The sequence below is a fragment of the Podarcis vaucheri genome (assembly GCF_965113315.1).
Source record: "Podarcis vaucheri genome assembly, chromosome: 2".
Lineage (NCBI taxonomy): Eukaryota > Metazoa > Chordata > Lepidosauria > Squamata > Lacertidae > Podarcis > Podarcis vaucheri.
This window is the reverse complement of record NC_138760.1, coordinates 78,858,218-79,001,564: the sequence shown is the minus strand read 5'-3', so window position 1 is coordinate 79,001,564 and position 143,347 is coordinate 78,858,218. Positions and strand designations below refer to the sequence as shown.

Here is a 143,347-nt window from a genome sequence, read left to right as displayed (position 1 = left end):
TCATTCAGAGAGAATTCTACTGGGTCCTAAGCACCTCCCCCCACAGAGATACATAGGCTTGAGTGACCCAGGACACACTGTTGTAGGAAATGGGTGTTCCGAGGCTGCTGAACCTCTGGAATTTTCAGCTCTGCAAGGAGGATAATTGTGCCAGGCCATTCCATTCAGATTGTACAAGCCGTACCTAAGGGGTAAAAAGAGAAGCATGATGCAGAGGTGTGTGTGGTTTTTCCCCCTGCAGTGAAAGCAGAGCAAAGACAGCTCCCTGCTAGTTCACTGAGGCCTGTGTTACCAAGCGCAGGGGTTTTTTTTTACTAGGAAAAGATGAAGCAGTCTCTTTCCAATCGATGTAGATTTTGCACATGTTCATTCATCCTGTCCCATTTCCACATTAATATGATTTTTTTAAAAAAATTAAAACATGCAGGGAAATTCATATTTAAGTACTTCTACATGAATTTCATCACAAAATACACATTTACGATTGCACTTTATCTCAATGTATGTAAGCATTCATAAATGTATTTTATCCTAAAATACCGTTTTTTATGTGTTTCTTTTTTTATATATAAAATTTTTATTGGTTTTACAGAATTTTTTAAGAACAAACAAACACTTAAAAAGACATACAAACACGTATAACTTCATAACATTTTTTCATAAACCTCTTTTCCGGGACTCCCCCATACCCCCCCTTTCTGCATCCCGATGTCCAAAATTTTATAGCAACTCCCAATTGTTCCTTTCCACCTTCTGTCATCTTAGTCTTTTCTTTATTCTGACCTTATATCACTGTATCCCTTTACTCCTGAAAACCACAACATTCTAACATTCATCAAGTTTATAATGGTCCTTAAGATAACTTTTGAATTTTCTCCATTCTTCTTCCGCCGTCTCCTTTCCCTGGTCACGGATTCTGCCTGTCATCTCAGCCAATGTCATATAGTCCATCACCTTCGTCTGCCATTCTTCCAGAGTGGGTAGATCTTGTGTCTTCCAATACTTTGCGATGAGTATTCTTGCTGCTGTTGTAGCATACATAAAAAAAGTTCTATCCCTTTTTGACACCAAATGGCCGGCAATGCCCAAGAGGAAGGCCTCTGGTTTTTTTCAAGAAAGTACATTTAAGTACCTTTTTCATTTCATTATAGATCATTTCCCAGAAGGCCTTAATCTTCGGGCATGTCCACCAAAGGTGATAAAAGGTGCCTTCAGTCTCTTTACATTTCCAACACTTATTATCAGGCAAATGATAAATTTTTGCCAGCTTGACTGGGGTCATGTACCACCTGTAAACCATTTTCATAATGTTTTCCTTTAAGGCATTACATGCCGTAAATTTAATACCAGTGTTCCATAACCATTCCCAGTCAGCAGACATAATGTTATGACCAATGTCCTGTGCCCATTTAATCACAGCCGATTTAACCGTTTCATCTTGTGTATTCCATTTCAGCAGCAAGTTATACATTCTTGATAAGTTCTTAGTATTGGGTTCTAACAATTCAGTCTCTAATTTTGATTTTTCCACCTGAAAGCCAATTTTCCTATCCTGTTTGAAAAACTCCATTATTTGATGATATTGAAGCCAATTTTGTACTTTATGTTTCATTTTCTCATAACTTTGCAATCTCACTTTGTCTCCCTCCTGTTCCAAGATTTCCCAATATTTTGGCCATCCGACCTCCATATTGAGTTTCTTCACTGCTTTAGCTTCCACTGGAGACACCCATCTAGGGGTTTTGTTTTCCAACAGATCTTTGTACCTTATCCAAACATTATACAATGCTTTTCTAACAATATGATTTTTAAAGGCGCTATGCAGCTTAATTTTGTCATACCATAAATATGCGTGCCAACCAAATGCATTATTAAAGCCTTCCAGATCCAAAATGTCTGTGTTTTCGAGGAGCATCCACTCTTTCAGCCAGCAAAACGCTGCTGCCTCATAGTACAGTTTCAAATCCGGCAGGGCAAAGCCCCCTCTTTCTTTAGCGTCTGTTAATATTTTAAATTTGATTCTGGGTTTTTTGCCCTGCCAGACAAACTTCGAAATATCTTTCTGCCACCTCTTAAAACATTCCATCTTGTCAAGAATCTGCAAGGTCTGAAACAAAAATAACATTCTAGGCAATACGTTCATCTTAATCACTGCAATTCGGCCTAACATTGACAATTTCAAATTTGACCATATTTCTAGATCTTTTTTGATTTCTGACCAGCATTTTTCGTAGTTATCCTTGTACAAATTCAAATTTTTAGTTGTCAAATAAACCCCTAGATATTTCACCTTCTTGACCACTGTCAACCCTGTCTCCTCTTGAAATTTCTCCTTCTCCATATCTGTTAAATTTTTTCCTAGCACTTTAGTTTTTTGTTTATTCAACTTAAATCCAGCTACCTGGCCAAACTGTTGGATTATTTCTAACACCTTTTTCGTACTAGTGTTTGGCTCTTGCAAAGTCAATACTAAGTCGTCTGCAAATGCTCTTAGCTTGTAATGTTTAGCTCCGACCTGTACACCTTTAACCTGCTGGTCATTTCTAATCATATTCAGCAACACCTCCAGGACAGAAATAAAGAGCAATGGGGAAATTGGGCACCCCTGTCGTGTTCCTTTTTCTATCTTAAGTTCCTCAGTTATTACATTGTTTACAATCAACTTAGCTTTTTGTTCAGAGTATATTGCACCCAAACCATTCTCAAAACCTTGGCCTACCCCCATCCCCTGAAGATTCTTTATCATAAAACTCCAAGAAATATTGTCGAAGGCTTTCTCCGCGTCCACAAAAATCAGTACTGCTTTAGTATTTATATTCACTTCTAGTTTTTCCAAAATATCTATTATATTCCTTACATTGTCTGATAGATGTCTTTTTGGGAGAAAGCCTGCTTGGTCCTTATGAATCTTCTCCATCAACACTCTTTTAAATCTTTTTGCCAAAATGTCTGCAAAAATTTTGTAATCCACATTAAGTAATGATATTGGGCGGTAGTTCTTAAGTTGAGTCTTTTCAGTCTCTGTCTTTGGTATGAGTGAAATATACGCTTCTTTCCACGATTCAGGTGCCTTTTTTCCCTCTAAAATCTCATTACAGACTTCTTTTAACGGTTGAATCAACCACTCCTTCAAAGATTTGTAATATCTAGAAGTCAGTCCATCTGGTCCTGGAGATTTGCCCAATTGCATTTTCTGAATGGCAGCCTCTATCTCTTGTTCTGATATTCTCTGATTCAGATCCATCTTACTCTGATGAGAGATTTTTTGTAATCCATATTTGTCAAGGAATTTGTCTATATCTTCTTCATTTTGCGGTCCTTGAATATAGAGTTTTTTAAAATAACTTAAAAAGCAATTTCTAATTTCATTAGGTTTAGATATATTCTTTCCATCCACTTCTAAACTTGTGACTGTATTTAATTTCTGCCTTTTCTTCAGTTGCCATGCCAAAAGTTTACCACATTTATCTGCCGATTCAAATGTCTTTTGTTTCATTTGCTTTATTTTCCATTCAATCTGTTGGTTCATCAATTCCATATATTGTACTTGATATAACTTAATCTCTCTTAATATCTCCTGGGACTTTGGTTTTACTCTTAATTTTTTCTCTCCTTCCTTTATCTTTTCCAAAATCTTTTCCTTCTTCTCATTCTGTTTCTTCCTCTTTATTGAGTTTTGTTGAATCAGGAAACCTCGCATCACAGCTTTGCTTGCGTCCCAGATCACTCTTTTCTCGACATCGGCCCTTAAGTTTATGTCAAAATAGTCCTTTAAAGTTTTTTGGGCCTTCATGAGGATCTCATTATCTCGAAAGAGGCTGTCATTCATTCTCCATCTAAATTGACCAGTTGTTGTAAGTTTCATTTCCATCTTCACAGCATTATGGTCGGAGCAGGTTTTTGGGCAGATTTCTACCTTTTTAATCTTTGGAGCCATCCCACTAGTGATCCAAATTTGATCAATTCTGGTCCAGGTCATCATTGCTTGAGAGAAAAAAGTTCCCTCTCTCTCAAGAGGGTTTCTTGTTCTCCATATGTCTATTAAGTCCATATTTCCCATCATTTCAAAAAAAGTCTTAGGAAGTCTCCCTTCCTTGGTAACTGTCAGTCTTTGTGCCTTATCCATGTTAGTGGAGACCACACCGTTCATATCTCCCATAATTATCATATTGTAATCCAAATAGTCCATCAAAGTTTCATGAAGTTTCTTAAAGAACTCAGCTTTGCCATCATTTGGTGCATAAATTCCAACTATCCAAAATTTTTCTCCTTGTACTTGGATCTCAACTGCCAAGTATCTCCCTTGTTCATCTTTAAACATCATTTTTGGAGCCCACTTCTCTTTTACATATATGACAACTCCTCTTTTTTTAACTTTGTCTGATGATATAAATTCTTGTCCTAATCTTTTATTTATAAGTAATCTCCTGTGAGCTCTGGTTATATGGGTCTCTTGTAAGCATATCAAATCCAGTTGTTCTCTGTTCAAAATATGAAAAACTTGTCGTCTCCTCAAAGGCATGTTGAGCCCATTACAATTCCAACTAAGGAATTGCAGGGCCATCTTGTTATTTTTCTGGCACTCCTCCAACAGCTCCAAGTTGTTGCTCTTCCTCTGATGGTGGTGGTTTGTGTCCAAATGAGAGATTCAGAATGTCCAATGCTCTCCTCTGTTCTGCAAGTGGGTCCACAGTTCCCTTCTGTAAATCCTCTCGGTTTCTTTCCAAAAATTTCTCTTTATCTTGAGTAGTCTTTATTTTCACCTTCTTTCCCTTATAATCGAAGGACAATCCCTGTGGAAACTCCCACCTAAAAAGTATAGTATTCTTCTTTAGCAGATAAACCAGATCCTTATAGAAGGCTCTCAAATCCAGGATATGTTTAGGAATGTCTTTGAAAATCTGTACAGCTGAATTTCCAATTTGCAAGGCCTTTTCAAAATGTAGTCTCAATATCTTGTCTCTTTCTTCCTTGGATCTAAGTGTAATCAAACAGTCTCTCGGGGTCTTTCTGTTCTGCTTTTTACCCAGTCTAAACGCTGTTGTGATTTTAAATTCGTCTTCCTCCAGATCTTCCCAACAGTCGGCGAACTCTTGCGTTAGAAACTCCACGAGATTGTCACCTTCGTTCTCTGGAATTAGTCTTAATTTCAAATTTCTCTCTTTTCTCTGTAATTCCCACAAAGCCAGAGTTGCATCATGCTCATGCACCTTTTTGGCGATCGGTTCCAAGTATGTTTTCTGGATCATAGAATGATATAACTGTAGAATGGGCTATCTAGCCCATGGGAGGCAAACTAGGGCCCGGGGTCCAGATGCGGCCCAATCGCCTTCTCAATTCGGCCTGCGGACAGTCCGGGAATCAGAGTGTTTTGACATGAGTAGAATGTGTCCTTTTATTTAAAATGCATCTATGGGTTATTTGTGGGGCCTGCCTGGTGTTTTTACATGAGTACAGTGGTACCTCGGGTTAAGTACTTAATTCGTTCCGGAGGTCCGTACTTAACCTGAAACTGTTCTTAACCTGAAGCACCACTTTAGCTAATGGGGCCTCCTACTGCTGCTGCGCCGCCGGAGCACGATTTCTGTTCTCATCCTGAAGCAAAGTTCTTAACCTGAAGCACTATTTCTGGGTTAGCGGAGTCTGTAACCTGAAGCATATGTAACCCGAGGTACCACTGTAGAATGTGCACGTTTATTTAAAACACATCTCTGGGTTATTTGTGGGGCATAGGAATTCATTCATATTTTCCCCCAAAATATAGTCCCCCCCCCACAAGGTCTGAGGGACAGTGGACCGGCCCATGGTTGAAAAAGTTTGCTGATTCTAGTCCAACACTCTGCAATGCAGAAATCTCAAAGCATCCCAATCAGATGACCATCAACCTCTGCTTTAAAACCTCCAAGGAAGGAAAGTCCACCACCTTCCGAGGGAGTCCATACCACTGTCAAACAGCTCTTACTGTCGGAAAGCTCTTCCTGGTGTTTAGTCGTAATCTCCTTTCTGGTGATTTGAATCTATTGGTTCAGTTCCTAGCCTCTGGAGCAGGAGAATACAAGCCTGCGCCATCTTCCATGTGAAAGCCTTTTAGATACTGTATTTGAAGGTGGCATTCATATCTCTTCTCAGTGTCCTCTTTACCAGGCTAAACATACCCAACTCCTTCCACTGTTCCTCTACTTTTCAGTAGAGAGCTGTATTGCAAAATTCTGAGAATGTTGAAGCCTGAACGTTAATTAGGTTTTGATCCACACATTAGTCCAAGTGGACTTCACTTCAGAATTCAAAGAAGTCAAAATCCTCAAGCACCCCTAATTTCTTCCCAGCCTACTTAAAATAATACTTGCCAATTTTACAATATGTATAGCTTGTCATGTATATTTTATCTCGGACTCAGAGCCAGGTGACAGGCAAATGTTAAATGTGCGTACATTTCCATGAATTACCATAGCAAATGAGCAATGGCTCTTTGTTTCATTTGATCTATGTGACAACATTATTCTCATGATTGGTTCATAGATTAATAGCCAGCTGTCATGAGGGGATTGTCGTCAAAAAAAAACAGGGAGATGTTTTACTGTTTCCCTTGTGGTGGTGGAAGTGTGGAGCTCTATTTGCAAGAGTAAGGAATCCCTGGCACACCCCTTCACTAGATCCCCCTGATCAGGTAGAGGGACAGCAAAGGCCATAGGGACAAGGAGTTTGAGAAGAGTCCATACATGGATCTTCCCCTCACAACAGCTGCAACAACACAAACCATCATCACAACTCAGTCATTAAAGAGAGAATTTCCATAACACTTCAGATTCCCGCAAACAGTTTCTGCATTCAGCTGAGAATCATCCAGTGATGTTTTCAAGTGATGTACAGCCATTGCTGTCACCTAACCAGGCTACCTGGGGACAGAACTCAGGGATATTTAAGTGCAGTCAAAACAGCTATTCTTGTTTTCCTAGATAGGCACATGTTAGGAACTAAAGGTCACAGAGTTTTTCCTGTAAATTTGCTAGAGAGAACTCTGAGAAACACTCGCACTGTGCCCTGACAGGAAGAGGGCATAGCTATATATCCTCCTCCTTGCCCCTTTTTCTGCTTTTTCCACTCTCACACGCCAGCAATGTGAGAACACCTGCAGTCTGAGTTCCGACTCCATTTTAAAGCTACTTAAGTGCAGGTCCCCCCTTGAGCAGGGGTTACATTCTGGGCCCCCACAGACATAAGTGAAATTGCACCCTCTAAGCACCCTTTAAATGCCTTCTCTTATGCTCTCTCTCCATTCCACACCAAAAATACTGTAGCAAAAAGGACCACAACTTGAATTGAAGCTCTGGGGCTGGCAGGAGTCTGGAAGACATGTGGGGAAACGGCGACTTCTGCTTTGCTCCCCCAAACATCAGCTGTTAGGTGGGGAGGCTGAGCAGCCTAAACAAAGTCCCACTGTGCTTAAAGTCTCTTCCGGGCTTCCTACGCCCTCAATGACATCTTCTTTGGGCTCCGGGGAAGGTCTCCTCCCAAGCCACGAGAACTTTCCAGCTCTTGCTCGCCATTTCTGGGTTTGAATCTGTTACTATTTAATTATTTCCTGGCGCTCCGTGTATACAGGGTCACACGTGTGTAAGGGGCGGGGGGAGATGCCTGCATGTCTTTGTAACCAAATTACCATTTTAAGCCTGCCTGAATAAAGCTTCGGTATCTGTTGCTCTTCAAGAAGTATTCTGAGTGCGCAAATGTTATTTTTACCTTTTACATCCCTGTTTGTGTGATTATTGATTTATGGGGGAGAAAAGGGAAATCCCGTCCACCTTAAAGCATCCTGGGTTACTTAAACTAAAAGGCTAAAACTAGCCAATCTAAGCTTCCCTTTTAAGCTGCAAAAGGGATGGCACTCTGCTGAACTCACACACATGAGGAAATCAGAATAATATCCAATACCCTCTCCTAGTATCTAATAACACCCCAACAAGAACACTTGCTTTTGTATCTGGGGTGATGCCTATACTTGCTGCCTCTTCTTCAGGGTAAATAGTACACAGCTCATGAACAGATTATGATGGGCACTGCTGGCTCCAAGTTTGAGGGGGAAGCATTTACTCTTCATCGGTGATCAGCCCTTTTAAAAGGGGAGAAATGAAAATGAATTTTATTTATTTCATAAGATTTATACACTGCTTGATTGTAATAAAAAAACACACCTCACAATGGTTTCATATCAGAAACTGTGCGAGGGCTTTCTGGCCTTTAGGTACTATGCTAAAGGTAAAGGTAAAGGACCCCTGGACTGTTAAGTCCAGCCAAAGGCGACTATGGGGTTGTGGCACTCATCTTGCTTTCAGGCTGAGGGAGCTGGTGTTTGTCCACAGAGAGCTTTCCGGGTCACGTAGCCAGCATGACTAAACCGCTACTGGCGCAGCGGAATACCATGACAGAAGCCAGAGCACACAGAAACACCATTTACCTATTTATCTACTTGCACTGGTGTGCTTTCGAACTACTAGGTTGGCAGGAGCTGGGACAGAGCAACGGGAGCTCATAAATGGTGTGGAGGATTGCTAGGTAGTACTGTCATTCGCTTCTGAGCTACTTTGGGATGTGATAGTATTGGAAGCTGTTAATTGGCCTATTAGTAAACTTTATGCTCACTTAAATTTGAGATCTTTTAAATGAATCGTTAATTGTTGAGTTGTTAAGTGTTTAAGGCTACTAGCCAGCTTTGGCACATGGCTGGGACCACTCACCTGAAATTTCTATCGACAGGCAGATAGTTACAAACAGAATATTTCTATACTTAGAGCTCAGCTCAGTGACATCAATTGTTCGTTCCAGTTCCGGGGTTAAAAACTCCAACCAATAAACAAACTTAAAAAGCATGCATTTGTAACAAATGCTAGCAATATTCTTGCTCATGTATTGATTAAACACTGGTTAATTTTTAAAGCTTCCAATTTCTCTATCAGAAGGGTCAGAGATAAGAACTGTCACTGGTCTACAGTGGCTCACTTCCTTTTGTTTTCCATTATCACTGATTTGCATGTAAGAAAGTGTTTCCTCAGACCTTTCTGTTTGTCCAATTAATTAAATGTTTGCAAAGCCCTCAGTAAAGAAGCTTTAAAGAAAGCAGGTAGCAGTCCCTGCCTTGCTTCCTTCCTAACAGCACTGATAAGAACCAGTGAAGAAAGAGAGGCTTGCATGCCCTGAGAAGAAAGGGACGCCTGTAGCTCACATGAACAGGCAACCCACAGCCAACAGGTCTTCATACTTGCCCAATAATACTTAGTAGTTTATATACTGCTTCACCTAAAAAATAATTAAAAAGGTAAAGGACTCCTGGATGGTTCAGTCTAGTCAAAGGCGACTATGGGGTGCTCATCTCGCTTTCAGACCAAGGGAGACAGTGTTTGTCCACAGACAGCTTTCCGGGTCATGTGGCCAGCATGACTAAACTGCTTCTGGCGCAATGGGACACTGTGATGGAAGCCAGAGCGCACGGAAACACTGTTTACCTTCCCGCTGCAGCAGTACCTATTTATCTACTTGCACTGGTATGCTTTCGAACTTCTAGATTGGCAGGAGCTGAGACAGAGCAACGGATTTGAACCACCGACTTTCTGATTGGCAAGCCCAAGAGGCTCAGTGGTTTACACCACAGTGCCATCCACATCCTCACACAACTTCACCTACATTGCTGTTGGATAGGGGATACTAAACCAACCCTACTTACCGCTTTGCCAACCACTATGACCAAAGCCTCTTACCTTTACATCTACCCCTCCCTTCACAGCTCACCCCAAGTGCCAAGCCCTTTTAAAAGAGGGGGAGCTGCTTCACAGAGAATTGGTACGTGGAATGCCTCCCTGCCTCCACTAAACCTTGCTGAGGGCGTGTTCAAGCTGTTGGTGTGGCCGCCAATAGGCAGCTATGTGATCTGCAGCATGATGACAGCATTACCATTTTATTTCCATAGGAAGATATTGACGTACGTGACAATTTACAGAATATAAAACAACACATCTACTACAGCCCTGTGGGATGGGCCAGTCTTATTTCCAAGTGTCAAGACTTAGTAGATAATTTGGGGCATTGGAATTAGGAGAGATGAGTTAAAGCCTGATCAGCTCTGTCCTGCCTGGGTAGCTGCCTCTTTCTCTCTATTGCACATACTGACTAAGCCCCAATAGTAAAACAGAAATATTAATCAATGGTCTGCAGAGAGTTGCTCTGAGGATGGTTACAATTAAATTCAGTAAAGTGGTCTGTGTATTAGAAAAGTGCAGTCAAAGGTGTCAGTAACTCTAGAACATGCTCACTGCACAACTGCATACTGGTTTTCATCCTCTGACATGGGTACAGTACCATAGAAAAATCCAGATAAACATCTGCCCTGGGTGATTTTAGGTACAAGGTATCCAGGGAACAGATTGGACCAGAGAGTTTATAGGCTCCCTTCTAAATATATATGAATTATAGAACTTGGCAGAGCAACAACAATGGCTGTCATAATGGGCCTGCAAAATGTCAGGCTGTCTCTGAAGCAGCACTGCTTCAATGTTCCAAGAAAACAGGAGCCATCACTCATCTCCCAACTCTTGCAGGAAGCATTGATGCAACCCAAAGTTCAAATTGCTACTGTTATTCCACAGATGTTGGCAACCTACAGTAGCTATTACCACCGACAAAAGGAAAAATAAGGTACTTAGAAGAAGAATGGAGAAAGTCAAGTCAACCTATGATTTTGTTTGCTTTTTTGCTGAAGCAGTTGCCACTGTAGGAGAGATACATTTTATGCCTGACAGCTGGATTTTAATTTTTTATCAATATTGCAAACCACTCAGAACTTTATTATGTGGTTAAATGTAAATATAAATATAAAATCAATTTGGTCATGTCCACAGAATGGAAGATGGCAGGACCCCCAAGGCTGTGCTCTGCACTGCTTCAGGCATCAGGCCCCTTGGCAGACCAATTTTGCATTACAAAGATGCCTGCAAATGTGACACAAAGGCTGGCAACATCAGCCCCACCGTTTGGGAATCCCTGAGAGAAGGCCGCAGTGCCTGGAGACAGACAGATGGGTCATGTATCCACAGCAATGACCAGAGGAGAAATTACCTTCATCTCCTCCATTGTCTCCCGAGATAGATGGATGCTAGTGATGAGAACTGCTGACATACATTGTTTGAACAAAGCCTCACATGCAGCTCTTTGCACCTACAACTAAAGAGCATAATTGTACACAAATCCCCAAAATTATATAAACTGACCTCCCATAATTTGGTATCTTCCTGATGTTTTGGACCCATCAGTCCAGACTACAGTGGTACCTCAGGTTACATACGCTTCAGGTTACATACTCTGCTAACCCAGAAATAGTGCTTCAGGTTAAGAACAGAAATCGTGCTCCGGTGGCGCAGCAGCAGCAGGAGGCCCCATTAGCTAAAGTGGTGCTTCAGGTTAAGAACAGTTTCAGGTTAAGCACGGACCTCCGGAACAAATTAAGTACTTAACCCGAGGTACCACTGTATTGGCCACACTGGTTAGGGCTGATGGGATTGCTAATCCAGAACACCTGGATGGCTGATCTAAAATGCCTGGGAAAATAGGAAGGTGCCAAAGGTTGTTTGATAGTCCTGCAACAGTTTTATCCTATGTACTGTATTCACATTAACATAGGCAAGTGTCCCTTGCTTTCCAATTATCTTTTATTCTCTCCCCATTGGGCCTCAACTATATGCATACACCCCTTCTCAATCTGCTGCATATTTTTGCTGAAGTGGGCTGTCACTAAAGCTAAACTAGTCTCTAGGGGCCACAGCATACTGTGTGTGCTCTTAACCCACTCTTCCTGGAGAATCTACTATCATGTCTCTTGTTGCAAAGCGATTTAAAATTCTGAAAAAACCAAAAACAAACATTTGCATTGAAGGACCACGGTGCATTGTTATTGCTTTGCACAGTGAATGTGAGGCTTTAGAATATGAACACAGAACTGCTTGTTTGATGCCCAAACTTTGATTCCTAGAGCATGTTTGCCTTAGAATTGTTGTTTGCAATTAGGTAGTTTAATCTCTCGGTCCTTCAGTCTATCCTGGGAACTGTACATCCTAATTTTATTGGGTAACAGAAGACAGGTGCATATATCAGACTGACCTAATGGAGTGCTGTGGTTTTGTTCTGGTACACTAATGTTGCTTTGACTGATCAGTGATGACATGTTTCTGAGGGAACAGAACAATTAATGGCAAGTGACTACTTGCTGTTGTCAGACACTGCTTGTTGTTGCAAAGGGACAAAGGGCAGCTTTGTTATGTCATGCTATTGATGTGGATTGTAGAACGCACGCTCAGTGAAGTGCCGCTGTCATTTTAGCTCTGACTTCTGCGACATCTATGCCTGGTCAAACGGTAATGCCTTCTAAACTAAGGAAGGACAGAGCAACACGCAGGGAATCCAAACCCCTTTCAGTTTAGCATGCTGTTTAACCTGCTAAGGCCTGTGCTCTTAAAGATACAACTTCAGTGACTTCTTCTTCTCTGCCTGCCACAGCTGGTTCATTGGGTGGCAGCAGCAGGGGATCGTGTGGGTTCCCATGCCCTGCAGTCTCAGTGGCTAATTTCTGCATGTTGCATGGTTGTTGAAGCCATAGGAAGAGGCCTAGCTGGGAGTTTTAAGGCAAGCTGAGAGCTGCATTCAACTAGGCTTTAGTCAGTAGGCCCATTGAAATCCAATGCCCCAAGTTTGTCATGTCAGCTCTGAGTAGGACTTACATTGACTACAACCCTTAGTTTTCAAAGCAGAGGTTGCTAGTATCTTTGGGTCAATGTGCACATTTAGATTTTCGAGGATGTGCTGTGGGCAAAATGGCTCCCATGAAGTGTGTGGCAGAAAACAAAATGGCTGCCTCATCAAAAAGAACAGATAGACACAAAATGTAGATGAACTGGGATAAACGCCTTCCCATGTGTACTCCTGTGCAAGATCACCGAGTCCAAAAGACACAGGTTGTTAAGTTGTGAGTGAACATATCAGACGACACAGCGATTCAAACAGCTCTTGTTTATTCACAGGCCAGAACAGTACTGAAGGGTTCAGCTAGCCTGCTTATATAGAGCTCCACTAGAATGCAACAGTAACCATTTTCTGTAACTATCCAATCACTGAACGTCACTTTCGATTCCTTATTTACATATGTGGACCTGAACTATCTACAGTATCTCCTTGCTGGCCCAGGGTGAGAACTTCAGTACACAACACAGGTTTTTTCATGTTTTCACATGCAAACGTCTTTGGGGGCATCATGAGAGATTGCAACCCTGAAAAAAGCACTGGGGGCAAATTATCCCGATGCCCAAAGCTGATGTACTCTCGTGGGAAGAAACAGGATGTCCCAGTTTTCTCAGGACACTTGTGGGGTATGGCACAAGGTGCCTGATTTAGTCCTTTAGCAGCTCCAGATGACTGATGCTTGGAAATAATTTTGCCCGAAACTTTAGAGAGCAGCTGCCAAATCAAAGAAGACAATACTGAGTTATATGGACCAATGGACTGACTCCTAATGGGGCAGCTTCAGAGGTTCACCGACTGCTCCTTACAGTGAGCTTTGACTAGACTTTGTGAACCAAAGTTAAGAGCCCAGCTTAAAGACTGAGGCCACTTTCACATGATACATTCAAAGCACGATGACACCACTTTAAACAGCCATGGCGCCCCCTAAAGAAACCTGGCATCTGTAGTTCATTAAGGGTACCGAGAGCTGTTAGGAAACCTTATTTGCCTCACAAAGCTGCAATTTCCAGAGATCCCTGTGAAGAGGGATTGTTAAACACTCTCGAAGGGACTAGGGCTCTCCTAACAACTATCAACACCCTTAAGAAACTACAGCCCCCAGGATTCTTTTGGGGGAAGCCACGACTGCTTAAGGTGGCATCAAGAGTGCTTTAAATGCATGATGGGAATGCAGCCTGAGATTTCATTCAGCAATCTTGGACAAACTCACTCACACAAATTAAAAGCAGTCCTAGAATGTAATCTAGCATTTCCTGCTTCAGGCTTCGAGCATGCAGAGGGTAAAAAAGACAGAGCCATAATTGTTATTTCCCTCTGTAAATACATGAGAGGCTCGGTGATGCTATGGTGATGGAAGCTACAAATATATAATTAGATAAGGAGAGATTATGACTCCCAGACATTTGCAAAAATAAAACCCATTCATCCTTTTGTGAGCCTCATCTTGGCTTACACCAGCTTCTACAATTGTAGAGTTGGAAGGGACCCAGAGGGTCATCTAGCCCAACCCCCTGAAATGCAGGAGTCACAGCTAAAGAATCCCTGACAACTTGCTTAACTTGTCCAAGCTCAGAGTAAACCATATACTTTCCCTATCATTCTATCTAAAGGCAGAGATGAGGAACCTGTGACATTTCAGATGTGGCCAGACTCCAACTTCCATCAGCCCCAGTCAGTATGGTCAATGGTCAGGAATTGATTGGAGGGGCACAAATTCCTCTCCTCAATCTAAGGCCAGGAGTTTATGGCCATCCTTGGAAAACACACATGTATCCATTTCCCCTGCATAAGACAGTTACTAGAAAAAGCCTCATGGTGGCATTGCATTCTAATACTGTGTTTTTTGCTTCCCGAGAAAAGTGTATGCAGGAATACGATAGCAATTCTCCCAAATCAGAAGAGATTGCCAGGAAATGTCAAGCTCTTTCTCCAAAGTGTTCAAGTATGCCTGTTGTGTGTACCATTTTGTGCATACAAAATATTTAAGGACTGTGTGACAGCCAAGCCCATTTGCGCAAGTATGCCCATATCCTCCAATAATATAAATACAACTATTTATTATGGAAAGCTGTTGGTTCAGTATACATTGGCTGAACCTCTTACAATCCTGTAACCAAATATTTCATGATGGTTCCCAAGATCAAAGAGCAGGTTTTCATCTGTGTTCAGATACAATTGGATTGAAGCGGGCATATTGACTTTGGATCAACTGATAATGAAGATGAATTTTTAACATACGCCATGTTATGAAATAAACATCAGCTATTGGATGTAACCCAATGGCAATACCTACGGCTACATTTGTTAACATCTTTGTTTGGACCAGCAGCATTTTCAGCTTCTGAGACACCCGAAATACTAGAATTGGTTATTTAAAACTAAAAAAAATCTATGATTACTTTTTATAGATATTTATTATAAATAAGTCAATTTGATATTAAGGAATGAATGGAATAAAGAATGAGAGGTTCCTATATTGCCTCAACAATGGGATTATTTTAACTTCATGACAAGTAAAATTAAATTTAGATCTCATTTATACAAAATACAGTAGCTTAAAAACTGTAATTGTTAACAATTAACATAAGATACCCTATACTCTCTGTTTTTATTCCAAAAAGCTCACTTTCTAATTTATTACTTTGGGATTTTAAAAAAAGTGTGAACTGATTTTTTTGTTTGTTTGTTTCTTAGAATTCTCAAGCAATGCCACGTATGAGGCTAATAAAAAATAAGTAAACCACACCTTAGTTCAATCAACAGAGAAATTAAAGCTGGAGAAGATATTCCTTGAGTTTGCCCAAGGACAAATTGTACAGTGGCTGCAGAATTTCTGGTGCAAACATTCTCTTTTATTGCCCTTGTGCACAGGGACAACCCACCTATTCGAACAGGCCTTTTACAGGGGATTGATTGCCTGGCTGGATTTTGACGATTATTGTTGTTGCTGCTCCTGTGGTGGGTTTTATCCTCTCCTTTAATTTTCCCGTTCGTATTTTCCATTACTGCTTCTCGGTGCGGCATTGCATTGCGACGACAGGTGGGTTGAAATATTTTAAATAAAGTAAATGCAGTAGCAGTTCCTTGACCACATGGAGGAAACAACAACAAAAACCCACCCTATATACCCCCCACCCATTTGCACTTCGCCAGATGTGCGACAACCCATTTACCTCAGGGAACGCACAAAGGAATACAACGTTTCAGTATGACTCAGCAGCGTATCATACAAATTCTGCTGGATTACTTAGCGGAAGATGTGACTACAGTGGGTTTAGGTCACAGGCATGGCCAAACTTGGCCCTCCAGCTGTTTTGGGACTACAACTCCCATCATCCCTAGCTAACAGAACCAGTGGTCAGGGATGATGGGAATTGTAGTCCCAAAACAGCTGGAGGGCCAAGCTTAGCCATGCCTGGTTTAGGACACTTAGTGCAGAGGTGTGTAACTGCGTTCATGTCTGAGCATGCGACGTTTGAACCCAGTCACAGCCTTCAGAGATTCCTTTTCTTCATTTAGCCTCCCTGTGTACCTTGACTTCTACAGTGGGTGGGCCATATACGTGGATATTAGCTATGTGCCCAGGTAGACAGTAACAGGGAAGGAAAGACATTAGGTGGGCTTAACATACATTCTTTTATTTACAGGCCTTAAAGTGCTCTGAAAGGAGGAGGTGCCACTTGTCAGCATTTGGCTGTCTTCCCCTTGTCAGACTTTCATCGGTATTACGGAGCCTAACACAGTCCTAAAACGAACTTGGAGAGAGGTTCTGCTTTCCTCAGCCCAGCTGGGACCCCAGAATTCCTGAGTGAACCACTAAGAGCTGACAAACATGGCTGGCTACACCAAGGCAGTCCGACTGCGGACTGCCATATCACAGTCAGGTGCCTGTTCAGTGCTAGGCAGACGAGGACCTCCTTGCAGCATAGGTGGGGCCCAGCAGGCGAGCCGCTCGAGAAACGCCTCAGAAGCGGAGCTGAATAAGGTAGCGAATGCGGCACTGACTCTCCTGGTAGATCAGGTACTCGCTCTGGGAGAAGCAGGAGCTCTTGTACTTAGCCACAGGAACAGGCTTTCCTTGGGATACCAGCACTTTTTTCCCATCCAGGATTATCTCTTTATCCTGCGCAGGGTCTGGGGATAGCACAGCAAGCCAGAAAGAAAGAGAGCGAGAGGGAGGTTAGCATACGATTAACAGGCTGCAAAACATCACCACTGTTTCTTTCCAACCTTCAGGCTTACCTGGCTCAGTCACGCCGCGGGCCACGACACTGTCATAACCGTCTGGGGGCTTGCGGAGCGAACAGTCATCCTGGGTGATGTGATGCTCTTTGCCAAGGGCCACCTCGTTCAGGAACATAATCCCCACCCTATTGGAGGTGGTGCCAACTGGGGGGGAGGAAGGAAAAAGAGGCCCCAGTGGTTAAAGTGATGGACAGCAGGTCCCCTGCTCGAGTCACATACACCGTACCGTATCCTTCCCTGTGCTCTGCTTCACATAGGCCCACAAATCCAGTGGGATTAGGAAAGTAGGAGGATGAATATATCACGAACATATTCCAGCTTTCAAAAAAATAATAATAACCTCTGCTGAACAGGACAGACAGATCCCATCATGGGTAGTATTGTTTTCAGATGGCATTGCCAATATCCTCTTCAAAAATGCAACCACAGCTTTCATCCTCCTGAATGGCATAGGATGAAAGCAAAGAAGCTGCTCTTTCAAACTGGGGCTGCTAATTTGGACGTCTCCAACTTCTATGAGGAAGGAATGGCTAGTGCACCAATACTCTGCATTGGTCCAAATAGACATGCACACATCCTAGATCTTCAGCAGGATAAAAGTTGCTAGCAGCCTGCTGCGCCACATCCCATACTGTTCTGGACTGTCCCATAACTTTCAAAAGCACTTTTTTCAGTGGGCTGGGGTGGTCTTATCCAAGTAGTATGGATTGGCAAAAAAATGGGATGCCCTGCTTCTGGAAGAGGATGTGCTTTCTGCTAGAGCAAAGCCAAAGACCACCATGGTGTACATTCACCCAATTGGTGCTAGAAGCCTCTAAGGTTCATTTCCAGTTTACAAGGTTACAAAAGACCTAAGTGCTTGTGGAAAGCGTCAGAAGGGACATAGCCAGGATCACTTAATGGAAATAGTTAAATACAGGCATATAAATGCACACTTTTCAGTTTAACCTCCCTTTCTCATATCTGTATCTATATACGCGAAAAGTAGCAGTGGCAGGTTTTAAAAGCATGTCAACTTGGACCAGGGGTATCTGTATGAACCTGCCTTCTGCCCTGTCACTATTAAGACCAGAGAAGCATCAGAAGCAGAGAAAGGCAGCAAACCACTGAGAAAACGGTGGAAAGAACAGGAGGGGAGGCAGCCCTTGCAGCCCAAAGGGAGCACCAAGTGTTGGTTGCCTCACCATATCCTGCCGATTTACTGTTCTCCGATGCAAAGTAGAGGCCTTTGCCCACACGCCCGCCGGAGTGCGGCATGATGCGTAGACCACTCTTCAGGATGGCTGCAATGACAGCCACGTTGGTGCCGTGCCAAAGCAGTCGTCTGTTCTCCAGGTGGCTGTGAGCCTTGAAACGGTTGCCCTGTTAGCAGAATGGGGTGGGGATAGAAGAAGAAGTTCAGCAAGCAGAGCTCTCCCCTCCATGTGACGGGTGCAATTTTATGCTTATGGGCAGCAAGATAAGCCTTCGGTTGGGAGCGCCGAGCATGGCTTGCACACACCAAAAAGCTGAACTGTGACTGGTCAGCCACGTGTAGCAGGGCGCCTATGGAGCATGAACTGGTGAGAACGTGTCCTCTTCCCCACTCCCTCCCAACACCAACCTACTACCTACCAGAGGAGACACCTCTACAGAAAAAGGAAGTGGAGAAGACGCTTTCTCCTTCAGTTGCTGGTTGCATTTTCACTCACATAAATTGGGGTCAGATAGTGAGGCCTGGAGAGCCACGTTCCCCTGCTTCCTCCTGACCTGAGCTTCCCCATCCCTGATCTACAGTGACAATGCTGTGTTAAGAGGCAAAGAGTCCTCCTTTGGGGTTGTAGCTGGACTAGAGGGCCTCTGGTCTCTTCTGCCCCCATGCAGCCACTCTGGGTCTTGGGAATCCAAAGCTGCCTTTTCTCAACTACATCCCAAGAGCACCTCCAGCACCACTGACAACATTTGGGCACTGCCCCACAACATACAAGTTCTCTAGACAGCATCGGTCTGCTTTGGCTGGCAGTGCTGTGAGTGATACCCAGCCACTAACAGAGGGCTGTAGCTCTTTACACAAAAGCAGCTGCTAGGTTCATTATGGGCCCTGCTGCTATACAGACCGACAGATGCCAAGGGGTGCCGACCAGCACAATGGGGGAAGGGCTGAGGCTCAGTAGGAGAGCCCAAGCTTTGCATGTAAAAGGTCCCATAGAGACCCCTGCCTAAAACCCAGGAGAAACGCTGCCAGCCAGTGCTGGAATTCTGAGCTCAAAGGGCTCCATTTCAGGCAGCTTCCTATATTCCACAGGGGACCCTGGCACTGCTGGAACCAAAGGAGAATAAGCCAGGAACCGCCATTCAGGGCCTTTCCTTGTTGCTATGCTCCTAGGTCTATTCTGTCTGGTGCCAGAGGCAGCTGCAAAGTAAGATGCTCTGGGTGGTTTTGCTCAAAGACAGAAGCCAATTTCAGGCAACTGGCAGAAGTACACACAGTCAGTTAACAGAAGGGAAGGGGCCCTGCTAGTAGACCTTACCTCGCCCTCTCTGTTCACCTTCCAGATGTTCAGGACTTGAAGTTTCCGATAAGTGCAGCCTGTCTTCTCTACGTAGTTTACAATCAGCTAATTGCAGGGAGCAGGAGAGAAGCAGAAGAGGAAAGTGATCATTAAAGCACTGAGGCAGACAGAGGAAAATGGAAAGTGCAGAGGATCAACATTCCCCCCCTGCATGCTGCCCCCACTTTTCAGAGGTCCTGGGCTTCCAACACAGGGACATGCATAGTACCCTACAGTACCACAGCAACCAGGCTGGGAAGTTTCCTGTAGGGTCACCCTACCTTATAATCCTCTGATGATGGGTCTATCAGGGTGAGTTCGCACTTTAAAAGCCCATAGTCCTTGTCCACTGGGTGTGGGACCTCTTCCACCTTCATTTCCTCCTCTTCCTCCTCTTCCTTCTTCTTCTGGGCCTGCATACTCTGGGCAAGTTCAATATCAGCCAGTACCTATCAGAAAAGGGAAACAATCTTCACAAACACTGGTGGTGGGAGGAGCAATTTGACACTTACACTGCCATCCTATGTGAGCCTCACTTCCAAGTAAACATATCTAGGACTGTGCTATTGGTAGCCTATTTCAGCTAGGGAAATCTCATTGGTGCTCTAGCTTGAAAGCAAGGGGGGGGGGAAGGTTACGTTTTTTCATATGTTTTCAATATTGCTATTGGGGGTGGTGTGTGTGTGTGAGAGAGAGAGAGAGAGAGAGAGAGAGAATGAGAGAGAAAATTCAATAGTGTTTCTTTGCTTTTGGTTGTTAGTTTGCTAATGTTAATATTGTTTTGTAGATTATGAACGCTGTAGTGCTTTGTGAATCTTACAATATGACTTGTGGTTGTGCTGTTTGGCTTTGTTTGAATTGCTTTGTTAATAGTGTTATAGAAGGTGGTTGTTTTACAGATGATTTCTAATTGCTTTACTGATGATTTGTTAATTATTTTATATGATTTATGTTTTAATTGCGATGTTCTATTATGTTATTGCTGTTTATTGTTTGTGAGCTGCTTTGTCATTTGTGTGAGTGAAAAGCCACATAGAAATGTAACAAATGAAATGAAATGAAGAAAGAGAGACTCTTGAACTCAAGAGTGGAAGCAATTATTAACCCTGAAGGCTGCACCCACTAAGCAGCCATTTTGGGTACTGAGGGCTTATAGTGCAAAATCATAACTGGACCGGAGTTATTGGCCTTTTTGTTTTGTTAGTTCTCAAGATTATACCCTTCAGTTTTGAAAGGCTGCAGCTTGTTGGCAGAACAGCTGCATGCAGATGGTCCATCACAGGGAGCTGCTGTCAATCAGTGTAGACAACATGGAGCTACATGGACAAAAGGTCTGACTTCGCATAAGGCAGCTACTGTGTTTCCATTGTTTGTAGGTAAGGCTATGGCTTAATGGTAGAACATCTGCTTTCCATGCAGATGGACCTCCATGCAGAAGGTCCCTGGCTGGATCTCCAGATAGGGTTGGGAATGTTCCCATCTGAAACCCAGGGGAGATGCAGTTATTCAGTACTGGGATTGGCCCAGTACTCAGAGCTCCTTACCAGCAGCATGTCCTTCTTGGCTTGGACAACCTCCTGAGTGCTGATGGGTGGAGGCCGAGCCCGGCCAAAGTTGTGGGGGATGATGGTGTAGAAGCGAGAGGAGAGCTCCTCCAGCTGCTTCTGCGAAGGCGGCTGCTTCTGCAGTGCTGTCTCAATGGCCTCCAGAGCTTCAAAGCCTTTGGCAATTTGCTGCTTGCTCAGTTTCCCCAGGGGCATCTTCTTCACATCTAGGAAAGGGGATTAAAAAGGGTGACATGAGGAAGTTTGGAAGATCAGTGGGAGTCTGTTCTGTTGATGGGAGTCTGTTCTGCTGCCAAACAGTTCTTAGTCAGAAAGTTTTTCAAATGTTTAGTCGGACTCTCCTTTCTTGTAACTTGAAGCCATTGGGTGCTTCTCCCATCTGCTGCAAAGCAAACAACAACAACCCAACCCACCACCAAAAGATCCCTTGACCCTTTACCTAAATTCATGGTCTGCATGGCATCGTTAAACATGTCGTTGCTGAAGATGAGGGAGACCAGCTCCTCAGTAGGCTTGTCCAAGGTGCAGGGCCGTATCCTTTGCTTGGATAGCTTCACTCCATCTACACTGTCCACCTTGGAAACAGGAAAGAACCAACCTGGGACTGGATATACACACAATTCAGCTTCTTCTAGTGGGGCTGGACTTCACCCTTAGATTCACAGTAGGACACACAAGCTTTTACCTGGCAGTGAACACCTGTCAGGGAACTGCCATCGGCACAGGGGGGAGAAATAGAAGGGCAGTTGTGTTACCGGGAGCCTCCGAAAATCTTGCGAAGCAGTTCCTCTTCCAGGGAGGAGGAAAGCCCCACCTCCAGTGGCAAAGAGGTGCAAGGACCAGAGAATGCTAGTAAGAGCCTTAACACCGCTCCTGAACAAGCCGGAGAGGAGGGAAGCATGTCCTTGCCATCGCCCATTCTGCACAGTAGTCTGAGATGCAGAGAGGGGCGTAGACATTTGGGGGGTAACAAAACTTTTATGCTGGGGGAGGTACAAAAAAAGACCACTCCCTGATTCTGCTAGCAATTGAGCCAGACATAAGTTTTGGGGCTCTTCACTGTAAATAGTTTGCACCAAAATAAAGCCTGTAAAACGCAGGTCGGAGTCCTGCCTGGTTACTCTCAAGCAACCGCAACAGCACCTGATAGCACCTTTCAAAATAACAGGACTTAAGCAAGCACCCTTGAACACATGGAAACGCTAAGTGACTTCCATTAACTCCACCAACCCTGACACAGTTCACTACAAGAGCTTGTCCGTGTTCTCTAACTCACACAGACCTTGAAGACCTGCAGGAGTCCTCTAAATCACTGATAACTGGGAGATAGACTGTGATTAGGCTGCTAGGATAACTTTGTGAGGACTGGATTGGTGATCGAAGATCGCACACAGCCTTAACCAGGTGCTGCTGCTCTGCCCCGCTACTGACAGCATTGCTGCCGCTTACTAATGGTGTGGGGCAGAGACAGAATGGAAACTCGGTTGGGGCTGCGCAGGCACAGCAGCAGAACTCATCTGGCACTCTCAGCGCCAGACTCAGCTAAGTAGTCCCGCCAGTTGAAGCCCACCCAAGTACTTTCGCTAGGGCAATGGGGCTTTCCACCTCCTTCCCTCCCCTGGCACCCCTGGGTCTGGTGGGCATCAGGGGAACCGCTGGAACAGTGGGTGAGAAAGAGGAAAGGGAAGATAATTCAATCAGGCAAGCAGAGATGCTTAATGCTATGCTGAACTCCTTCAGTCACTGGTTGGCCCACAGGAGGTGCCTGGTGCTATAATGCCCAGGGATCAACCATCTGGCTCTCCAAATGAGGCCTCCCATTGGTCCTTGGGCCAAAGCTATGGTGTGTGTATGGGTATGCAAGGACAGGGACCAGATTCTCCCAGACACATCCCAGGTCTCTTCCCTGAACTTTGTGCTTTCATTTCAAAAGGCCACAGCACCATATGTTCTGAAACAACCAAAAAACCATATGGACAGTAATGAATAAGAAGTAAACCCACTCCTGGGCTTAGCGTGTTCTGGACACAGTGTGCCAAAGTATTGGGACGACTGATAAAGAAGCACTGGACCACTATTTTTTAGTTTGATTAATCTGTTACTTATTTTACCATAGTGAATTACCGTGCAATCTTAGGTATGCTTACAGAGAAGTTGCATTCAATTCAATAGGACTCTCTTGCAAGTCGGATTGCACTGCCAACAAATCAACTAACCTAATTTTAAATGTATTAGTCTAGACTGTTTGCAATTAGGCTTTGTTTGTTTCTGCTGTTTTGCACTGACTTATGCCTCTCCCCAGTGTGCCAGTCTGCTCCCAGTGTATTCCTTGGCTCAGTACCTTCACAGTCACCTCCTGCTCGTCTTCATCATCTGCATGTTGCACCTCAATCAAGGTGTACTTGCCATCGTGAGCCACAAAGTTCTCCCGGTCACCCCAGCTGTTCTTAGTCTTATCCCGAAATTTCTTCTCAAAATCCTTCTTGGCCGCCTCCAAGGATGGAAAGGTGTTGAGTTTTGACTGCCCTACTTCTCCCTGCGAGCAACGAGAGGAAAGGAAACACACATCAGCAAGAGACAGAAACTTCTGCATCTTCTCCCACGTATCTTGTGCTTCCTTTCTTAGTTCTGCAATGAAAGAAGGGCAGGAAAGGATGGGCAAGGACACAGCCATCCTCACAGGCAGGAACGCTCATACCTTCCACAAAGTAGGGTAACCTATAGAGGGGGACATGTCCTTGCATGCAATTGTACACTTTAGAAGGACATCTTGCATCATCTTGTCTGCTGGCATATGTAGGTTCTAGAGGGACCACAACCTCTTTGTAGAAAGCACAATCCACCAATCCAGCCTTTGATACATGTTCTTCCACCAAGCTTCAGCCCTTCCCAGAGGAAACAGATAACCTGCCAATTGCACACACAGTGAGTCTCTGGTGCAGGCTTCTCTGTTGTACACAACGGTTCCCTGAAGTCCTTAATCTCCACTTTGAAGTGGAGGTAGATTTCCTTGCCCACTTAGTCCCATTTGCATTCTTTGCTCCCAGTCTTAGGGTGTTTAATCCTCCCCCTCCCCCACCTTCTGTAAGTGCAGCATATTTTAGAAAGGTGAAAATAATCTAGCAGTGACTTCTCTTGATGTCTGAGCAACGATGAATTGTAATAAATATAAAGTGCCTCCAGAGTGGAAACTCAATTTAGGTCATTAGCAGCTGGAGTCTGGAGGCACACAGATTTATCACCTGGGTGTCTCAGAGATGCTTTTACAAAAAGAGAGAGAGAAAAATACTGCCCAAGAGCCATTTTAGCATTTGAGGCTGCCATCTTCTAGCCACTTACCTAGGTGCAAGCCCTATTGTACTCATTGGGACTCACTCCTGAGTAGACGTTGTTTATGATTATCCTGGTGCACTGCAAGAGACTTGCAGAGTAGATAAAGTCATTCTCTATTTTTCCTGTTACCTCTATTTCTTACAGCACCTCAAGATTCTCATAAAAGTTTTAGTAAAGTAGCTAATAACATGTGCCTAATTCTATATTTCTTTTTTCTCTCCCCACTCCTTCTCCCTTTCTCATTTTGCCTGGAATTTTCTCAGATCAGAATCTGTTTCTAAATATTGGAATCTCTCTCCAACAAAAGCAAAGGCATATGACAATAAAATTATCCTACTGATTTGCACTGTTCTGCAAGGTTTGGGATGAACCTCCTAGAGACGTATATTCTTCTTGCACCAGGTCCTCTAATCAACTTGGCTTTCAGGTTTTTAGCAAGGGTATGTAAACAGCTGTACATATTGTTCCTCTTTAAATATTTTATACGCATTTTTCCCCACTGTAAAGGAAATTTTGTATTAGTTTTTATAGAATGCTTGTCATTGTTTACAAGGGATGCGGGTGGCACTGTGGGTTAAACCACAGAGCCTAGGACTTAGAATCATAGAGTTGGAATAGACCACAAGGGCCATCGAGTCCAACCCCCTGCCAAGCAGGAAACACCATCAGAGCACTCCTGACATATGGTTGTCAAGCCTCTGCTTAAAGACCTCCAAAGGAGACTCCACCACACTCCTTGGCAGCAAATTCCACTGTCGAACAGCTCTTACTGTCAGGAAGTTCTTCCTAATGTTTAGGTGGAATCTTCTTTCTTGTAGTTTGGATCCATTGCTCCGTGTCCGCTTCTCTGGAGCAGCAGAAAACAACCTTTCTCCCTCCTCTATATGACATCCTTTTATATATTTGAACATGGCTATCATATCACCCCTTAACCTCCTCTTCTCCAGGCTAAACATGCCCAGCTCCCTTAGTCGTTCCTCATAAGGCATCATTTCCAGGCCTTTGACCATTTTGGTTGCCCTCCTCTGGACACGTTTCAGTTTGTCAGTGTCCTTCTTGAACTGTGGTGCCCAGAACTGGACACAGTACTCCAGGTGAGGTCCGACCAGAGCAGAATACAGTGGCACTATTACTTCCCTTGATCTAGATGCTATACTCCTATTGATGCAGCCCAGAATTGCATTGGCTTTTTTAGCTGCCGCGTCACACTGTTGGCTCATGTCAAGTTTGTGGTCAACCAAGACTCCTAGATCCTTGCCAATCAGAAGGTCGGCGGTTTGAATACCCGCAACGGGGTGAGCTCCCGTTGCTCGGACCCTGCTCCTGCCAACCTAGCAGTTCGAAAGCACGTCAAAGTGCAAGTAGATAAATAGGTACCGCTCCGGCGGGAAGGTAAATGGGGTTTGTGTGTGCTGCTCTGGTTCGCCAGAAGTGGCTTAGTCATGCTGGCCACATGACCCGGAAGCTGTACGCCAGCTCCCTCAGCCAATAAAGCAAGATGAGCACCGCAACCCCAGAGTCGGTCACAACTGGACCTAATTGTCAGGGGTCTCTTTACCTTTCCCTTTGTCATCTGTTTATGGAGGCAGTTCTGGCCAGGGGACTCAAAAGGTCGTAGAAGGTGCAACAGGTCAACACAGGAAACTAACCTGGGGGCGGAATGAAGCTTAGTTACCATGTCCATGTGTTAATGTGTGTGTGTGTGTGGGGGGGGGGAGTAATTTAGCAAAACTGTGGATTCCTCCAGACAACCTGTTTATTGAGCATTCATCTCAATTTGCTTGCAAACAAATCCTTCTGATCCAACACTTTATAGTGCATTTCCCTGTCACTTTCCTAACTGCAAAAGACATCTATATATCTATATTTATATTGTTTAAAAAGTGGTTTTGTTGCACCTGAGCACTTGAATCCACTTTCATTGTGCAAACCTAAATTTACAGTGTGCCTGTGTCTGGAGTTGGCTTCTACTGTCCTTCTGATTGACTAGGAGGCTGGAATGATGAATCATACATATACATGATGCTGGCAAACAAGCAGAGAGAGATGGGAGAGCTAGGAAACACAAAAAGTCACAGTTGCTGAGAATCCAGATTCCAGGGACAAAAGAAGCTGAGCTGAAAGCACTGAGGTTGACTGGGGCACTGCCAATGAATTAGGATGGAGCAAAAGGAATTCCTTTATTGCTTGGTCTTAAGCTAAAGTGGGGAAGCAGTTTGTATAAGCCTTACGTAGATAGACTATAAAAATAGCACGGGGGGAAATGCATCTAATTGCTCTTATCGGCAACTGCTAAAACCACAGGAGCGGCTAAGTTAGCTGGTTTGTTCATCTGCTCCTCATGGAGAAGGTTGCAGCCATGCTACTATAACATCAGCTACAGCAAGTATGGAAAGTTAAAGCTATTGTTAGTTTCTGTTAGCCATCTCTACTTATGCCAAATTATTCAGAAGGGGTTTCTTTTGGCTTGGATGCTCCTTGACAGCAGCCATGAGATTTCTTCCTAGCATCAACTTATAGGGATTTTACCTAACATCTTTTTCCTTCCCCACCACCCCAGCTAGAGCATAGAGGGACCACTCTGGAATACACAGACATGTATTTGCGTTCTCTGAAGAACTGCATTGGGCCTATCAGAGCTATTAGCCTCTGGAATAAGAGAAAGCTAGCTAATAATTTCAGCTCCTTACCTTGGTCTCCAGAGAAGTATGTTTTGTGTTTCTGCCTAAAAGCCCAAGGATTGGGGGGGGGGGGAGTGTGTCTCTATGTGGCAGTCACTGTAGAGTGTATTTGGTATGCAAACAAAGCAAGAGGGGAGGACGACATGTGGTGAAAATTAGCAAAAGGGTGGTGGGGAAGAGCCTATTGTGATGGATGACTCAGTAGAGCTCCCACTCCAGGTTCTCAAGCACAGAGTCCCTGCCAAGTTATGACAACCTTATCCCAGGAATAAAAGCCTTTTGAAACTTGAGCTTTGGAGGAGGAAAAGACAACTGGGAGAGAACAATCCTAGCCACCCACACCCTCAACGGTCAGGTAGGCAAATAAAACTTGAGTCTAAAGGCCTGACGTAAAGAAGGTTTCACCCAAGGGGGCACATCAGGTCAAGACAAACTTAATCAGCTTGCATTTATGGCTGCCTCACAGGTTACAATAAAAGGCTGCTTTAAGCTGGACACACAGCTGAAAGTTTTATTCAGAGAAGACGTCTTGAAATTAATGGTCTTAACTTAGTCACGTTCATTAATCTCAAGGGGTCAACTCTGAGTCTCTCTTAGTAGAATACCACCCACTGTTCCTTAAAAGAGATCCCCCCACAGCAGAAAACGCTGGATCCCAACTCCCAATAGGTTGTCAGGGATGACAGGAGCTGCAGTTTAGCAAACCTGGACACTCTGAGGTCTCCCATCTCTGCCTATAGCTTCAACAAACACTATTGAACTGGTTACAAAATTCCAGCTTGGGGAACTGGGACATGTCCTAGGAACCGGGATACGTCCTAGGAGTTCTACTGAGAAAATTAATTAAGGCTGCAGTCAGACACCCACTTGATCCAAAGGGACTTCTGAAAAGACGTGTGTGGGATTGCACCCACGGCTGTTAGGAAATCTCAACTGCTGAATTACGTTGCAGTTTAACAACAACAACGTCATCAACATAAGCTGTAAACATTTCTTTCTCAAGAGCACATTGTCTCAATGTTCTTTGTATCGATTAGTTTACTGCAAGCTCAGGTCTAATTTTAATAGATAACTGAAGAATGAACTTGTGCAATTTTGCCATTGCAACACAGGTCCGGAAGAAGCAAACAATTGCCTTGCGTTGATTCTCCAAGGTCACTGGCCTCTTACTAGAATAAACGCAAACAGCTTGCAAAACAGACTTCAGGGGGATTGCTCTGAGTGTCCACAAGCTTATTTGAGCCGAGAGCACCAGGAGCTGCACCAGCGAGCTCTGGATGGGAAGTATGCTTAAGCTCCCAGTCGTTCCTTCACAGTAACGCTTTTGCCTCTTCACAGTTTGGGTTAAAACGGCCCCCTGGGCCTAGTCAGGCTTGCAGGTCACCTCTGACATCAAGTGACTGCTGCTGTTCTGTGTTCCACAAGGGCATAGCCAGGGGACAGCTTCCCCTCAAATCAAGTAAATAAATAAAAATACTTAACTGACCAATCACAACACAAGTAGCTCAATTCTGCCCCCCTGAAACATAAATCTGGCTACGCCCATGGTGTTTCGCCTTGTTAATTTAAAATGTTTTGCAATATTAAGAAAGCAGGGCAAATAAAAGTGAGAGATGTGTGGCAGTGCCATTAGCCCAAAGCATGGTGTCCTCAAGATGCTACTATGCTACAGCTTTCATGATCTCTGACCTTTGGGCCACACTTGCTGGGGCTGATGGGATTTGTAGTCTTAACAGCATCTGGAGGGACCCTGTTTGGCTACTCCAGGCTCAAGAGTTAACAGGGAGTCATTTTAGAAGAGCGTACCTGGATTAGACCAAAGGTCTGAAACACAGGACTTTATTACCATTGGAAAAAGGCTTGTTTCCTCCCCCCAATCGCAAATGCTCAGAAGCCGCAGACTAAGAGAGCTGCACACTGTGGCCATCCTACCTATCACCCTGAAGTGGTAACACACTGCTCCAAGACAATTATTTTGTGAAACCATTATCTGTAGCAAGTCCGCTGAAACACTGCGCCTGATATACCAACAGCTCTAGGCTAAGCGAAGCGAGAATCCACATTACCAGGCTAAAGGTGTTTACAACCTTGTAAACAGTTTTATGGCAGCAGCAGTAGTCAGCTTGCTTCAGCATAAGAACTGGATGATCTCAGCTCCATAGCCACTTTACCCCAGGGAATCTTGTACCACTTAAATGGTGCCCAGAGGCCCCAACACTTAGGTGTCACGTATGTGAAACCATTCCTTTCCTTAGTTCCAACTCCTGCTCATTCGACTTTCTTGACTCACTCTCTCCCGTGTTTCAATGGTCAATGAGGAGTAGTATTTTCCAGACTTTCTTAATGCTAGGCCCGCCACCTCGCATCTTTTAACCAACCCGGGGAATATTAAGCAATAAATATGGCTAGGAACACAGGGTCTGGACGTGTTATGGCTCTGCAAACTGTCATTCAGGAAACATTGCTGGAAGAGTTAAAGCTTTCTTTTAAATTGGCTAAGGTCTGGGCTATCTTTCCCCCTTTATTCCAGTGCTAGGCATCACCATCCACAGCTGTATATAATTATTTGTGTCAGTCTCAGAGATGAAGACCCCCACCCCCACAGATTTTTGAGAAAAGAACAACTGCAGGGGGCATCCTGAGGGCAAGCTACTCACCACACGGCCCCAGCGGTTCCAGCAGCTGTACTTCCCATTCTGTTCTATGAGTTGGATGATGTAGAACTTGTTGTTATTGTGGCCAATGTTGGTCTGGTTCAGCATGCAGTCGTAGTCCTCGTGAATCTAAAATCGTAACAGGCAACATGAACGCCCCTAAGGCACCCATAGCAACCTCTGTGTGGCTAAATTCCAGCCTGTGATTGACATCTGGCAAAACGGGAGGACAATCAGAGCCTGGCACTTAAAGAGTATTGCAAGAACTAACAAATACCAAGTGCTAATAAAGTCTAGGCCGGAATCCAAGAGGATAAATTCCAAGTCTGGCTGGACTCTCCCAATGGCACCCCCTCCTTGATTAGTAGTTTTTGATAAAAGATCTACGCAGAAGACAAATGGGCAGAAGGGGTCTTGAAGGACAGAACACTGTCCAATCCTAATAAGGCTCTGGCGAGGCGGGGCAGGGACAAGTTTTGGTTTCATTAATTTCCCCCCTCCTCTACTTGGGACAGGCAAAGGCAAACTCGGCCCTCCAGATGTTTTTGGCCTACAACTCCCATGATCTCTAGCTAGCAGGACCAGTGGTCAGGGATGATGGGAACTGTAGTCTCAAAACATCTAGAGGGCCGAGTTTGCCTATGCCTGACTTGGGACATGCAGTCCTGGCTGCCCTGCTAAAAGGAAGGCAAAAAAAAAAGCTTCAGGAAAAGAGAGAAGCCTCAAGATTCAGTGTGAACTTTGACCTTCACTGCCCCACCACAGGTGCCCACAAGAGACAGGAGGACTCCCATTATGCTACACTATCCCATTGCAGGGCCAGCTGAAAGTGGGAATAATCCCTTCCCCACCCCCCAATGGATGCTGGGCATAGGGAACACTTCAGCCAGAGCTTTGTTTTCACCTTGGCGTTATCAACGTCGCTCAGCTGACAGGCAGAATCAATTTTGGCCTTGAACTTCTCTTTGGGAGCTGCCTTCAGTGCCTCCACGGTGGAGCGGAAACTGTCTTCTTCAGGTTCAGCCTTTAGCTCCGGCTCCTGTTTCACTTTCTTGCCCTTGACTGCTGCCCTGGTTTGGGCAGCAGCCTTGCGCTTTGGCGGCATCGTTCCCTTCAGAGCCTTACCCTGTTTCCCAAAGGAGTCAGGCTGCTGCTCTCATTCAACTGCAAAAAAAGGGAGGCCAGTTAATTCTTGACTCAGGAGGTCACTAGAAGTACCAGTCCCTAAATGACCCACAGTGACCTTCTCTGTGATTTCTGTAAATTTTATAAAGGAATACTGGAGTAGTTGCTTTCTGCCGACTGCTCAGACTCTTCAATAAAACTCTGGCAAAACACAGACTTTCCGAAAGACTTTCCGAAAGGCAACAGCACACTGCTGGGTATTACAATAGCCAAGACCCCAAGGTCTGCTCCTGCTAGCATAATGTAGCTCCAAAGACTTCTGCTTTTCTTTCCTGCCAGATTTGGATGACATTCCCACATATGAGAATTCTGAGTGTGGCTGTGCACTCTGCTCAGATCTAGCAAAGGCTGCATATAGATATAGGCCATGGTGGGCAAACTAAGGCCCGGGGGCCAGATCTGGCCCAACTGCCTTCTAAATCTGGCCCGCGGACAGTCCAAGAATCAGCTTGTTTTTACATGAGTAGAATGTGCTCTTTTATTTAAAATGCATCTCTGGGTTATTTGTGGGGCCTGCCTGGTGTTTTTACATGAGCAGAATGTGGGCTTTTATTTAAAATGCATCTCTGGGTTATTTATATAGTCTGGCAATATAGTCTGGCACCCCACAAGGTCTGAGGGACAGTGGGCTGAAAAAGTTTGCTGATCCCTGATATAGGTTGTGTACATACCATACGGGTAAAGCATATTTGGGACGTGGGTGGCGCTGTGGGTAAAACCTCAGCGCCTAGGACTTGCCGAACGCATGGTTGGCGGTTCGAATCCCTGCGGCGGGGTGCGCTCCCATTGCTCGGTCCCAGCGCCTGCCAACCTAGCAGTTCGAAAGCACCCCCAGGTGCAAGTAGATAAATAGGGACCGATTCTAGCGGGAAGGTAAACGGCGTTTCCGTGTGCTGCTCTGGCTCGCCAGAGCAGCTTCGTCACACTGGCCATGTGACCCGGAAGTGGCTCCCGGCCTCTAGAGTGAGATGAGCGCACAACCCTAGAGTCTGTCAAGACTGGCCCGTACGGGCAGGGGTACCTTTACCTTTACCTTAAAGCATATTTAAAGCACATACCTTCCCCTAAAATATCCTGGGAACCATAACTCTGGGAATTGTAGCTCTGTGAGGGATAAACTACAGTTCCCAGGATTCTCTGTGTGGGGTGTGTGCGCGCTTCAAATGTATGGTGTGTGCACAGCCATAGAATATTATGTAAATGTACAAGCTCAACATGCAATTTGATTATGTATGAAACAGCAGCAGCACTCTAATCTAACACTGTGGAGGGAAGTGCAAACCTTTGGGTTAGCAGCCAGGTGCACTGACCCATTGTGCCACAGAGATGAACACGTTGTCTTTAGTCATAGGCCCACAGGCCCACACCCTAGGCAAACAGCCATACGACAACTATCAGAGCCAAATGCCGGTTCCATAGCTGATTCATAGTTCTGCTGCCATGTCACAAACAGCCCCAAGCCCTCTCCTTCCTAATCACCCTGTTAGTTCAGACCTTTATTCCTTTTTAAAAAAATAATAATATTTATTCCTTTTGCAACAATTTAAACACTTACAGAAAAAACAAAGAAAAAACAGTACATTACAATACAAAAACACTACATAAAAATTAACAAAACAAAACAAAAACAATTTAAAAACACATCAAAAGAGAAGAAAGAGGGAAAAAAACTTCCAATATCTTATCTTTCTTTCACATATTTCCACGGCCTCCTCACACCTCCCTTTTTGTATTCCACTTCTATTAATTATTTCAGCAATTCCTTTCCATCTTCCCCTGTTTTCTATCCTATAATTATCTTAACACATTTTAACCTTATTTTCCTTTAATACTCTATTAATCTATTTATACTTAATTCCTTATAACATTTCTACTGAAGCCATATAACTTCATTCCAACATTCTTCTAACATTCATTAATTTTACAATATTTCTATAAATAATCTTTAAGCTTTCCCCAGTCTTCTTCCACCGACTCTTCTCCCTGGTCTCGGATCTTGCCAGTCTTTTCCGCCAATTCCATCTAGTCCATCAACTTCATCTGACATTATCCAACACTTCAGTACTTCCAAGAGACAACCATTCTCTCAGCCAGCAAAAAGCAGATGGTTCACAACAAAGTTTAGGGGTCTGGCAGGGCAGGTCCACCTCCTTCTTTAGCATCCGTCAATATCTTAAATTTTACTCGCGGCTTCCTGCCCTGCCAAACAAATCCAGAAACATTCCTCTGCCACCACCTGAAACAATCCATCCCATCCAAAACTTGCACTATTTGGAGCAAAAGCAACATCCCCGGCAACACAGCAACCCTCATCCCCACTACAACAGCTTGGCCCAACAATAGCAACTTCAGATTTGTCCATATTTCCCAATCCCCCTTCTCTTCAATCCAACGTCCTCCACAGTTACCCTTAAATATATTCACATTTTTGGCGGTCATACTGACCCCCAAAAGCCTCTCTTTCTCAACCAATGTTAGTCCTGTCTCCTCCTGAAGCTCTGTCAAGCTTTCTTTTCCCAATTCTGGTCCTCAAATTCATCTGTTTTTCTTTAAATTCCATCATAACAGATGTCAACTTATGTTCATCGAGTTGCCTTTGAATGGATGGGGCTCTCTCACACTCCAGTTGTATTGTTTTACATTCAGCAGCAAGGGTTTTCTCCCTGACTTCATCCGCAGTTTGCCGTGTCAAGGTAAATTCCTGTATCAATCTCTGGATGGTTTCTGTGTTGGTGTTCACCTTTTGTCCCAGATTGTCTGTTTTCCTGTGAAGCTGTTCCAGCGAATCGTTTATTTTCACTAATGCGACCACTAAGGCCTCTTCTGTCGACATTTCATCTGTTTTTTCCTTTCCATTTGCCATAACACTTGAGAGATCCAAGGTCAATCTCAGAGTCTCACAGTTTTTATCTTGCAGCTGGAAATCCCCCTAGCCCAGCTCTTATAAAGTAACCAATTTCAGAGACTTCCACTAGGGGAAAACAGTTTCTATTTATAATAGTCAACAATGTCCCCTTTAAACGCAACTCATACAATCCAAAGTTAGTTTCAGATTTCAGTTACTTTTTACTCCTTTTTAGAAGCAGCCGAAGACAATAGAAACAATGTATTTCTCTTACTTTGCTAGCTGTCAAGGAACGTTCTAAGTGCTGTCAATGAACATTCCAAAACGTCAGTCCTACTGGCAGCCAGTTTCCAGGGTCAGAGCGGTGGTATTTTAACTCCCTTCACTCTCTCCTGCAGGCATACTCAGTCCACAAGTCCCCCCCCTTCTCCTGCCTCCAAGGGGGGTTTTATGCTCTTTACCGATGGAAATTTAGTCTTTTACAAAAGGCTTTCCAAGACTTCAGCCTGCAGCCTCCTTGCCTCAGTCTGTTTACAAATAGGGAAGGCGGACTTCCTGTTTTGAACCTCCCCGTTTCGATGCCAAATTAAACGTTTAAAATCCGATTCTCCCGTCTCAGCTCTACTCACGGGTAATTACTTTGGAGTCAAATTGTCCACAGGAAAAAGTCAATGCTCTCCGGCAACAGTTTGCGGCTTCGCTCCGCGGAAGAAGCAGACGATTCGAAGCACCGCGCCGCTCACCCCACGTCGCTCCGGATCCCCGAAACCGGGTTTCCCCGCGAGTAGGGGAGGCGCAAAAGGTGCCCGCCGAATCCCATGTTCACAGGCTTCTCCCGCCTGTGATTTTTACGGGTCTCCGCCTTCGCCGTGGCAGCCAGACCCAAATTTCCACGGAGCAGATTCCTCCCGGTCAGAGGAAATCCGCCATTGACGGAGGCACCAACCCGGAAGTCCCAGACCTTTATTCCTTTGACAGCAGATCTTCCTTTTTGGTTTTTAACTGTATCAATCTATTAACAAATCAGCCTTGGGAAATCTGGAACCTTTGGCTGGACCTTATTATGCTTCCCCTCACCTGTAGGTTTGTCAGCTACTCCAAGCGTTTTAAATTCTGATTTGCTAATCCAATGCCAGGAACAAGCAAGGAGCCAACTTTTAACTTGCAGAAAGCTGACTGGCAGTCAATGGCAGCAGAATATTTTCCTAATGAGTCACAACTGAAAGTGCACGGTTCATGCTATTTCAATAACAGTGCACAGCTTTCACTAACAAGTCACAGCTTTATTGCACAAGAGGAAACTGTCTTTTCTAGGCCTTAGAAACAGTATACTTGCCTACAATATAAAGGATTTTGCAAACATTATAGCCAGAAGGTAAGACTTGGAGAGGAAAGGGGAACCTACGGATGCTGTTTGAGAACAGGTGAGATAATGCTTGAATACAGCAGAGGAAGGAGTCAGAGAAAGAGACTGATTATCTGCTGGAGGTGAGAGAGAATAGCAGGCGAGATGGCGGATGGGATCAGATGGCATCAAGAAAGCATGTGCAGGGACCAAGTCAGGAATTCCCAAAATATGGTCCATGGGCTTCAGTCAGGTGGTCCATGGAGCACCTATGAATTGGTGGCTAATGATGAGAGAAACAACACGTCTACCTCACTAAATAATCACATTGATTTTTAACTATGTTTTGGCAGCTTTTTTATTTCTTACGTTTTATTATGTTACAATTTGAATTCTACAAAATTCAAATTGTAATACAATAAAATGCAATAATAAAAAAACAGCCATATAGCATCTAACACAGCGCATCATAATTGCTACAACAGTTAGGAAAAACATAAATGGTCTGCCCAGACCCTCATCAATTGGTCTGTGGGGAGCTTAGCCACAAGACGGGGGAATAAACAAACAAGTTTTCTAAAAGCCAGGTACAGTGATGCAAGGTTTTGAAATGTAACATCATTGCTATGTAGCATGGTTGGAGGCAGAAATATAAGACCAGCTAACAACAGATGGATGTATGATATCCAGCAAGCAGTCCTCTAGACGCACTAGTGCTCTTTGAACTCAGAACAAAATTATTTGAGTAATAAACTGCTCAAAGTCTGCCAGTGCTCCAGGGCTCTGCCTATCTACATATTGTGTTCCGGGAGACAGTCTGCTAGGACTCAACCATGTGTACATTCATTAGTTTCACTACAAAACCAATAGAGATACCAAATAACAGAAGTGGACAGATCAATATTATGCAAATGTTCTTATCTTTCAGGATCACTGGACTTGCCTCTATGCTTTGCTAATATTAATGAAGAGGCAGAGGCAACTTCCTTTGCCTTCATGCTAGTATCCTCCTCCTGCTTGAATTAAGAAAGTGATTTGCACCTTGAACTGAGGAATTTAGTGCAAATGTAGTAGAAAATCCTGTTATTTAGTATTATTTAACATAAAATTGAGAGAAATAGCTGCCTCATAACAGGGTTGTTTGTTATCTGCACCTCCCAACTCCGTAAAACCAGTCTACACAACAAAAATAATTTTTACTATTTATACCCCGCCCTTCTGGCTGGGGTACCCCACTCAGCTGACAGCATACAGCAAGCTCAACAGTTCTGGTCCAGAAAGGGGCTTGCTGAATAAATAGCACACTCAAGCAAGCAAGCCAAACCACACAAAGCAAAGATTTAAAAAACAATCAAATCTTACCAGAGAGAAAAAACCTTCTGAGTCATGTAAGCAATCATCCATAGCCTGCTGTATGCAAAATGTATAGCATACATACTCTGATGATGGAAAGTATGCACTCTTGATGCACAAATGAAAAGTGCAAATGGTCTTTTGGGGGGGGGGCAATTAAGAGCCAATATTGGCATCATACTACAGATGGGCAGCCCACTGGCTGCTTTCACAGGTTATCTCCGAACTGCGCAACTTTTGGAAGACTTGCAAATAATTTCGCCAAAGGTTTCAAGCCATGCAAGAATTTTTGCTGGCACACCAATACTGTATGGCTGTATTAATAATGCGGAACATAATGTATGTGGGGAGGAAGGGGGAATAATTTATTTACTGTATTTCTCTCCTGCCCTTCTTCCTGAAGACCAAGGTGGCAAGAATCAGCACTTTCCCCAATTTACCAAATAGGTGTTTACACTCAAAGGATGTTGTGTGGGGATTTGCCCCTTTAAAAAATGGGTAGCAACCCATTAACTTGCGGAGGGTCAAAGCAAAAAGCGCACAGCCCTGTTAAGTACTCGCTTAGGATCAGCGCCAGCGAGGGCGCCACTACCCCGGAGGTTCCAGCCCGGATTAAAAGGAATCCGCAGTACCTACCCCGTTATCAAGATACAGAGGCTCTACATTGTTTGGGGACGTCTCCTGTACCTCTCTCTAATTCGAAGAAATCAGATCCGGTATGGACAGCTACGGATTCTGTCCACGTTCCCCGACTGTCGCTTTGGGAACGAACCAGAGGCAAATAAAAGGCCAGCCGCCTCCACCCAGCTATTTATTTACTTCTCAAACCCCACCCCACCTCCCGCCTGTCCAGAGTAGCAAAACTCACCGCGGTGTAGGTGGGTGGTGCACCGGCTCTTCGTAGCCCGGTGGTCCTCCTAGACGCGGAGGGCCGGCAGAAAGAAGCCCGGCAAAGTGGCAGGGCAAGTTTGGGCAAGTCGGAGGGCGAGATCTGCCGCTTGGGCTTTCCCTCTTCCTCGCTTGCCGTCCCCTCCTCCCCCCTAGTGACCTCAGCTTTCGATCAGCGGCTGCAGCAACACGCCTCCCGGGGAAGGAGCCAGCCCAGCGCAGAGGCAAGGAAGGGGCTGAGCAGCACAGCCCGGCTACACGCCGAGCTGTCCATCAACGCGTGCTAGAACAGCCGGACCAGACAGGCCCGCAAAAGGGGCGCAGAAGAGAGCAAGCAACTTCTTCTGCATCTACTCACTTGTTTGGGCACTAAATTAAAATAATGTTTTTTATGAATTAAACCCCCCCCCCATCTCCCATGCATAAATGAACAGAGATAAGAGCACCAGGGATTAGTGAGGGTTGTGCGTGTCCCTGAAAACAAGGGCTCCCAGAAGGGGAAACTCGATTCATGTCATCCCGTGCAAACTAGCAAGCAGCACGGGCAACCTGCGGTCTCTTCGCTCCCCCGGCTTTGCATAGCTCCGTGGTTCACCCGCCCTACGCATTCCAAGGGCTAAGCCACGTCCCCACCCACTCCGCCAGCTGGCCTCTTGCGCCTCCCGGCGCCGCCGCCTTCCCACCCCTCGTCCCTCCTCTTCTGCCATAAGCCTCCCCAAAGTCCGGGCATGCAAAAGTGCAAGCGCGGGAATTGCTCCCCCGCTGCTGCTGCTCTAAGCCCGCCCCCAACCGGTGCGCGAAGCTCAATGCAGAAGCTGCGCTTGCCCTGCCTGTGCGGCACCTACTGAGCAAAGGGGAGCGCACCGCGCTTGCCCAGTCCCCTGCTTCCACAGCAAGACGAGCGGCTTAGCGGACCATTAAAGAAGGCAGGTAGCTGACTCTACGGACCAATGAAAACGAACCCGGCGGAAGGAGGCGTGACGCTGCCAACCCACCAGTCTCAGCCTTCCTTCCTTCCTCCGGGGTCTCGGGAGGAATCTCAGCCAATAATGAAAGGCTGGAGGCGTTTCCGCCCAATAGGAAAGCGCCGAGGAGGTTGGCTCGGCGAGCCGCGTGCAGGAAGTGCGCTGCGTTGAAGCAGCAGTAGCAGCAGCTCCGGGAGCGGCATGGCGGCGGGGATGAAGAGAAAGCAGCAGAGGCAGCGCGGAGCTTCCGCTTCGGGCTCAACGGCGGGGGGCGCAGCGCGCAAGAAGCGCAAGGTCAGTGGGGAGTGCGGTAAGTGGGGGGAGGGGGAGGGGAGAGCGGCCGAGCCCCCCACCCGGGGCGCCGCGTGGCTGAATTACTTGGCGACCCGCTCTCCCCTTTCGGCCGTCGGGCTCGTTTAAGGGGTCCCCCTCCACTGCCCTAAGCAAGTTATTCTTACGGGGGCAGAGACCGAGGGTGAGGAGGGTGCTGGGGGTAGCGCCACGTGCTTGTTTCCGAAACAGTAAGGAATAGGGTGGGACGAGCACCAGCAACTGCAGTGAGCCTTAGCAAGTTTACTCGCGGGGAAGTTCACTGGTTTCAGTCGAGCATGTTGCTCTTTTCGCTAGCGGCCTTAAGCGGTACTCGAGGGTGCCTCGCAGGCTTAAATTACTTGTTAAATAAGCAGTAGGGGTCACGATCCTGTCGTTTGAGAACTTGCCATTGGCTTTGTACTTCATATCCGTACTTTGGTAGTTATGAGAATCCAGAGAGAGAATTTTGCATGTAGAATGGGTTTTGGTTGCACAATTAGTCAGCTCTCCAGCTACTAGTCATTGGCCATCTTTACCACTTAAAACTCCTGTCCCTCAATACTGTAAAGCAATGCAACAGCAATAGACTTGCAATTGTTTTCTGAAATGATTGTTTTGCTTCCTAGCTCCCTGCTGCCGATGAGAAAGCATGGCAGAAAGCTGGCTCTAAGTTGAATGAGGAGATTTCCAGTGATTCTGAACCAGACACGTAAGGATATGCATTGGTCTCCCTCTGTAGCTTAGAAGGAAAGATGCATGATCTTGAATAAAGATGCATGTTCTCAGAAAAATGAATTCAGAGAACCAGACTTGGTATGAATCCCCTCCCTAAGGGGGGTAAGATAATAAGAGAGTTGGGTGAGAAAATTATGTTCTCCTTGCTGCAAAGCAGGCTGTTATGTTCTTGCATAGGTCTAGACATTTGTGTAATACCTTGCAGTGCAGCTCGCAGGGATCCCTGGAACACAACCCTTTCTTGACCCTTAGAGGACACTGTGGGAGAACTGAAGTCTCCTCTGAGATTGTGAGAATGTTATTTCTAGCTAATGGATGATTGTAAGAGAGAAAGCCTTATGGGTTGTATCTTTCCCACCTGTAGCCCAGCCAGAAAAAAGAACAATGAATCAGCAGATGAAATCGAGGAGACAGCACAAGAAAAGAAACTAAGATTAGCAAAGTTATATCTGGAGCAGCTTCGACAGCAAGGTGAGATGTTGGATATGTTGTGATATAACATGACTGCAAACTCTGTGAAGTATTATAAAATATCAACCAAGGTGGTTTTAAAAAGTAAGAGAATCTGGAGTGAAGGGTGAAAGCTCCTATGAGAAGCTCATGGTCTTTAAAAAAAAATTGATGTAGAGGAAATGATTGCAGAAATGTACTGAGACATAGCTTAGGTTGCTGACATATCTCAACTCTTTGACTTTTAGAATCTGCTTAAGAGAAGCAATTTTTTAAAAAAGTGTGTTGGGAAGGCAGATTGGTTTGGGGTACTTGTTCTCCTCAAAGTGTCTGGAATGGCCTGTGTTTGGGGTCGATTCCTGTGGTTATGCAAACAAACAACTCTGATTCTCTTTGCCACAGCCGCTTTATCTGATAAGTCAGCTTTTGCCAGGGAATTGGTACACCCAGCAATTTCAAGTGGCAGCCATGCATTTGTGGGATATGTACAAATTGACCCCTAGTACCTTGACAAATGGCTGTTCTAGGACAGTATTCTTCAAATCTTGGGTTGCTGGACTGAACTCCTGTCATCCCCAACTAGTTTAGTCAATGGCTGGCGATGGTAGGAGTTGTGGGTTGCATTCAGGCAGCACTTTATTACATTTTCCCAACATTTCTTTACTTCGTAATTGCTGTGTGATCTGGAAATCTAACAGAATGTAGTAGAAGTTTCATGCTGATTTCCATGCTAATTGCTTCCAGAAAAAAATAGTTTGTGTTGTAATTTACCCACTGTTTGTCACGCTTCACACTATTTGATGAAATTTAGCATGGTTTTCCAGCCACGGCAATTCTTTCCCATAGTTTTCATGGGTGAATCAGGGAGGAACAGAAACACACATGTACATCAAGACATTCACATGTTCAATGACATTCACTCTTTGAAGCCTTGGGTCTTATGCCCTGTTTGTATGTGTTTCCCTGAGCAGAAGAGGAAAAAGCTGAAGAAGAGGCCTTTGAGAAGGACCTGGTTGCTGGCCGGCTGAAGGAAGATGTGGTGAGTAGGATACTGTACTTGGTAAAAAGGTGCTGGGCTTCAGAAGGGCAGAGGAGAGCCAGATTTTCTCACCTAATGAATAAACTTTAATGGGGTATTTTCATTAAAGAGTAAAAGAAAATTCCTTTCATGTTGTAGCTGCTGACTGTGGGCTTGGCCATTTCAACAGGCCCTCTTCCACATGATAGCAAGAAGCTGGTTGGTAAGGAGGAAAATCAGCAGTCCATCTCTGCCTACCCACGCTTGCCTTTCAAACAGCAAGTGGAAATAAACAGCAAGGGCTGTTGTTATTGGTTTACACATGCAGTTTCCCACCCCTATCTTAAAGCATATTTGTAACTACAGTCCTCTAATACTTATTTCCACACTCAGGAGAGCTGGAAACATAAGATTTTTTAAAAAATAAAAGATAAGACAGTTTTGTTAATTCTGAGCAGTGTTGCTTGCACATTGTTAAAACTACTTGGTTTTGGGAAGGGGGAGAGAGGATTCTGTTCCATCCAATTTTATTTTACTTTTCTCCCATAGCTCGAACAGAAAGGAAAACTGCAGCGACAAATTGCCAAAATCGTAAGTAGATACAGCATCCCTTGAGCCTTTTTGCTGCATGATTTCAGAGCAGCTATAGCTCTGTTATTGGAAGGAGAGGTGGCGTATTAATTTACCGGATTACACATGACACTCTTTCTTCTACTACTTGAGATTTCTTGGAGATTTAGTCATCTGCTTTTAAATGAAAATTGTTCTCTTCTCCTTGGCCGTTGTAATGTTCATGGAATAGTTCTGCCAGAAACTGTGCAGTTTCCAAATTCTGATGATTTCAAGTCAGTTTTCAAAGAAATTGGTTATTTTGGTGGCTCAGTGCTCCAGTTTTACATAACAAATCTGGCTTGGTATTAAATAAGAGCATTTAGTGCTACTATTCTGTTTATCTAATATGGAAATAGGAGACATAAAGTGCCTCAGTTTGCAGAGTCAGTGGAATGGAATGTTTCCTTTGTGTACTGCAAAGCAGTTAAAGTTTTATCTCTGGGCATGAAATTATTTGTGATGCAGCCTCACATATTGCTCTTACTGGTACTCTTTGAACAGTTGCAGCCTCCAGACGCATCTGAAATCAGGGTACTGCGAGGTCACCAGCTCCCCATCACCTGTTTGGTCATCACACCCGATGATAAATACATCTTCTCTGCAGCCAAAGACTGTTCAATCATCAAATGTGAGTCTTATTCTATACAAAATGACATAGTGTTAAGACTGAGTGTTGAGTTGAACTTAGCAGTATACAACCCTGTGCTGTTGTTTTAAATTTCACCATCTCCTCCCTGTGTGATCTCTGTTAATTTCTCTTTAACTACTGTTATAAGGCACCGTATTTCAAAAGGAAATCTGCCACATTTTTGCTGCCTCAACCATGGATTCTACTGCAGTAACTCAACTTCTTGAAAATGACTGTGTGGTATCAGCCTTCTTGTCCAACTCATTTTAGCCCTTGTTGTATCCTAGGGGATGTGGAGAGTGGGAAGAAGGTGCATGTGATCCGCAGAGGAAAGAAGGGGACAAAGGACAGTCACATTGGCCACACAGCACACATCCTCTCCATGGCTATTTCATCAGATGGCAAATACCTGGTAAGAGAAACTGACACTTTCCCCCCAAGAGACAGAGGACTATTTGAGTTCTCAATCTTTGCAGCTCAGATTTCGCTTTGAAGAGGGAAAGCCAGACGACCCCTCCTCCAGTTGTCCTTATTGCTCCTCTTAATCCGCTTGGGTGGGCTTTTGGCTAGCATGATGTCCCTTTGGCAGGTGGTTGCTAACCAAACTCTTGTGTTATTGGTCATGCCAGCAAGTGGGTGCACATGTGGTGCTCAGGCATTCCTGTACTGTATATCTGTCCTTTCACAGGAATGGATAAAGTTAGGTGCTTCTGTTGTCAGCTGCTAATAGTGTGGTAAAAGCCTGCCTTATACCAAGCCAGACCCTTGATCCTTGATCCATCCAGCTCAGGAATATCTACACTGATGGGCAGTGTCGCTGTGGGCTTTTGGCTATAGGTCTTTCCCAGCTCTATTTGGAGATCCCAGGGACTGAACTCAGGACCTTTTGCATGCAGAGCACTTAACACCAAGTGGAGAAGCTATTGGCTTGGATTTTAGTGTGCCCTGGGCCTCTCTAGAAGCTTGATCTAAAAAGCCAAGTAGAGTAAAAGGAGAGGGAGCCAACCCAGCAGCCAGCATGAATTGTCGTCGGCTGAGTGGTTGTCTTACTACTGCTGATACCAGTAAACGTGTACAATGTTGCTGAAGGGTTGTGGGTACTGATAAGCATCTTGCCTTGCCTTTTCTCTCTTAGGCAACAGGAGATAGGAACAAACTTATTTTGATCTGGGAAGCTGCAACCTGCAGCCACCTGTATAAATTCACAGGTCACCGTGACGCTGTATCGGTAAGTAAGTTCATTGCCTTGGTTGTAGTGATGCTGTAGCTTAGGCAGGCACAGGATTTGGGTGTGGGCTTTTCTGGATTTCTTTTTTAAAATGTGAGCTGTGTTCAGCTATATCTTATAGGAAAGGTGGGGGGAAATATTTTAAATTCAAAGAAATTACTGTTAGATATAGATAAACGCGGGTGGCGCTGTGGGTTAAACCACAGAGCCTAGGACTTACCGATCAGAAGGTCGGCGGTTCGAATCCCTGCGACGGGGTGAGCTTCCGTTGCTCTGTCCCTGCTCCTGCCAACCTAGCAGTTTGAAAGCACGTCAAAGTGCAAGTAGATTAATAGGTACCACTCCAGCACGAAGGTAAACAGCATTTCCGTGTGCTGCTCTGGTTCACCAAAAGCGGCTTAGTCATGCTGGCCACATGACCTGGAAGCTGTCTGTGGACAAACGCTGGCTCCCTCGGCCAATAAAGCAAGATGAGTGCTGTAACCCCAGCAAAATAGATAAATGCAAAAATGTGCCTTTTAAAAGGAATTTGGGACTTTTTGCCTGAGGGCATGTTGCAAAATAGGTGGTGTCCTACATTGTGTAGCAGAAAATATATCTCAGCCCTCCTTTATTTTTTGGGTCAAGTGCCATGTCACTTGAGTTTAAGCTCTTGTCCCCACCTGTAGTTTGTGCCGGTTGCTTGTTCCATAGCTTTGAAATCTGCTCTGGAGAGGAGGCAAATTAGGTCTGGCAGTGAGATTCAACTCTGCCATGATTGTGAACACCAATCAAATCCCTGCCTATTTTCATTTTTTTATGTTTTTATGTATTTTATATATATATTTCTTTTGCGATGACTTTGACTAGACCAGATAAATAAAATAAAAATCCCCACCAATCTTGCCTCCTCTTTCGCACCACTGCCCCCCTTCTCCTTACTCTCTCTGTTCTCCAAATGCAGGGCCTGTCTTTCCGGAAGGGGACTCACCAGCTGTACAGCGCTTCGCATGATCGTTCAGTCAAAGTGTGGAACGTGGCTGAAAATGCTTACGTGGAAACTCTGTAAGGAGCTTGCCTTTCCCCCCTTCTTCTTAGTGTGCTTATGGGATTACAGAAATAAATGCACACTCCACAGCTCAATCTCATCTGCTTTGCTATTCCCACACCTGCTTTCCTCTCAGGTTTGGTCATCAAGACATGATCACAGGGCTGGACAGCTTGAGTCGGGAGTGCTGTGTGACGTCAGGAGGGAGGGACGGCACTGTCAGAATCTGGAAGATCCCTGAGGAAGCCCAGCTGGTGTTTTATGGGCACCAGTAAGTACTTACATAGAATTGGGGGGGGGGAGACAGGTTGGTGGGCTACATGCAGCATGTCACACATCCAGCAAGGCACCCTGTGATTTTGCTGTGAGCTGACCTACACTGAGTCAGACTATCGGTCAGTGTCGACACTAGCTGAAAGCAGTTCTCCTGGATTTCAGATGAGATACTTAGCCCAACCCTTCCTAGAGATGCTAGGCATTGAGTGTGGGACCTTCTGCATGCAAAGCAGCTATTCTAACACTGAGCTATGGTCCTTCTCCAGTGCCTAATGTGTATAAAAATAGGACAGGAACGCTAAAGGCTGGAAAACCATGTTGTATGCATTGGTTCCTTCACAGTGGTTATGGGCCTAAATGCAGGACTATTTAAAAGGGGGGCTGTGAAGGCGAAGGTTTTAAATATGGACATTGTTTGAGGCACCCAACATACATGAAACTGCTAATGCAGGGGAAGATAGCAAAGATTCTTTCCTGCATCAAAACAAGCATCCCCACCCCCTTCTTGACAGTGACCCCACACCTGTAGAAATGGCAGTTCATTGGTCTCTATCAATGCAGACCTTTAAGTGGGTCCTAAAAAACAGATCTGTGTGCTGTGGCATTCTCATGCTAAGGCTTTTAATTGGGCTGTTGAATCTGCAACGCTGTTTTACACTTAAAGGATGGCTGTGGACACACATCTTGGGAGGGCTTTGTCCTAAAAGGTGTTTTTATAAATACTGCAGCATGCCGTCGTAAAAAGAATAATGGCTTCCTGTTTTGAATTAGGGGCTCCATTGACTGTATTCAGCTGATCAATGAGGAGCATATGGTGTCTGGTGCAGACGATGGGTGAGTACTTCCACAAGCCTTAACATTGCTGAATTAGCACTTTCACCCCATAGCCTCTTCTTGCACATATGTCATATAATTGTTTGCTATTTCCTGAAGGTCAGTATGCCTCTGGGGTCTCTCAAAAAAGAAACCGCTAACCACAGTGAAGAAAGCCCACAGACTCCATGGCACAGAGGGCCTGGAACAACCATACTGGATCTCTTCGGTTGCCGCCTTGCTGAACAGTGACCTTGTAGCCACAGGTACTTCATACTTCGGTCTCATTTGCACATTACTGTAAACCGTAGTTAAGCTTCACTGTGCTTTAAAAGTGAAGGTGCAGTATGCTGGTGCGCAATGTTAAAATGGAAGGCGCTTTGTTTCTGCCTCGCTCTTGCTGTGTTTCTGGGAGCTAAGCCATGGTTTGGTCTGCAGTTACATCGGAACCCAGGCTGGTGGAGAAGGAGGAAATTGCCTGCAAATTTTATTCCATGAATCACCATGCTGCGCATTCATCTTTAAACCAAGATATCCTTTAAAGCAGATATCTTCAATTGTTTCAGACGGAGGCCACTTTTAACCCAAACATTGGGGCACCAATTTCTTAATCTTTTACCATATACTTGTATGGTGTTAGGGCTCCTGTTGTGACCCACATTGCTTCAGGCAGAGACGCACTAGTGGGTCGCCACCCACCAGTTGAAGACTGGTGGTTTAAAGTGATGTTTGAACCCAGCATCTGAAACCCTTGCCTTGCTTTTCCTATTGTGCTGTAGCTAAAAGAAGGGAGGTGATTTTTTTTTTAAAGGCCTCCTATAGTAAAAGCTAGCTGTGTATTTTAGGCTACATTTCTGTGCTTAGAAGCAGGGCTTACTGAACTCAGTGGGATTCAGTGCTGAGTAGATTTTTGGTTGCACTTGTACACTCTGCTCAATGGGAAGCCTGCCTATATTTGGAACATTGAATAAAGCCATACAGTGGTACCTCTGGTTGCGAACGGGATCCGTTCTGGACTCCCGTTCGCAACATGAGCAGAACGCAACCCACGTCTGCGTGTGTGCACGGGTCGCGATTCGCTGCGCCTGTGAATGCCTGTGACGTCATTTTGCATGCCTGCACATGCGCGAGCTCCGAAACCCGGAAGTAACCCTTTCCAGTGCTTCCGGGTCGCCGCAGGATGCAACCTGAAAAAACATATGAAGCAAACGCAACACGAGGTATGACTGTATTCTGCTTTAGTCAAAGCCTGCCTAACAGGTGTGCATTTCAAGATCCTTGTTAGGTGTAAGTGGGCCAGAGTGGCTGGGTAAACCCAGCCAGATGGGTGGGGTATAAATAATAATAAAATTATTATTATTATTTATTATTCTTCAAAAGAACTACATGTTAATAAACCTCCCTCATCTTCTGACGGCTGCAATGCAAGTGTCCTAAAGACAATAAATAATCTCTTGGGGTTTTTTGGTGTTGGGGCGAGCTTTTTATTTATGCATATAGGTGAGTTGCTTCGCAAGCTTCTCTTCTGGGTTCCATTTAGCAAGGATGTCAATGTCCTGGCCTGTGATGTTGAAAGACATGGCCGGGTGTGTGGGGAAAACTTCATTGTAGTCCCTGAATGTGACAACAAACCCTTACACGCTTTTGTTCTTGGCAGGTTCGCACAGTGCCAGTGTGAAGTTGTGGAAATGTGGAGAGGGATTCCGGAGGCTGGAGCCACTCTTTGAGATTCCCCTGGTGAGGAAATTGGGGGCATGGAGGAGGATGGTGTTCTTTTTGTCAGTAGCGTTCCATTGTAAATCACAGCACACAGTGTTGTTGATAGGCTGAAAGTGAACCAGGGGACTTCTTTGCACAGAGCTCACCTTGACTGTGAATTCTGATCATGGCCCCAGCCTTTCTCTTAGCTCCTCCCCTTGCAATATTGAGATAACTATTCTAATGCCCCTGGCCCTGTTGCTGCAGGGATGATGGAGATCATGCGTATTAAACACTTTGAAGGCTGTAAGTTAATAAATTAATAAATGCTTATTAATTGGGGGCAGTTGAGTGGTAGATAAACTAACCATTGTGTTCAGTGGTATATCCCTTCCAGTCGGGATTCAGGCCTCATCATGGGACTGCCTTGGTCGCACTGGTTGATGATCTCCGGCGGGCTAGGGACAAAGGTGAGAGCTGTTTCCTAGTTCTGCTGGATCTCTCAGCGGCGTTTGATACCATCAACCATAGCATCCTTCTGGACTGTCTTGAGGGGCTGGGAGCTGGGGGCACTGTCATACAGTGGTTACGCTCCTTCCTCCTGGGCCATGTTCAGAAAGTGGTGGTGGGGGATGAGTGTTCAGACCCCTGGGCTCTCACTTGTGGGGTGCCTCAGGGTTCTGTCCTCTCCCCCATGCTTTTCAACATTTACATGCAGCCGCTGGGAGAGATCATCAGGAGATTTGGGCTGGGTGTTCATCAGTATGCCGATGATACCCAGCTCTACCTCTCTTTTAAATCAGAACCAGTGAAGGCGGTGAAGGTCCTGTGTGAGTGTCTGGAGGCGGTTGGAGGATGGATGGCGGCTAACAGATTGAGGTTGAATCCTGACAAGACAGAAGTACTGTTTTTGGGGGACAGGAGGCGGGCAGGTGTGGAGGATTCCCTGGTCCTGAATGGGGTAACTGTGCCCCTGAAGGACCAGGTGCGCAGCCTGGGAGTCATTTTGGACTCACAGCTGTCCATGGAGGCACAGGTCAAATCTGTGTCCAGGGCAGCTGTTTACCAGCTCCATCTGGTACGTAGGCTGAGACCCTATCTGCCTGCGGACTGTCTTGCCAGAGTGGTGCATGCTCTGGTTATCTCCCGCTTGGACTACTGCAATGCACTCTACGTGGGGCTACCTTTGAAGGTGACTCGGAAACTACAACTAATCCAGAATGCGGCAGCTAGACTGGTGACTGGGGGCGGCCGCCGAGACCATATAACACCGGTCCTGAAAGACCTACATTGGCTCCCAGTACGTTTCCGAGCACAATTCAAAGTGTTGGTGCTGACTTTTAAAGCCCTAAACGGCCTCGGTCCAGTATACCTGAAGGAGCGTCTCCACCCCCATCATTCTGCCTGGACGCTGAGGTCCAGCGCCGAGGGCCTTCTGCCGGTTCCCTCATTGCGAGAAGCAAAGCTACAGGGAACCAGGCAGAGGGCCTTCTCGGTAGTGGCGCCCGCCCTGTGGAACGCCCTTCCAGCAGATGTCAAAGCGATAAACAACTACCTGACATTCAGGAGACAACTTAAGGCAGCCCTGTTCAGGGAAGTTTTTAACGTGTGATTTTACTGTATTTTTGGTTTTATGGAAGCCGCCCAGAGTGGCTGGGGAGGCCCAGCCAGATGGGCGGGGTATAAATAATAAATTATTATTATTATTATTATTATTATTATTATTATTATTATTATTATTATTTATTATCCTGCTGAGTAGTCATGTGAGCTTACTTTGATATAGAAACCCCGCCCACTTTAAGTTTCCAGCAGCTCCAAACTGCACTATGTATACCAGAATGACCTCTTTAAAGTTTCCAAAACAGTATTCCCTTTCTTCTGATAGTGTTCTGGCACAGAGGCTTCAGAAGGAGAGCTGCTAGCTCAGAACTTAAAAGAGTTAAGGAATCCTTTGAAACAGTTGCCATGTTTGCTACTGTACGGAAAACTTGTAGGTTGGCCATAAGCAATAGTAAAATACTGGCTTAAACTACAGAAAGGGGGCAAGAAGGTTGGGACATCCTGGAAATCATGAGTATAAAATAAAATGGCAGTAGGACTGTGATATAATGATCAAGACACTGCCAGCTTGGAATATACAGAGCACTTTCAAAACATCTCAGACTTTTCATAATTCTGTGTGCTGGTGGCTCATTTGCACCCTTTGGATGGAGGTGAAATGGAAACTGCCATGTCAGCATATCAAAGGGAGGCTTCTGGACCAATCATAACTTTGTTATATCAGTAAATAAGATTTGTGTAGCCTCGAATCTGAAGTTTATATCTCTGGGTGTGTTTCTCTCTCAGGTTGGCTTTGTTAATAGCTTGAAGTTCTCGAATTCTGGAAACTTCCTAGTTGCTGGAATTGGACAAGAACACAGGTATCCCGTACTCCATTCCTGTTTTATTACAATGTGTGCATGATTCTGAATTGTATTCTCCATCTTTAAAATAGATGTAAATAGCTTTAAACTGTCACAGTGTGTCCACACTACAAACTTATCTTGAGGTCTCAGTTTCAAGATGAGATTGGAACTGCCTTGCAGAATTCTTAAATTTCTCATGGAGTTTGGTAGTACTCCTGAAAATTTAACGGTCATAACTTTTTAGCACTTCTGTGCCCTTAAAGAGATTTGTTCCATTTTCCATGAAAAAATATGCCCTGCTTAGCACTCTCATGGGAGAAGTCTCTTAGTGTCTTTGCATTTCTTAGTGTTTTAGAGTAAACTTTAGTTAAATCTAAGTTCCTCTGTTTTTAAGGCCAGGAGTGAGAAATATATGCCTCTGTCTTTTTCTTTTACTGATGATGGCTTCTTGCACCATATAGGGGTTGTGTAATGCTTACTTGATTGTTTAAATTCAGATATACTTTATCACAGCACCTAAAAGGAGTGTATTAGTAGCAGATAAATTTATTTCACCTGGGTTTTATTGCAGATTGGGTCGCTGGTGGAGGATCAAAGAGGCCAAGAATAGCATCTGCATTATTCCGCTCAAGAAGACTATAGCAGGAAACTCACAGATACCTGATGAAGGCTCCTAATATTCTATAACCTGTTTATTAAAGCCATATTTTGTGTTTGTAAAATGGTAATGGTCATCTTTTAATTATAGTTTCGCTATTTTCCCCACAGGAATTGTGGATGAGGTTTTCAGAAGCAAGGGGGCTGTGGTTTCTGAAATAAAAGAGCAATCATCTGTTGTGGTCTGGAGGCCCCTTTAAAACAATTGTGTTCTACCTTTTTCTTGAAGAATCTGGAAAGTATATGACATTCTCAGGCTGGTACTAGCCAGACCCAGATCTTTAGAAATATTTGGTAGCTTAAGACCATTATTTGGATATTTTACTCTGGCCTTTATTCAGGAAACCAGGAGTCTGATTATAAAGTCGACTACTGTCCATTTGGACTGGAAACAACTCTCTCAAGATATTAGGTAGCAAGATCTGCCCATAGCTTTTAAATCAGAGATTGACAGTGCAGTCCAATGCATGTTTGCTCAGAAGAAAGCCCATCTGAGTTACACCCCCACCCACCCCCACACCCCTCCCTGGAAATACAATTGCAGCCTAAACCTAGCAACTTACATTTGCAAAGGGTGTGTGTTTTCTTGTTCTTTCATTCTGCTTCCAGAAGCTTCTGGGCTTCTATCTAAGAATTTTGTCTAATTTCAGATTTTGGCACTGCATGACTTGTGTAAAGTTCACATTCAGGATATTGAGTGCTAATTAGTTCTTTTGTTATGAATAATGGCACTTAAGCATGTTTTCTCTCCAGCAGGGGAGGCAGTGGGAGAGAGATGCATTTGCAAAGGTCCTTGAAGTTGTGATAAGGGTTGCCTGAGTGAAAGCGGATTAGACAGCATGCTGCTTTGAGGGAGATCAGTTGCCCAACACTAGCAGCTTCACAAACCTGCTCCTGGAGCTTCAGCTGTGAGAGCCTAATCAGGGTGAATTGGCTTCTTTTGTGCTGCAAGTATGCTTATTTCTGTATTGGGTTAGGCCATGGGTAGGCAAACTAAGGCCCGGGGGCTGCATCCAGCCCAAATCGCCTTCTAAATGTTATTTGTAGGGCATAGGAATTCATTATTCCCCCCCCCCAAAAAAAATAGTCCAGCCCCCCACAAGGTCTGAGGGACAGTGGACAGGCCCCCTGCTGAAAACGTTTGCTGACCCATGGGTTAGGCATTCACAAGCTAGCAGTTTTGTGTGTGGGTGAGCGGGCAGAGTAAAATTACACCTTGCTCATAATCCCAGACAAATCCAACATTTGCAGATGACAAGACTGACTTGTCACTGACATGATGCAGTCACTTAGCTAGAATCTGAGGGCAAGTAAGCAGTTGAAGCTTCTATGGTGGGCTCAGTCAAAGTTGGCCTGCTTGTTTTTGCAACCTCCGCTCTCCCAACTACAAACAAGATGCTCTTGTCACCCAAGGCTTCAATAATAAAAAAGCACTTTATTTACATAAATTACAAAAGTCACAAACTTTCCCACAAAAAAGCTACTTTAAACTTTTCCATTTTTTTTAAACAGTATGTATCACAATAACACTTGCATCTTTAGATAAAATTCACATTCTCCTTACCCCATCCCACATCAAACATTTTGTTGTTGCAACAGCCCCGTCTTCCTCCCCTGAGTGCCTTCACCTTTCACAGTTTCCAATACTAAAGGGACCCCTAACCTCTTATGGGCCTGTTTGCAAACTGATAGAAACTGCTGGGTACAGTATACACCAGGGGCGGCCAACTCCCAAGAGACTGCGATCTATTCAGAGTTAAAAACTGGCAGTGATCTACCCCCTTTTTTTAGGGATTCAGGTCAAAGTTGTTGAGCTTTTTTGAGGCAGGAGGAAAACCCCGTTTTTTGGGCGGGGTGAAGAGCTAAAATTTTGAGCCTTTTGGGGCCAAGCCAAAGTTGTTGAGCTTCTTTGGGGGGAGCCAGTCAGTGATCTACCAGTAGATCACGATCTACCTGTTGGACGTGCCTGCTATACACTGTAATCTCTTCACAGACTGCTTCTTACAAGCTTAATTTCAACAAAGGAAGGGGACCCTTTGTGTGCTGGGAAAAGCCTCATCATGTTGGTGATTCCTGTGGTAAAAATAAAACGATAACCCGAAAAGGTGAACCTTCTATCATTTTGTTCAAAATGTTTCCCTTTCATCTAATGTTTTCTTCCTGAGGTGGCAAAAAAGTAAACAGTATGCAACAAATAAAAGAAGAAGTTCCGAATGGTGGCTGTAATTCTTACAGGAAGAACAATGTGGGCAGTTAAAGAGCTTAGTCTATCTGGGAATTTGATTGCCACATGCTTGTACTCTCCTTTTGCTTGCTTTATGGATAGTACTGAAGCAAATAACCAGGTTCATATCCCCACTCAGCCATGGAGCTCTCTAGGCGATCCTGGACCAGCCAATGTTTTTACCTAACTTCTACCTCATAGGCTGATTGCGATGATAAAAATGGGGAAGAAGGAAGCCCATGTGTACCTCCTGGCAATGCTTAGGAAAATGATGGGATAATAATACAAGAAAGAAGCAAGTGTAGCAGTCTGCCTGAAAACAGCTTGTGGTTCTCCAGCGATGCTTTCTGCATGACTCTTCCTTTCTTCTACTATTGTTCTTTGCCACGAAGTGCATTCTTACATATACATTAATAATACAGTTTGAAAATCTTACAGTGCACAGACCACTGTTTTAAGACCTTTGAGAGTAGACCAGATCCGATTTTGGCATGTCTTCCCCCTTTATCCAAAGTGGCTTACAGCAATAGACTTCTGTGAATTTCAGATGTAAGATTCACTGCTTAAATAACAACGGTAGAAAGGGTTAGAAGAGAGGAATAGATAGAAGAACCCTATGGGCATATTCTGGAATCTCCAAGCAATGTAGGAACTTCTATACACAATTACAGCTGTTCTCTTTGTTAAAGCAGCAGACTGAATGGGATAGGAGCTGCATGCTTTTACTTGTAATCCCGTTTAACTGGATGGCGCTGGTCTGCTAAGGGGTGTCAGCAGCCACAATTGTTCCTTCCACCTAGGGTTGGGCATTTATACTTTGGTACTTGAGACAAATGTTCCCTGATAAGGCCAGATTGCCTCTGCCAAGTACTAGTGTAGAGCAGTGTTTCACAACGTGCACCCCAGATGTTGTTGGACTCCACCTCCTATCACCCCCTGATCATTGGCCATTCTGGTTGGGCCTGATGGGTGCTGATGAGTCCAGCAAAATTTGGAAGGGTAGTTTCAAGTATTTGAGCAGGGCTTCCGCATATTTTGGTGGGAAGGAGGCGTTTCTTTTTATAGGCCCCTACTGAGTCTCATAAACCGCAGTCTCATGTCCAAAAATGTAGGGAAAGATTTCCCTTGTATGCTAATCAGTAGAGTATCCGCTCAGCATTTGCTGCAGGTCTCAGGTTCTAGGTAGGGACTGGGAACAACCCTGAGAACCACTACCACTCAACATAGGCAATGCTGACCTAGATGAACCAATGGTCTGGTTGAGTATAAGGCAGCTTCCTATGTTCCTATTGGTTTAGAATAATAATTTCTAGGCCATCCATTTTCTGGTTCAGAATTTTGCACATAGATTCAGCCCCAGAAAGTTACTACAATGAGATGTCAAAAAGCAGACCTGATCAATTAAAGAGATATTCATGCAAAATCCCCCCCTTTTTTAGGAGGGGATGAGGAAATACCTTTCTTCATCTTGCTGCAACAAACAGGGCTATGACATGTAGTGGCACCTTACAACATTTCACACCTGTTGTCAATATGGATGGCACAGGCGAGGCAGGTCCACGGTATAGTGTAGGTGCCTCAAATCATCACTTGCGGAAGAAATCTAGTATAGACATGCCATAGGTCTACTGCTTTATTTTTTTTAAAATAGTGGCACTGACACAACATTTTAAATGGTATTCTATTAATTATGTCTTGCCTATAAAAAAAACCAAAACACTTCTACTGCGACTCATTAGAATACATTGCCTGGTTCAACATTTACATGAATACATAGGAAATACTGCAATTTGCAAATCCCTCATAAACACCCAATTCCCTGTTTTCAGCGTCTTCACAAGTTCGAATAATGTAGTTGCCATTCTACTGATGGCTCCCAGCATGAGTTCACAATGGTAAAGTAATAGAGTGATTTTTAGCTCTGCCTTTGAGTCAGTTTCACAACTATGAACTGGGATTCCAAACAGTATATTTTTAAAAAAAGAATACTATCATTTGAAATGTTGATCTTCCTGGGATTGTGAGGTAGCTCCACCTTCCCCCAAAGCTGTAGGGAGAATTGTTCATTCCAGAGGCAAGAGTGAGGCCTGCTGCCTGTATACAGGGGAAAAACATTGTCCTCCGAGCTTCTTGATTTGTACCAGCTTTGGAAGCTGTATAGAATGATTCTGTATAGTTTTGTTATGAATGGAATTGCTTTAGAGAAGTAAAATTGTGCTTCTGACTTGTTTTATTTTAGCTTCCCTTTATTGTGAACAACTAAGGCCTTGAAGTGTTCCCCTTATGCCATCCATTTCCTAAGCTATAAAATTTGTCCAGGGGAGGGGGAAGCAAAGATCTGCCATAGCAATTGCATTGTATCTCATCTTAAGAGAGAATTACATGGGTAATTTCATTTCCCTCAGCTGCTAGGAATTCAATCGGCTCCAAAAGAGAAACTTCAGCCCAAGTGATTGTCGAGCATCATAGATAAACAGAGGCGTATAACAAAGACTTCACATAGTTTGGTACTGCTTGATAGACAACTTTACCCATAAGTGAGATCTGGCAGGTGGGGAGAGGCGATGGTTTGGCAGAGCTCTGCTAGTGGCTAAGTGCATCATTTTGCAAAGCTGGAAGGCTTAGACCAGTACTGAGCTTTGGATATGAGACCTACTGGTCCTAAGCATACATATGGAGTGTGTTTTATGTTTCCAGGAAGAGGTTACATTCCGCAGTATATAGTAGGTGTTTCTGGATTTGTGTACGGAATAAAATATAAAAGAATCAAAGTAATTAATGTTGCGTTGATGAGTTCAGTGCAGAGTTGGGAACCTTTTTGTAAATTACTATTTTCCATTTTAGTGGTCCTTCATTAAGACTCCTCATGTATGTTTCAATTGATGTCAATCTACAAACCAGGTTCACTGTGTGAATTGACATTAAAGAAATGGAGGGAGGGTTGCTGTTTGTTATATTCTGAAAAACTTGAGAAACTTAATAGCAAAATGGAAGTATCATTTGCCTTGTTAGCTAACAAAAATGGATGGGACTCGGGACTCAATGTTCTAACGTAGAGTAAACCCTGTGGTACTCAAAAAAGAAATGAAAGATGAGTGCCAAAGTTGCTGCCAGAAGTGGGGTCTCTGACCCTTTAAGGACCACCACCAGAACCTTAGGATTCAGTGCTACCATCTTGGTTTTCACTGAGAAGAAGCCCTGACTAGCTCAGAGATGGGAAGTTGTCTCCTTTCATGAACAAAAGAGGGCTGGTAAGGCCCATTGGCAGTGGTGCAGAGGATTCTTAAATCATGCCCCCCTTGTTCACCGTGCCCCCAGTTTTATCTTGACAGGCTTAGGGAGTCAGTCCTCCCAGGCCAAAGGTCCTTCAAAAGCTGGAGTCAACCTTCAAGTGAATCTCCCCTCTCCCCATTTACTTTCCTTTTCTAGAGGTCATGCATGTAGCACTTTTTAATGCTAACTTTTTAGAGAAGAGGAGAGTTTACACTGCGACTACAGAGTACATAGAAAAAAGAAGTCCATATTTGCAGGGGACAGTCAAATTTCCCCCTTTTCGCTGTTGGGATGTGCTTCTTGTAAGTAATCATCTTTAAAATGACTGTCTTGGTTTTTGACTCAAGGTCACATTTTTGCCAAACAACTTCCCCTGTGATAGTCTGCTGGGGAATATTCGCTTCAAATCAGCATCGTTTAGAATAAGTAGAGGATCTCTCTGTTGATGGCAATGAGGTTCAGAAAGGTTTCTGGAACAACACAAAATGGTCTGGTGCCCTGGTTATACTGTGAAATCTGTCTATATTGACTGTACAATTTACTATGACGGCTTATAACAGGTTACTGTTAAGCGTAGCTAATAACTGACAATGTTATTCAGCACCATATATACTTTGGCCTGAAGTGTGTTTTCCATTGAAATCTTCCAGTGCTATTTGTAAAGCAAGAGTCTAGGTAATTATGAGCCACTTTCAAGATGATTGGTATTGGGAATTTTCCTTCCAGTCTATTCAAGAATACGAGCAATCTGTCCACCATACTCCTTATAACACTGAGCAGTTTGGTTACTCCAGTGGCCTAGGCTTGAAGGGTAGAACTAAGATGATAAGAAGAGCCTCCTAAATTAGGCCAATGGCCCATATAGCCCAGCATCCTGATCTCATAATAGTCAACCAGATGCCTATGGGAAGCCCACAAGCAGCACACGAATGCCACAGTACTCTGCCCCCCTGCAACTCTCATCAACAGGTATTCAGAGGCATTTCTCTTTGTAGGTCAAGAGCAGCCTTGTACCAGCTTGGTACCCTCCAAGTTTTGGACTTTCCTGGTCATTTGCCAGGTGCTTGTGAATGATGAACACTGGAGTCCAGAACATCTGGAAGGTACTCGGTTGGGAAAGGCTGGTCTTGACCAGGGCCCTAATCTCCAAGTGACCTCGGAAAAAATATGGAGAAACTTGACTCTTGGGACATGCTGGCAAAATGGTGTCTCTCCATTTAGACTCACCATATAAATAAATCACCATCCTACACTTCCCAGTGTAGAGAGCCAGTGTGGTGTAGTGGTTAAGAGCAGTAGACTCGTAATCTGGTGAACCGGGTTCGCGTCTCCGCTCCTCCACATGCAGCTGCTGGGTGACCTTGGGCTAGTCACACTTCTGTGAAGTCTCTCAGCCTCACTCACCTCACAGAGTGTTTGTTGTGAGGGAGGAAGGGAAAAGAGAATGTTAGCCGCTTTGAGACTCCTTCGGGTAGTGATAAAGCGGGATATCAAATCCAAACTCTTCTTCTTCTTCTTCCATGGCCTTATCATTTGCTGTTTTCTTCATGAATTCTCATTGCAAGGGAGTCATGGGCAACTTATAACCGCCAGGAGCAGCTCCTCAATGCCTTCCACATGTGCTGTATTAGGAAGATTTTGGGCATCACATGGCACAACAGGCTCTCAAACAAAGATGTGCTCTTCCAAGCCCACATTCACAGGAGGTTTGCACTTCTGTCTTTCATGACATCTATGCCGGCTTAGCCATGTCCGCAGAATGGAAGGTGGCTCTAGGCACCAGGCCTGTTGGCAGACCAACTCTGCTTTACAAAAATGTCTGCAAATGTGACATAAAGGCTGGCAACATTAAATCCACCATGTGGGAATCCCTTGCAGTGCCTGGAGACACTTGGGATGTGTATCCATAGCAGTGATCAGAGGAGGAATGACTGCTGGGAGGAGAGCAGAGAAAAGAAATTCCATGTTGCACCTGTAGCAGCAACAAAACATGTCTCTCCCATATCGTTTTCTACAGCCACAGCAGCCGCTGTAACCGTCTAACAGTTTGACTTCACCCACAAAGGTGCACTCCTTTGTGCACTCCTCCATTGTCTCCTGAGACAGATGGATGCCAACCAAGGAATAATACTGGACTCATCAGGGATGTGTGTTTTCTTTGCCTCATCTTGTTTCGTTCTGCAGAGCGGCATATAAGATATAACTCACTATTCTGTTAAAAACCAGGTGTGTGGTTCTATTTTTCTTCTCAGATACTATCACAGGAGCATTTTGTCAATTCATTTCAGGAAGCTTCTCACAGAGATTATGCTTGCAAACAGCTGGTAGACACATTACAAATATATGTATGTTTGGAGTCATTGCAAGTATCAGTGTGTGCCATCAGGTTTTTAAAACGTGAGGAGATTCTATCCCATCTTTTCAATCCATAGCACCACGGATTCCTTGGTAGTCTTCAGAGTTTTAATACTGATCCTCCCTCTTAACAGCAGAAGTATACATTGAGGAAAAGTTTGAGGGAATGCAGTTTGTTATAAACAACAACCAGCTTCAACGTTCCTTTTCAAGTGTAGACAAGATAAAGGAATATATGTGGATTCTTCATTGTCACCCTAGTAATCTGATAGGGAATCAGTCTTGTATCCATATCATGAGGGCAACATCATGGGCCTCTTCACAAATACATTCTCAACTGTGCCAAAGTTTCCTTGCATCTCTAAACTGGTGCTGGACTTTGGGGGTAAAGGATAATCTCTGTTCTCTTGCTTTTTCCTTGGAAAAACTTGTTCAACGAATAGGCATGGGGAACAGGGTTTCTCTCTCTCTCTCTTTAGGAAACAAGAGGCCCAGTGGGAAAGAAGAAGGCATGTGTTCATAGGGAGCGAGCACAGAGGCAACATACGGTAACTGACAGAGAACACAGAGGCATTCACAAGGATGATGTTGTGGAGTCCACCACTTCACGGCCATTGCACACTGTTGGCACAAATTGAGAAGATGACCCTGTGGGGCAGAGAACAGAAGGAGGTTTCAATGAACAGCAGTTTTTAACAATCCTGCACTTACCCAAACACTACCATCTGCAAACCACCACTCCATCTCACCTGGTGGTGCTGAGTTCCCATGCATCATAGCTGAGCTCAAATTCTAGCACATCAGCTCTAACACAATCATTCTGCATCAATACATTTCATTGATATAAACACTGAGTTGATTTGTTTAGAGCTTTTATTTATATACCATGCAATATGCACAGCTCTGTCTTCATCCTTACAAGATAGGTAAAGGACCCCTGGATGGTTAAGCCCAGTCAAAAGCGACTAAGGGGTGTGGCACTCAACTCACTTTTCAGGCCGAGGGAGCTGCGTTTGTCCGCAGACAGCTTTCTGGGTCATGTGACCAGCATAACTAAACAGTTTATGGTGCAACGGAACACCGTGATGTAAGCCAGAGTACACACACTGCCTGTGGGCTTCTCAGGGCACTGATTGGTCACTGTTGGAGAAAGGAAGCCATCCAATGGTCAGGGATAATGGGAGTTTCCCTCAGATAAGTGCTGCTTATATGAAAATCCTGATCACATGTTGTCTCTGTCCGAATGGACACAAGTAGCAAGGGAATGCAAGATGCTGTTTGTCACCACATTTTCTTCTAACATGCTGCCACTGAGAAGTAGCAGATCTAGCAATAACACACCCTTTTGTTAGGACTTGGACACAGCTAAGAAAAATTATTATTAGGAATGTTTTATTCTTCCCAGAGTAGAGGATTTGCCACACTCTATGGCCTGTTTTGGATTATCATTCTAGGCGTCTGGAAACCATTGCCTTAGGAAGCCAACAATGGGTGCCAGGATCAAGTCCTCTTCCCCTCCTCTCACATGCCAACCTTAGTGTGGAGGTTTTGGCTTGTTTTAAGCTGGAGTTCCTCATCACATCTGAACCAGGAAAACAAGCCCAAGCCAAACTGGTTTTCTGCTTTTGAAACCGAGTTGTAATGGCTGAACTGCAAGCCCCATGACATTTCTACCCAAGTGTACCTTTACAGGGGAACAGGGAATAAATGGTCTGTGTCATTAATATAAATGTGTTCTTGGCTTATCTATACTGTTCGTTTACTGCAAAGTATAACATGCACAATACTGATTAGCAAAACCAAGCTGTCTTTGTAGCCATGTACTTGACCATTAACACACACAATTTTATACGTGTGCCAAAATCAGTACCCTTAGATTTGTATGTATCACTCCCTCAAATTATTTTGTTTGTCACGAGGTGTTTCCAGATTAGGGTGGGAGGAGCTTAATTTGAAAATGGATAGTTGGCAATAGATTTGTTCATTTGCTTATCAGATTTTCCCTGAAAAGGGTAGATCCAGATTAAATGGTGTGGGGGTGGGCATGTGGGCAATTCAACAAACTTGCATGCATAGGAGGAGCTCCAATCCTACAATAAAGACCCATCTCGAAGCACCCACCTTCATGGATGAATTACTGTGTTAGAATCTCATGGAAAATGGTGCATTTGCATAGGAACAGGGGATCAGTTACAGAACATGGTAGACTTGGAACAGACAAGGTGAAGTATTTCATCACAAAACACAACTGGGGGTGTTATTCATTTTTATTCTTATGCTATGTATTTTGTGTTTTTATGGTGTAAACTACCCTATGATATTTGGATGAAAGGCAGTATATAAAGGAGGGACCCATATAAAAAATTAACAAATCAATTGAAGAAAAATGGGATCCTGTACAGATGGGAGTTTCCGGAAGGCATTTCATTCTATTTCAAAGAAAAAAAGTTCAAACTGTCTACCATCTCAGAACTACAAAAATTCGCAAGGAGATATGAGAAGGACCTGGGGAAAATGATGGGAGAGGAGGAGGTGGGGAACCAGCAGGGGGAAGAAAATGGGGGGAGTGAAGAAGAAGAAAGAGAGGAGAGCTCAAAAGGAGAAGGAGAAGAACTAGAGAAAGGAGACAAAGAACAGTAGATTGCGCATAGGTTTGATAAGTTAACTTATATTACAGAACAGATGACGTTAAAAATACTAAACTGGAATGTGAATGGACTGAACAATAAAAACAAAAGGAACCAGATTACACATGTATTATTGAAAAAGAACTATGACTTAATATGCCTCCAAGAGACGCATATAATAAATAAGCATAAGAGACTATTATGTAATAAGAGACTGGGAGTAGACTTTGTGACATCAGATAGAGTGAAGAAAAGAGGGGTGGTATTATATATTAAGGAAAAATATGAGCCACAACTATTATATAAAGATGATCAAGGGAGAGTAATCATTGTTCAGATGGTGTTTCAGGGAGAAAAAGTAATTGTCGTTGGAATATATGCTCCAAACGATAAAAAATCTGCCTTCTATTCTGAATTAAGAGATAAATTGATGGAATGGATGGATCAAAAAATGATTTTAATGGGTGACTTTAATGGGGTGGTGGCTCCAAATTTAGATAAGCTAACAAAAAAACAATAAAAGAAGGAAGGTAAATTACCGCGATCTTTTTTTGACATGGTAAATAATCTGGGATTAATTGATGCATGGAGACTCAAAAACCCCACTACAAAACAATACACTTTTTTCTCAAACCCAAATCAGAGCTGGGGGCGAATAGATAGCATTTGGATCTCGAAGGAATTAACTCAGAATTTAATTAAATCAGAAATTCTCCCAAGAATTATATCTGACCATAATGTGGTTTACAGTGAGCTGAAAGGCAAGGATAGTAAAACAACTAGATGGAGAATGAATGAATTTCTATTTAATGATCAGAAGATCGTAAATAAGGCAATAGAGACAATAGAAGACTACCTTAAATGGAATCTAAACGGGGAAACTGCTATAGAGATGGTGTGGGACGCAGGAAAGGCAGTTATGAGGGGCTTTTTAATACAGAAAAATAGCCAAGTAAGAAAAGAAAAAGAGTCAAAGAAGGAACAGATCCTAACACAGATTATGGAAAATGAAAAAAAATTAACCATCAACCCCAGTGAGGAGATTGCAAAACAGAATATAAAGATATTACAAGTTAAACTTTCTACAATAATTGATCAAGAGGTAGAATGGAAAATTAAAATGATGAACCAGAGGACATTTGAATCCGCAAACAAGATAGGCAAATATTTGGCGTGGCAAATAAGAGAAAGAAGAAAACAAAACACGATTAGTAAGATAAGGGAAGGAGAAAGGATTGTGGAAGAGCCAAAAGAAATAAGGAAGATATTTCAAAAATATTATAAGGACTTATATAAAAGAGGAAAGGAAACAAAACAAGAAATAGAGCAGTTTTTGCAAGAACATCATTTAAAACAAATCCCAAAAGAAGAAAAAGAGATATTAGACCAGGAAATTACCCAAGAAGAGATAAAGAAGGCTATTAAAAGGATGAAAAACGGGAAAGTGCCAGGCCCAGATGGGCTCTCAGCCAAATATTATAAAACACTAAGTAACCAAATATCCCCAGTGTTAGGTGAAGTGATGAATAATATATTAAAGGAAGGAAGGATCCCGAATACCTGGAAGGAAGCATATATTACTTTGATTCCCAAAAAAGAGGCAGATACTTTGGAAGTGAAAAACTATAGGCCAATTTCACTACTAAATAATGATTATAAGCTATTTGCAGATATAATGGCAGAAAGACTAAAAAAGGTTTTGAACAACAGAATACATAAAGATCAAACGGGCTTCCTCCCAGGGAGACAACTAAGGGACAATGTAAGGAACTTGATAGACATTATTGAATATTTGGATATGAGCATAGATAGACAAGCGGCCTTGGTATTCATAGATGCTGAGAAAGCGTTTGATAATATCTCGTGGGATTTCTGGAAGAAAAGTTTGGAAACGATGGGAATGGGAGAGAAATTTAGAAAAGGCATAGAAGCTATATATAAGGAACAGAAGGCAAAATTGGTAATAAATAACACCACAACAGAATATTTTAGTATATATAAAGGAACTAGACAAGGCTGCCCCCTGTCCCCTCTATTGTTTATAACAGTATTAGAAATACTAAACGAGAGACTGAGGGGGGCAACAGAAGTCACAGGAGTCAGGGTAGGAAAGAGGGAATACAAAATCAAGGCCTTCGCAGATGACATTGTACTAACCTTAGAAGACCCAAAAAACAGCGTAAAAGAAGCTTTACAAAAAATTGACGAATTTGGAGCCGTGGCAGGACTTAAGGTAAATAAAAACAAAACCAAAATCTTAGTTAAAAATTTAACAAAGGAAGAAGTGATAGATCTAGAAAGAAAGACCAAAATTGCGGTAGCTAAGAAAGTGAAATATCTTGGGATCTGGGTTACAGCTAAGAACATAAATTTATACAAGGATAATTATGATGCCACCTGGAGGAGTATAAAGAAAGACATGGAAATTTGGGGGAGGATGAAACTCTCCTTTTTGGGGAGGATAGCTGTCGTTAAAATGAACATTCTGCCTAGAATGTTATTTTTATTCCAAACCATCCCCATACTTAAAGGCCTAAAACAATGTAAAGAGTGGCAGAGAGCCTTGGCAAAGTATATTTGGCAGGGGAAAAGGCCATGGATAAAAATGAAAATTTTGATAGACAAAAAAGAAAGGGGTTTTTTCTCTCCCGGACCTAAGCTTATACTATGAAGCGGCTTGTATATATTGGGTAAAAGATTGGATAAAATTGGAGAATAGAGAGCTACTGGACCTGGAAGGCTTTAATAATTGGTACGGATGGCATTCGTACCTTTGGTATGGGAAAGTGAAAGTTCACAAGAGTTTCTTAGACCATATTTTTAGGGGACCATTATATCAAGCATGGGAAAGGAACAAAAACCTCCTTGAAAGAAAGACCCCATGGTGGATTTCACCAATAGAGGCCTTAACGATTAAGAAAATAAATATGGAGGAGATAAATGCCACCTATGAAGAAATGTTAAGAAAAACTGACCAAGGGCCCAAACTCAGACCTTATGAAGAAATAAAAAATTTATTCACTGGTTGGCTGCAATACCACCAGGTGAATGATTTGTTAAAAGAGGATAAGAGGAAGGCGGGTTTTGATGATAAAAAATCAAAATTTAATATAGAAGTAATAGAAGGCAAAAATAAAACCCTGTCCAGAATTTATGATATATTACTAGAGTGGTACACAAAAGATGAGGAGGTGAAGGAGGCAATGATTAAATGGGCAATTGACTTTGGTTATAATATTGATTTTGAAAGGTGGATAGAAGTTTGGAATTGTAACATAAAGTTCACAGCATGTATGGCATTGAGAGAAAATATCTGGAAGATGCTATATAGATGGTACCACACCCCTGTGAAATTGGCCAAAATGTATAGATTAAAGGATAAGAGATGCTGGAAATGTGGCGAGGTGGAGGGTGACCTATATCATTTATGGTGGACATGTAAAAAGGTGAAAGGCTTTTGGGAATTAATTTATAATGAACTTAAAAAAATATTTAAGTATACCTTTCCCAAGAGGCCTGAAGCCTTCCTGTTGGGAATGATGGATAAAGAAATTAAAAAGGAAGATAGGACGATATTCCTCTACGCCACCACAGCAGCGAGAATTATGTTGGCACAATATTGGAAAGTGGAAACCATCCCCAACATAAAGGACTGGCAGATTAGAATGGTAAACTATGCTGAGCTTGACAAACTAACAGGTAAAATAAGAGATCAGGATGAACAGAAATTTCTGAAAAATTGGAGTAAATTTTGGAAATATATTGGAATAAATGCTTAAAGTGAATTGACGGGGTTAGAACAATACGACCAGCGAGTGAATTTAAGACTATAGATTGAAAATCAAATACGTAATGGAAGGAGATATTTGATACTTATCAAAAGGACGGAGGGAAGTTCAGATTGTGTGTTTTTCTTTTTTCGGACGTGTGGGTTTTTTTCTTTTTTCTTTTTTCTTTGTGATTTTTTCTCTGTATTTTCATATATGTCTGTTTTTTGTGTATAACTTCAATAAAAATGCATTTTTTAAAAAAAGAAAGGCAGTATATAAATTTAATAAATAAAATAAATAAAAAATAGCTTATAAAATTCATCACCACTGTGTGGCGATGGGAAGTAGCTTAGATGTTGTAAATAAGGATTAAACAAATTCATGAATCCATCAATCACTATTAGGCCCCAATGAGCCATTCAGAATACAGAGAACAGTACCTAGGGGGAATCCTATGTTACTCACCATGCGAGTGGCTGGAGCTTGCAGCAGTCACACTAAAACGGTTGGTGGAAACACGATGGCTGGCGACATTCTTCTGGGGCTGGAAGAGGATGATATGTAACTTGGGAGTAAAGAGGCAACCAAGGACCACTGTGCCACTGAGGCTAACAGAGATACACATGGTGGTGGTCTGGACCTGTGCAGAGGCAAAGAAAGAAAGAAAAACAGTGTGCATCAATCTGTAAGGTAAAGAAAGAAAGTGTGGTGTTTACATGTGTCCCTACTTATGTACCCCCTGCATATAGGAACTACCCAAGTACACACTTCCAACCAGCAGAGAAATAGGAAGTACCATTTGATTCTAGACTAGAAGAAGCATGATCTTCACTCAATAAATCTTCCCAAATTGTATAAACCTATGCAATGCACTCTGAGTTCTTCGTTCTCTCCTACCAACCACCATTCTCTTGTTTTCCTAAGGGTATGTGCGTTTCTGAAGGTTTCTTTCAAGGTTTGGCTTCTTTGGCATGTGGGCAAAAGTCATACATTACTAACCCAACCTATTCACAGTGCTGGTCGCTTAATTTTAAAAAAGGACATGGGAGAAATTAAAAGGGCAACTCAATCACATTCTTGAAAATAAAACAAATGAAAACAAATGAAAAAAGTTGTTTCTGCCTAGGGCTGGACATGTATTGGGTCCCTTGTCAGCAGTCCTGTACAGCACCTTCAAGAGTAACTGATTTAAGCTGCTATCTTATAGGTGCCTACCAGGTGATGGAGCAATCCCCATGAAATTCAGTCGGGCTTACTTCTGAGTAGACATGTGTAGGAGTGTACAGTTATAAAACCACACTTGTCCATATAAGGTTAAAGGTAAAGGTACCCTTGACCATTAGGTCCAGTCATGGATGGCTCTGGGGATGCACGCTCATCTCGCTCTATAGGCCGAGGGAGCCGGTGTTTGTCCGCAGACAGTTTTTCCGGGTCATGTGGCCAGCATAACTAAGCTGCTTCTGGTGAACCAGAGCAGCACACAAAAATGCCGTTTACCTTCTCGCTGGAGTGGTACCTATTTATCTACTTGCACTTGTGTTTTTGAACTGCTAGGTTGGCAGGAGCTGGGACTGAACAACAGGAGCTCACCCCGTTGCAGGGATTCGAACTGCCAACCTTCCGACCACAGCGCCACCAGCATCTCCCATATAAGGTTATGTCACATTAAAGAAGTTAGTTAGTTTTCTGTCAGTGTAGCCTGAAGGAATAGGAGTGCAGCCCATGAAATCCTGAAACATATCCTTCAGGAATAGATCCCTACTCAGAATTAAGCCTCTTTGAATTAATACTCATGTATTAGTATATATCAGATGGTTTCAGCTATAGGTTTATGTCCCTGCATATATTTTAAGTTGTGTGCCTCACCTCTTGCTCTCATTTCTTATTGTTGTTCTCTGTCTGTATCTTATCACAAATATCTGGACAACCAGCTTTATCATTTCTTCCTGTGAATGTAGGATTCACATGCCACCCTTGGTTTGGCTCAATTTAGTTTTTATGTTTGTGTCATGAAGTTCTATTTTGTTATTTGGGTTACATGGATTTTTTTTTTATTATTTAAATCAACTTTAAAATGTATTACCATATCTCCCTTGTTGTAATCTAGTTCTACATACACCAACTCATTGGCTTCCATAAGGTGCGGAAGAAGTTGAAATTCCCTGCCTTTGAATTGCTAAGAAACAAGCATGATATCTTCCGATAAAATTAATATACTTCTGCAGTTTTTGCACTCAGTACATTCCCCATACTGATGGAAGACAACTCCCATGGCATATAAATGGATTTAATATAACAAATGAGAAATATGAATTGAAAGTTATTATCACAAAGACTCAGGAACTGTCAAGAGATTCGGGCTGATTTCATGAACATATATATATATTTCTTAAAGAAAATGAATCCTTCAACAGATTAAGGAATTACCAAGATGAGTGCATAGAAAGAGAAAGCAAGTCTCAATGACAAAAAGCTAATAATGTCAACTACCAGTTGGTTCCTTTCCTGAGACACATCAACACACTCTCTAAAGTCACAAGAGCATGTGATTTTCCAATCACAGGATGACATCTATTATTATTCCCTGATGCTTCCAGCAATAGCAACTGTCCTATAATTATTGTGGTTCCTTGGATAGTGGCCTTTCACAACTTAAGCTTGTTGGGGGTGACTATTGTGGTTCCTTGGATAGTGGCCTTTCACAACTTAAGCAGGTTGGGGGTGACTATTGGAGAGTTTTCATAATCATAAATGCAGTTATCATACTAACACAGCAATAGGTTGCTGATGTCATGTCAAGGGCCTGAATATATATATATTTAGAAAAAACACTTATTGAAAATTCCCTAGGGCTTCTAGCCTCGGATGATTTGCACAGCAGAGTGAGTAATTAAATCAACAGAATCCCTGCCTTGACCTCCAACTCCACTGAGGACTACTCAATGGCTGAGTTCGCATTAAGCATCTATAGCTATAGATAATCAGTATCTTATCTTTAACATATGCACCTGAGGAATTGTTCTATGTAACTCAACATTCTCATCTATAGTAGCTGATGCAGCTGGAAGAGGGGCCACAGCATCTGGTTTACATGCTGAAGGACTCAGGTTCAATCCCTGATGGCTCCAGGTAGGGCTAGGATTGTCCCATGTGAAATACCAGAGAGCTGCTGAGTGGAGTTCTGCTCACAGAATTCTGCCACAAGAGTTGGGGAAGGAGGGGGATTTTCACTGTCTACAGGGCTCCTTTGCCAAAGGATCAGATTTATGCATTTATTTGAGCAGCAGCTAGGAGAATTCTGGCATAATACCCTTGGGTAGAAAAATATGGACAGATTGTTTCAAACAAGTGCTCTAAGCTTGGAGCAAAGTTTAAAACGCCCTTTCTCACTTCACTTCCTCCCTAGTTGGAGGAAAGGGGACATATCCTAGCTGAATCTATGAATCTAACTCTGTGATCTTAACCCCTTCATTCACTAACTAGCACTCATGCATTGTTATGTTTGACTGCAATTTCCCACAATGAGAACAGTGAAGACAAAGGAACAATCTCCCTAACAAAACAAATGGATGTGCCAACGGTGAAAGCATCACACCCCATATTCTGTGTACCCCCTATTTCCCCCAGGAAAGTAGCTACGGGGTAAGTACATTGTTTCTTTAAGATTTGCTGAGTATACATAATTGATAGAGTGACTGGGGCAACCCAGATAGATGGGCGGGGTAATAATAATAATAATAATAATAATAATAATAATAATAATAATAATAATAAATGTCTTAGCTGAGATTGGCTCAGTTATCTGGCAAAGGAGTAGAAGCATACTTTTTAGTGATAGCTCCCCAGAGCACAGCACATGTTAGCTTTACAAGTTAATAAATATTACTACTTTTCTAAAAAAAATAGTTAATTCTAGTTTAGTAAAACAACACCGTACTAATTTAAATGCATATTTGCCATTCCCAAATTGTGCAAAGCAAATACTTCTTTGCATTTGACTATCTGATAACTTAATACAAGATGTAAAGTAAGAAGCAGCCCTTAATCCCTCCACAAGTCCAGGGATAGTTTTAATTGTACAGTTGCTATGAAACCACTCTTACAAGTTTCTATGAAAGTGGGCTTGACATGTCATTGATTTGACCCTCTAGCAAAACTCTGATGAAACATTTCCTCTTGCTTTGGAGCCTTCTGAGACCAGGTATTTGGCAGGCTTAGTGAAATTTTCATTCTAATTTCCTGCCTGTGGGAAGTCCTTTAGTCTGACCCCACATGGGAAGATGAGAGAAATGCTGTTTTCCTCTGTCACCACCTCAAGCTCAGGAAGTGGAGACCCAGCAATGCAATATCAAGAGAGTGGGTCCCTTGCCACTAATAGGTCTCAGCAGTTTGCTGGACTAGTAGGGTTAAAACTTGACAACAAGCTTCCTGGGCTGCAAAAGTACAACATTCAAACCTTGCAAACAGTTGTTGCACACCTAATTTCTCCTGTGAGTTTATTTGTTGATTAATATGTGATGCATCCTTGGTTTCACTATTACATGACTGGATCCCCTCATCTAATTGTGACTTGAAACTATTTTTATTGATCATAGCTTAGTCATTATTTATTGCAATTGTTAAGAGTGAATTTCTATTTAATTATTATTTGCTGATGTCTTGAGAGTTAATTGCATTGTGTACTATTATATTATAATAGATTATTGATTATTACTTTATTTGATATAAGATGATTATTTTAAAGTTATGTTTTATTATGATGCTTTGTATTGGATCAGATTATTATAAGGTGTATGTTTTTGTTGTTGTTTTTTAAAAAAAGATATTTATTGGGATTTGTTTTTGTTGTTGCTGCTGCTGCTGCTGTAAACTGCCTTGTGCATAGAAATATAGAAAGGCGGGATACAAATTAAAAGTGGAATACAAAAGTCTCTTACCCCTCCACCCCAATTTGGCTTTTGACTTGCAATTATATGCACTGAATGACCCATGCCTTTCTCCCAGATGAGTCTACCTCAGAGGGTTGTTGTGAGGATGAGAACCATGCATGCCACGTTGAGTTCCTTGGAGAAAAGATGGGACGAACATATTGTAAATAGTTTTTTAAAAAATTGCTGCCTTGTCATATTAAACACCTTTGTGTTTAGAAACTTCTCCTTGAGTTAGTCTAGTTTCAGAGTTTGGGATGGATATTGGAACAACATACATATTGTGCAAAGTGTTGATGAAACTGGGGTCCTACATTATTTAGAGATGGTCAAATGTACAACACAACAGAGAGGGGTCCATAGGCGCCGACTCCATGGGGCCTGAGGGGGCCTGAGCCCCCTCAAAAATTTGTTTGGGGGGGCTCCGCCCCCCCAATAATCTCGGGCGCCCCTCCAGCAGAGCGCCGCCGCCCCTCCCCCAGCCCAAAATGCACAGGGTCGGGCTGCATACCTCCTGCCCTCCCTCCCGAGCAAAAGCTCCACCCAATTTCCTTCGGAGCTGATTAATAGGCGCAGCACGCTCTCCCCTATTCGCTCACGAGGAGGCGGCGCCACTTTATCTGCATATTCATGAGCTTATTTATTATTCATGAGCTTTCGCGGGCTCCCCCAATATTTTTTATAAGTCGGCGCCCCTGGAGGGGTCCAAAGTGGGACAGCTAATGGCAGTCTTAGAGTACACATCTAAGCTTTTAGTGAGCCAGCCCTACCATTAGGCTGAGTGAGATGCAACCTCAGGCAGATTTGAGGTGTCATGAAAGCACAGAAGATGGTTATTTAATTTATTCTTGCATTCTTAGTGCCATGGATTGGGAGGAGGGACTTTTGCCTCAGGGGTGTTCTGCCTCGGGTACCACAGGAACCTCCCAGCCTTGGGCTTTCTTCACATTGACTTTGATGGGGGTGGGGGCATTTGCTGCTTTACCTCAGGCAGCAAAATGTCTTGCACCAGCCTTGAGCATGCTTGGGTGCTATGCTGGGCTCTAACAAGCAGTTGGGGAGAGATGTGCAGGGAGATGGAGGACAGCAGCAATGTTTTTTAAAAGCTTTTATAGTTTTGTACTAGTTTCTAAAGTGATTCTGGGAGCCGAGGGCACAGAGGACCCTGTCACTCAGCACTTCAGAAGGTAGCTGCATAGCAGGATTTTTCCATTAGCCTAATCAAATTACAAACTCAAGTTCCCACATTTCATGCAGGCAAGGTCCCTGCTTCCGGGTGGCTTCAATGGAGCTGTGCTATTCAGCACCCATTAATAGCACACAGGTACTCTTTACAGAAATCAGAAACCTCTAATAAGGTGCCTTTTGGGCCAAGTTTCTTACAGGCATCGTTCCAAAGTTTCTTACAGCATCATATTAACAAGCTCCCTGAAGACTCTGCAAGCTTCTCAGAAATGCCAAGTGCATTTAACCGAAGACCTTATGGAACAGGTGCCTGCTACCAGTACCAGATTTTAGTATCTATCCCTATACCAGTGACCCACCTCTACAGAAGATGGAACCCAGCCTAAATTGGGATGTTGTCATAGGATGGGTTAAACCAGAAGTGGGCAATAGGTACATTTCAAGCTAGTGATGGATCTGTGGGTTAGCTCAGTTCTGATACTGAAAGTGGAAACAAATTCATGGTCTGAGCCATGTGCTCAGAGCACCCTGTTCCTTAATGATCAGAATTAATTATCTTAATTCCACCACCATGCATCTCTGTTTTGCATTCAACTCCAGCTGGTGAACCTTGAAGCTGCAGGAAAATAATAAAGTAGATCCCAGAAGCCTGCCTGCCTATCCCTGGGTTCAACTGCCAACATCTTTGAAGGGGCTTCATGATGGAGGTTTGTTTGAATGTTGGCCAAATTAATCTAGTGTTCCCAATACCCACCAGCCAAGCAGACTAGCAAGACCCATGGCTTTGGCAATAGTCCAAAGGAGTGACTGTCACAACAAATTCCTGCACCTCTTTTTCAGATACCTCATCTTTTCCAGTGAAATTGCCCTAACGTAAAACCAGTTGGGGGAAGCTGCAAGGCAGCGTTAACCGAACTCCCTGCCCAACAAGTAGATCAAACACCACAATCCCTATTTTATGAAGGATGATGTCCCTCAAGGCCACAACAGAGATTGCTTAGCTTCCATATCCAGATGATTAAAAAACACACAGTACCATATTATAATTATTAAAGATTATTGCACTATTAACAATTAAAACTATTTTCTGCTTTGGAACTCACAGATATTGAAAACGAACCTCTGTATGGTCTGCATAGCACACTGATGGCCACTGGGGGCTGCTGTTTCTCTAGCGAAACAAACACCAAAGGCAGAGTAGCTGTAAGGCCCAGAGAGACTGATGCAGTAGGAATGGAGAGTTGGAAATATTGTACTCATTTTAAAAATTACCTAAAGGTCCAGAAAGTAATTATTTCCTCATCCCTAATTACCCCAGTTGCAGATAATCATTGATGTTCATTGCTAGCAACGCACATTCTTCTACGATTCTTGAAAAATGATGCAACTTGCTGTTTTTGACACAATCTGTTGAGTTTTCTTTAAGCAACTGCACATTTGTGGGGGTGGAATGGGCCTCACAGTCCCACAAAATAGCTGAATTGCTGTGTCTTCATTACGACAGTAGCATGCTTACAAACATTCAATTCTTTTCAACACAAGTCACCTCTAAGTGCATTGGCCAAATCTCTGGCAATTCTCCAACGTGTGTCCAGATTGCAATTGCCTCCAATCTTTTCTGATCAAGTTTTTTTCAGAGATATGGTGAGCTGGGATCGGGAGATGAAATGGAATACTCAGAAATTCAACACAACCAGATCACTGAAAATGGCAGCTATCCCTCACTGAAGAATTATTATGTGAACTGATTCTCTCTAAAGTGCTTTCCCGATCATTAGTCTACAACCTAAGAAATGAAGAAATGCTGATTTGCTGTGCACTATCAAAATATCTTCCTCCAAGGTTTTGTTTCTGTTTTGGCCCCAGATCCGTCCAAGGGACTTTCTCACCAGATGAAACAGGGGCAGCAATTTTCACAGATTCCTCCTTCTCCCTGTTGCCCCACAAAATTCTGCTTCAGAGGGTTCTGGGGTTGAGATTCACCCAACAAGTCATTGTGCAAGGGATTCCTCTTGTGCAGTGGGAGTCCCTCCCCACCCTCGCACCTCTCCTGAAATTGACTCGGGGAGAAGAACTCCCAAAACAGTGGGGGAGGGGGGAGAGGAGAGGAGAGGGGGAGGGGTGTTCTGTCTGCCAAGCTGTAATGTTTGTGCTGACTTTGATCCAACTTGTGGAATTAATAACAAATAGGCTGTAAATCACCCATTCAATAAATCTTTAAAACGCCCCAGTACCAGTTTCTGTTCCTGCAAGAGAGGCTTTAAAACTGATTCACTATGAGTTCTTCAGCTGGGATAGCAGCAAAACAAGCTATACCTGCAAACATGTTTTTTGTGTTTTTTTAAACAACGGCACAGGAAGGCTGAAACAATTCAAGAGTGCTTTGCCTACGCATCCCAAACAGGCTGATACTTCACTTAATTTTAATTTTTTAATGCAACAAATCCAACCTAATCCCCACCCCTCACCTTCACATGAAAACAACAGAGAAATGCTGGACTGAAACAATTTGATAACACCATTTTGCCTGCTTGCTCCAGAAAAAACCTGACAGGATAGAAGGAGAGAAGAAAAAAGCAACTGGGCTGGTATATGATTTTGAGTGGAATAACTTGACATAAAGTTGACATAAAGTATGGTTCCAGGAATGGAAAGACAGGCGGATAAGCCAAAGCTTCCAGCAATATTTTGTTGGAAGAGTGATATACAGTATGTAGTAAAGGTAAAGGTAAGGGGACCCCTGACCATTAGATCCAGTCGTGACCGACTCTGGGGTTGCGGCTCTCATCTCACTTTATTGGCCGAGGGAGCCAGTGTACAGCTTCCGGGTCATGTGGCCAGCATGACTAAGCCGCTTCTGGCAAACCAGAGCAGCACACAGAAATGCCATTTACCTTCCCGCCAGAGCAGTACCTATTTATCTACTTGCACTTTGACATGCTTTCAAACTGCTAGGTGGGAAGGAGCAGGGACCGAGCCACGGGAGCTCACCCCGTCGCGGGGATTCAAACTGCCGACCTTCTGATCAGCAAGCTCTAGGCTCTGTGGTTTAACCAACAGCGCCACCCGTTCAGCTAATATTTGAAGTGTAGTGCAATAGCCTAATAGAGAGTCCCTAGGGCCAATTGCACTGTTGGCAATGAGCTGTATTAGCTCCCCCCAGAAGAAGAAGAAGAAAACACTACTTCAATAGCCACTTTGGCTACATTTTACACCACCCAAGTACTCAAAGCGTCCAGAGTGAGGGTGAGGCAAGGGGCAAGGGCAAAAAAATCTGCACACTTTCGTGCTACGGTGCAAGAAGGATGGGAAGCTTTTTCCATGTTCGATCTCACTGTGACAGCAGCAGCATTCTGATTTTTTGCACTCCCCCTGGGCCCATGTCCCTGGCGAAGGCCGGCTTCGCCAACCCCCAGGTATGCTTCTGCTAATAGTGCGGAGACTGAAAAGGCAAGCTGACAGGAAGCTATAGTTCTGGAAGTGGCATTCATGTCACGTGAAAGCTCAAATGCAATGTGGAAATGAGCACTTCGCAAAATGTCATGAAAATGGAACAAACTGCAGTGTGAATGCAGCCGGCGTGAATCTGCTCCACCCCTCCCCCTTATTTTCTCCCCATCCAACAGAACAAGGATAGGTGATCTGAAGGAGCCTTCCACAGGCTACTTTCCGCCCCCATTTGCAGCAAGCGATGACTTACCCTGTAATCGCTAGAGGTGACGTAGAAGATGGGCAGGAAGGCCAGCCAGATGATGCACGTGGTATACATGGTGAACCCAATGAACTTGGCCTCGTTGAAATTCTCAGGGCATTTCCTGGTCTTGAAGGCATAGACTGTACACAAGACTATCAAGAGCACATTGTAGGTGAGTGAAATGAGCATACTGGAGTCTTGGTTGTTGCACTTGAGTGTGACAATGTACCTTTTGTCGGGCTCAGTCTCCTTCCGAGTGCCGGGAGTCTCCACCAGGAGCCAGATGATGACGATAATGAGCTGGCAAGAAATCAGAGCCATGCAGATGACCACTTGGGAGGTGGGGCTGATGAACCTTGGGCGCTGCACGCCCTCCTTCACCCCGCTGAAGATCCGAGCGATGCGGTTGGTCTTGGTCAAGAGGGCCGAGTAGCAGACGGCGAAGGAGGTCCCCAGCCCCAGCCGCCGCAAGGTGCAGACCGCCGTAGAGGGCTTGGCGATGAAGATGAACGTCATGCTGTAGCACATCAGAACCCCGGTGAGCAGGATGTAGCACAGTTCGCGTCCGGAGGCCTTGACGATGGGAGTGTCATTGTTCTTCACGAAGACGCCGAAAACAAACAGGGTGGAGATGAAGCCGAGGCAGGAAATGCTGACTGGTCCAATAGCCCAGACGTCCTTCCAACGAATGTACTCTTGGGGTAGCTCATAGCATGCGTTTAGCATCGCGTTGGGCCAGTAGCCAAGTCCACAATCGCTGCAAGTGAACTCATCCAGCAGATATTCGTAAGGCTGGCAGGGAATGCATATCCAACAGCACATGTCTCCTGGCTGCATGCTCTTCATTTCATTCTTCTTGCAGGGATCACTGCACTGGGAAACAGGGATGGAGGTCTTCACCCAGGGGATGAGGCTTGTGTTCAGGATGAGTCCTTCTGCCCAAAAGCCCACTTTCTGATAGCGATACCTCCCGTTGGCTCTGTGGTAGTTGAATATATTGTAGCGGCCAATCCCATCCCCACAGTGGTCAAATCGAACTGTGCTTTTGGTGTCTAATGATGGTCGAAAGGGAGCTGCGAAGCAGAAGAGCAAAGACTCATTTAAATGATGGAAAAGCTAAATGATTAGAAAATCAAATGTACACATATAATTGAATCGAGCGCCACACGTACCTGTCACTCTCCTTTCCAGGGCATGTCTACAGAGGATTAACTACAAAGTGTTATCATACTTTGAAATAAATCTACTTCTGACTAATGGGACTGACAGAAAAATGTTTCACTAAGAAGAGGGGGGAAACACATTTGTGCAGAAAATCCTATTTCACTAGAATGCAATGTATAGAAACCCATTTTTGGTTATTTTTAATTACAAAAATCAAAATGGATATTCAGGACAACATGTTAGAAATGAACCAAATCCTAATAGGTTGCTTTGTCCCTTTTGACCTTACAGTTTCAGTTGCAACTGCCATAATCATCTGTTTAAGCATGCTAAATGTGCTCACATTTTCTGTTCTGCTGTTTTTCTTTTCATTTTTGTTATTTCAACACATAATTTCATGTTCCCAGGCATTGTGATGTTACAGACGTGTGTCTGTTGCCCCTACTGTACTTGTTTGTATAGGCTCAGCATACCTGTGGGTGGAATAGCCCTAAGGACCAATCTAGACGTGACAGTACAGTGGTACCTTGGTTTAAGAACAGCTTAGTTTATGAACAACTTGGATTAAGAACACTGCAGACCCGGAAGTAGGTGTTTTGGTTTGTGAACTTTGCCTTGGAAGCAGAACATGTTCCACTTCCTGTTGAGTGTGTTCCATTTGTAAATTGAGTCCCCTGCTGCTATGGGAAAGCACACCTTGGTTTAAGAATGCTTTGGTTTAAGAATGGACTTCCGGAACGGATTAAGTTCGTAAACCAAGGTACCACTGTAGTCACATGACTGGCTTCATGTGCTTGTTTTTCCTTTATTAAACAGCAGCCACAAGCCTCCTGATCTAGACAAGGGCCTCAGAGGAGCCACAGTGTTAAAGCCTCCCTCCACCAACCTTGCAATCTCAGTCTAGATTAGGGCTCTTCAGGGCTGCCCATTAGAGAGAGAAAACAGGCAAGAAATGGCTAGTTAGATGATTAACACCGTGTCTAGGGAAGATGCAATGTTGTGAGGACTTTCCCCATTTCCTCCTCCTCCTTATCAGGTTGTGTGCTATAAGGCCACTGTGAGTGCTTGCTGGTCAAGAGATGGAGCAGAAATGGAGAAAGGCAACTTTCAGGCTAAGCTTTGTTCCCTTCTCAACAGCAGATCAGAGTTGCATGCAGACCCAGAATCAACAACCTTAGAAGGAATTTGATATCAAGCTAAAGCAAGCATTCTGCCAGGGCAAGCATTTTGGCTGGCCAAATGGAGCAACCCCACATCTCCTCCCTCCCATTGTGCTGTATGTGCCCATACAGAAAAGCGCATATTCCCCCCATATAATATGAGAAATTGCCATGAGGCCTCACTGACCACCTTAGGGTGAAGCAGCACCCTTCTTCTCCCATCACACCCCAAGCCTTTATTTTCCCACACCCCAAAGCACAACCTCGGCTTACCATCAAATGTCACATTCAGCATGAATTCCTTGTAGAACCTCTTGCCATTCACAGGCTTCATGGGGTCGCAGAGCTTGGTGGCGTTGGGGCACAGCGCTTGGTACATGTTGTGCAGGGCGTGCGCCATTGCGTAGACCGCATTGATTACAAACATGATCTTGGATTCCTGCTCAAACTTGCCTGTCTTCAGGGAGAAGCGGCTACAGTTCTGGCTGTGGAAGCTGCACTGGAACTTGTGTTCCCAGAACTCCCGGAACCAAGGGTTTCGGCTGTTGTTGTAGGGGTCAAGGTTCCGGAAGTACACTGCGAATTCCTGCACCGGGTAGGAAGCCAATTCAATGGTGATAGCTCCCTCAGCTATTGGCTCACTGCCAGCCACCACACTCTCGAGAGCACCCCAGCCATCACTGGCCACCCACGTGAAGGACACGTTGATCCTCTGAGCGGCTGCCAAAAGCTCTCGGGCATCTTCGCTCCGGGTGAATAGCACAACCACCCTTGCGCTGGGCTTCTGCAGCAGGGCCTTGATCACCCCGTCAAAGGTCTTCTTGTTCATGGAACGGCCCACTTTCTCAGAGGTGGCGATGCAGATATTGCGAGCCCGGGCTTGTTGCTCAAAGGCTTCGATGCCTGTTTCTCCATAGTCGCCTTCTGAGGCCACCGTGGAGACGTAGGTCCAGTTGAAGAAACGCAGGATCTCAGACATAGCCTTTGCCTGGTAGAAGTCTGGTGGGACAGTGCGAGCAAAGTAATCGTAGCGAGTCTTGTCGCTGAGCTTGGCACTGGTGGAGGCATAGCTGATCTGGGGGATCTGGAATAGTCGCAGCAGGTTAGCCACCTGAAGGGAAAGAGAAGAAGGAAGGAAGGAAGGAAGGAAGGAAGGAAGGAAGGAAGGAAGGAAGGAAGGAAGGAAGGAAACAACTTGATGAGCAACACATAAGTGGCAACAGGAGAAATAGCATAGTTATGAAGCAGCAGTGATGATGAAGAATACTCTACCTGCTCTGTAGAGGAAAATGTGATAATTTAAACATAATGCCCCAGAAGACTCTCCTGTTGACATTTGAAAGAGGAGGCAGTTCATAAACCTCATGTTTCCCAGATCTTAATGTGAGCAACTCTACCCTGAAAATTCAATTTAGAAATCAGACCAAACCATGGTTAACAAAGTTTAATTATGGTTTAGTTTGGGGCCTGAACTGACTTAAAAAGCATTTGCAGTCAACCAACAAACCAGAAACCACTGCTTGAAGTAGGTTTTCAAACTATGGTTTCTGCTGCCAGTGGTTTGGCATGACATCTGACTTGACATGCCATAGCTATAGATATCCTTCTGCCTTCAGATGCTGCTTCACCATGTGAAGGAAATGAGCAACATGCATTTAAGAAGCTGAGTCCAGAGAGGATGGAAAATGAAAACGCACAAGCTCTAAATTAAAGCATGGTTTGCCTTCTATGCGATTCTCAAACCGTGGTTCAAATTCTAAACTGTAGTCAATGCAAACCATGGTTTGGTGTTTAGAACAAAATTGATCATAGTCTGTCAGTATACAGTGGTACCTCAGGTTACAGACGCTTCAGGTTACAGATGCTTCAGGTTACAGACTCCGCTGACCCAAAAATAGTACCTCGGGTTAAGAACTTTGCTTCAGGATGAGAACAGAAATTGTGTGGTGGCAGTGTGGCGGCAGCGGGAGGCCCCATTAGCTAAAGTGGTGCTTCATATTGAGAACAGTTTCAGGTTAAGAATGGACCTCCGGAACGAATTAAGTTCTTAACCCAAGGTACCACTGTATCTGGTTTAATGTGATGAGGAAGAGAATGGAAGAACTACAAGGCACAGGTACCCAGATGGCATTGCATAAGTTGGCATCTGAACCTTCAGCAGGCAATGCATACATACTTCCTAACTTTTTGGTGTGAATATGAAGACAAGCAAATTGTTCTCTAAAAATCAGAGCTCACATTCAGAGTAAATGATATGCTCTGTACCACACCGAGATGTATCTGCCCCAGTAGAGGGACATACTGATGGTCTAATATTTAAACCAGTGCAGGTTGGTCCATTAGGGCAATTGGGATGCTGCCCCACCAGCTTCAGCCTGCCCTCAGCCAGCCCTCACCTGCCTGCCTGCCTTCTTGCTTACATCCAGCCCAGAGCACTCCCTGTCAGCTTCCTTTTCTTCAGTCTCTGTGTTTCCCCTTGCAAAACTCAGAAGGAAGGCAAATAGGAGCAAAACTAGAATTAGCTGGTTCTGCTTGCCATTGACTCTGGCTGGCTCCACCTACTTCCGGGCTCCCTGCCTCCCACTTCACCAGTCACACCAGCCACCCAGGATTAAAACATTTGCTGTTGAAAGCATATCCTTAATATTGCAACCCATTTCTAAGGCATTAGGTTAACAGCGGTTAACATGGTTGACCTTATTTGCCTTGTCTGAGCTAATCATTTATGACACATCAATGCTACACTGATGTTTCTTTACTATGGATTTAAACTGTTTCGTATGCAGTGAAAATCTTTGCACAAACGTCTACTGGATGTTGGAGCGCACAAAGAATAAATGACACAGAGTGACACATGTTCGGTGGGCACCTTATGTCTGAGCCACACAGAATACAAGAAGTGTGATGTCGTGCGGTGTTGAAATGGCCTAAATCATCTTCCTGGACCATTGAAATTAACCCCCTGCTGAGACGAATAGGGCATTTAATGGGGACTTTCATTGTGAGCTTCTTGCAGCTTCTTACAGACAGATGTGAACTCATAAATACATGGATGGCATTTTGGACACATTTTCTCTGGAGCTGCAATAGCTAAAACCCTGGGGTTTAATCTCGATCAAATCAATAGGCATTTGCCACTGGCCTCAATGGGAGGTGGATTGCAAGTGGCAAGATAAGATGATGGTGAATTAGGTAGCACCTTCATACAAAAATCTGATACATGTTTCCCACTATATGTTCTGACCTACATATGACTGACTGCATGGTTAGCCCTTTATAAGGAACTAGGCTAAATCACACCAAGCTACCACAGTAGAAAAATAAAGCAGGGTCTGTTATGTGGTGTACTCAATGAGCCACTCTTCCCATTAGTTTCAAGTTACAGACTCTTTATAATTGGAGACAGCAAAATAACAAGCCTCTCTAGATTGTCAGCATCATGTTTTGGTTTGTAAAATCCTTCTTTCCTGGCATGTGGAAGAGGCATGGCATTGATTGTCACACACGCAGGAGCACTTCTAACCATGACTGCACATGCAGCCATAACAAATGTATGCATAAGGCATCCTATTGACAGCCTCCCAAGCTCTCTGCATGCATAATTGGTACAAATGTCCATCACATTTGCAGGATATTGCTCAAAGGCAGTACTTTGCAACAAGAAAAAAGCTAATAGAAACCTGCCTCCTAATATGAGAGCTCGCTCAAGGATGACCATCTTGGAATGCCAATTCTGAAATCATTTTGAATTTTTACTATGGAAATGTTGCAATTTAGGCTGTGGGGGGGGCACCCTGCCTCGCCTATATTAAATATCACATATCTATCTGATTACTACGAAACAACCACATCAAGCACTCTCAAAATACACTACTTTTTGCAATACATCCAGGAAGAGGCCTTTGAACATTTCTGAGAATCTTATTCCTCTATCAGCATGTCCTTGCTCACTCCAGCCCCGTGGAAACTGAAATGTTGCATCCGGTCTATTAGGCAGACTCAGAAATTAACGCCTCCCTCCCCAGATCATATGCAATGCATGCACACACACACACACACATATACAATGCAACTCAGTATCAGAAAGTAACATAGTATGTGTGCATTTATAGAGTACCCAGGGGTATGGTCAAAGAAAAGGGGAGGGGGAACCCTCCTCTCTAAGGCAATCTTAGCAAAGAGTTGTTTAAACACCAAGTTATGAGCATATCTAAGGAGTCTGAACAAAAAGGAAGGACTAGAATTGCCAACTCTCAGAAGAAGATTTCTGGTCTACTCTTTTGCATTAACAGCATATATATGAAGGCATCAGCAGGTGGGCCATTATCACCTACTAAAGTAGTATCTGTTGTTCAAGCTCCTGTAAAAAGGACTATAAAAATATGGAAACCCTAGGAATAATCTTCCTGTAAATATAAAGTAGTAGGTTTATTATTATTATTATTATTATTATTGATCAATACTCCAGCATTTATGCACATAACACAGAGCTATATATTCCAAAACAAGGAATTGCACCAAATCTAAATTACTTAACATGTCTCTTTAGTTATTTGAAATATTTTTTTCTGCTTTTTGACCAAAAATGCCCAAGGCAGGTTGCAACATATGTCTGTCTGTCTGTCTGTCTGTCTGTCTGTCTGTCTGTCTATCTGTCTATCTATCTATCTATCTATCTATCTATCTATCTATCTATCTATCTATCTATCTTTCATCTATCATCTATCTATATGTCTGCCACCTTCTCTTGTCAAACTCTTGGGTCTTTCAGGGATGTGGCAGGCAGAAACTCAACAGATGATGCATGGAGCTTCAAAGAAATGGATATCTTCACCTGTTGAGCTTGCAAACCCTGAGGATATTTCTTATATTTCCTTGATGACGTGGTGCAAAGAAATCCAAAGCTGTTAGCTCTAATGCAGTAAAGGTTGCTGAAAACAAGCTGTTACGACTGAGGCCTGAGTTTCTCCAGAGCATTCGTGACCAACGGCTGGAATAGTTTACTCTCGGTCATTATTTTACACTGTCATTATTTCCCTTGTGGTCTGAAGCCGTTCTCCAAGCCGTTATGGAACTATATCTTACAGATTAATGGTGTGCTTTTATTCTTCAGAAACCACCGCCAAACAAACAAACTCCGGCCTCACAGGAATGCTGTGCAGTGACACTTGTCCTTCTCCGCTGCACTGACTAGAAGGGGAGGGGAGCGGCTTCTGGCTCTGCAGAAAACGACACAGTACGATGCGCTCACTGTGCAGCAAAGCAGAGCCGTAGGCCACTGCGCTGTCATGAAAACAGTTGGAATTCAGGTCCTGCAAAACTTCTGGGAGAAGGAGAAGTTTCAAAGCTATGAGAGAGTGGCTTGGATTTTCAGGATCAAGCTTCTGCACCTTCTTTACTGTGTCCAAGATCTTCTCAATGACCTCAGCTGAAAGGTTGGCTGCCCCTGATTTAGAGAAGGCAAACACTCTGCTGTGAGTACCATGCAAACCACCTGGGCTATGTTGGCCAATGGGGTCAAAAGCTAGTGGACAGTGGACAGCAGTTGAGCCGATACATTCTCCACAGAGAAGAGGCTCACCTACAAAATATGTCAAAGAGGACATTGAGTCCAGCAAGCTAGAAACCCCAATAATCATTGTGGCTGGTGATCCTGGGCACCAAAATAAATCCAGTACTGAGGACATGCTGTTGTCCCCCTCTTTAAAATACTTGTGGAGATCTTGATGAAGAATGAAGTCAAGGAAGCCGGGGCAGTCCATCCCCTTTCTCCACCTGGGGCAAAACAGGAATATGCTGCCATTACCACTTCTGCCATGAGGTGGAATGCCCCCACTCTCGCCAAATTTAGGGAGAGAGGGGGCATTCCACAAGGCCTTGGCACTTGTCTTCTCTGCCCCGTGGGTGAGGAAGATGAGCTGCAACACTTCATGCTTGTAATGCCCCGCTCTTGCCCCACCACTCGGTGAGAGGGTGGATGTGGGCCATGTCAGAGCCAGGGCATCTTCAGTGAAAGCCCTCTATTCTCCCCAGTAGCCATGGAGGAATCTGAAGAAGCACTTCTGGTGAGAATTGATGGCCAGGCACATGTGGAGACAGGCTCTCCTCCAGGTCCCTGTTGGCAAGCCTTAAAGGTCAAGATCAGCATTTTCAAATGGGCCCAGAACCACACTAGTAGCCAGTGGCGTCAGCAAAGCAGTGGTGAAATATATATATATATATTAATTCCCAGCACAGCTTGTTGTCTACCAGCCATAATCTAAACCAGTGGCGGGGAACTTGTAGACATAGTTAGGCCTGGCACGCCTCCCCAATTTCCCCCACAAGGCTGTTTCGGCCAAGCCACACCCACCTGGCCTACACCAAATGTCATATAGGATGTCAGGTGGAGAGCAGGGGTTTGCAGCACTGGGAACCAGAAAATCACTATCAGTACAAGCACTGGCAATTAGCTGGTCATCAGTGTCTGAAATGCGCTGTGCCTTTGCCCATGCAATTTGATCTCAAACCACGCAGGCAAAGGAAAGCAGATTACCTGACATCACTGTGATGTTGGGTGATTTATAGGTGGGTGGCGCTGTCCATCAGCTTAAGTTGGCCCATGGAAGATAAGGGAGGTAAGGATCTGGCTTACGGGCTGGAACCAGCTCCCTGCCATTGTTCTAACTTAACTGCAGTTTCTGAACTGCACTTCCTGAGAGTCAGCCCCATGTAAAATATTGCAGTTGTCTCACCAGGAGGTTACCAGAGAAAGGGGTTGACCAAGACTAGGGCTGATATACCACAAGTTAGATATCAGACATGATGTGAGGTTATGTAATAAACTCAGGTAAGTAGAAGGGACGCGGGTGGCGCTGTAGGTTAAACCACAGAGCCTAGGACTTGCCAATCAGAAGGTCGGTGGTTCGAATCCCTGCAACGGGGTGAGCTCCCGTTGCTCGGTCCCTGCTCCTGTCAACCTAGCAGTTTGAAAGCACGTCAAAGTGCAAGTAGATAAATAGGTACCGCTCCGGTGGGAAGGTAAACGTTCTTTCCGTGCGCTGCTCTGGTTCGCCAGAAGCAGCTTAGTCATGCTGGCCACATGACCCGGAAGCTGTACGCCGGCTCCCTCGGCCAATAAAGCGATATGAGCGCCGCAACCACAGAGTCGGCCACGACTGGACCTAATGGTTAGGGGTCCCTTTACCTTTAATTAGTAGGGAATTTGTGAGATGATGCTAACATACTAACGACAAAATGTAAAAGCCGGAAGGAATTTTGTGGAAATGTCTAATGTGTAATGTTAGTGTGGAAGATCACAGAATTTAAGCAGAAGTGGTTGCGTGGGGTAAAAGCTTCCAGTATATTATTAGGAGGGAGAATGACAAGCACCTATTACAGTCTGAAGCCAAACTAGAGCAGACAAAGCAGTACGGTTACGGTTACTATGGATGCTATAACGTAGCTCATGTAAAAGGCAGCAGAAGGGAGGCTTCACTAATAAGGTTGTTGCAGATCCATTCCTGTAAGAGCCGCAAGGCAGGCTACACAATTCTACGACTGATGTAGATCACAGTGATGTACAAGCAGATGTTGTGCAGGGAGAAAGCTAATCTGCTGCCTTTGTGCCTGGCCTAAGAGCCCTTTCGAAAGAGGAAAAACTGAAGAGCAAGTCAAATAATCTACCAGCAGTGAAAATGTGCACCCAGAGCTGCGGATGGTGCTGCTGCAGTCTGCGACTCAAACTCTCCACTTGGTCCAGATGCTCTGCAGTAATGCTCATTATCTTCAAAGGGGAGAAATCCTCACTAATGAGGTTGTTAAAAATACAGAGTACAAAAGAGGCAGGCTAGAGGAAAAAGCCCTGCCATCTGATAGGCTCTTCGGAGTTGAGAACCAGAACACACTTCACAGCTCTGGATGTGTCAAAACCTTGCTGCATAATTAACATGCACAAATAAATTTTAAGCAGAAAATTACATTCCATAGCGGCAAGAAGGCACCCGAGATGGCAAATTGCCCTTCAAGGACTCCCCACCGGCAGTGTCAAGGGCATTTGACCTAAAGCCTCGTGTTTAACTGTATACGCTGTGGGGAATGGGAACAATCTTCCACACCTGCCAGGCTTGATTTTAGAATTATTAGCATGATGTTATAATTTCATAACCCCTTGCAGAACGGGGCTTTTGCAAGACTCAGTGCAAAACTCCAGGCCATTTAAGACCTCTACAATAACGCAGCCATTTCTCTCTTGCTAATGGACTGTTGTTTATTTAACAGCTATGATCGTAATTATGGTAGATTGCCTCTGTAACACCCGGGGGGTGGGACTAAGTAGCTCTTTTGTTCAAATGTTAAAAAAGATCTGTAAAAGTAATTCTAGTTACCAGTTACTGAGACTTTAGTGAGAACAATTTATCTCTTGTCACCAACTTGTCTTTAGAGCCATAGCATGAGACTCTTAATCTCAGGGTCAGCTGTTTGTGCCCCATGTTGGGTGAAAGATTCCTGCATTGCAGGAGGTTTGGACTAGATGACCCTTGTGTTCCCTTCCAGCTCTACAGTTCTTGGATTTCATTTTTATCTAAGGGAAAGCACAGATAAGGTAAATCCACTTCCATACTGCATTAGGCTACAATTATCCCCACAGGTTCCAATAGGTGTTTGTGTGCCTACAAATTTGGAAGCAAAACAAAGCTACCCAACATATAAGGGAGTGGTTTCTACATACTGGGGGACTCCCTTAGGTAAGGACAGATTTAACTAACCAGTCCCACCAGTGGAAGTCCACACAAGGACTTTCACTCATGCAGTGGGGCTCCCCCCCTCTCATCCCCACATGCCCCTTCAGATCTGCTCTGGAGGATCAGGAGACAGCCCCCAGAAGAGCCCCCAGGGGGAGGAGAAGGCAGATCACTTCCATCAGACAAGCAGAAGTGCTTGTGTTGCTGGTGATCAGCTTTGTGATATGCGCCGCCGGGGTGGAAAGATCCACCCAGCACCCCCAAATTTAGTTTAGCCCCCAAATTAACTAAAATGAAGAAAAAATGCAGCTCGTGGAATTCATAGTGTGTGTGTGCTCTAGGTGCGTTTTTGCGGAAATGTGAAACTAAAATTGCGTGCTGAAACGCATGTGTAGAAGAGCCCTAAGTACTAAGTAGTTAGTCAAAGAAAATGCCGACAATTAGCGAAAATAAACATTTTTTAAAACGATTTCTCTAAATGAATTTGAACTGTAAGTGATGAAATTCAAACGCAATTTGCAATGTTTTGCTCGGGGTCAGCGGCACCTTTGACACGACTGATCTCGCGCAGCTTGCATGCAGCCGGCAGGAAGGTGCGAGATCAGTCATGTCAAAGGTGCCGCTGACTCACCCCGCTGCCACATAGCAGCTCAATACAATACGTAACATAATATTTTGTAAGAGTTAATTTTGCGTGCACGGCGCCAATGAGAACGACAAGTGCCCTTGTTGACTCGTCTGACAAGTGCCGCCATTCTGAATGCCAAGTATCGCCTCTGGCGCGGTGCGTCTTTGGTAAATGAGTGCACAAAGTCGAAAGTCCTTTCGTGAAACAGTAGGTATACATTTCGGTGATACCTAGATATATACGTATTTTGTGTTTCTAGCTTGATCAAATTTATTTATTATTTCATAACAGGTAGATAGTTAAGAGCTTAGGTGGCTTCAGCAGCGGACACCTGGCACACACCCCCCCCCCCCAGAATTTGGTGCCTGGGTGCCCTCACCCCTTGCACCCCTGGGTAAAGATGGCCCTGGTGCAAGGGGTTCCCTTTCCTTTTTGCTAAAGGTTTTGGACGGCCAGAGATGAGATTGCATGGAGATTTCCACAATATCTCAGTGGTGTGGATGGGGCTGGCTTGAGAGGAAGGACAGGCTCTAGCCACCTTGCAGAACCTCAGGGTTGGCCAGGCTTGTCAGAAGATATTGTAAGCCAGGCTGGCCAAGGTGCCTCTGGGTTGCATTGTCATTTCGCTGCCTGGTCCTAGACTTGGTTGGCCCACCAAGTGCTGTGTTGAACCAGCTGCCCAAAATATTTATTACCCCAGAATGCCTCTGGACCCAGAAAGATGGTGGGGGAATGAAAATGCCAGATGGGCAGAGCTTTGGAGGGTGCCCTGCCTTGTTCCGTTACACACCATGGCTGACCACAGCCCCCCCCCTAAACCTGCCATTCATTCACTGGCATCGTTTGTGGGCCCACCCAGACTGCAGCACCCCAGATGCCCACCACAAAGTCTGACCCTAACAGTGCAACTGCGTCTGGCCATGGGTGTGAAAGAGAAAACAACACTGAGCCAGGTGCGCCCACAGCCATACAGGAAGGGGGGAAAGGATGGTTGTTGTGCCATCAGTTGGCAGGTGCAGTTGCTTGCTTGTATGAACATCCCTCGCCTAAGCTCAGCCTTCTCTGCCAATTAAAAAAAACTGGCTCCAGAAGGAAAACTTCCTCCTGTTTCCATGGTGCATGCACACACAGAAGTGACATTTCTCTAGCCCAGCCAGTTAAGCAATGACAAATCCTATCTGACAGACTCATTCTTAACTAGTGAGAATTAGAGCAGGGGGGTGTCGGCGTGTTCATTATGACATCAGAGTTTACAACCCAGCTCGATGTTGCGATTCTAAGAGAGCTTCACTTGCTAGAAGCAGATCATCATTTCCCCTCGAGACATGGGCTTTCCCTGAAAGAGATGATTGCTTTCTGCAAAAAATGTTGCGTAAGTTGAGTGCCGTGTGCCAATCTTCCTTTGCAAAGTGTCTTAAAGGTAAAGGTAAAGGTACCCCTGCCCGTATGGGCCAGTCTTGACAAACTCTAGGGTTGTGCGCTCATCTCACTCTAGAGGCCGGGGGCCAGCGCCATCCGCATACACTTCCAGGTCACGTGGCCAGCGTGACGAAGCTGCTCTGGCAAGCCAGAGCCACACACAGAAACACCATTTACCCTCCCACTAGTAAGCGGTCCCTATTTATCTACTTGCACCCGGGGGTGCTTTCGAACTGTTGGTTGGCAGGCGCTGGGACCGAGCAACGGGAGCGCACCCCGCCGCGGGGATTCGAACCGCCGACCATGCGATCGGCAAGTCCTAGGCGCTGAGGTTTAACCCACAGCGCCACCCGCGTCCCCACAAAGTGTCCTACGCTACACAAAATACTATGATCAGAAACTGAGTCCTTTGTTGCACTGCCACCCTCATGTCTCCAGTGGTATCAGTGGGAGCTTTCTTCCCCAAGTCAAACAACAGCTGGGGCAGTTGGCCGTCTTTTAGTTATGATAGTGGAGGAGAGGAGGGTGAAACCAGGGGTGGCCTGTTCCATTTAACCACTTGAGCTGAAACCGGACTTGCCGTGCCACCACCCTGCGGGCGCCACACCACACCAGCTTTCCTTATTTGCTTTGTGCGGTGGTGCCCGCAACGCACCAGCAACAGTGCCAGCTTTGAATGACGCTTCTCTGCTGGCGAGGGTGGGGAGCCTGGGCTAGGGCGAGCTTTGCACACTGTGAAGTAGGCACATTCAGATACATCAGTAACCCACACAATCTCTGGAATTAGGATGGAACAACGGAACAGTCAGCTTCTGGAGCATGCCTGAACCGCACATCTATTTTTAGGAAGTAAGCACTGTTTTTCATAAAAAGCAAGATGTAGTGTAGTCAGTTGCTGCACCACCCTCTTGCTCATTAGTCAAGCGCTGGCCTTTTGCACCCAACAAATGCAAAGTTACATAAATGGAAGGGCAGCCATTGGTAAAGAGCTTGAATGCTCTTGTAGCATAAGGCTTAGCAGTCCTATAGACCCTTCTCTATGCTTATATTCCTTTCTTTCTTTATTCTGGCCATCTTTTCATAAGGCTCGCAAAAAATCAACGTCGCCGCCACCACCGCCAACGTCACCACCACCTTCAGTGCCAGAAACTTCGAAAAAGGAAGTTAAGGTACATGCCAGACTTTCTATACAGGCAATTTTGCCTTCCTAGAGGCATCTGGGGGGGCCACTGGGAGAACAAGATGCTGGACTGCATGGGCCATTGGCTTAATCCAGCAGAGCTCTTCTTACGTCCTTAAGCACTTTTCCTGCACTGCCCCCATGCCTGCTTCCAGGTAGGTTGTTTTTTTTAGTGAGGACTATAAGGTTGTGGCCTAGCTGTTAGACACAGGTGGGAAAAGACCATTTTCAACATCCAGTTTGCATCTTTTCAGTTTTGTGTCTTGTTTGGCTGACGGAAACTATTAAATGTCTGACACAATATGACTGATTCTTGTATGAGAGAGAAAACTAACAGGGAAAGGGATTTGTGCCTTGGCCCCTTTCTGCTTATGTTGTAGTGACAACTGAAGAAGAAGAAGAGTTTGGATTTGATATCCCGCCTTTCACTCCCTTTAAGGAGTCTCAAAGCGGCTAACATTCTCCTTTCCCTTCCTCCCCCACAACAAACACTCTGTGAGGTGAGTGGGGCTGAGAGACTTCAAAGAAGTGTGACTGGCCCAAGGTCACCCAGCAGCTGCATGTGGAGGAGCAGAGACGCGAACCCGGTTCCCCAGATTACGTGACTACCGCTCTTAACCACTACACCACACTGGCTCTCCCTACACCAGCTAGACTGAGTCATTGTTTCCTACTTTTAGGCTGCTATTACCATCCAGAAATGGTGGCGTGGTACTCTAGTCCGCCGTAGCCTGCAACACGCCATCGTCTGTGCATGGTTGGTCCAGAAATGGTGGCGCATGATTTCCTTCCGGAGACGAGAAGAGAAAAGGGCAATGGCATTATCGACGTACATTTGGTCTGAGAAGGCTTCTGTCCTCTTGCAATCAATGTTTAAGATGTGGCTTATGAGAACACGGTACAAGAAGTATCAAAGGGCAGCCCAGATCATCCAAAGTAACTGGCGGCACCACAGCTTCCAGAAAACCTCTGGCTCCTATTCTCTTAGCAACCTGAATCCGGATGGCATAGATTTGAACATTGAGATTGTTGTTGAGTAAAGAGTCTCTGTGGAGAAGGTAGAAGAGACTGCTCTCAAACTCAGACCCCAGGGAGTGAAATAAACGCATGCTTTGTCATACAGTTGTACGGCTGCTGTCTGTTTACTGTGGGTGGACGATTGCCATGGATTTGACTGAAAGCAAAGGCTGATCACACTCTAGGATTTGACAAAATGAATGCTGATGTTCGTTAATAGTCCAGGAAGAGCAATGGGTGTCTCTCGATGGGACCCTATTGTTAGATGATTAATTATTAGATTATTTATTAGAGTCTCTGGAATGAGTAAGTCACCAGTGTTTGTAGACTGTGTATGTGTGTCAGCAGTCTGAGGCAGGTAAACACAGACAGGCACAGCAGATAGGTACACAGAGTGAGCCATGAGCTAAAGGCTGGAAGCATCTTGGAAGCACAGTGCTTCTTTCTAGAGATCTGATGTCAGGTAGCATGAGGGTATGGTACTATGGTGTGCATTTTTGTGTTTTTATATTGTAAACGAACCTTGTGCTCCATGGCTGAAGGGTGGTATAGGAATTTAATAAACAATCCTAGAGTCAAAGAATTGTAGAATTGGAAGGGACCCTGAGGGTCATCTCATTCAACCCCCTGCACTGCAGGAATCTCAGCTAAAGCATCCATGACAGATGACCATCCAACCTCTGCTTAAAAACCTTCACGGAAGGAGAGTTCACCACCTCCTGAGGGAATCCGTTCCATTGTTGAATGGCTCTTGCTGTCACAACAAAGTTCTTCCTGATGTTTAGTCAGAATCTCTTTTATTGTAACTTGATAGTTACAAGAATAATAAAAATAGTTTACAATGCATAAATAGCTTCTCACAGACATGGAGTCATTTCCAATGTAATGTTTGGCTTCCGCTGGACAGCTCTTGGGATGTTTCTTCTGGGCAAAATGTGTAAAAGAGTTTAAATGGGTCGTTCGCATGCAGCACACCCCTAACCAATCGATGAATTGAGAAGTTCTGGTGTTCATTGTGTAGTCGTCACTCAGAATACTGCATGGATGAACCATTCTGACATGATATTTTCATGTGCGAACATCTAGGAACATTGGAAGCTACCTTATACCAGGTCAGAAAAATTGCCCAGTTTGCTCATCAAGAGACTGGAACTGGCTTTCTAGGCTCTCACATCACATCCTAGTCAATCCTTTTTAACTGGAGGTGCTGAGAACTGAACTTTGGGATAGCCTGCATGAAAACATATGCTCTGCCATGAAACTATGGACCCTCCACTAAACTAACATCCCTATGAACCTGTGCCCCCACCCTCTAACCTGCTGTTATTGGACTACATATCCCATCATCCCTGGCCTTTGGTCATGCTGACCAGGGCTATTGGGAGTTGGCATCCAGCAACATCTAGGGGGCTTGATGTTCCTCACGGCAGCCATATTAGGAATTCTATAGAAGCTGTGCCGCAGAGGCAACACTTTACTACAAAGCTGGCTGCTTGTCCTCCTCTGAGCCCAAATTGCGATCCTTTTGCACTATGACAATGTGAAAGGAAGGGTAGTTTGGGGGTCAGTCTCTCTCTCTCGCTCTCTCTCTCTCTCTCTCTCTCTCTCTGTGTGTATGCACACCACACCAAGGACTATCAGAGCAGGGCCAGGAGGGCCTCAAGCTCAAAGGAGGCCTCAAATTCAGCATTTGTTAAGCTCTGCAACTTGTTTTTATGCACATCGGACCGAAATGCAACATTCACAGTTTAGAACATTTAAGCAAGTAAGAATCGTGATTTGGCAAAATGCTTTAAAAATTTTGCTTAACTGATACAGATAAAGTTATATTAAAGAGTTTTAAATGGCAATGACTCAGCAGAAGGCCTACCCCCCCCCCAATATTATGACTGTGAAGTATTATGACCCACATTTCTCTGTGGCAAGAAGTTTGTGCTGGATCATTCTGTGAGCCAAAGTGGTAGCTTGGAGTCAGAGGCAGGCCCTTCTGCCATCTGTTTTTCTTTTATTTTGGAGAATGTTTGGTTGCAAAAAAAAAACAAAACCACAGTGAAGAACTGATGGCGTTCACCACATTTTGTTGCCTGGAAGGCCTTTTGAAGAGGAGGAGAATGGGAAGCTCTCCTTTCCCCCTTCCCTCATTGCCTAGAATTCCTTCACTGCTACCTACCTAGGCAATTATAATTCCACCATTGCCGCAAGTGTGCCTAGGGGACATTATTCACTCATTGTCTTTTTACAAAAAGGTTATGGTCATTTTGAACCTTAAAACAGGAAAAACTTTGGATCTACCTATCCAAAATTTGGTAGGGTTAGTCTCTTGGCTGGCAACTATGTACCTATGTGGGGAAAAACTCGGAAATTTACAGCTGTTCTGGTTTCCGGGCAGAAGTCAATGAGAGGACTGTAGCTTTGGTTTTCCTAATATTGTGAAGATCTCCCAAACCAATCTGAGGTGAATGTAGCCCCAATCAAAAGCACTAGAACAGGTTCTGAAGTCAAGTGGATGAGGGGAGAGTTCATGTAGTTCTAGTGCTTCTCCTTGTCTGCATCCCCAAAAAGTTCTTATAACAGTCAAGGTTCTGAAGGATAAATGGATAGGATGGATTGAACGAGAATACAGTTGTAGATAAAATGCAAAACTTACCACTCTAGCCAAAACTGGGAGGAGAGAAGAGTGATACTGTATAAGCAACTATTCTAACTAGACTAGTAGTGTAACTAACTAAGACACAGGAGAGGCAACAAACTTTTTTTTTTAATGAAGGGACAGGAATGGATTGTGAAGGATGGAAAAGAGTTGAGAGGGCTTTGCCCATGGAGGGTCTCCTTGAAAAAAGAGGGTGGAAACAGTTTACTGCCTATGGGTGGGCTTTTTCAAAATGGGTGGTGAGTGGGAGAGAAGAAGCATTGGGACTTATTCACCTCCTGTTTGCTTTCCTGGTCTTGCAGAGCAAACAACAGGACCTAATCTCCCCACTGAGGAGTGACTGGAAAACAGGACAGAGAGTGGAAAAAACAAGGGGACTGACTGGTGTGTTGTTGTGTTTACTGTGTTTGTTTTGCTACCTGCCAGCTACATCAAACAAGTATGAAGCTTTTGAGTGTGTGTGCATGTGTTGGAGCGGAGGAAGAAGCATGGGAACTACTGTGCTTGCTTTGCTGCCTACCAGCCATGTGGAGCAGTTGGCAGACTTCTTGAATTTGTGTGTGTGGTGGCAAGCTTTAAAAATATATATATATGGGAATGTAGGAGGGAGAGAAGCAACTGCTTGAGATGGGCCTCAGCTGAATGTTGGGGTGAGGATAAGGGAGGATATGGCAACTCTTCCCTGTTCCTGCTGCATGCCCCATAGCAGGAATTGTTCCAAAGTTGTTGTTCTTTTTGGGGTGGGATGCCAAATACAGAGGCATCTTTTTCCTGCTGTCTGCCCCACAGCAGGGTACATCTTGGGATGGCTCCCAAGTTGTTGCGGGGTGAGGGAAGCACAGTGCAGAAGCATACTCATCATTATTAGTATCATTATTATTACTAAAGATCATATGGGGGGGGGGAAACATGATTACTTGTACAATTTTATATTCCCGTCTCTCTTCTTTTTCTGCTCATTCAGAGGTTGCGTTTTTTTTGTGTTAGGCCACTACAGTGGTACCCCAGTTTAAGAACAGTTCGGTTTAAGAACGATTTGGTTTACAAACTCTGCAAAACCGGAAATAGTGTCTTGGTTTGAGAACTTTACCTTGGTCTAAGAACGGAATCCGAACAGTGGAAGGGCACCGGCGGTAGGAGGCCTCATTAGGGAAAGCGCACCTCGGTTTAAGAACGGTTTCAGTTTAAGAACGGACTTGCAGAATGGATTAAGTTCATAAACCAAGGTACCACTGTATTTCTTTAAATAGCATAAAAAGTGGTCGTTCTAGAATCTGATGTAGTCTGTGTATGAAGAAGACTGTGAGCTGAGGCTTGTAGGCCTGTTGTACTGTGTGGCTCTGTGACAACGTCTTGTTTTTTTATCCCTCACTCCAAGTAAAGCTTTGTTGCCCTGTTTCAAGACGCCTTATGTGAAGCTTTTCTATAAACTCCTTTGCATTAGTGCTGCCAAAGTCCCAGTTCTGAGGGTTTCTCCCACTCCATGCAGGCTTCTAAATGTCATAAAATGTGACTCTGAACAAGAAAACATGTACAGTACACAGACATGGGGAAAATGTGTGTTACAGTGGTGCATGCTTTGCAGGCAAATTATCAGTTACATACCCCTGAGCAGTTCATACCCTTGGGCAGTTTTCCCTTTAAAAAGCCCCACCCCACAAACCACGTTTTAAAAAATGCAATTCCCATAACACGGCTAGTGCAATTTTAACCATGTCTACTCTGAAATAAGTTCTACTAAATTCAGTGAGGCTTGATCCCAGGTAAGTGGAGTTAGGATAGCAGCCTAAATACTGGAGAATCTGAGGAGTGCAAATTTCTCCCATTCAACTTGTATATTTAGTTCTCAGATGTGCTCTCTTGCAGATCAATTTTATTTCTTGCACTGGGTTTGAAACAAGGAAGGAAGCAGCTTTTGGTTGTTGAGTAGTGTGTGTGTGTGTGTGTGTGTGTGTGTTATTCTATTTGCATACAGACTCACCATTTTTAATTTTTATTCTGAGCAGAGGTCTCAAAAGCTGGATGTGGTCCAGGCCTCTTTGAACCCCTGAGAGGGCCTGCGCTCCACTGCTGTAAGTGAGCCTTTCCCTTTCATGCAGCCTTTGCCCAACTCACTCTTGGGAAGCAAAGAGGGCTGGAGAGAAGCAGGGAAGGTGTTAATCCACTGCCTGCTTTAGACACGCAGTGTCTCAGCTGGATCAAATCTGTAGCTTTCTGTGCCAGTCCTGGGGGATTCAGGGAGAGAATCAGAGGCAGAGAGAGCACTCCGGTCTCCTCCAGCCTGGAGGGGACACAAACCACAGGGGACAGCAGCCAGTGAGAAGAACCCAGAATTATTAATAAAACGCCTTTGTGTTCTTGTTGCCAGTGCAGAACTCTGCGGAGAGGGTTCTGTAGCCAAATTATCTGTGGATCTTTTTAATAAGCTCCCTAATTATCTCACCAACTGTCCCTCGCTCACTTTGTATAACTCCTTGCTCTGCTTTGCTATTTACCCACCTTTTGGGCTGTCAGTTTAGCTAATGATTCCTTTATTAAAAACACAGCCATCTAGCCGGCTGAGCTGGTTATCTTTCTGAATGTTGCGTCCTGCTTTCTTTGTCTGCCCATGGCCAGCACGACACCATCAGAGCATGAGGAAGGGGGGGAAAAGATGACCCCCTTTTATTTCCTTTGTGCCCTGCTCCCCTTAATCAGATCTAACTGCCGCTCTCTGCACCTTCTCGGCTCAGCCTCTTTTGTCTTTCATTGTTCTTTTTTTACTTCCTATGGGTTTTCTTGCTTCATTCCTTTATTTTAAGCAACATCTACACACTGTACATTTAAAGTCCATTTAGCGCACATGGCTTTCTTCAAAGAATTCTAGGAACTGTAGTTTGTTAAGGGTGCTGGGAATGGTTGCTCTCTGATGGGTAAACTACAGTTCCCGTGATTCTTTGGGGGAAGCCATGTGTGAATGTGTGTGCCATTAAATGTGCTTTAAATGTATGGTGCGGATGCTATTTCCCCCACTGTATATCACCCCTCTTCTTTGTTTCCCACCCACACATCTTTCTTTCTTTCAGTTATACCTTCTCCTCCCTTAAAAGGTGCACATGATTTCTGTCCCTCTTTTTTTCTTTTTTTTTGCAATTTGGCAAGTGCCTGGTTCAAAGGGACTTCCCTTGAAAGGAAAAGAAATGGTGGTATGGGCATGTGTGGGTGTGATCTAGGGAGTCTGCCATCTACATTTGGCATGGAACAATAATCTATAAGGGGAGCAGGGGTGGAAGGGGTGGACGGGAAGACTGAGTCTCCCACTCTTCAACTCCCACTGTTGCCACTTCTAAGTAGCAGGAAGGCAGAGGAGTCATGTGATACTCTGCTTGAACAGGGAGAAGGAGGGAGGCGGATGTAGCATAAAAGGACACTAAACGGATGCTGTTCACAAACCACAGCTCAGCAACTTCAGAAACCAACCCAACCCAGAAGAAGAAGAGAAGAGTGTGGATTTGATATCCCGCTTTATCACTACCCAAAGGAGTCTCAAAGCGGCTAACATTCTCCTTTCCCTTCCTCCCCCACAACAAACACTCTGTGAGGTGAGTGGGGCTGGGAGACTTCAGAAAAGTGTGACTAGCCCAAGGTCACCCAGCAGCTGCATGTGGAGGAGTGGAGATGCGAACCCGGTTCCCCAGATTACGAATCTACCGCTCTTAAACACTACACCACACCAGCTTCACAGCCCAGAGCAGCAGTCAAGTCATAGGATCTTCTGTGACTTTCAGGGCAGTTATATGGTGGAAAGCCAGTGCACAACCACCTCCCCAAAAAACACTGTGAGGATTTGCTTTGAATTCACCTGCTACCTTCTCAAAATATCAGGACACAGTGGGCCCTGGGGAAGTGTCCTCTGATCTAGCCAATGGGCAGTGCTTAGAGTGCCAGGCCAGAGGAGGGGGAATTAAGGGATGCCCAGCCCAGTCTTCAGCATTGGTGCTGACCTTTAAAGCCCTAAACGGACTTGGCCCAGTACACCTGAAGGAACGTCTCCACCCCCATCGTTCTACCCGGACACTGAGGTCCAGCTCCGAGGGCCTTCTGGAAGTTCCCTCACTGCGAGAAGTGAGGTTACAGGGAACCAGGCAGAGAATAGAATCATAGAATCATAGAGTTGGAAGAGACCACAAGGGCCATTGAGTCCAACCCCCTGCCAAGCAGGAAACACCATCAGAGCACTCAGTAGTGGCGCCCGCCCTGTGGAACGCCCTCCCATCAGATATCAAGGAAATAAACAACTATCTGACTTTTAGAAGACACCTGAAGGCAGCCCTGTTTAGGGAAGTTTTTAATGTTTGATGTTTGATTGCGTTGGGAGCTGCCAGAGTGGCTGGGGTATAAATATATGATGATGATGATGATGATGGTGATGATGATTCAGCAGTGCCAAGGTTCTGGGAGCCCTGGCAGATGCCGAGTGCTGCCACTGACTCTGCTAAATAGAAACCCTCTTCTTGCAAGTCCTTCTTGTTTCTTCCGCTCCATCCACCAAAAGCCCAGTTCCAGCAATGCATTCTTAGTGGCATTTAACTAGGGAAGGAGGGAGGAGGAGTTTGGCCTGGCATATCTGTAGGGAAGCTCCTGAAATTAAGTGACAGATGGCCATGGTCTCAGGTGTCTTCAGAGGGATCCTGTGGTCTTCCTACCCACAGGAATTGGGGTCAAATCTGTAACTGAGGCGAACATAGCATGAGGCAGCAGAGCACAGCAGCAGGAGCTGCAAGCTATAGGAGAAAGGACAGAACTATTTTGCACTGGCATCGCCAAGGCAAGACCCTCCTCAAACTGCTAGTTTGCTGAATGCAATGCAAGCCTCCCTCAGAAGGCTGCTCTGCTTTTGGGGAACTGGGCCAGAGGCATCTATGAGCAAAGCCCTGGCAACAGGCTCGTCCTCTCTCTGCAAATGAGATAGCTAGCCGTCTTCAGCTCTCTCCCTCTTTCTCTCCTGGCAATGGGCTCTGTACGTGATAATGATATATTAATTTACATTAATTATAGCATTAATACATCCTGAGGGCTTCTCAGGAGCAGCAGCTAATTACTCTGTCACACGGATGCTCTGGGATACGGTCCCTGCGTTAGGAAGCCTAGAATCAGGCAGAGCTTTTGTCGGGAGGGATGAACCTGAAGGCAGAGGTGGCGGTCAGGGTGGGCTATAAAAAGGTCGCTCTGTCTCTCGTACAGGTGTGTGAGTCAGGCTGTGATTACCATGTTCACTGCACCTCAGGAAGCATCACAATAAAACAATGGCAGGGCGTTTGGAAACACCCACAAATCCTGGGCACACAAAGGCTCGCTCAGCTAACTGAGCCTGCTGCAAAATATATGCAAAATACTATCCCCAATGGCCATCAGCTATGTTTTCACAAATATAACCTGCCTGTTCTCTGTTCTCACTTCCAAGGTGAGCGTGTATCTGATATTAGAATAACATGTGACCTCCTACCATCTCATCCCAGGAGTCTCATCCCACTTCTCATCTCGTTCTGTACAATAGTATGGAGAGGCTTTGAAATCTATAGGGTCCCAATTGATTTCCATTGTAAGAATGCATTGCCTAGAGTTGCAGTTCTGGTGATAGTTTATAGAGAAGCATTCCAAAATATGAGGCATTTTGTAGCAGAAGAATCTGATGTAAGGAGAACAATTTGGTTTTGCAGAGCTATGATCCACTTGAATATGCAACAGTCTTTCAACATAAGATAAAGTCTTTAAACTTGTGGCTATGCCTTCCATAGGTAATCATGAGAAGCTTCTGCTCTGTCCTGTGCTTAGCTTTATGGAAGCAAATTCTTCTGATGCCACCTTATTCTCTTTACTCATCTTTATTCTCATTTACTGCACGATCTACAGAACAATCTGCCACACTGAGTTCCAGTGGGCTTCCAAATACGTGTGTAGTACCTCCACCCTTAGTCTGCAAACGCAGAGCCCATTCACTTCTTAAGACATTTAATACAGAATACTGTAGACAGGGAAATCTCGTGATGCCAAGATTGTATTGGTTTTTATTTTCTGACTACTGCTTCTGAATTAAAACGAGATAGTGATACCTAAATTGATAATGACCAAAGCGCTTTGCAGACATTGCCCCCATCATCCTTACATCAAGAAAAAGGACCTTTTCTACAGTAATGCCTCCTTCTGCAGAGAGCCAACGTGGTGTAGTGGTTAAGAGTGGTAGACTTGTAATTTGGTGAACCAGGTTCGCATCTCTGCTCCTCCACATGCAGCTGCTGGGTGACCTTGGGCTAGTCACACTTCTCTGAAGTCTCTCAGCCCCATTTACCTCACAGAGTGTTTGTTGTGGGGGAGGAAGGGAAAGGAGAATGTTGGCCGCTTTGAGACTCCTTAGGGTAGTGATAAAGCGGGATATCAAATCCAAACTCTTCTTCTCCTCTGACCCAGGAAAGCTGCCCTTAAAAATTTCCCACAATGCCCCATAATTCCAGGGCATTGCAGAAATATTTAAGCAGCGGCTTCCCAGACCCAGCTACTCAGTGTGGCAGGCCGAAAGCAAACACCAAGAGAAGCCCTACTGGGGCCTCAGCAGCTGCCCAAGAATAACAGTTGCCAAGGTTTGGCATGGAACTGGCAGAACAATATTGGCTTGCCTTAGGGCCACTTACTAAACTCATGGCCAAGCAAGTGGAAACCACTATGCTACCTTAATTCACTGAAAGGAAGCTACTTAATGACTTGATTCCTAGTTTCACAGTTGTATTCTATAGCTGCACCCATAGACTCCTCAAGTAACCATCAGTTTTCCAAGCCCTCTTATCCAATGAGCAAATGCCTAGACCTGGTTTCTTTCATCCACACTCATTCTTTTTACCCCTAATACAAGGCCCCAAACACAACACCCCAATTCTAAGCACCACACTCCACATTCCCACCAGCTCCCTCCTGGTTTGCAAATGGTACCTGAATGGAGACGTCACTGTAGGAGCCCCCGATAACCCCTGTGATAGCTGTAGGTACATCATCATGAATGGCGTAGGACCCATCAGGGCAGATGTGCTCAGAGCCGTCCACTCTGGTGAGGGAGGCACGCACAAAATCCAGGGATTGTTCTAGGGCATAGGTGTCCTTGGAACAGGTGTCTAGGATGTGAGCTCCCAGGGTGATGCCCGGCAGAAGCTGCTGGTTCTTGTTGATCTCATCTAGGGCAAAGAGCATAGCTTCAAGGCGCTGGATGCCACGATGTTCATTGATCTTGCCACACTCCTCTGTAGGATTTCCTTTCTCGTGGACTGGGAACAGGCCCCCAATAACCAGGTCACCTTCCAAGCTGATCTCCTTCTTGGCTGCCACGTTGTATCCGGGGCTCTGGCCATGAACGCTGGTGTGGCACGCAACAGGATAGACCAGCAGAATCCATAGGGTGGCAGAGGATGCCATTGCACTGCCTCAAGAGGGCAGCAAGCACCTTTCCAAGCCACAAGGAGACCTCCCTGGTCAGAGCAAAGGTGTTGTTGTGGGCAGTTGTGTCTCTGAAACACCTTTAATTCAACAGCAGTGTCCAATGGCCATCCTGCCGCAAGGAAACTCCAGCCTTAGGTGAATAAACAGTTATATTGTGATGTCCAAATATAGCCAAACAGAAGCAATTGCTGCTGGGAGTTGTGCTTTTTATCAGCCCCTTTGGAGAAAGAAAGACACAACAACCTGTGGGAGACAGAGAAAGAGAGAGGAAAAAGAGGGGAGATAATTAGTTACAGCATGAAAGGCCCAGTGGAGATATCCTTTAAGTTCTGGATCTTTAGTTTTATGGTGCCACAAATGTGCCACTACTGGGTACTATAAATATCATCACTTTTACAGGGGAATCCCTTAACTAGTCACTTCACAGCACATATTCAAGGTAGCTCCCTACTAAGAAAATGGTATTTGCTTAGGATAGGCAGGCACCAGCTTTCCTGCTGAGCTCAGGCAAGCCTCAGGAAATATGTTCCTCAGGCACAACTAGGATTCCAAGCCATGAAAACTGTATTCATTTCATTGTTTACACAGGCTGATTACTAGTAAAAAATAGATACCTTATGTCCATTCATTCATTTATTCATTCATTACAATTTCTCAAGAGTTACAAGGCTAACCAGGGAAGCACTATAAACTATATTAGTTACAATAAAAGACAAACAAAACCCCCACTTCTATACAGACTGTTCATATTTTTTATATGATGTATACACACACCACATTTTGAAAAACACCCACATGTATACTAGTATCCCTTGGTTTAATATAATTTGTTATCAGCATCCCTTATTTTGAAGAATTAATGCTTATTTCAAAGAAGTATTCCTACCGGGATGGAACACAGTGGACAGACTAGAAAAGGGCTCACCAACATTTCAGCCCCAAAATGGCTGCTGTAGGGGCATGTCTGCCACATCTAAAAGGGCAGAAGAGGGGTCAGCAACATTTTTTGAGGCCGGTCCGGTCCACTTCCTGACAGACCTCTCAGTGGGCCGGAGCGTGCACGCTCGCGCCTGTGCATGCGCTCAAGCTACTTCCGGCGCTCTTCCAGGACAGAGGAGCGCCCGTGTGCATGCACACACACTATTTCTGGCGCTCTTCTGACCCAGAAGTCGGTGCCTGCAGTGAGAAAAAAATGGCGCTACGGAAAAAAAAGCACGGAATCCCCACGCCGATCCACAGAATGGCCGTGGGCCGGTTCCAGGAAGCTCATTGGCCGGACCTGGCCCATGGGCCTTAGGTTGCCAACCTCTTGGGCAGAAGGAGAGGACCACAAAATGGTGCAGGCAATTCAAAGTGTTGGTGTTGACCTTTAAAGTTCTAAATGGCCTTGGCCCAGTATACCTGAAGGAGTGTCTCCGCCCTCATCGTTCTACCTGGACACTGAGATCCCACCTCGAGGGCCTTCTGGTGGTTCCCTCACTGTGAGAAGGCCAAGTTACAGGGAACCAGGCAGAGGGCCTTCTCGGTAGTGGTGCCCACCCTGTGGAATGCGCTCCTATCAGATGTCAAAGAGATAAACAACTACCTGGCATTTAGAAGACATCTGAAGGCAGCCCTGTTTAGGGAAGCTTTTAATGTTTGATGTTTTAACGTGTTTTTAATATTCTGTTGGGAGCTGCCAGAGTGACCTATTATCAGTGGGGGGATAGGCACCTACATTAGCCACCAAAGCACTTTCACACAAAGAGATGCTCTCAGCACCTCTTCTCCATTCTGTCCTCCAGCAGATTGTGGACATGTTTAAGGGGATGTCTTCAGTGCAGAAGAGGCAGAGCTTCTGCAAACAGGAGCTGAGCAGCAGCAAGAGCAAACTGTCTCTCAAATATTGTGGATTTTTAAGGAGATATTTACTGAGACCGTCTGCAGGCACTGTCATGGGAGTTATGAGCAGGCCAGCTGGGCGGCATGTTGGTGACCCCTGGCATCTGCACAGAATTGCAAAGGAAAACTTCAATTCTAGATTTAATTATATTTTGGGGACTATTCTCTTTTTAATGGATTAAGGTGAATTCCTTCACTTGCTTCAAAATGTGGCAAGGTAACCCTGCTTTGTTTGGAAGTTGGAAGAAGGGATGATAGAAACATTGAAGGGATGGGGGGGGGGGAGATTGAGCCACAGGGTCCTCATTTCCTGCTACATCAGAATAGTTGAAAATGTATGGCCAGTACCCCAAATTCTTTCCATCTTTGCCTCTCCTTTCTCTCTGCTGCTGACAGAATAATATTCCCCACCCCATTTTTTAAACATTATATCCTCCTATTTCATTCTTCTAAGGAAATCTTTTACTCCCCATAAGAATATCAGAAAGCCCCTGCTGGATCAGGCCAGTGCCCCTTCTAGTCCAGCATCCTGTCCCCACAGTTGCCAACCAGATGCCCCTGGGAGGCCTCTAAGATGACCCTGGGTGCAAGAGCAGCACTCCCCTCCTCTCCCGTGACTTCCAGCAGCTGGTATTGAGGGGCACAGGGGCTCCAACATGGCCCAAATAGTAAGTGCTTCAGAAAACAAGACTGCAGGCCAATGACCTGCAAACCATGACCAGTTTCTCTGGTATTGTGTTCAAAGTAGGTAAGTGATTAGCATTTTATGACATCTTGTAAGAATTAAATAGCACAACTCGACATAATACGCAATGTTCGTTTTTTAAAAACAAGAAGGGAAAATGTTTTATTTTGGGATGACTAAACATAGGCTGGACAACTGTTTCTTGGACGACTGGAATCTATGCAGGCAACTAAAAAAAATTCCCTTTTACCACTGATGAAGATATAAAACAAAGAGCCGGGGGGGGGGGGGAACAGGCCAGGTGACATCTCTAGCCCCTTGCCGTATGTCAAGTTTTGCTTTTTAAAGTCTGCAACCTTGCAGAGTACACCTTTGTTCCAGAATGTCCATTATTTCAGAAATCCACAGAACGAGTAGCGCAGCTTTGTACTGTTCTGTATTTTAAGACCGCAGATTTCTTCCCTGCGTCTCCCCCTCCCCATTTAAGATGAAGAAACTTCTGGCATAGAACTCCCCAGGATTCCTTGTCACCATGGCAACCAGGAGATAGAGAGGAAGGGCGTGTACATGTGTGCAGGGCCAGATTTAACATTTAGCAGCTGTAGGTGCCTTCCTAGGGCAACGCTGTCCAGTGGATAGTGTTTTCTCTGCAAAATTTGCAGGTAGCAAATACACTGTGCTGGAGACAAGGGGGGGGGGCATAGTGAGAAAGAAAGAAAGAAAGAAAGAAAGAAAGAAAGAAAGAAAGAAAGAAAGAAAGAAAGAATCACCCCACTCCTCTTGAATTATTCCATACTCTTTATGAGTGTCTGCTTGGAAAGTGTGCATGAAAAAGGGAAGCTGTGAAAGAGGTTGTCATTTTGACTTTCCGCCTACAATGCCCACTGTCAAAACATCTAAAGCCAGGTAGGGGCATGTGTGCATGTGTAAAACCTAGAATTCCTACAGGGAGAAGTCTGGCTGCCTTTTGGTCAAACCATCTCTTTTCTTTGTTCTTTGCACTATGAGCTGTGTCAAATGTGCCAATTTTATCTGGCATGAGTGCCTCATAGCACCTCTTGGGGTTTGAACTCCTAGCCATTCTGAACCAAATTTCTCTTGCTTGCCAACACCATATATGCCTTGCCTGATGCTTTGCATGATTCTGTTGCTGGAGGAAATAAAGGTTGTTTGTTTTCTTTGGGTTTTTTTAAAAAAGCTGGTTAAATTCACACCACGTCCTGCTCCCTCGGTCCATCAGTCTCCCCTTGTGACCAAGTGTCTGGGATGAGGGCAGACTGACAAGAAGGAAGCACTAGCCAGGATTTGACACTCAAAAAACATAGCTGCTTCCCTCCACTTCTCTCCTCACGTTTCTCTTCCCTTTTCTTCCCAAGCATAGTGCAAAATTTGAGGCTCTGAACACAGCATACGGTATTTAAAATGGGGGATGGGGGGACAAATTCCTAGGCAGAAACAGCAAGGGATAAACTGAAGTTATAATGATGACATACCCAGAAGTAAGGGTGTGGATTTCAAAGGATAGTTGTACAGTATTTTGGTCTGCGTATTGTGTCAGGAAGTGCAAATTAGGTAGTAAAGGGACCCCTGACCATTATGTCCAGTCGTGGCTGACTCTGGGGTTGCGGCGCTCATCTTGCTTTATTGGCCAAGGGAGCTGGCGTACAGCTTCCAAATCATGTGGCCAGCATGACTAAGCCGCTTCTGGTGAACCAAAGCAGCATGCGGAAACGCTGTTTGCCTTCCCGCCAGAGCGGTACTATTTATCTACTTGCACTTTGATGTGCTTTCGAATTGCTAGGTTGGCAGGAGCAGGGACTGAGCAACAGGAGCTCACCCCATCGCGGGGATTCGAACCACCGACCTTCTGATCGGCAAGTCCTAGGCTCTGTGGTTTAACCCACAGCGCCGCCCACGTCCCTTAAATTAGGTAGTGGACCAAACAAAATTAAAACAAATTGAAATTAAATTAAAATCTGAAACGAACCAACATTCTCTCCCATCCCCACAGTGGCGTAGCATGGGTTGTCCGCACCCGGGGCAAGGCAAGTAATTTGCGCCCCCTAACCCATGGATTTGCGCCCCCTAACCCATGGATTTGCGCCCCCTAACCCCCAGATGTTGCGCCCGGTGCGGCTGGCCCCCCTGCACCCCCCACGCTACGCCACTGCATCCCCATCCTGAAGAGAGTGTCAACTTTAGTGTGTTCTTGCAAACCCTGATGGAACAAAAGACACTTGGCAACACTGAGAGCTCACTCCATGATTTCTAGGCACAGGTCTGAAAGGTTTCTCTTTTGTCCTGTCGCTTTCCCTGGGAAAACCCACAGTCTACTGCTTCTAATCAAATTAGAAACCGGGACGGCTTCTGTAAATCTGGGACTGTCCCTGGAAAATAGAGACACAGTTGAAGGGCCTGGATCTGTGCCTAGTAAGCATGGGGCACTAGTAAGCATGGGGCAAAAGTTAAAAGTGCATGAGCGCTAATAGTTGGCCATGTAACAGTGATATTGAAGTCATGCTATAGCTACAAGGCATCATAAAGTCTTGTGCCTTAAGTCCAATGGTTTTTGACAGGAGTTATAAAGCTGCCCGAGATCAGTCACTGCTATTAGCCTGCTTATAGCACTTTAAACTTATTATCACGTTTTGTCTTGTGGTACAAATGTGTTTATCATAATTGCAGTTGATTAAACATTTACAGCAGAAACTCACAGGGGCCCAGAACAGGTTCCTGGATTCTGTGTGGAAGAATTGAACAAATAAAGTTCCAATCCCAAGATGTACGAGGACCAAAGAAGCATTTCAAATATTTCCTTTCCTGTTGTTCAGGGAGGTTGGTTTCAGCCTTTGAGCTCACTGCATGAGTTGTAAATAGCGTGGAATGTTTCTGTATGTTTTCATTGTTGCTTTAATCATTAGTCAATCAGACTCTCAGATATTCAAAAGCCAATTCTGCTCCAGTTAGTTTTACAATGCTGTCACCCCAACAATTATTTTTAAACAGATAATAACATGTTCAGAAGTTGTGGATAAGAGCTGGTAGAAAGCGCCTTTGAAAAATAGGCATTGTTTAGTGAAATGATCCTCAAAGCATGATGTAGGCTTTCCTAATTCAACTGGATAAACAATTATGCTAAATACCCTCTTGGCTCCCTAGCAAGGCAAGGATTGTGATAGATTGTACAGGCCACATCTAGTTCTCTCTGTGTATATGGCTGTGTATGAAAAGGGCCATTAGGAACCCACTTGTGAAATTGATCTGAGAATGCCTATGACTGTTGTTTAATACCATCAAAGACTCAGGGCCATTGAGTTGTCTAATACCATCAAAGACTTAGGGCCATTTAGTTGTTTATTACTATCAAAGACTTATGACCATTTAGTTGTTTAATACCATCAAAGACTTAGGATAACACATGCTGTATATGAGAATAATTATGGGTCTAAGAGAGGTGCTCAAAAAAAATGGCTGTGCAGAGTTTAATGTATTTTAATTCATTTTGTGGTGTCCTTTTCAGTGGGCACTTGATCTTTGTGTTGTTTATGACATCTCTTTCATAATATATAAAGCCCAGAAATTATTGAGTCCCAGTCAAATGGTGGACTTTCTAGTTACATAATTACTTGAAAGTTTCCAAGTAATTGCCCTTAAAAGAAACAACCAAAAGCCAAAATGGGGCTGAAGAACATACTTAAAATCCACAGTCTATAATCTAGGGAGATGTTGTGCTTCCTCATCCCGTATATATGTGTGGTGTGGACTAAGTCAACCGTGATTGCTTCCCATATTCCCGAGCTGTACCATAGCACTGAAAGTAAGGCTCCATGGCCGAGTCCCGCCTCAGATTGAGCCTTGAGACTATGCCATCAAAATGGCATTATGGACATTTTCGCCTCACAAAAAAATAAATAAGGAAGATATGCAAATTTAGGGAAATTGATTATTCATAATCGTGTCAGACCTATAGCGGTTGAAAACCCCCAAATCTGCCCTTCATATCCCTGTACTAAACTTTAAATGCCATGATATTTATTTATTTTTAAATGCAAACACAAGACATTTACCCTCAGGCTAAAGCTAAAAAGCTCTGAAGCACCTGTTTAACAAGGACACGCCAGGTGTGTGCTGGGAAGTTTAAATAACTGTTGTCACCCTCTTCTCAAAGCACTAGTTGATAGCCTGCAATTAAAAATGTCAATTTATATGTTACAAGCATAGTAGAACAATTCCCAGCTTGAACCAAATCAGTGTTAATGTTTCCACAATTGCAGTTTCCAACTACTGGAAAGTAAAATTGCACTGTGTAAAAATAACTTGGTCCAACCTACCATCTAAGTAACCATCTACTTGTGTGTCTATTTGCCTGATTTGTGATAATAGCAAAGGAAAGGTTGTTTGTGTTCCGGAAGAGACATTTCTTAAACTCTCTCTCTCTGTGTGTGTGTGGGTGTGGGTGGGTGTGTAGGGAAGAGGTCAAATTGAACAAAGCTGGACTTGGAAGGCCAGATTCCTTGCCAAGCAGACGTCAAAAAGCCAGCCATGCTATAATTGTTTTTCCACTGAAAAATGTCAATTTCACACAAATTCAAACCATGAATTTCACTTCAGATATTAGCATAAAAAGATGGGAAATTGTTCCTGCGGTTCTGGGGGTTTATATATTTTTAAACCTTCAGCATGAGGAAGGACCATAGCTCAGTGGTAGAAGACCTGCTTTGCATACAGAAGCTTTTGGATTCGATCCCCGGCATTCCCCGGTGAGGCTGGCAATGGCCTCTCTCAGAAACCCTGGAGAGCCATGGCCAGTCAGTGTAGACAGTACTGAGCTGCATGGACCAGTGGTCTGACTTGACATAAGGCAAGTCATGTTCCATACCTCCCAAGTACCCCAGAAAAATTGGTCATCCAATATTTTCATGTGAGATCATAGCAACCATTTTGGATGTAGTGATCTTACACTGTGCTCTCATGCCACGATCTTGTGTGGCACGCAAAAACACACACATTTTGGGGCACCGCATAAGCTCTCATCTTGATAAAGTGCTTTTGGGGTTGAGAGTGCAACTTGTTCTAAATCTTGTGTTGGCTGAGCCATCAAAAGCATTGTTTCCCAGACAGGCCCGACCTATCAAGACCTATTCCCTATCAAGACCTATTCCCAGACAGGCCCGACCTATTTTGCTGTCTATTAAACAAATACAAGATACAGGTCTAAAGCCCTCCTATGTTTCCCCAAGACGTGTTTTGGGGAATCATTCCAGGAAGAGAGCCAGAAAGGTAATGTGGGAAGCAAAGAGTCCACTGAAGAACTCAGCAAAGAGGGAAAATGAAGAGCAAGTAGTTGTAGGGGAAGAGGAGGAGGAGGCAAAAGAGAGAAGAATTCTTTGCCAGCCTCTTGGCTGCCCTCCATGGTGTTGCATCCACAGATTTCCCTACACTGCTTGGTTCTGAACCAAGACTGACAAGCTTATCAGGCCTTGTCACATGGCATCTTTCACTTTCCTAATGCCTCACCAAGGCATCATGGACAGATTGGCTCCCTCCCACCTGCTGCCAGTTTGCCTTTCACAGCATTGACTGATCCTGCCGCTGGAGAAATGAGAGGCTGGGGTGGGTGGGAAGCCTGACTATTGAAAATGATGTTTCCTTGGACCTTCTCAGATTTCACTCTGCGTGGGGGACCAAGCGGTGGGCCTAAAACTGATTACATGGGAGGCGGTGCCAATTCTAGCTTGAAATGGCAACTGCTCTATCACTGTATACCAGGAAGGATTTGTTTTTCTCGTTTTTCCTTTCATCTCTCTCTCTGCCCATTCCTCTTTGCTCGCTGAGGTCAATCTTCACAACGAAACTTTTTGCAAAAGCTTCAGAACTGAGATTGTTATTTGGCAAAGTGCCATTGTGCCCAGTGGCCCTGCAGGTTTCAAAGGGAGAAGTGGCCCTGCAGCTAGCTGTTGCTGAAGCTTGGTGCCTGTTGCAATTGTTTTGTTCTTTCCTGGATGGATTGAGGGCGCAAAGGTGTTGCGGGGCTCTTGAGCTTTTTTATTTACTAAACTACATGCGCAATGGGCAGTGGATTAATTCTTTTCTTTGGGAAAGATGTAGGGATGAGAAACAGAGAGATTGGATGCAGCACACATTTAAAGGTGAGTCTACCCAGTTTGCAATATGCAAATCGAAGCACAGCTATCCTACCAAATTTGCATAAAGTGTGCATTAAAATGCATATATTTGTGAAAATAACTTAAATGTATTACAGTGGTACCTCGGGTTACAGACGCTTCAGGTTACAGACTCCGCTAACCCAGAAATAGTAGCTCTGGTTAAGAACTTTGCTTCAGGATGAAATCGTGCTCCAGCGGTGCGGTGGCAGCAGGAGGCCCCATTAGCTAAAGTGGTACCTCAGGTTAAGAACAGTTTCAGGTTAAGAACAGACCTCTGGAATGAATTAAGTTCTTAACCCAAGGTACCACTCTATATTAGGGGAATTACAAATATGCTTTGGAAAATATATAAAGCAAAGTTGCCTTTAAAAAATGTGCATACTGAGAGATATTCACGGGGAAATGTTGAATTTTCATGGGAACCTTTTTGGGGGGGAGGGGAATGCAAACCGATGTGGAAATGTGGAGAACTTAATTTAAAAATTAGAAACTGAGAGAAACCTGAATTGACATATCCACCCATCCCTGGAAAAGTGTCAGTTTTTCTTGAGGGCTGTGGTTTCAGGTACTTTGGGAACCGCTGGGGCTTCAGATTACCTGCGTTTTCACCAACTCCCTAAGGTAAGGCAGTGGTCAGCAGAAAGTGATCTCATAACAGGGGTCCTCATCGCAATAGTTTTATTTATTTACAAAACATGTAAGTTGCATTGCAGCTGAAGCTTTCAGTATGGTGGAAATACAACAAGGCACCATCATTATCTCCCCCTATAAGCAGGAATAAAATTATAAAAATACCAAAAGCTATACAAAGCCATGCCCTAGGGCAGCTCAAAAGGGCTAATTCCCCCAAAGCACTGCAGAAAAGAATTATTTTCACCAGACCACAGTGTCATTATGGGTATAGGGCGGTACAGAAATAAAATATAAACAAACAAACAAACAACCTGCAGAAAAGCTCCAGAGCAATGAGGGAGATGGCCCTGTTGCAAACCAGTCTGGCTGTATTGATTTAGATACTTATGACCCACTTTTCAAAGGGGAAAAACCTTTACAGAGTGGCTTATCATATGGCTATACATACAATTTTAAATCAATAAAAATATCAATTAGCAAGCCAAACAATCCCTATTCTCTTCCAGTTCTATGGCTAAGATTCGAGTAGATGAACAAATATGCCAGAGAAGTTTAGGAGATAGAGGGAGGGTCCTGGTTCAAAAAGAAAAGAAAAGAAAAGAACTTGACAAAAAACATATTTCATATAAAATGTAACCTGAAGCATAGCTGATCATAAACTTAAGGATTTTTCACATGAGTAGAAGTATGTCTTGTTGCAAGGAAAAAATAGCTACAGTATGAAAGGAGAATTCCTGGATCCAGGTTTGGGGCAAGTACTCTTTGGTGAGAGAATCCCAGCAGAGATTTAAAATCGCAACACATGCAGCAAAGTGAAGTGTGGAAATATAGGCTGTAAGACCTTTAGAATATGTCCTTGTGAGTTCCTTCTAAAGTCCCCCTCTTCCCCTAGCACAGAAAAAGACTAAACGTTCGGTAAGTTAAAAATAGTTTACTTACAAACTCTCCAAAGGTCAGGTTCATGTGTTTTTCCATACATCAGTCAGAAAACACAGATAGCACAGAAGCTGCAACTCAGTTACAGTGGTGAAAGTTCTGGTATAGGAACACACCAATGGCTTGTAATAGCCATGTGGTCTGAGCTGCAGCTACCAACTCAAAACCTCGTCACAGTCTGAGCTTCTTGGGTAGAGTGACGGAACAAAACCTTGATTACCTAGACCCTCCCAAGGTGATCTAAGCCTAGCAGGGCAGCTTACTCTGTGGTATTAACCCTTTCATGCATTAATTAGACTTAAGTATATTGGTTATAGGGACACGGGTTCGAAAGCACTTCAAAGTGCAAAGAGATAAATAGGTACCGCTCCGGCGGGAAAGTAAATGGCATTTCCATGCGCTGCTCTGGTTCACCAGAAGCGGCTTAGTCATGCTAGCCACATGACCTGGAAGCTGTACGCCGGCTCCCTCAGCTAATAAAGCGAGATGAGCGCCGCAACCCCAGAGTCGGCCATGACTGGACCTAATGGTCAGGGGTCCCTTTACTTTTACCTATATTGGTTATATGAATCTGTTTATTCCACGCCTCTGAGATAGCCAAGACCTAAAAAATGTTCAGGACTTTTTAAGGGCAATGCCCTTAAAGGTATCTTGAATGGGGCTCAGAAACATTGTTCAGCATTTATTTTTCTGCTAATAGCTGATGAGGGTACATTCAGAGGCATTTTGCCTTCACACATCATATAAACAAGAGAAATAGCTAGCATTAAGCCTCCATGCAAGTAGTTGCATACACTGATCAGGCATGTATGTCTTTCACTGTGTCCATTATACCATGGCTACCTTATGTGCAAGGATACTGCAGCTGCACACGAGCATACACAGTAATAATATGTAATAATTTAAATGCCCATCTATTTTCTACCTTATTTTCTCTAGCAGTGCTGCATGCACCGCCTCTCTCAGTTGATCTCTCTCATGCTGGCCTTAAATAGTTAGTTTTCTCCAGGTGTCTTAGTTTTGATTTATATTTTCTTTTTCTTACTGTTATTGTCTTTATTGCTGAAAGCCATTGCCCTCTAGGAGGTGAAATAATATTTAAAATCAATGATAAATAAATGAGCATATGAAGTGGCACTCCACATTTGAGAAAACTATTCTTTTTCACATTTGAAATCTCTATAATATAACAGAAACTGTAATTCTAAGATTACATGAGCCAACTTCTGTTCCATGCAAGGGGATTTTTGCTTCCTCTTCTCTGGCCTGCAGCCTGTCCTGCAGCCCTTCCAGAACCTACTCTAGAGGGTCTCCCTATCCTGTTGCAGCATATTTTAAGGGGGTGCAGTGGAAGGATGCAATGGGAGGAGAGGAAGAAGAAGTCCTGTTGCATAAGCGGAAGTCTGTTCTCCGTGCACAAGGGCAGAACTGGATTCAGCCATATGTGAAGATGATATAAAAGTAGATTCCACCCTATACGGAGGTGATTCAGAGTCCACTCCTCTTGGGGAGGCAATGTGAGTCTTTCCTTTGCGGTGCTGGTATTATAGTCAAGGTCTAGGTAGTGCTGGAGGTTTTCATCCAAACTATTTTATGTGATTGCATTTATTTCTAGGCAAGTGACCCATTCTGAGCTCATAAGTAAAAGAAAAAGAAAAAAAGCCTGACATAATGGAATAATAGGTTTGACTCATTTTTTGCACATTTAAAAAATAGTGGATTCATTGCTTACAAAGAGTAAGTAATGCCTCACATAGCATGGGTTTGTATGTGTGTGTTTACCCACCCATGTGTTAGATCGGTATGCAGGAAGAGTTGTGCCTCCGTTTGTCATCTCATGGCCTTGCCTGAACAAGATGCGTAGGCTTGCGCACTTCTTACTGCCTATGAGATCAAACTGTTTTGTCTCTTTGTTGCTAATGGGATCAGTCGAAGAAAATGATATAATAATTGTTTAATTCTATAATTAAATCCCCATTAAGAGGAAAGCACTTCTGTTTATAGTGCTGGCATGATTACAATAATGATCAGCATCAATTTGCCTGACCCTTTGGCAGGAATAAGAACAAAGAAGCGGCCGGGCCTGGAGGAGGCTCAATGGGGAGGGAGGGACGCTTAGAGCAGGGGACACGTTTGCTTGCTTCTCCCTTCTCACAGTGTCTTCTAGTCAATTTCACACCAAGGCACCATGTAGTAGCGCTTGGGTGACGCGGTCAATGAATAAAGTGTAGCTCCCCCAGCTTGCAAAATGAGATGGAATGGAATTCAGGCTCAGTGGCTTCTGCTTGGAGCAGATCTGAAAACTGAAAATGCACAGCAAGATCACCAGGCTGCTTGGCAAAGCATAATGTACATCTCTGGGTTTGACAGGCAGCGTGTCAGGTGCTGAGAATAGAAGGCCCAATCTGGTAGCTTCTCTTGGAGGCAGAAGAAGCAGATGTTGTTCCAACAGCAAGTCACGCCGCAGGTGAGCATGGGAAGCTGAGTCATGCCAATGGCCCACCATCCATCTAGCCTGACTGACAGAAATTTCCCAGCTTCTCAGCCGGGGGTCTTCCCCCAGCTTTGCTGCTGCCTGAGATGATTCTATCTGGAAATGCTAGGGATTCAACCAAGAACCTAATGCTGGTAAGGTATGCACTTTGTCAATCAGATTTTTTTTAAAAATGTATTTATTATTAGAGATTTCTTGGTTTACAAAAGTACAGTGGTACCTCTGGTTGCAAACGAGATCCGTTCCGGAGGCCTGTTCGCAACATGAAAAGAGCGCAACCCGCAGCGGCGCTTCTGTGCGTGTGCGGGTTGCGATTCGCCGCTTCTGCACATGCACGTGACGTCATTTTGCACTTCTGCGCATGCGCAAGCGGCAAAACCTGGAGTAACCCTTTCCGGTACTTCTGGGTCGCCACGGGACTTAACCTGAAGGAACGTCACATGAAGCAGACGTAACATGAGGTATGACTGTATGTGCAATGTCTCTTTTTTCAAGTTACATTTTCTACAGGTCAATTTCATTTGTTGAGACATTAGTGTTACATTAGGAAGAAAGCGGGGGGAAGAGGTGGAGGGGGCCATGGGGGGTGGGGGTGGGGTTGGTTGGCGATGTTTCTATTTTACTTAATGTATGTGTGGGGTTTTTGTGTCAGTGTCGTTTGTGCAGGTTCTCTTTGCTATTCGCTTGTCTCCCTTTGGTGGTGAGAGAAGTTGGGGTTGGCCTGGGGTGTGGTTGCTTGGCTGTGGTGGAAGTTGTCTCAGTTTTAAGCCCGAAGATGGCTGCATGACATCATACTGGTGAGATGTGTGTATGTGTGTGTGTCGATGTTGATATGAACAGAGACTTCATGTAGCTGAATTGCAAGGTGAGACCATTTGTAGTGGGAGCAAGATGAAGGGAGAATTCAGAATAGCTTACATATGATCTACTGTCCATGCCCTCCAACACTTCTCTGATGAAAATAGGGGCGTCTTATTCTATTATTATTACTGTTATTACTGCTATTATTTTACTACTTATCTCCCCACTCATCTGACTGGGTTGGCCAAGCCACTATGGGCGGCTTCCAACATAACATAATAAAACATTAAACATAAAAAACGTTACTGCACACAACGGCCCGCAAACGAAGAAATGTATTACCCCACCCCACACATACATGTACAGCATGGGGCGGGAAAACAGCCTTTTCTGCAATTGCATTGTGTGTAAGCAGATTAAAAACAACACCAAATGACTATAACATGTGGTCATAACAAATTGGCTGAGAAAAATCTGGGAGATAGCATTAATGACAAAACAAACATACAAACAGAAAGCTTTAAATAATAACCAACAGGACAAATTCATTGGGAGAGGGGCTTTTTCCTTCCAACTTTGGAATGATAATAAAACCAGATAATATTTCTCCGTATACCTCTTTCTCCTTAATATAGCAGTTTATTCTTATGCAGATTTCTTCCCTCCATTTCCTTCAGTTTTCTCAACCCTCCTGTTTTCTTTTCCTGTTTTTCTTTTTCCACATTTTATTCCTCTTTTATATTTCTATTATATAAGCAAATTATAAATATGCAATGATGAAACAAATCATGTCACCTGAATTTACTATTATGCAGAAAGCAAAGGTTGCTTCTGAGCAACTTTTTGTGAAGGGGAGGAATTTAAAACAATATCAAAGCCCACATATTTAGGAAGATTTGGGGAGGCTCTTTTGCGGCCTTGTCTAGTGGGACTCCTATGAAGCAAAGCATCAAGCCTCTTAAAACCTTTATCCCAGTTGCTATCACTGTTGGATCCACATTGATTTTATGTATGCTGTCATTGTTCTAAACTGGTTGTTTATTTATAACCGTTTTAAAAAAAATTATATACAGCGTGCAATTGGTTTAACTGTTTTCATATATATTATTATATTGCAAGGTTGTTTCGGGATGCTTGATGAGAAGGGATTCATAAATGAAATAACATCAACAAAGGTAAAGGTAAAGGACCCCTGAATGATTAAGTCCAGTCAAAGGCAACTATGGAGTGCGATGCTCATCTCGCTTCAGGCCAAGGGACCCGGCATTTGTTCACAGACAACTTTCTGGGTCACGTGGCCATCATGACTAAACTGCTTCTGCCGCAGCAGTGACTATTTATAAACTTGCACTGGCATGCTTCCGAACTGCTAAGTTGGCAGGAGCTGGGACAGAGCAACATGAGCTCACCCCCGTCCTGCAGACTCGAACAGCCAACCTTCCGATCAGCAAGCTCAAGAGGCTCAGTGGTTTAGACCACAGCGCCACCCGCGTCCCTAGCAACAACTTTCTAAAAGCACCAATGAGAAAGGAGCCCTCAGGGTCATTTCACAGCAACAGACCCTACTATTCAAGAGGCAGCCACATCCCATTCTGTCTCTTTGGCAATTGCGACTATAGACACATGTTTTCCATATTCACACATTACATTTTTAGTTGTACACTTTAAGATTATAATGTATGAAGCATCCCACAAACAATGCAATTTCTGGGCAGAATGCAAATGCAGGGTGCCAATGCCAAGTAAATCACCGTGAGCTCTTTTACATGAGACAAGTTATGCATTCTACTCCCAGTTAATTAATTCTTTGTTTCAAACATAATTATTTCAGAATAACAAAAGTATGAGAACTCTGGTGGGGTGCTTTTTTTTTTAACCGTCTTTTTTTTCATAGCTAATAAAGCATTATTTTGTTCCTTGCCATTTCTTTCTCCTCCACCAGTCCCATGGGGATCCCCAGATTATGTATTGATTCCTTTTAAAAAATTTAAACACAATTTTCTCCCAAATTAAATGATATCAAATTATACATACTGCACACTGTCTCTGTACAAATGAATGTGGGGGCTGGGGAATCAAAGCCTTTTGCAACATAACTCTGGTTCTCTTTTTTTGTAATAAAAGTCTCCGTAGAGATTAATTGTCTCTTCCAGACAAAGGAAATGTTTTGTTGTTCATTTAAAGACGACTTTGAAACAAAGTAAAGATTTCCTTTCAAAAAGCTGTGTTGTTTTTCTGTCTCCCTATAGAATAAACGCAATGGATTTTTTCCCAAGCTCGCATTATCACATGTAGGGTTTCTAGTCCTCATTAGCATAAGCAGTAAAGACAGACAGCTGCAGGAAATGGGGATGAAAAGAAGAGAGATTCCATTCTGTCCCTTTGAACAACGCTTGCACAAAAACTCATCTTTGAGCAAGGCTGAGTTTACCTTCCTCAGATATAACTGGTGTTGACCCCTGTATAATTAACATAAGTACTGCCTGGCCAGAATCAACCCCTCCTTCTTTTGGATCTCATAAGGAGAATGGCCTCCCTTTATTGTTAGGAAACTCTAGGCAGAATCTACCAGGGAAAGGGATTCTCTTGTCCAAGCCCAACTTGCACAGCTTTTACCTTGCTCCCATGCCTTTCAATGGGACTTGCACAGGAGAATGTTGTGTTGTTCCCTAGGACAGTATCTAGCAGTTCATGCAATGCAATGCAAAAAAGGGCTCACAATCAGTTCTGGAAGGTGATATGAAAACAAATCTGTTTCCCAGTCATTTGAATATCTTGCTAGAAACATGACCTACTGCTTGGGTGGTAAGATCCTCAGATAAATGTATTTCCCTCTAAGGTAGGGGTGGGTGGGGAATCTTATCCAGTCCAAAGATTACATTCCCTTCTGGACAACCTTCATAGGAGTGGGGGTGGCACAGATCAGTGGTGAGAAGGGACAAGAGACGAACATGGGTGGAACAATGACCATAAATTTATCTATGTGCATTACACTAGCTTCTAGACACACTTGCACACTCCTCTATTCTGGCAAACAAGAGGCTTTCCTAGGGCTCCCAGGTGCAAAGTGTGTGGCAGAGGGGTCAGAGGCCGCTGAATGATGTCACAATGGGAGGCACCCAACCTGAGTGCTGTCTCTTTAAATTCCTTGCACTCTGCCTCAGGGAGTAGTAAAGGCTGAGTTAAAGACAACATAGGGAGCCAGTGTGGTGCAGCAGTGGTGGACTACAGTCGGGGAGACATGGATTCTCAGCTGTGAGGTTCACTGCCCTACCTCACAAGGCTGCTGCAAAGGATAAAAAGCGAGGGAGGGCAAGAATCATGCATGCCATTTCCAGCTTTTTGAAGAAACGGTTGGATATTGTCAGGAGCCAGAGTCAGGGGCAGGTCAGCAATAAAACACCCAGTGTCCATGAAGTTAACTCTTTATTCAAAGGAACAAAAACAGCACAAGCCTAGTGATCACAGCAGCTCTTCCCAGTAGGTCTTGCCCCAATGAGGCTGTTGCAAGAACTGAAGGCTCCACCTTTCCACCGTTCTCTAAGGCTCCTCCCCCAGCAGCCTAAGGTCCCTTCTTGTCCCTTGCTGCTCAGCCCTTTTCATGTTCTGGGAGACCAGGGGTGTGTGGAGTTGGTCGCAGCAGGAGGGGGAGACCTCTTGGATTCTTCAGCAGCCTGTCTCAACTCTGCCTCTTGGCCACCCTCCTCTCCAGCCTCTGCTTCAGCCTCAGAGTCTGAACTGCTGCCTGACACGGCCTCTTCCTGCTCACCAAACCCTGTTACCTCTTCAGCTTCCAATATCTCCTCTTCCCAGTCTGCTGCTCCTTCTCCCTCAAACCACTCATCACCGTCCCACCACCAAACCCCTGGCTCTGAGTCTTTTCGCCCTGGTGGTTCCCTTGGGGTTTCCCCTGCTGGTGCCTCCCACCGCTCCTCTACATCCAGCCAGTCTGTGACAGATAGAATCACTATCCCTCCATAGAAAAGGAAATAAGGTATACCATCCTGTTGCTTATGGAAGTGAATAAAGGACAGATTGCCTGGGGTGGGGTGAGGGGTGTGAGGGAAGCTCTCCAACTGGGCGTAATGGAAGCCTGTGGCACTACAGCAGGTGAGTCACAGAGACAGTTAATGAAAGCAATTGCAGGCTTTGGGGCTTTAAGTTACAAGAACGATCCGATCTTCACTTTCAAGTCATGGGACTTGCTGACATCAGTCTCTGAATCTTACTGGATTTCTGCAACTTCTATTATTACCTATGAAAAATACGAATGTACCAAGAAGTGGATAAGAGACAAGGCGATGAAAACTCCTGTACAAAGGAATCCTGACCTCTCTTCTCTGTGGCAAAGTTACCTAATTACAACCCCCCCACCCCCATGTGCTTCTCTGACTGTCACAATTTCATGGTGAAGAGTTTTTGTTTAACTTGCTGCGCTTTGCCTAGTTTACATTATTTTGCTGTTGTGTACAACATATAGATGGGCTTCTTTTCCTTGCCTCTCTGCAGCATGTTGCATTTGGTTGCCAGATCAACATTTTCCAAATAAAACGGACATTGTGGCACTGTTCAGTACTTGTTCTCCAGAGACTGTAAGCTGCTCTAGGAACTTTCTTAGCTGGAGTGGTGTAAATAGTAAATAAACAAATCACAATACACTGTATAAACCAGGCCCAACATACAGCCTGAGGGCCATACACAGCCCATGAGGCCTTTTTGGGTGGCCCTTGGCAACATTTGATGCCCCCCCTAGCCTTCAAGCTGCCTTCCCAAAGCCGAGGGGAGGAGGGGAGTGAGGTGCTGGACTTTGGGGAGGAGGTGTGAGGGCTCTAGGACCCTGCCAGAGCCTCAAGCCTCCTTCCCAAAGTCTGATGCCTTGTTTAGCCAACAATTGGGGAGGTAGCTGAGGCCTGGGGGAAGGCATCAAAATTTGGCCTTGCTGCCCTCCACCCTGTGACAAGGCAGTGTGCGGCCTGCAAATTCTGTATTGAAGTACTCTTGTGGCCCACTTGGTATGAAAAGTTGGACCGGCTTGATATGAACATTCAGTGCAACGGTTGCATCTTCTCAATCCCTTTTAACTTATGACTGTGTTGGCACCATCCACCCTAAGGTGGTAAGAATGAGTCATATACATGTTCATTTTAGTGGTTCTAACATGTCTTCACACCGTTTCTCTCTCTCTCAAAGAAAGAAGCCCACTCCAGATACTGGAGCAGGAAAGATGCTACTTGGAGAGCCTTCCTGTCAATCACATTTCAAGGGTAATCACATTTATCTGAGCAAAAGCTTCTTCTTTGATAAGGTGTCTGCCTTCATCTCTACAGAGAACTTAATCAAGAGATGCTGCACCCAAGACAGCAGAGATGCAACGGAAGCTACAAGGAACAGGGGAAAGGATAACAACACCACAGAATGTCAATACCTGGAAGAGAAATAGATGAGGGGGAGGGGTGAAAAGTGACAGGCGCCGTCAATTAGTATTTTTAATTGTTTCCCCTCAAGGGAGCCAAAGCCTACACCATACATCCAGCAGTTATTAGTGTTTTAAATGCTGTCTGGAAGGCTGCCAACAGCAGGAATTGGCCACAATTATCTAATACTAATGCAACAAGCTTATGAAGGCTGGAACTATCCTGAGGGGGGTATAATTTTGGTAGAGATAATCAGGAGAATCCTCCATATGTATTTCATTAGGGCATGTACGAATGAGTGTGTGTGTGTGTGTGTGTGTGTGTGTGTGTGTGTGTGTGTGTGAAATGAGATCAACTTCATTTATACTGCTGTGCTCCTTCTAGACCTGATCATGCGTCAGTAGCATGAGAGAAGGACGGAAGGAATGGGGGAAAGCTGTGCTTCTGGAGGAGGAACAGCTTTGCCTTGGGATAAAAGCCCATTTGCTGTTTGGTTTGTTATTAGGAGGAGGAGGAGGAGAACGCAGGAGTGTGTTTCAGTGCTGGATAGGGGATTGCATAGCCTTCAAATAAAAATGACATGAAAATGTTCAGTAAATGGCAGCATATACACACAAACACAAAGAAAGTGAGAGAGCGCTTTGAAAATAATACTCGGATTTGTTGCAAGCATGACTGGCAGGGAAACTGCATTTCTCGTCATGAGAGATGTCACAGGCAGGTACCCATGACAGCTGCACAAGCACATTGCACACAGGATATTAATAATAATAAAAGGTAATGCTATCAAGGTGTGTACGGGGGTGGATGGGTGCATACACATGTACATGCAAGAAGGAAGTGTTTAACCAGCAACACTGGACTGCAACTTCCAAGGACAAGGTTCCCTGTTTCAGCAAACACACAACTTTAGGTACATGCTATGATCATACAAAGTTGTGGCTAGCATTGGCGCTTTCTAGATACCCCTGATGAAACGCCATTGCTCTTACTACATACCCTCCAACATGGCAAGGTAAAAAACTGGGATGCAATCTTCCGGAGCAGCACTGCTGCACAAGTCACATGACCCATGCGAGATCGCAGCCCTGGAAAAAACCACTTTTGGGGGGCTAGATTGTGGTGCACAGAATGGTTGGCATGCTCTTGCACAAAAAAATGAGATGTCCTGGTTTTACAGGGACAGTTGAGGGGTATGTTACTGCATGGGAGAACACAATGGACTCCCACACAAACTAGCCACATCTGTCTGCGCTTCGGCTCCCTTGCCAGCAATGTTTGCAACTGGATTTGTTACTGTGTGGATTGCGAAAGGAGACATTTACATCTCCTCAAAGTGGTTCAAATAAGAACCAGCGAAGGCAGATTGTCCTGAACAAGGCACAGGAATCATGCCACCCTGCGGGCCTCATCGCTGTCACCATTTACCTCTTGGGGGAGTCCCTTCTAAACACAGGTGAAATTCCCTTGCAGTCCCTGGCAGAGAACAATTCCTACCCAGCACTCGCAGCCAGAGAAAGATTTTGGGTTACAAATTCACTGAATAATTCTCAGTAATGAATAAATGCAACGAAGTGCTGATTTGCTCACGGGGATTCCTGAAGCGGAAAAAGAGGCTAAACTCACCCCATGCATTATTCATCATGCCTCTCTTACAGCAGCAAGCACCTCTGCCTTTCTCTGCCTTTCTCTCCCTTTTGCCAAATGCTGCCTAGAGTTCTTCACACTACAGCAGCCCACCCTGGCCTGGTACAGCAGTCTGGAAGTTGGGACTCCGCTAAATTCCTTAATTCCTGTGTTACACAGGACGGTCCGGGAATCAGCATGTTTTCACATGAGTAGAATGTATCCTTTTATTAAAAATGCATCTCTGGGTTATTTGTGGGGCATAGGAATTCGTTCGTCCCCCCCCCAAAAAAAAGAATATAGTCCAGCCCATCACAAGGTCTGAGCCGGTGTGGTGTAGTGGTTAAGAGCAGTACACTCTTAATCTGGTGAACCGGGTTTGCGTCTCCGCTCCTCCACATGCAGCTGCTGGGTGACATTGGGCTTGTCATACTTCTTTGAAGTCTCTCAGCCCCACTCACCTCACAGAGTGTTTGTTGTGGGGGAGGAAGGGAAAGGAGAATGTTAGCTGCTTTGAGACTCCTTCGGGTAGTGATAAAGCGGGATATCAAATCCAAACTCTTCTTCTTCTTCTGAGGGACGGTGGACCGGCCGACAGCTGAAAAAGGTTGCTGACCCCTGATCTAGCTACATCTGACTGGCTACATGGCATCATGACATAATCACATGGGCTATTTTACCTCATTAACAAGAAAAATAAATAAAGGGCAGGTAAGGTAGACACATACCATGTCAGAGTATTTCCAGAAAAGGTGTGTGGATCTGCTTCTTACAAGTCCCTCACCTAGCAGGGGATATATCTTGATTGCACATGAATGAAGGGAAATGCTGTGACTATTATTTCTGCCTTGATCTTTTGTGAGTTTGGCGGAGAATTTCCAAAAAGAAAACTCTATATCTGTCTGGATATGACTCCACATCCTTGTCCAAACATGCAATATATTCTTCCAAATCTCAGACATAACAGAATTTGATTAGCAATAGTGTGGTGTAATGAACTCTCACATGAGCAGAGATTATTACTTCATAATTTCAGGACTGGGCCATACATATATTGTGCTGTGCTCTGATGTGCTCTGGCTCAAATGGAACAATCTTTTTTTTTCTTTTTCTTTTTTTTAGAGGGGGAAATGCTTTTGGATTATGAATAGTTAAGTGTGCCTCACATTTTAAAAGTTAGTGTGTGTTTTTGGCAACGGCTGTGTAGGTTTAAATGATACCTGGGTTTTTAAATGTATGCTTTAGAAAGTTCTATTTTGATGAAAACAGCAAGATTAAAACTTGCAGCCCTGCAAAGCCAAAAAGTTACCAGCCTTCCTCAAGCAGCTACTTCCTCACTGGAAATGCTCATATACAACCTCATACACTCCAAGTGTTCCAGTTTTCCAGGGACAGTGCTGGAATTACAGAAACCATCCGTGTTTCTGATTTGATCCTGGAGTGTCCCGCTTTTCTTTTTCCTCCCCTGCATGACTTGGAGAACAAAAGCAGAGTCCTGTTTCTACTGAAAATAAAATACCTGCGTCAAATGAAGGAAACAGTGAAGCTGGCATACAAAGAAGAAGAAGAGGAGTTTGGATTTGATATCCCGCCTTTCACTCCCTTTAAGGAGTCTCAAAGCGGCTAACATTCTCCTTTCCCTTCCTCCCCCACAACAAACACTCTGTGAGGTGAGTGGGGCTGAGAGACTTCAGAGAAGTGTGACTGGCCCAAGGTCACCCAGCAGCTGCATGTGGAGGAGCGGAGACGCGAACCCGGTTCCCCAGATTACGTGACTACCACTCATAACCACTACACCACACTGGCTCTCTTGCTATAATGTTGAAAGAAAAGGTCACCAATTCACTTTAAATTCTTTAATTGCAGTGCTTTTGCAGCTGGCCATTTTTTTTAAAAAAGAAACACGTGGAGTGTTTACTCCTTTATTGTAAATGGAGCCTGACACTGTCTACTCAGAAGTGAGTCCCACTGTATTCAATGGAGCTGACTCTCAGGTAACTGGGTCAAGACTGAACAGCCTCATACTGCAATCTGAAGCATTTTTACCCAGAATTAAGTGCCACGGAGTTCAATAGGATTTTCTGTCTAGTATGCTCCTGATCATTCTCACAGTTTCTTCCATCACCTTTGTCATCACCCTCCTCATTATACCCCATCTTTTCCCCCTGACAGAGACTCAAGGCAAACTTACAACTAACATTTAATTTCGTTCCATTTATCTGTTGAAGGTGTTGTACATGGTCGCTTCCTTCTCACAATTTTTCTTAACAACCACCCTGTGAGGTAGGTGGGGCAGAGAGGTTGCAATTGGCTCAAGGCAACAGATGCATATGCGCCCCTATTTTCATTGGAGAAACGTTGGAGGGTATGCAAACTTTTGCCGCAGCGCCAGATTCACAATCTTGGAAAAAGAGAAAAAACCCCACCCAAATCCTTTGCCTCCTTTGAGACCCACACAAGTGAAATGCAAAAGTAAAATGCTGAGTTATTGAAGAATCCGTGGTGAAAAAGTCATTTCACGTGTATGCAAAAATGTAAACAACTATGCCCAGAATATCGACTGTGCTGAACGATTCCTAGAGAGGTCCCTGTTCAGATGGGAGTGGAGCATCTGCCTTCTCGAAGATTCACACTTCCACATTTGTTGTGCTGCTTGTTGATATGCCCTCTCTGTGGCAAACACCTGCCCTGTTTCACAACCCTTCCTCACGCGGCTCTCAGTTTATACAGATTGTCTTATGCTTCGTGTATGAATTATAAATGCATACAACTTGCAAACAGGCGGTTCCCTGGCTGTTGACAAACACTTCTCCGCTCATCCGACCTGAAGAATGAACTGTGTGAAGGAACACTAATTACATCTACTAATCTCTGTGTTTGTGTGTCATCAGTAGCAAGCCTTTTCAACTGCTTATTTTAAGGGGGTGTTATTACTTGTGTGTCTCACAGCAAATTCCAGAAGCTCCAGAAAACAAACAGCAGCAGCAACAGCAGCAACAACCAGATCTGTGCTCAGACTGAGGAGTGGCAAAGAGAACCAAGTACTTCTCTTGATCTTTGGTTCCTGGTTTTCCATGGATAAAAAGGCAAACTCTAAAGGCACAGAATAAAATAGGAAAGTGGCAGTGCTGGATGTATTTGGAACACTGACAATCAAGCAACGCTGTTAGACATCCTCCACTTTGCACAACATTGTTCACCAGGGAGGGACTAGCCTTTTCACACGTCACATAGCAGCAAATTTGAGTTTGCCACTGTGTTATTCAGCACTCAATCCTGGCTACCTGAAGTGTGTAATTGCATGATAGATGGGCTTGCAAATACATGCTTGTCACATTCAAAACCCTACGCTTTAGAAAAAGGTCATGTGTGCAACAAGAGGCCCTGAACAAAAGCAGCACTCAACTCCATGATGATGACTGCTTCCTCCAAGTTGTACTTTGGGTCCCAGCTTCAGAAAAAAATTACAAGAACCCTGACTCTCAGTTTCTAGTTTTCAATTGCTTATGAAATGTTCCCAACTTCAATATGCCTATGTTTTTGCTACTAATGGTTTTCTATAAGCATGAAGTCATTTCAGTGCTGGGTGGATGGTGCCCACCCACCAAGTTTAATTATCCAAATCACAGAATCATAAAGTTTGAAGAGTCATGCAGTCCAGTCTCCCACAATGCAGGAATCTCAGCTAAAGCATCCATGACAGATGGCCATCCAACCGCTGCTTAAAAACCTCCAAGGAGGTAGTCCATTCCACCGTTGAGCAGCTCTTACTGTCAAAAAGTTCTTCCTGATGTTTAGTTGGAATCACCTTTCTTGTAACTTGAATGCATTGGTTCAAGTCTTGCCCACTGGAGCAGGAAAATACAAGCTTGTTCCATCCTCCATGCGACAGCCCTTTAGATATTTGAAAATGGCTGTCGTATCTTCTCTCAGTCTCCTCTTATCAGGCTAAACATACATACCCAGCTCCCTCAACTGTTCTCCATGAGGCCTGGTTTCCAGACCTTGATCATCTTGCACATGTTCTGGCTTGTCAATATCCTTGTGGCACCCAGGTGTGGTTTGACCAAGGCAGAATAGAGTGCTGCTTACTTCCCTTGATCTGGACACTCTGCTTGAATTAATACAGCAAATGCAAAACCCTAGCCTGTAGATCTATTTATAGATTTTATGGCTATGTGATTCTGTGGGGACTGAGGATCTACAGATGTATGGACCAGGACAGTGCTTTTTTATACATCTAAGGGTTGAGTCAGTGTGTTTTGGGTAATTAAATGTGATGGGAGGCAACTGCGAATGGGGGCTAAGTTTAAGGAGCTACAGGGGCCAGGAAGGGATGGGAGGTGTTGCTACCCCAGTGCACAACAGCAAGCAGGTCAGAGGTCCTGCTGGTAGTACAGGGGATGCTGGGGAGGCAGCTTGGGGAGATGGACTGTTAATGCACTTGGTGGTGAGCAGAAGCAGTGCTTTGGTTGTGGTGGGCATTGCTGGCACTGTTTTGAATGCCCTCGAAGTCTTTCATTAGCCCAGGGAAGGGGAAATCCCAGGAGCTTCCTGAAACAGGAGCTTATTGATACAGAAGCATGTTTGTCCAGTTGTTTTCCCAAAATGTGAGCACTATCATAAGAGGTACATAGAACAAAAGTTCATGAGGGATATCTCCATGAGCTGGTACTTTAAATATGCCCAAAATGCAGCTTCTGGAAAGACTGGTCTCAACTTTTTGGAACTCAAAGTCAAGCCACATTTCCCTGCTTTCAAGCATTCTTTGACTTGAGCACATGTTTTTAGTGTTGTGACACCAGTTTTCTGTAATTCTCTTCCCTTCGATGTGAAGCAATTGCCAACATTGTTATGTCTTTGACATTTGTCAGAAACTTTCTTTTCATTTTAAGAAGTCTTTCATTCTTGCCGGTTTTCAGGCTTCAATACTGCTTTATGATCTGTGCTATATTTTATGTTCCTCTTGTGCACACCACTCAGCTATTCTCTGAATGTAGAATGGTTTATAAATTATGAAAGTAAGTAAATAAATAAGTCTAGCACCTGTGGTACAAGCTGTTTTGAGCTTCCTTCCTTTTCTTCTTTTGCGTAACCAAATTATTTGACCCTAAATTGGTCCAGTCATCCTAAGCAGTCTTCAATAAGCAGTCCAGGTGCCCAGTGTTCACCTGCCACTTCTCCAAAGGCTTAGTAAAAAGGATAGCAGACTCCTAACCTGTTGAGATGATTCTGCAGTAAGAAACAGAGAAAAGAGGCCCCTACTTCAGCACTGCTGAGCTGGCGGTGCTTTAACAGTATTAAGATGCCAATGCTACTGGAGCTGAAGCTTCAGGGTGTGAAAATCCCAGTAATTCCCCTCCGCTTCAGCACATTATCTAGCCACAGTGAGCCCAGCAGCTGTTGGATCACTCCTTGTAACTACAGCTTAATAAGGTCAACTGCCTTAATTTCTGTCTGGCGAGGACTTACAATGCAATCCAGGAGCAGGCTTTGTTTGAAAGCACACTGGCAGGGTGGAAGAAATACAAAGTACCGCACCACTTACTGATGGCTGCTATAAAAGGTAGCAGAGAGACTGAATTCCTTCCCACGTGAGGAGGATTGTTTTCATCTACCGCTATTTAAGTTAGCTAGAAACTTGCACCAAGGTACAGGTGCGTGGCTATGCTTGTATGCAAATCAATTTAAGCTTAACTCACTGTCGCTTCTTCTTGAGGGTGGGTGAAACAGTCACTGAGAAATTATCATTCTGCCTTCTCCCCAATGGCCCTCTAGTCACATTTGCTTTCTTGGACCTCCGTTTTTAAACTCTAGAGGATGTTAATCCAGGCCACGGGTTGTACATTTTCCCTGTGTGCCAAGGTTACGGTGCCAGCAATCAGGAGAGCACAACTGACATCGCACTGATGGTCACAGGAGCCGGTGTGTGACAAGTACAGCTCCTCTACGAGCCTCACACCCCAGTGCTTCTGGTAAGTAAACCTGCTGGCCTTTCTGATTTTGCTTATTATTTTGCCTCACCGTGTGAGACACGGTAGACCTCAGCCTGCCACCTGACGTGAAGGAAAGGCGCGGAGGTGTCTATGATTAAACTTTCCAAGCTGGAAACCGCATCATCTGTAGAGTACCAATTCTGGGTCTATTTTTAGTAGAGCATAAAACAGCCCCAATGGGCCACTTTGCTCTGCGTTGGCTGCCCGTAGCCAAAGCTGGCTGTTCAACACGCAGCAGAAGAGTGGCACCATCAGGGCAGGACTTTGGGGCAGCTGTCCAGGACCCCCCACCCAGGAGGAATTAAATGAGCAGGAGGCCATAGAGCATTTTGTCCATTAGGGCCAAAGGAACAGTGTCCCACCACCCTCAGTCTGCCCTCAGCCGGCACCCACCTGCTAACCTTCTTACTTACAGCCAGTCTCAGGGATTGGCTCTTCATGTCAGCTTTCTGCTCCTTAGTCTCAGTGTTACCCTGACAGAACTCAGAAGGGAGCAGGATGGGCTTCCCTGCCTTTTGCCCCCCGCCCAGTTCCAAATATCACTAGCTGTCACTGGCAGGAGGGTCCCCAAGTGCAGCAAGACTGGCTTAGCACATTCTGAGAAATGAAGTAAGATGTATTAAAATACCTCACCCATTCTCCACACCTACATCACGAAGACCATTCAGTCCAGTGCCTAAGATTACCCAGCAGCAGAATAAGGTGCTAAATAAGGAGGTGGTAGTATGTTGAAGTGGTTGAATGGGCTGTACCACTTTCAATTACATATTATTACACAGGAGAGCATTAAAAATGATAAACACGGCACCACAATGCAACCCCTTGCAGGCAGAAAATTACATTTAAGTGCAAATTTGTCTATTTTGCTATTTTCTATTGGTGTGGAGGCTTTTTTAAAACTTATGAATGCACCCCAAAATTTCATCCTCTGCTCTCAGTTTGAAGTGCTGCAGTTCGTTTCAACCCCTCAGCATGTTAGAACATCTTATTCAACACCTAAATAAGCAAAGCATTAGGATCAAGCATCAAAGCAGATCACTACGCACCCCAGTAGATGAGGCTCCTCCATAGATAAGGCTGCCAGCTTCAAACCCAAGGGGTGGGCAGCTCAGCCAGGAGACCCATTTTGAGTCTCCTGATGCCAATCTCTCTCCAGTAGCAGAGACAGAGGAAAGGAAACAGAGAGCTTGTGTGGTGTAGTGGTTAGAGGGTTGAACTGGGACCTAGGGGAGCACGGCACAAGTGCCCGCTTGGCCATAAAGCTGACTGGCTGAAATTGGGCCAGTCACCATCTCTCAGTCTAGCCAACCTCACAGTGTCATTGTGAAGGGGAATACGGAAAAGGGGAGAACCACATATGTCACCTTGAACTCCTTGAAGGAAAAAGGTGGGGTGGAAATGCAATAATAAACAAAACAATTAAAAATAAAACTTTGTTGGCATTTCTGGTTTCAAATGAAGGGACCCTGGCATATGTCCCAGTCACATCATAGATATCCCAGTCACATCATAGTTGCTCCGTTCATCTCCTCAGCCTTTCCCATCCTGCATCTTCCATGGTGACTACAGTAGACCATTCCAGAGCTGCCATGGAGGGGAAGACTGAATGAGATATAAATAGAACAGAAACAGCTTTCTTGAATTAAACATTTGCTGAACACCCCATGACCTTTCCCTTGTTAATGGCATGATGGGGCAGTCAGGCATGTCCTGGCAATCCATGCAGAATTGTTGGCCTATTGCATTTCATAAATATGGCGAAGCATAATGCTTAAGGAACAGGAGACCTGATCAGATGAACTCAAACAGGCAATACAGCAGCAAAATGGGAAGGGTGAGATACATGCAAAGTGGGTTGAAATCATGCAAGTTCAGGCCTGTGGGGAGCTCAGAGGAGGCTGAAAGACATAATAACTGAGTACGGATATTATTTCTCTCCTCATTGCAGGGAGCCCTGGTTTTGCTCCTGATTAGGCTCACAGCAATGGCTTCTGGCTCTGCACTGAGCATCAGTTGCAGCATCAGGGGTAGACTTAAATAACAAGGAACAGAGACTGCATCTGGTCCATGTTGACAGAGCTACCTCTGCTTTTAGCATTGTGGGGAGGATAATAAACAGCCCATCAACAATGCATCTTGCCTTCATATCTCACTTAGCAAGATGGGACTCACACAACACCATGAGGTAGCTGAATGGACCAGGATAATTACTTCAGCAGAAGATTCTCATTGGCTTGGTAAGGTGTCAAGGGAAAATGAGTAAAAGTGGGAGTCAGTACTTTGGTCTCTGGGGCTCAATCAGGTCATGGAAGGATCTCCAAGTTTAGGGGAATCACGTGTCCAGCAAAGTTATGGAAGGATTCTGTTCAGACCTAATGACTTTCCCTTGGAAACGTGTGAGCTTCAAATTGTCGCATCATTTCCGTATTTAATTTGCATGTAAGTAATTTAATCTGCATGGGATTTGAATGCATGTATTGGATGGCAACTCAAGGCTGATGGAGTTTTTGCACTTCTCATGGGGTTGCACAGGTGGAGCGAGATATCAATGATTCTACAGACTGGGCAGCATTTCAATGTAAGGAAGCACGTTCCTGGAAGCATGACCTACCCCCATCTCCCTAGGGCCTCAATCCAGCCAGTTGGGTTGACCAGAAGATTTGTAGTCCCTTTCAGGTTGAGATTAAAATTGTGATGCAGCTCCTCAAAATCATGAGATCATTGAAATCAAGACATCTAGGAAAGAAATAGGGGTTGTCCTTCTTTTGCATCCAGATTCCAGAGGCTTTATGAACACTCTTTCATCCCTGTTTGAATGGAGTTTATTTGTGCAGGAAACTGGTATATAGATTTAACCAAAAAAAAAAAAGAAATTGAACTGAAATAAATCATGTTATTGGAACCACATGACTCCATTTGTGTAACCTCTTCACAGGCTGCTGGTTTGCTTTCAGAAAAATTCAATGTGCTGGTTGAATTACCTTTAAGGTCCCAAATGGCTTAGGGCCAGCACCTATCATGTGAACTTGCCCACTCTCTGAAAACCATGGGGGAAATTGTACCATTTGATGGGAATATGCGATGGCAGAGTCTTCTCTGTTGCTGTGCCCAGGCCTTGGTCATCTTTGGTTCCCTCTTGCATGATGCCCCATTTCAGGGGGAATATTTTCCGTTTGTGGCAGACTTTTGGTCTTCCTCCACCCCACCCCCACCCCCCACCGTTCCTTTAGTATCACCAGCTTTTAGATTCTCTGTTGCTTTGTATTTCTTATTTTTGTTTTCATTTATATGCATGTGTTTCTATTGTTTGGGACCATTACCTGACAACAGTGGAGAGTACTAAGTACTTGAGAGCAGACACAATAGGACAAAACAGATGAATGTCTAGGAGTGGAGGCATCAAGCTGCATATTTTATGGATATTTTGCACTGAAACTTGGGGAGAAAAAAAGACTTCAGTTATTTTAAAACTTAATGTATCTTAACTGAGTGCAGAAATGTTGGTACTGTTCCCATAAGAAAGCTTCCCTGTTCCCAAGAACAGAAAAACAGGCATCTAAAATTTCAAGTAATGCAGAAGTACCTATGGACTGATCCAGTCTGTCCCTTTGAAATATACTTGGAGTCGAGAGTGGATTTCATGCTCTTTATTCAGCTCATAGTGGTGAGGAGGAATGAAATTTCCCCCAAAATATCTGCTTTATATACATTATTTACACAGTGGGCTGCACGTGATTGGCTAATTCCGGGATTCTCCTGTAGGCCAATCAGGTTGTGGATTCACTTCCACCTGGAGCTGGATTGGGTGGCTCCTGCAGACCAATCATACTGCTGCATTCTCATAGAATCATAGAGTTGGAAGAGACCACAAGGGCCATCGAGTCCAACCCCCTGCCAAGCAGGAAACACCATCAGAGCACTCCTGACATATGGTTGTCAAGCCTCTGCTTAAAGACCTCCAAAGTAGGAGACTCCACCACACTCCTTGGCAGCAAATCCCACTGTCAAACAGCTCTTACTGTCAGGAAGTTCTTCCTAATGTTTAGGTGGAATCTTCTTTCTTGTAGTTTGGAATAGTTTCTTGTAGTTTCTGAATCCTATTGTTCTAGGACCAATCAGACTGCTGCATTCTGAATCCTATTGTTCTAGGACCAATCAGACAGCTGCATTTTGGATCCTATTCAACTCAGTACATAACACCCTTGAAAGTGGTAATTACATGTGTGCGTATGAAAGATTGTGCGAGAGCTGGACTAGGATCTGGAAGACGCAGGGGCAGCTGGTTCCATTTTGCCGCCTGAGATGGAGTGAAAAGGTGCCACACCGCCACAGCCTCACTTGTTGGGTTCTTGCAGTGGTGGCTTCCAGCAAGATCACACAGAACTCTCACGAGATCTTGTTGGAAGCCACGACAGCTGCTACTCGACCCTCGCAGCAAAGTTCACTTGGGTAACTTTGGGCCTTGGGCCATCCACCAACTCTCAGCCTAAACTGGATAACTGTGAGGATAATATGAAGAAGGCAAGAGCCATCTGGGCTACCTTGAGCTTCTTGGAGGAGAGATAGCATCTAAATGCAATGAATAAACAAAGACTAGGGGCCAATGAAGTGTGTGTGTGTGTGTGTGTGTGTGTGTTAGAGAAAGGATGTTCTAATTGTGAGAAGAGGATGTGGTAAGGAACCGGATTGTCCCTCTTCATTAGTAAGTTGAGTAGATGGAGGAGGAGGAGGAGGAGGAGGAGGAGGAGGAGGAAGAAGAAGAAGAAGAAGAAGAAGAAGAAGAAGAAGAAGAAGAAGAAGAAGAAGAGATAAATAGCTGCATTCATTTGAATGTTTTTATTGATATGTGCCTAAGTTCCCAGGGGATTGACAAGCAATAGGCATGATAATACTGGCACTAACAAGATTTAGTTGATTAACCATCTGCCTTGTTGTAAACAATTGATTACACTTAAATAAATTTGCCTATCTCTAAGGACTAAAAACAGGCACCTTTCCCATGATGTTGAAGGCAGAGTGCGAGAACTAGCAGCCTAGCAGGAAAAATATTTTTAAAATATGCCATTCCAATTCTCTTTTACTTAACCTGTCCAAGCTAGGACAACTGCAAAAACACTCATTAGTTTTATTAAGGGATTAAGGTACCTTAATCAAATCAATCCATGCTTGCAGTCCAGGATGTTAGTCTTCTAACTACCGCAGTTTGGCTATGCACAGAATACTTCACAGAATGGAGACTGAGAGGCAGTCATCTTAATTTTGGGCTGTTACAGCATTTGAGATGTTCCTCCCAGCCCATTACTGTATTTGTTTTAACACAAATGGAATGTTGGTTGGTCAGTTCATCTACCCTGAAAGCCTGACATAGGCGAGCTAGAGAAGGATGTGTTACTGAGTCTCAAATGGCTTAGATCAGGGAATAGGGCAGTCACCAGGCTAGAGAGAGAGAAAATATGTGATTGGATGCTGTTCCTGAGATACTGCAAACATGATGTTGAGGGAGATTCCAAAGCAGGTGAAATGAGGCCTGTGCCAAAAATCTTGAAAATTTATTACTTCTTTAGATCATTTGTATACTGTCATTTGCACAAGCCACAGAAAGGTTTATGATAGGCAAATAGATTTTAAAGCCTATAAAATCACACAATACATATTACAAATCACAATACATATTACAAGTAGCAGCTGCAACCAGCCATCTCCTTCATCAAATGCCTGCCAAAAAAGATGAGTCTTAACTAGCTGCCTAAAATGGTAAGCAGATGGAGCCAGATGCAGGTCAGTGGAGGTGGGGCGTTCCACATAGGTGGAGCCATCACTGAAAAAGCCCTTTCCTAGCCCCCTGTCCTCATGAGAAGAGAAGACCTCATGAGAAGAGAAGACTCCCTGGAAAAGACCCTGATGTTGGGAAAGATGGAGGGCACAAGGAGAAGGGGACGACAGAGGATGAGATGGTTGGACAGTGTTCTCGAAGCTACCAGCATGAGCTTGACCAAACTACGGGAGGCAGTGGAAAACAGGAGTGCCTGGCGTGCTCCGGTCCATGGAGTCACGAAGAGTCGGACATGACTAAATGACTAAACAACAACAACAAGCCCCCTGTACCATGCACCTCTTATTAAGGCCTCATCTGCTGATCTTAGGACACGTGGCTCAATATGAAAGGTGTTCCTGCAGAGATTATTTTTTTTAACTATTTGTTGGATGGATGGGGTTGGGTGGGGAGAGTGAAATGAATCTCCAGGAAATAACAGGGCTGGGAAATAAATATGTTCAAATTATTTGGGACACAAGCTTGCTAACTACCTTTGTGGGGCAGGGAGTGTGTTCCTTGCCTTTTAATATAAAAAACACAGGCTCTCTCTGCAGTTTCTTGCCAGCTGAACTTCCTGAAATGCCTTGGGACTGATGGGACTTCCCGTTGCATCTTGCCACTTCCAGGGCATTCCAGAAAGTATGGCTGCCAGGAAGTGGCACCAGGCTCTCTCCACAGCTTCCCAGTCATCACATTTCTGGGCAAGACCCAGGGAAGTGAACAACAGCCCACTCTAAAAAAATAATCAGAGAAATATATTCCCCAGCTAAGAAGGTAGCAGAAAACTGGTGACAGTTTTCACAGCAGGAGATTATGAAGTACCACCTTGCTGGCTTATTTAGAAGTTGGTGCTACAGGTAATGATGGCAATGACGCTTGGATTAATTTGTAGCTCTCAAGAAACCTTATGCTAGCCCTATGACACCTTGCTCTTATCCCCACTTACAGAACAACCCACACAATTCAAATTACAGAATAACAGGACTCAAAGGGATTGCCTTTAGTTGTTGACCTATTTATCCCACTTCCTCTGATAGGATTGTGGCAGCCTACAACAGGAATAGCGTCAACATTTTGAATTCGTTCCTTTTTGTAGGTTGCTCTGAGATTATCGCTGTGATGAGTTTATAATTAAATAAACTCAGAAAATGTTAAGATTGTGTAACTATTATGAAAAGAAGCATCATAATATCAAATGACTACTATGACCAGAAAAGATTTTATGTACATGTCCTAATAAACCACCTCAATAGAGCGCAGAAGTTCACCAAACATTTGCCTAGATCAAATGGCCTGTGGAACAAAACAAACAAAAGCCTGTGGAACAATTAGAGCTGGGAATTCCATAGAACTGGGGCCACTACTGAGAAAGCCCTGCTGCATCTATCTGCCTTTGGGCTACAAGCTGATTTTAATAGTTGGACAGCCTCTTCTGGGGAAGAAATATTGCCTCAGAACTGGCAGAGCTATCTGGATCAAAACCAGCATTCTGTAATGGGCCCAGAAGCCAACTGGCACCCAGTGTTGTTGACAAAAGCTTGACTGAATGTGTTCTCTTTCTCCTACTGTTGTTAACAATCAGGCTGCTTCTGAACTGTTTCAAGCACAGCCTCATAAGAAGTGTATTGCAGTAAATTATCCTTAAGGCTACATAGGCAGAAATAATGGGTGTCAGGACCTAGATCTCAGAAAGACCCTGATCTGCAAATAACAGAACTGTCAGAACTGTGAGCCGTGGCTGTTAGTCACTGACAAGCCTGGAAATCTGCCCTGCCAGAGGTAGGGACATTCTGGTTCTAGTGGACAGTGCCTCTTTTCCTACAGACCATCTGGATTTCCCACCATCATTTCCATCTTGTTTAGATTCAGGCACAACATGTTCACTCTCATCCACACAGCTTGTTCAAGTGTATGAAGGGTTTTTAAAAGTAATTACTTAATACTTAATACTTAACATAATACTTATATTCTTGCTTTGCTAGGCATGCTTTGATGTCAATGAATGGTTGGGTTCTTTTGGTGAATGAAGAAGAAATGCTGCTTTCTTGCTTATAATCAGTTTGCCTTGGCCTTATACAACTAGCAAGGAATAGGGGCCAGAGTCTATGCTGCCTTACAGCTCAACCTAATCTGCCAGTTCCAAACAGAGGGAGGTAGTAGCACAGTGCATACGTAGAATCAAGGCAGGCCCTGACCACTTGCCATTAACCACTTTTTAAAAAATACACTTCCAAATCCCTTAAGATTTGCCTTCTAGCCCTTCTAAACTGTTTAAACATTTGCTGTATTCACAGGGAAAGAATGAATTGTATTCAAAGCAGCACTGCAAGGATCCTTGTGCAACGAAACCTTCTTACAACAATTATGTGACCATCTCAAGGAGGTAGAGAAGATAGACTGAGGAGTGATTTGACTTCTGACCCCCCTGGACCCAACCAAGCACTGTGTCTGCCTTTAATGTCAGGAGGTAGACAACCTTGATTTCATGCTGGGGACAAGGAGGCAGAACCCAGGAGGCAAGGGGGGGGTGGCATAGAGGGAGAGGGAGAAGAGGGTGGTAGAAATTGTATCAATGTGTTGAACTAAGTGAGAGACTCGGGAAACTAGATAGAGGAGACAGTCACGGAGAAAGGACATGGTTTGAGGGACCTCCACCCCCCCCCAACACACACACACAAAGTGACGCAGCACACAGAGCAAGGAGTTAAAGCATGAGAAGGCACATTTGGTCTGCAGAAATAAAGCCTTCATTTTTAACAAAACTCTTGACTTTTCATTAATAGCAAACACTGTTAGAAACATGGTGACAGGTGTTTAACAACAGGACCCCCTGTGGAGCAAGAAAAAAGAGGGGGAGTGCCCCTCCCACTTTTGATCTTGCCCTGCCTGCCACTAGCTCTAACTCCTGCCCCCAGCCAGCATGTACTGCATAGAATCATAGAATCATAGAATTGTACTACACAGGGGAAAAAACACCTTTCCCAGCTTTGCTTTATATCCACCCACTCTTTGAGGGAGTCTTCATGGATGCTGGTCTCACACAACTTTGAAGACAGCTTTCAAAACCGGACCTCAATTTTTTTTTATAAAAAAAAATACAATGTGAACTTCTCCTGTGTTAACAATCCAAATACAAAGAAAAGCCAGGAATTCAGATGTGGAAACTTAATCAAATTTTAATTGCCATTCAGCAAAATGTGCATAGAAGAGATTCAGAACTCAGTCGCAGTACCTGGCTCCTCCTGGTGAAGTGGCGGTTATCTTTATCTTGTTACACCTGACAGATGGGTTGTATCCTGTTATATTTGTATCCCCTGAATGAAAACGTGCTGATGATATTTGAACACATTTGTTTATGTGCAAATATATGTATATATGCATCAATACAGATATGGCTATTTAGATATGGATATAATCAACAGCAGTAAATCCACCCACAGAATGTAAACAACTACCAGATATCATCGAAGCACAATTTGACAACAAGCTACAAGCATGGAAAGTTTCCTTGCAGTGCACCCAGTAAGAACAGAAGTTCTGAAACCGTGATCCATGTGGACTGGGGGTGGTCTGCTAGCTCCATTTAGGTTGTGGAAAAGTTGAGAAAATTTGTACTTGGCCCTGCATTAGATTCCCCACCACCACCACCAACAGGAGAGATTGGCTCCATTTTGATTGAGAGCCAGTGTGGTGTAGTGGTTAAGAGCGGTAGTCACGTAATCTGGGAAACCGGGTTCGTGTCTCCGCTCCTCCACATGCAGCTGCTGGGTGACCTTGGGCCAGTCACACTTCTGTGAAGTCTCTCAGCCCCACTCACCTCACAGAGTGTTTGTTGTGGGGGACGAAGGGAAAGGAGAATGTTAGCCGCTTTGAGACTCCTGAAGGGGAGTGAAAGGCGGGATATCAAATCCAAACTCTTCTTCTTCTTCTTCTTGATTAAGGCTGGATTAACCAACATGCTAACATTAGCCTGTGATGTTCATAATATGATGCTGGGGCTGATTCTGGGAGTTTCTGCAAAATATATGTTCTTTCATCGAGCTCTGACTGCTCTCCAAATGGTTAAAGCTACAAATCTCCACCTCTCCTTCAGCAACTGAGACAACACAGCGAGCCAAGCAGCCAGTCCATGAGGAGGATATAGTTGTTTTGTTATATAGGATCAACAAATATATATTCAGCAACTAAACATTAAAGTTTTCAAGGAAGCATGCAGGTTGCAAAACTTGAACCCTGGTCTCGATACAAATATTCATTCCGCAGGCAAGAAATATGCTCACAGAGGCAAACTACATGTTACACAGAAAACTGCAAAAGCATAGCAAAACTGACAGTTTCTTCTCCTAGGCAAAGCAGCTTCAGAAAGGGATGTTGTGAAGTGGCAAAGTGCAGGGTGTGCTTAATTCATCCCATGCCTGGTATATTTTCTCCATTTCAACTTCCCCAATTGCCTCTCCACTTACAGGATTCCGGACATGTATCTGCAAATTTATGAGATTGCACACATCTGGAAACTGGCTGCAGAGTTGCAGAAGGCAGGTATCTGGCAGGAAAGAGTTAAGTGCATGAGCACACCAACTGCTTCTCTCCTACAGACTGTGCTTGCAAACCTCCTTTCTATAGAAGCAGCAGCTATTTAGGTTTCTATTTCCTACATTCTCATGTAACAAGTAGCTTGTTTCACAGAGACAGAATCAATCGGCTCTTAGATTGGAACCAATGCTTTCTCCATAATCTATTAGGACACCAAAGCAAATATTCTGGAGATAGCTCCTGTTTCACTTCCTCATAAGTGTTGCTGGGAACAAGACACCCATTGGGTATCCTACCCTTTTTCAATGGATTGTGATAGTCAACAATCATGTCTCAGAAAATGTTACAATAAATTAGAAGGGAAGCCCTTTGGTATCGAGTAGTCACTGATCCAAAACTGACCCTTGTTGGCCTGCTGTCTGTAGTTCTAGGAAATATTCACTGCCCTGTGGAGGTCGTGCAGCAACATATCCTCTTAGTGGGGATTAAGTGCTAGAGTAAAAGGTAAAGGTAAAGGACCCCTGGATGGTTAAGTCCAGTCAAAGGTGACTATGGGGTTGTGGTGCTCATCTTGCTTTCAGGCCGAGGGAGCCGGTGTTTGTTGACACACAGCTTTCTGGGTCATGTGGCCAACATGACTAAACCACTTCTGGTGCAATGGAACACCATGACAGAAACCAGAGCTCACGGAGACACCGTTTACCTTCCTGTCACAGCAGTACCTATTTATCTACTTGCACTTTGATGTGCTTTCGAACTGCTAGGTTGGCAGGAGCTGGGACAGAGCAATGGGAGCTCACTCTGTTGTGGGGATTCGAACCGCCAACCTTCCGATCAGCAAGCCCAAGAGACTCAGTGGTTTAGACCACAGTGCCACCCCCAGCATGATGCCCTGCAGATGTTTTGGACTACCCTTCCTTCCCATCAGACCCAATCATCATGGCCAAGGAACAGAGATGACAGAAGTTGTGTAGCTAAAAATATATGGGAAGCACCAGTTTAGCGAAGGCTGCTCTGGAGCGCAGAAAGTTTGTTCCAATCTGACAGAACAAAAAAGATGGTTTCTTCAAGACCCAGTGATAAAAATTTGACCTCTCGGTCTCCTTCTAGTCAAACATTTGTATAATGTCACATTTTAATATCTATTCCTGGAAGAACAACTGTCATAAAGACTTCCTTGCAACCAGAGGTTGCAAACAGATTATAAACACTCCACTTCACTGTCCCACTGATAGGCAAGGAAGGATCGCTGAGGCAATTTTACACTAAGAGAAAGCTGTAATTGGATCAGACCAATGGAATATTTAGCCCAGCGTTCCATTTTTTAATAAAGACGACTTCTGCCTGATTTAAATAAAATGTCTAACAGAATGAAGTACTGCCAGAGACATCCATTTACTATCAATCATTTGGAGCCTCCAGCATTTCTGTGCTTAGAAATCCATTCAGCAAGATGGCAGAGATGCCTTGGCCACCTTAATTAAAAGTCTTTGTCAATACGCCTCTCTTTTATGAACTTGCCTTGTTGTTGTTGCTGTTGCTGTTGTTGTTTTAAATCCACTTGCACATAAGAATATACGAAGAGTCCTGCTGGACAAGACTAATGATTCTGTTCCTCACAGGGGCCAATCAGGCGCCTCTGGGAAGCTCATAGGGAGGGCAGGAAGGCTGTTGCCCTCCCCTGTTGCTTTGCCCTCTCAGCAGCTAGTAAATCACATTCCATTGCAAAAGGATCCCAAGCGACAGTTTTGTGGGAAAGAGGGAGAAGAGCTCCTTTTGTTCACTTTGCTGCATGTTCATTTCAGAAGGTGCCCTCCAGTTCTGGAATTTTGTAGAGGTGCAGTGGAAGAGCAGTTCAGGGGGGGGGGATTTTTATTATTATTTTGTTTTCCTCTTTTGCCCCAGGCCATTCAGAATTGTGTACATCTCTATCCAATTCTCCCTTGGCTGTTACATATGTAAGAACATATTCTATAATAGATATTTCCCTGTTTCATTAAATTTGTCTTGGTAAGGTGGGGCTACCATAATCGATACACAAAACAGGGGACATAGATGGTCCAAGAGTTAATAAAAGGGCTCAGGGATACTGTATTGTCCTCTATTCATTCCTTCTCTAAAAATGCTAATGCTCTATGTGTTGTTTTGAAGAACCGTAACCTAATGATGCCCTATCCATGCAGTAGCAACAGGGCTCACTTGGCCATTTCTCTATTGCTGAGGCAGAACCAGTCTTCTAGGAAGCAGCGCGGTGAGCCAACCTTCGGATCGACCGGTGGCTAGCTGCTTCCTATGGTTCCAGAAAAGCAGTGGGCATAGCAATCCTAGCCCTCATTGAGCAGCATTGGGGTGTGATGGAGCTCTGTAGCCACCACTATATCTGCAGCCCTGCCACTCACGCTGGCTGACCGAGGGCGGAATGCAATGGGGCAGGCAAACCCCTGCTCCATGTTACACCAGCCTAGATGTCAAGTGATGGCACTTGGGGGGCACTTGGGATCCAGTAGGTTGTGGGCTGATTCAGCCTCTCCCCACAGATTGTTCTGTTTTGGGGGTCTCTGTGTGATACCACTCATGGGGATCCTGTCCATGGTGCTTCCATTATACTTCCACTCACTTGCATTTGGGGTGGGTGAAATAGGGGACTTCATGCTGAAGAGTGACACTAGCATCACTCCACTGGCAGAGGCTGGCACAGCCCTTTTGGGCTGAGTGGAGACTGCCACCCCATTTCACCCTTTGGTTTCGCAGATCAGGGTTTGGCTACAGTCACAACTGGTAACTGTTATCAGGATCTCCATGTATGGCGAACTCTGGATTGTACTTTTACTTGTCACCGCTTTTAGATCCACTTGTAACATTAATTCCTGCTTAGTTTTTGCAAGACATGTGTTATGAGGGTGTTCAACTCCATTTGGCCATGCACTGTATATGACTCAAGCAACAATTATTTTCATTATTTCTCAGTTCCTCTTAGGCCAACAGGTGTACCTCATTTGCCACAAGTGGATATGGCCCTGTTGTTTCCAGTGAGATAAACAGGCACAGCCTTCCTCCCTAGACCTCACTCCACACACACCAATAAGATTCAAGAAACATTGTTTTATTTTTCAAATATTATCCCTGCCCTCCCTATATGGTGCCTGAGGCAGCACTCATGGTGTTTTCCCATTTTATCTTCACAAAAATCCTGCTAAGAGACTTGCTTTATGCCACTCCATAAGTGAACTTCATGACCAAGATAGGATTTGAATCCAAGTTATCATCAGTTCAGGTCTCACACTCTATACCATGCACCACACCACTCTCAGAATCATAGAACTATAGGGTTGGAATGGACCCAAAGGATCATCCCCTGAAAAGCAGGAATCACAGCTAACACTCACACACTCAACTTTAATATAAACTTAAGATGTATTCCTGGATCAGGGCCATGCAGTAAGAAATTGCCCCAGTTGGCAATGCTCTTCCCTTAAGGCCGTTTGGATATCTGCCTTCATACACTTGTGGTCAAAAATCTCTGCCAAGACCCTTCTAAGATCTATAAGTGTCTAGAAGGACATCAGTGGTACATCGTTGTGAGGGCAGGAGCGATGTATCTTTTACATAAGAGCAATGGCAACATGCAAGCTGCCACACAGCGCTTCAGTCTCCTGCTTCTCTGCCTTGTTCTCACCCACCCACCAAATATTAGAGTTCTAAGGCTTGGGTTTTGGTGGTGATCTGCATTCAAAAACATACAAGGAGATTCTGAGGGCAAGAACTAGGCTCCCATGTCTCCTTGCTTAATTGACACCATCAGTCATTTCAATGCATCACCCCAAAAGAGACATTCTGTAGGGGCAGCTTTCTGAGTGGGAGATGCTCTGTCAGTCGTTGTCTGATGGATGGCAGTCCAGGGTGATTTTAAATTCACACAAATTAATTCAGACTGCTTTTCAGAGTAGCTGGTCAAACAGAACATTTGAAAGACACCAGTGGGGAAATGGACATGCTGATCAGACTTTCTATTTTTACAAGTATTCATTGGTTTGTTTTTAAAGGAAGCAATGCAATAAGTTAGACCATGCTCGTTTATGAAATAGAATCAACTTTTTGGAAAGGTATTTGAGCTTTTTTAAATTCAGTGAATGATAAATAATGCTCTTTGTTTAACATGTCTTACAGCGTGGGCTTCATCTGGCTATTTCTTTTGAGCTGAGAGACAAGCTACCTTACATCCTCTCCCTTAGGAGTTCGTTAAATGTTCTAGCACTCTATTCTTTAGCCTGCCTCTGGCTCTAGATTATAAAGGATATCCCTGCTGGGAACCAAGAAGGAAGGAAGGAAGGAAGGAAGGAAGGAAGGAAGGAAGGAAGGAAGGAAGGAAGGAAGGACTTTTCCTGCCCTCAATCATGATTTTACCTAACTTGTTAATTGTTTTGTGACTTTTTTATTTGCTGTTAGTATAGAAAAATGAGAAGAAATAGATTTTTAGATTTTTATTTCCAAATTCCTGTGGGGGACATCCACATATGTGGCAAAATGTAACCTGGTTAAAGTATTAAACCAAGAAATATGAACACTTACTTATAAGTTAGAATGAAGTGGCAAGGCATTACAGGTTTGGGACAGTGGAAGCAAACCCGTGTGTTCATGCTTGCCTCCTCCTGTCAACATCTTCTCATTTCTTAAGTTGAAAATGTTTCATTTTTTTAACATACATCTTGAAAAGCTAATCATTTGGGGTATTATCAAACACTTTTATTTTTACCCCCACATTTGTCTTCTAAAGTATCAGTGAATAGCTAGAATCGCAGAAAATCATCAAATAGGGTCACCACTGCGATACAGCTGATAGTAATGTTAAACACACACACAAAATTCCTTTCCTAGAAGCACCAGTTACAAAACTTAATGTTGTTGTTGCTGTTGCTGCTGTTGTTTGCTACCTGTGAGATCTCAAATAGTGGTTCTCACATCCTGGATCAAGCTCATACAATGAGCTCTGAAGTGGATTGATATGACTTCCAAATTAAACTTTGAAAGATAATTAATTACCAGAAATGGCTGTGGGTGTTTGGCAGAGAGACAACTAGCTTCCAGTGCAATCTTCTATTAGCTTCTAAATCTGTTGGGAAGAATAGGATTAGATGCCAAGGATATCTATAGGATTAAAAAGCAACGTGTTGGACTAATTCATCCCACCACAACCAAATGCCAGGGACTGGCGGGGGAGGAAAGGAGGACAGACGGGAAACAACAGAAAATATCAGTTTGATGATGCGAGATAAGAGCAAGAAATAGCACTGTAAAGCCTTCAGAACCCTCTCGAAAAAGAAGCACTGTGTAGCAGCATGTTTCAGAAAATGACAAAATAAAGAGGCACGGTTTCGAATTCCACTCATTGTCGGCATTTTTGAATAACAAAGCTTACCTTTGCGAAGCAGAGACACCTGTTAGGTGATGAGGAAGCGTCTCTCTTCTGTGCGAGGTTTCCCAGGCGAGCTGGGCAAAGATGCTCTGACTTTCTTTCTCCTGGCGGACTGGATGCCTGCTCCTTGCTGTAAAGATGCCGCCTCTGTCAAGTGCTGGAGGTGCTGCGCCTCCGAATCCTCTTCTCTTGCATAAGTAGCTGCCCACAGCTCTGGTGTTGAAAGCTCTTGATTTGCTTAGCGTACAAGCGGGTCTCTCGCTCGCCGCGATGCTCACACATTTGATTCACGTTTGAAACTCCTCCAAAGACGCTGATGTCAAGCAGCTTGCCAAGCATTTATTATCTCGGCAGGGAGCTGTCCGAATCCAGGGTGCTGAAATCAAACTCCCCGCGCGGGGGCCAGGAGCACAAAGCCTTCCCCGGAGGGAGCTGCCCAACAACGTGGTGCTGAATTCAAGCTCCCAGGGCAAGGGGGCTTCTGTATGCAATGCTTCGCGCAGGAAGCCACAGCGAGCACACCCTCTGCTTAAATTCTTTGCTCCCAGGATACCAAAGCGATGGAGGAAAGATCTGAACCTTGTAAAGGGCTTTCATTTGTTATGGTACTGATACTTCCTTCTGGTCGTCAGGATCAGTACTGATCCTTAGAAACAATAGGAAGGGGAAGAACGTTGTCCTGTTTGGATTCTGTAGGTGGATCCCAGTACAGAAACCACCATAAAGGGGTTCCCTCCCCAAGGCTATTAAGGGACTGGAGGCAGCAGAGGGTTATCTCAGGATGCCTCTTCACAATCCTCAAGTGGGCGTTAACCTAAAGCCATAAATGCATGTTTGTGACAACATCTGTTAAACGTCCTGAAATTTCTAGCTTCAAGGGTTAAGGGTAAGAATGTAAATTAAGGCAAGTTATAAAAGAAATAAAAGGGAGAAGAAATGACAGGCAAGTAGATAAGACCCAAAGCAGAAAGGCAAAGCCTTGCAGCATTTTTCACATGCAGCTGCCATGACTCCAAGATAGTAGCTGGTGGGATCTATTTTGTTGTTTCTAGAACTCCAAGATCCACCAGATGGAACCGAGTGCAAAATACTCAGAGAGAGAGGAAGACAGGGCACCCAGGAATTCGCTTTTAGTACCAAAATTGAACTCACTGTCCTTTCACACAAAAGTCCATTCTAGGTTCTCTCCAAACTTACTCAATTTCAGCAGATTAATGTGGCATTTGAAAAAGGTGTTGCTATTGTTAAACAGCTGGGAGC

At 44.3% G+C, this 143,347-nt stretch overlaps 5 protein-coding genes across 8 annotated transcripts in view; 2 read left to right on the top strand and 3 right to left on the bottom strand.

Annotated features, from left to right (window-relative positions):
* GPR62 (G protein-coupled receptor 62) overlaps positions 1 to 191 on the bottom strand; it is a 10,482-nt gene extending 10,291 nt beyond the window's left edge. Inside the window, exon 1 of one of the 2 annotated variants that reach the window (XM_082214568.1) lies at positions 1 to 191. This exon is cut by the window's left edge and continues 539 nt beyond it. The gene's annotated coding sequence lies outside the window, so the exon portion shown is untranslated. The other variant, XM_082214569.1, reaches the window with a different exon arrangement.
* A 15,419-nt stretch (positions 192 to 15,610) lies between these two features.
* On the bottom strand, positions 15,611 to 38,252 carry PARP3 (poly(ADP-ribose) polymerase family member 3). Of its 2 annotated transcripts, none has more exons than XM_082213138.1 (11): positions 37,386 to 38,252; positions 30,694 to 30,953; positions 29,793 to 29,918; positions 23,463 to 23,657; positions 21,561 to 21,696; positions 21,101 to 21,327; positions 19,838 to 20,005; positions 19,536 to 19,622; positions 18,210 to 18,387; positions 17,023 to 17,169; positions 15,611 to 16,914 (listed from the first exon to the last, which is right to left on the bottom strand). In XM_082213138.1, exons 2-11 carry the CDS (start codon positions 30,892 to 30,894, stop codon positions 16,745 to 16,747), a joined length of 1,635 nt encoding a protein of 544 aa, XP_082069264.1. In that variant the 5' UTR covers positions 30,895 to 30,953; positions 37,386 to 38,252; the 3' UTR covers positions 15,611 to 16,744. The 2 variants fall into 2 exon arrangements, with proteins under 2 accessions (XP_082069264.1, XP_082069265.1); XM_082213139.1 differs by lacking the exon at positions 37,386 to 38,252 and adding an exon at positions 36,891 to 37,276.
* A 241-nt stretch (positions 38,253 to 38,493) lies between these two features.
* RRP9 (ribosomal RNA processing 9, U3 small nucleolar RNA binding protein) lies at positions 38,494 to 50,297 on the top strand. Of its 2 annotated transcripts, XM_082213140.1 has the most exons (15): positions 38,498 to 38,664; positions 39,309 to 39,391; positions 39,782 to 39,888; positions 40,839 to 40,906; positions 41,435 to 41,476; positions 41,999 to 42,125; positions 42,413 to 42,537; positions 43,261 to 43,353; positions 44,297 to 44,397; positions 44,517 to 44,651; positions 45,428 to 45,490; positions 45,590 to 45,735; positions 47,127 to 47,206; positions 49,517 to 49,590; positions 50,147 to 50,297. In XM_082213140.1, the coding sequence occupies exons 1-15, from the start codon at positions 38,572 to 38,574 to the stop codon at positions 50,250 to 50,252; spliced, it is 1,443 nt and encodes a 480-aa protein (XP_082069266.1). In that variant the 5' UTR covers positions 38,498 to 38,571; the 3' UTR covers positions 50,253 to 50,297. The 2 variants fall into 2 exon arrangements, 1 of the variants encoding a protein (XP_082069266.1); XR_014216980.1 differs by lacking the exon at positions 50,147 to 50,297 and having other exon boundaries at positions 38,494 to 38,664; positions 45,595 to 45,735; positions 49,517 to 49,575.
* Positions 50,298 to 57,253: 6,956 nt separating this feature from the next.
* Positions 57,254 to 142,929, bottom strand: GRM2 (glutamate metabotropic receptor 2). The gene is made up of 6 exons (XM_082214496.1): positions 142,091 to 142,929; positions 99,193 to 99,936; positions 76,886 to 77,723; positions 74,295 to 75,361; positions 64,947 to 65,121; positions 57,254 to 58,732 (listed from the first exon to the last, which is right to left on the bottom strand). The coding sequence occupies exons 2-6, from the start codon at positions 99,667 to 99,669 to the stop codon at positions 58,659 to 58,661; spliced, it is 2,631 nt and encodes an 876-aa protein (XP_082070622.1). The 5' UTR covers positions 99,670 to 99,936; positions 142,091 to 142,929; the 3' UTR covers positions 57,254 to 58,658.
* On the top strand, positions 87,187 to 89,684 carry IQCF6 (IQ motif containing F6). Its single transcript, XM_082214616.1, has 3 exons — positions 87,187 to 87,335; positions 88,468 to 88,551; positions 89,243 to 89,684. The coding sequence occupies exons 1-3, from the start codon at positions 87,201 to 87,203 to the stop codon at positions 89,600 to 89,602; spliced, it is 579 nt and encodes a 192-aa protein (XP_082070742.1). The 5' UTR covers positions 87,187 to 87,200; the 3' UTR covers positions 89,603 to 89,684.
* Positions 142,930 to 143,347: the final 418 nt, after the last annotated feature.

Bases quoted from the DNA above. Each gene is read 5' to 3' on its own strand.
- PARP3 (XM_082213138.1), bottom strand. From the start codon at position 30,894: ATGCCGCCAAAGCGCAAGGCTGCTGCCCAAACCAGGGCAGCAGTCAAG. The intron at 21,697-23,462 runs GTACTGAGCCAA...CCTGTTTCCAAG, and splicing joins AGCAGGAGGTGACTGTGAAG to GTGGACAGTGTAGATGGAGT. The intron at 16,915-17,022 runs GTAAGCCTGAAG...TGCTATCCCCAG, and splicing joins CCGCGGCGTGACTGAGCCAG to ACCCTGCGCAGGATAAAGAG.
- GRM2 (XM_082214496.1), bottom strand. From the start codon at position 99,669: ATGGCATCCTCTGCCACCCTATGGATTCTGCTGGTCTATCCTGTTGCG. The intron at 75,362-76,885 runs GTAAGCCGAGGT...TCTGCTTCGCAG, and splicing joins GCTGAATGTGACATTTGATG to CTCCCTTTCGACCATCATTA. The intron at 58,733-64,946 runs GTGAGTAACATA...TCTGCCCCACAG, and splicing joins AAGCTCCAGCCACTCGCATG to GGTCATCTTCTCAATTTGTG.
- RRP9 (XM_082213140.1), top strand. From the start codon at position 38,572: ATGGCGGCGGGGATGAAGAGAAAGCAGCAGAGGCAGCGCGGAGCTTCC. The intron at 39,889-40,838 runs GTGAGATGTTGG...TTCCCTGAGCAG, and splicing joins GGAGCAGCTTCGACAGCAAG to AAGAGGAAAAAGCTGAAGAA. The intron at 44,652-45,427 runs GTAAGTACTTAC...GTTTTGAATTAG, and splicing joins CTGGTGTTTTATGGGCACCA to GGGCTCCATTGACTGTATTC.
- IQCF6 (XM_082214616.1), top strand. From the start codon at position 87,201: ATGACATCAGAGTTTACAACCCAGCTCGATGTTGCGATTCTAAGAGAG. The intron at 87,336-88,467 runs GTAAGTTGAGTG...TCTTTTCATAAG, and splicing joins CTTTCTGCAAAAAATGTTGC to GCTCGCAAAAAATCAACGTC. The intron at 88,552-89,242 runs GTACATGCCAGA...TCCTACTTTTAG, and splicing joins CTTCGAAAAAGGAAGTTAAG to GCTGCTATTACCATCCAGAA.